We start from the raw sequence: 142,704 nt of genomic DNA, 5'->3' as shown, positions 1-142,704 counted from the left end.
TGACCAGACCACGGAGGCCTGTCATTCACCTGCTCAAAACCTTCTAGGTAACATGTGGTGACACATACTGAATTAAACGCATGTATCCTTTGACCAGCAATACCACTTTCTAGGAAGTTAACCAGCTGGCGCACCAGCCCACATGCTCCAAGGTGAATGTGTGAGGATATGTTCAGCACAGGATTGTTTGTGGAAGCAAATGGCTAGAAATGATGTCAAGGTCCATTCATAGGGATGGGTAATGAAGTGCAGAGTGTCCATATGGCAGGACAGTAAGTGGGGGTAAAACCAATGAGATAGACCTACATGTACTGCTCAGAAATGACCTATAAGGCCGGGTGTGGTGGTTCATGCTTGTAATCCTAGGACTTTGGGAGGCTGATGTGGGTGGATCACTTGAGGTCAGGAGTTCAAGACCAGCCTGGCTGACATGGCCAAACCCCGTCTCTACTGAAAATACAAAAAAAATAGCAGGGTGTGGTGGCACACACCTGTAGTATCAGCTACCCAGGAGGCTGAGGCAGGAGAATTGCTTGAACCCAGGAGGCGGAGGTTGCAGTTAGCTAAGATCGCTCCACTGTACTCCAGCCTAGGCAACAGAGCGAGACTCCGTCTCCAGAAAAAAAAAAAAAAAAAAAATCTATAAAGCATATACTGGAACAGAGAATGGTGTGTATAGTACATTACCACTTACAAAAAGGAAGCAATGGAATACATTGAATCAATATAGTCTTGAATATCACTCCATCTTAGACATACAAGACCTGTCAAAAGGGTTTGCTTCTCCAAAAGGAATTGGGAGAGGGGGAAGAAAACTTTATTTTTTATTAAACATTCAGTTGTATTGTTTGCTGCCTTTTTTTTTTTTGTAAATAAGTGACAGTGCAATACAAATTTTTTAATGTCAAAAAGTGTGAATGCCTTTTAAAAAAACGGTTCCATATTCCACAGAGGATAAAGTCCAAAGCCCTCATTAGACTGACTTTATGGCCCCTGGGAGCTCCTGGGAGCACCGTCCCAGCCTCCTCGTCTCTCCCCTGTCCCCTTCCTCCACCCCACCCCTAACCTTTGTCATATGGCAAGCTTTTTCTCCCCCACTCTCCTAGACAGACTGAGATCCCCTTCTCTCTGACTCCCACAATCCTGTGTCTGGTGGTCTGAGATGCTCAAGACCTACTTTCTTCCAATGGCTGCTGCAGAGGTCCTTCCCTTCCTGACATGTGGAGCCCCTTTTCCTCTGGGTGGGGACAGGCAGCCAAGGCTCGCTCCGGAGAAGGGGAATTTCCACCTGGCAGACACACCCCCAGCTTCAGAGGCTGGGGTTGCAGAAGTCCAGGGTAGGGAGAAAGTTCCAGGCAGGTTATGTGGTGCCAGAAACTCACTAAGGGCTCTTTGATAACACGCAGATTCCCCCGACCCCCAGGGCACACCAGAGAGCGGAAAGTCATGCATGGAGATTTGGCCAGTGGCTAGGCTGGCTCAAGAGGGAGTTGGAGGCTGGTCCTCAGACCAGCTTCAGGAGGTCCAGAAGCTCCCAGGGTCCGTAAAGTCAGGCTGAGGCCTTTGGACTTTATTCTCTATGGAATATGGAACCATGGTTTCACACTTTTTTGAAACTAAAAAAATTCATACTGTACACTGACTCATTGTAAAATCACTTCACTTTACTCCCAGGGGCCTGGCGTCTACCCTGACAACTCTATTAGGCTTTGAGAAAGGTATGGGGAGGGATATCAGACACAGCTCAGCAAGGCTGACCTTCCCAAAAATGCAACAGAATAGCTAGATTTTGCCCCTGGGAGAGACCCAATCTTTTCTTCTAAAGAGAAAATGGAGTCCCAATAACTTCAATAACTTGTTCCAAGTCACACAGAAACCTCAGAAGAGACAGGACTGGAATGAAGCCTTCTGACCCCTTTCCCAGAGGCTGTTTCACACAGCGGTGAGAAATCAGATTTGTGGACACCTATTTGCTGTGTGGCCTTGGACACATCGATTTCACTTCTCAGAGCCTATCTGCTCATCTCCTATAAGAGGGAATTGAGCTTTTACTTGTCCCTTCTAATTATAATGCTATGTTTTATTTTAACAATATAATAAATAAAAGTTACCTGTCTTTAGCATTCTAGAGTTTCATGATTATGAACATTCTAACAGTCTAACATTCTAAAGTTCTGCCCAGACATCCATTCATCCATCCTTCCATCCACCCATCCATGTATCCATCTGCCTATTTATCCACCTATCTACCCAGCATCCATTCTTCTATACATTCTTCCACTCATTCATCCTGCCACTCACCCATCCACATACCATCCACATATCCATCCATGAATCCACATCTTCATCCCTGCATCCACATATACCTACATGCAGCATTCACATACACATACATGCATCCATCCACATGTTCGTCTGTGAATCCACATATCCATCCATGCATCCATATATCCATCCATCCATGAAACCACATATCCATCTATGCATCCCTATATCCATCCATCCATCCATCCATCCATCCATCCATCCATCCATCCACATATCCATCCAGATATCCACCCATGTACCCATCTATCCATCCATACATCCAAATATTCATCCATGCATCCATATAGCCATCCATGAATCCATATATCCATGAATCCACATATACATACATGCATCCACATACACATCCATGCATCCACATAGCCATCCATGCATCCATGTATACATCTACCCATCCACATCCACTCAAGCACCCATTTGTTCAACTAATATTTATCAGGTTTTCACTATATTCCAGGGCCTGAGGATAGTCCGGTGAACATGAAAGACACAACTGCTACCCTTTCAGGGCTTGCAGTTAGAAGGGGCACAATATCAATCAAATAATTCCACAAATAAATATATAATAACAAACTAAACTTCCGCCCAGACATCATCCATCCATCCATCCATCCTTCCGTCCACCCATCCATGTATCTGTCCCTCTGTTTATCCACCTACCTAACCAGCATAGGAGAAGCCTCAGTTTTAGAAGTGCTATTCTGGAGTTTGACCCTATCTCCAGTTTATAGTGGGGGTTGGGGGTTAGGTATCAGGGTGGGCTTCCCTAAGGAAGAGTACCTGGAGCTAAGACGTGACAGATGAGAAGGCATTTGACAACGAGAGGGAGATTGAGGAGGCAGGTGAGTCCACGGGCTGTGTTTTAGGTAGCTCCACTGCAGCGTGATTGATTCTAACGTCTGTGATTTGTGGTTTAACTGAGCTTATCACAGCAGTGGCCTCAGCTGCCTCACCCTAGAGACAGCCGTCAAGCATGGGCTTTCCGTTCTCCCTTCCTGATTTTCCAGCCCCACCAGATCTGCCAAGGCCGAGGGCAGCCTCTGCCTGGCACTCACCTCTGCCAGTCCTGCATGCGGGCCTGCAGCTGCGCCATACAGCAGGGAACCTGATACCAATGCATCCTGAGGACCTTCAGAGCCTGGTACTTGTGCCGGACCCTGGCAGCGTCCCTCGCTGGGGGTGGCACAGCCACTAGGAGCTCTTGGCTCCTCCTTCCATGGGGCCTGGTTTATGACACTAAGGAGAACTCTGCCCAGCTCAGGGCCTCCCAAGTTCCTCTGGGGCCAACCCTGGCAGAGCCTTCAAGAGCTCCCCAGACGGGTTCCTGGGCCAGGCTCACCCGTCAGCCCTTCCTCCAAGGAAGAAGCTGCAGGATGCCAAGAGCTCAAATGGCTTCTTTAGCCAAAAGCCTCCCTCTGATCAGGCTGTCACCTTGCTGGTCCCAGGGCTCAATGGGTATGTTTTGGCTTCCATACCTTGGCTCAAACAGTGCCACTTTCCAGGCTGTCCCCCTCTTTCCTCCCGTCCTTTTCAAGGTCTGCTGAAACCCCACCTCCTTGTCAAAGCCTTTATCCATTGGGTGCCCCAGTCCCTTCCTCATCCAAGGCAGGTCAGCCTGCTGGGATAGCTGAGGTTTTAGAGAAAACAGACCTAGGTTTGAATCTTGACGACTGTGAGCCTTGGTTTCCTTGTCTGTAGAATGGGGGAAAGATGATAATCATAGTATCTACTTGTTGAGTTATCAGGAAGGCTAAATAAGAGAATGTATATAAAGGGTCTGGTGCACACAAGCACCCAGCACATGGAAGATACAACTCACTTCAGGGCCACTCTGAACTCCCTTAGGATTCCACGTCTGAGCCATGTATTTGGAGTGCAGCACATGCCACCTTAGACCGTTAGTGCTCCCAGTGGCCTGTGCTGTTTCCCCAAATAAAAGCCCTGGACTGGGCACAGGGAGCCTCAACTATGAAGCCTGGCTCTATGCTCCCTCCTTGTGTGACCTGAGCAAGTCCCCTCCTTCTAGGCCTCACATGATGGGATGAGCTCTCAGTTTCCCAAAAGATGAGAACCTGGGCTACCCACCCCACCACAGCCCCAGTGGCGACCTCAGTGCCAGGCACACAGTAGGTAGGTCCTCAAGTGGCTTGAGAGAGCAGAGGAGGAGAGAGCAGGGAGAGGCAGACAGGGAAAAAGAGGGAAAGAAAAAGGATTCAGGGAGAGGGGCAAGGGGCTGCGCCCATCCAGTTCAGAAGCGCAGATCTGGGGAAAACTCTGCATCTATACAAGCCAAGAGGGTGGTTTACAGCCTGTGTTTATTATACTTACTGTGTCTCCAGCTGCCTGAATCTGGACAAGCCAGGTCTGTTCTACTGTGTACCAAGGGCTGGGTGAGGTGTTGGGGGTTCATATGGTGAACACTCGGCTACTGCAGCCCGGGCAGGAAGGCAGCGTGCAGGGAGTTGGGGGGCCAGGTTGTGTCCGAGTGGTGGGAGGGCAGTGTGTGCTGAGGGTGGGGCTCCGCTGCTCAGCATCTCTGTGACCTTAAGACAAGTGACTTTCCCTCATGCTTACAATGAAGCTAACGAAAGGAGGCTTACGCAGTGCCTGGGAAAGGCCTGGCACGTAGTAAACGCTTATTAAAGCGTTTACATTTAACACCTTAGTGAAAGTGTTATTAAAATTATTATTACATTATTATTATTGTGTGTCTGAATGTGATCTGCATGTGTGAAGCAATGAAGGTGCAGTCTTTAGTTAGAGAGAGAGAGAGAGTGTGTGTGTGTGTGTAGGGTAAAGAATGCTGCTGGCAGTAGATGACTTTATGTGCAAAGTTAAATGAACGTCTGCATGCGAATGTCAAGAAAGCTGCTAGTTCCATGCAGTTGGGATTCTCGGGTTCCAGGAAGCCTTGAGAGGTCACCCCCAAGTCCATTCTACTCCTCCAGCCTTCTCTGAGCAGCCACAGCTCATGCCGCTTTGTCACACATCCCTGTCCTCAAAGAGAAGCAGCCAAGTCTTCTTTAGCTGCTCACTGCAGGGCTGAGCTGCTCTTACCCTGATCAGGGTTTCCAGTCTGTTGGTAGGAAGCTGGGCTGTCACTGCACAGTCCCCTGCCTGGAGCAGTGCCCGTGACATGAACATCCTGCCCTTGTGCCTCTCACAGTCCCCACATGAGTCGCAGAAGTCCCTGCAGTAGGCATATTGTAGAGGACGTGCTGTCATTCACAGACTGTATAAACTGAAGGAGGCTGTGGTACTCCTCCCACCCCCATCACTCCCAATGGGTAAAGTGTGGACCAGACAGGACCCAGCCAAGGTCCTCTCTGTTCCATTCCAGGACTTCCCCACCATCAGATGCCCTCTAGAGAGCGATCAATGGGGCAAGATATTTCTGGGCTCCCAGGCCAACCTTGTCTGGCCAGAGTGCCACCCCAGCTACAGGTGAACGTGAAGGGCCTTGCAGTACCACTAACCACCTTCCAAGGTGGGGTAGGGGCATGGTGGACATCGTGGGCAACTCTGAGGGAAGGACATAAGCAGAGGGAAGAATGAGGGCTGGCGTGTGCAAGTTCAGTTGGTTCATAGGTTTACCCTTAGAGCAGTTTTATTTCTTGCCATTTCTCCCAAGGAAATAATTCACATGTGTACGAAGGTGCAGGTACCAAGAGATTCAATGCTGCATTGTCCATTCAAGGGAAAATTTGAAAATCCCCTGAAAGCTCGACAACATCGGGCAGCTATATGATGGAACGATCCTAAAAAGGTTGAAGTGGATCTGCATTTCCTAGCGTGGCCAGGTGTGCACCACTGGTGTTGAGTAAAAGAACGTGACAAAGCTAGATGGGTATGAGAAGCTCACTTTCCTGAAGAGTAAACACACATAAGTACTACATAGACCCAGGATGGAAATAATAGGAGAAATGACATCAACATATTGGCAGTTAGTCATTTTACATGGTAATTTTGGGGTGATATTTAGTTCTCTTTTTTTTGTTATATTCTCTTCTAGTTATTATGTTTTTAATAATAAAATCATTGGCTGTGTGCAGGGTTCACGCCTATAATCCCAGCACTTTGGGAGGTTGAGGTGGGAGGATTTCTTGAGGCCAGGAGTTTGAAACCCTGTCTCTTAAAAAAAAAATGATGAAAGGAGGCTTACACAATGCCTGGGGAGGGCCTGGCATGTAGTAATAATAATAAAATAAAATAAAAAATAAAATAATAACAATGATAATAAAACCACTGAAAGGGCTAGAGATGGTGGCCTACAGCTCTCTGCTATAATCGCTGTACTTGAGAGGAGCCCATGAGGAAATGTGCCTTGGGTTCATCTTAGCACCTGCTGGAGGGCTTTTCTCTGAGAAGTCCAGAATCTGCTTTCAGACCCTCTCCCCAGACCACTCACCCAAGGGCCTCAACCTGGATTTTCCTCCTCTGTGGATGGTTCAGGTGCCAGTCACACCTCTCTCTGTGCCTCTGGCCAGGGTAACACAAGAACCTTGGGCAGGTGGGACATTTTCCTTTTTGGAGCCGAAGCCCTTTCCTGGGCAGCTGTGTGTCTCTCCCAGCAGGACAGGGTGGGTGAGAACCCCACCCCCAATCCTGAACAGAGCCAAAGTCCAGGAGACACAGTCATCAGCCAAAGGTCAGCAGTACAGCCAACGCCACCTGGGTCCAGCTGCTGAGGAGGAGGTAGAGAGGTTCGCGTCTGGGCAGCTGCCCTCTGGCCCGCTGCCGGCCTCCCCTGCCCCCACCCCAGCTCCCCAAAGGCCAGGAACATCTGGCTGCTGGCCTAGCTCCAGGAAGGGTGAGCAAAGGGGCCTCTTTCCACCAGGCCCGCCGCTGCCGCGGTGCAAGGCACATCAATCAAGACCGCAGAGCTGGCTGGTGCTGGGAGAGGAGCCGGCTCCTTCCCCACCCCCTCCCCAGACATTCCTGCATAATGGAATCTCCTTTCCTGTTCATTTATTACCAACTCGCAGAACCCCGCCAAGCCCCGTCTGCACACTCAATCCCCACCGACCCTGCTTGTTCCTGGCGAAAGGGGTTCCTTGGGGGACCTGGAAGGAGTGACCCTAACGGCTACTAGCAGATTCCCACAGTACTCCTCTGCCTTCGTGCACTTGCCCAAGGGGTCTGCTCTGCTAAGCACTCACATAGGAGATCTCAAGTGTCTATGCCTGTGATATGAGCACTCTTATCCTCGTGTTAACAGATGAGAAAACTTCAACTCAGAAATGTTAAGCCACTTGCTCAGAGTCACACAGCAAGGCAATGGCAGAATCTGCCAGATTCCCAAGCCCAAGCTCTTTCTTTTCTTCTGTTGAAAAGACTATTCTTGCCGGGCGCGGTGGCTCAAGCCTGTAATCCTAGCACTTTGGGAGGCCGAGACGGGCGGATCACGAGGTCAGGAGATCGAGACCATCCTGACTAACACGGTGAAACCCCGTCTCTACTAAAAACTACAAAAAACTAGCCGGGCGAGGTGGCGGCGCCTGTAGTCCCAGCTACTCGGGAGGCTGAGGCAGGAGAATGGCGTGAACCCGGGAGGCGGAGCTTGCAGTGAGCTGAGATCCGGCCACAGCACTCCAGCCTGGGTGACAGCGCGAGACTCCGTCTCAAAAAAAAAAAAAAAAAAAAAAAAGAAAAGACTATTCTTTCCCCCACTGAATGGTCTTTTTTCGAACCCTTGTCAGTTGACCATAGATGTATGGATTTATTTCTAGAGTCTAGACTTGATGAATACATATCCTTGTGCCACACTGTCTTGATTACTGTCGCTCTGCAGTTGCTTTAAAATCTCATTGTGTGAGTCCTCCTGCTGTATTCTTTTTCAGTATTGTTTTGGCTATTCTGGATCCCTTGAAATTCCGTATGAATTTTAGAAATAGAATGTCAATTTATATAATTTATATCAGCTAGGATTTTGATAAGGGTTGTGTTGAATCTGTAGATCAATTTTGGGAGTACTGCCATCTTAACAATGTTAATTGAGTCATCTAGTCCAGGAATATATAGTGGTTTCCATTTGTTTAAATATTTACTTTCTTTCAACAGTTTTGTAGTTTTCAGAGTATAAAATTTGCATTTATTTTGTTAAGTTTATTTATATGTATTTTATTCTTTTTGATGATACTGTGAATGGAATTGTTAATTTAATTTCTGGATTGTTCGTTGTGAATGTGTAGAAATACAATTGATGTTTGTATATCAATCGTATATCCTGCAACCTTGCTGAACTAATTTATGAGTTCGAATAGTTTTTTAGTGAATTTCTTAGGATTTCCTATGTGCAAGATCATATCATCTGTGACTAGAGATAGCTTTGCTGCTTCCTTTCTTTTTTTCTTTTACTTTTACTTATTTATATTTTTATAGAGACAGGGTCTTGCTCTGTCACCCAGGCTGGAGTGCAGTGGTGTGATCACAGCTCACCACAGCCTTGAACTCCTGGGTTTACACAATCCTCCAGCCTCAGCCTTCTGAGTAGCTGGGATGACAGGTACATACCACCACACCCGGCCAATTTTTTTTATTTTGTTGAAGTGAGGTCTTGCTTTGTTGCCCAGGCTGGTCTCAAACTCCAGGCCTAAAGCAATCTTCTCACCTTGGTGGCCTCCCAAAGCACTGGGATTATAGGCACGAGCCACCATGTCCAGCCTATGTCTTCCTTTCCAATCTGGATGACTTTTTATTTTCCTTGTCTAATTACCTTGACTAGAACACCCAGAACATGTGGAGTAGAAGAAGCAGGCCTCCTCATCTTAGCCCCTTTCTTCTCCATGTCCCTTCCTTTCTCACAGTTCCTTTTCGTCTCCTTCCACCCAATGTGGAGTGGGAATGGTGTTAGCAGAGAAGAGAGTCTATACAAGGGAAGTGGCGAGAATAAAATAAGAAAGAAAGAAACAATTTATCAGACACCTACAAGTCTCAAGACTGTATCAGGATCCCCACTGCATAATTGAGAAAACAGAGGCCCAGATAAAAAGATGTGACAATTAACATTTATTGGACACCTACTCCACGCCAAGTATGCAAAATACAAAGATGAATCAGAAACTCAAGGTCGAAAGCTGGAATTTAAACTGGGATGAAAGTAGACCCACACTACCATCTTGGAAAGGAGGGAAGCATAAAAGAAACCTGTCACTATTGCTCCTAAACCTCTTTAGAAGTGGCGGCTCCGGAGAGCAGACCCACAATGGGCAGCTCCTTCCCGCAGACAGGTCATCCTGACAAGTGTCCAGTCTCAGCGGAGAGAAGACCTGCAGTGGGTAACTCCTTCCCGCAGACAGGTCATCCTGACAAGTGTCCATCTCGCAGTGGAGAGGAGACCTGCAGCTGGTAGTCCAGACTGTGTGGTCTGGCTGGGTCTGGGTTTCTGTGGGCTTAGAAGGGAGAAAGTGCTGCTGATTTGTCCATGGGCAGCCATAGGTGGCCTGGAAAAAAGCACCATAAGCTATTCTGGGCTGGGCTGTGGACTTCACCCAGAACAGGCACCCAGCACCCAGGCTTCAGGCCATCCCTGGCTTGAAGGTGGGGTTTCACCAGGGACCTGCCCCTTTCTGCCCAGGGACCTGTCTGCCTCTGCCATCAACATGCTGTCCATGGTGTCCAGGCTGTTCATGGCAGGGAGTGCCGGCAGGCCAGTGCCGAGCTGCCCTCAGTCGTCCCGGGCCTTCCTCCCGTGCTTGTTGGTGCTCAAAGTTCAGAGGAGGTCAAGGCGTGGGAGGTGCCAGTGTCAGTGCTACCTCGAGTGCGTGCACACCTGGCTGGATTGTGACCAGCACCTGGGCTCAGCCACAACTTTGCTCCAAAATTGGAGCAGTGCCAGGAGCAAGGAGAGGCCAGGGAGCAGAAGCAGGTACATCGGAGCCTGTCAGGGGAGGGGGACTTCCCAGGGCCCTGAGCACACAGCGATGCCCTGGTCCAGAGCCGCGCCTGTACCTGGGAGCATGGGGCTCCCACCCTGCCGACTTGGTAAGGGGCGGGGCTCCCGCCTGTTCTTGGCCCCCTCTGGCTCTGCAGAACGCGCAGCCCTGGCGGTGGCTCCCCCATTGCAGCTGATGTCCCTGCAGCGGCTGCTCCAGACAGGCTGCCGACGCCATCAGGAGCCACCTTGGTGCTCTATTGTGAGGATTAGATGACTGGTTAATAGATGAAGCTTGTGGCAAAGGGCCTGGCATGCAATGGAGCTATGCGAGTAGGTCCCTTTTCTACATGCTTGGCACCCTGAGAAGCCAGCCTTGTCGTGCTATGGAGTGTAGGTGGGGCCGTGAGGCTATCTGTGCTGGGGACTTCGGTCGGGACTTATCCTTGCTGCCTAGAGCCCTTTGGAGTCATGCAAGAAACTGCTGTGACTTCTGTTCCGCTTATAAAATGGGACTCCTTGGCACTTGCAGACCTACTGCTGGGGACTTCCCAGAAAAGGCGATAATTGCGATTGTTATTCTTATCACAGCTCACTATGTGTGTCAGTCAGGGTTCAGCCAGGGAAACACAACTAGTAAGAGATGTATAGTAAGATATTTATTGCAAAGACTTGGCTTACATGATTGTAGGGGCTGGCTAGGTGAGTCTGAAATGCATAAGTGTGATGGTGAATTTTATGTGTCAACTTGACTAGGCCATGTGGTCCCCAGAAATTTGGTCAAACATTATTCTGGGTTTTCCTATGAGGATGTTTCTGGGTGAGATTGACATGGGAATCACTAAAGGCAGATGGCCCTCACTAATGTGGGTGGGCCTCATCCTCTCAGTTGAAGAGAACAAAAAGGCTGACCTTCCCTCCCATAAGAGAGAATTATTTTTGCCTACTGGCCTTGGAACTGAGACATTAGCTTTTTCTACCTTTGGATTTGAACTGAAATAGCTCTCTTGCCTCTCAGGCCTTCAGACTCAGACAAGAATTACATCCTCAGCTCTCCTGGGGCTCTAGCTTGCCAACTGCTGTTCTTGGGACGGGTCAGCCTCCATAATCTGGGGAGCCAATTCCTTATAACAAATCTATCTATGTAAATACATGTGTGCACACACACAGGTATACACACACATGTATACACATACACGTGCACATGCATACACGCATGAATGCACACACATGCACATATGTACATGCACAAGCATGCACACACAAATGCAATGCACATATGCACACACCCACGAACCCACATGCACGCACCAACACACATGCACATGCACACACGTGTGCACACACACACGTGCACACATGCACACACACACACATGCATTCACCCTCTATTGGTTCTGTTTCTCAGGAGAACCCTGACTAACACAGCAGGGCAGGTTGTCCAGAAGGGCAGGCTGGAACCCTCAGGCACAGCAGGCACTGAAGCTGGTGTCCACAACTTTTCTTCAGGGGAACTTCAGCTCTGCTTTTAAGACCTCAAACCACTCAAATCAGGTTCATCCAGATCATCTCAGATAGTCTCCCTTACTTAAGTCAACTGATTATGGACTTTAATCACATCTCTGAGATAGCTTCACAGAACACCTAGATCAGTGTCCGACTGAGTATCTGGTGACCATAGCCTGGCCACTGATGACCACAACACCTGTCGAGTGTGATGGCGAGCACATGACTGCATAGCAGCTGATTTGTCTCCCCAAAAATCCCATGAGGAAGATGTTTTTGGAAGAACATGTCTTGCTCAAGGTGACACAGCTGGCCAGGGGGAGCACTGGGGTTAGAAGCCAGGTTGTCTTCCGAGCACAGCCTGAGCCACTCTGAGGCTCTGAACCCCTAACCCACCTCCCCAGCCCTCAAAGAGGCCCCTGTGGTGGGACTCTTTTCTCTACTTCTGGAGGACACAGAGGCTCCGAGAGGGCAGGTGGCTGCCCCCGTCACAAGGCTGGGAGGTGGAGGCTGTTCCACTTCAGCTCTAGGCCCCTCCTCACAACAGCCGCCTGCTCGCTCTCTTCCCTAAGCAGTCCACCCCAAAGGACAATGCTGAGTTTCTGCCCAGGAGCTCTCTGTGTGATACAGGCACTCCTCCCTCCAGGCCTTAGCATTGCCCGGTGTAAAGAGGGACATGGCCCTTCCAGGTTTGAGGTCAGGGGCCCTGGCCTTGGAGCACAGGGTAGAATCTCAGGACCCCTGGCTCCAGGGAGCTCCTATTTTGGGACTAGACCCACCCTTGGGAGAAGGGGCTGAGGGTATCTCATGGGGGCTACTCAGTTAGGACCAAATGCCCTCAGATGGCCTCCCTCCCAGAGGGAGGGTCAGTTAGCGGGGGTGAGCAGGGAAGAGCAGGGGAGAGCCAGGGAAGAGCAGGGGTGAGCAGGGGAGAGCCAGGGGAGAGCAGGGGTGAGCAGGGGTGAGCAGGGGAGAGCAGGGGAGAGCCAGGGAGAACAGGGGAGAGCCAGGGAGAGCATTGCCCAGTAGAACATATATTCCTGGGGAAAACAGGGTGCCTCCTGAGAGACAGGCCTCCGAAGGGTCCCAACACAGCCAAGCCTGTGGTCAGTCCGGGCCATGGCCCAGCCCACCTGCCCGCCCTTTCCTGTGACAGCCTCGGTGCCCAGGGAGGTGGCCCCTGAACAATGCCTCACTCTGTTCTTGGCCTGGGCAGGGGCAGCTAATTCAGCCACACCTCACACGGGGCTGCAGATCCCACACTCCCCTGCTCTCCCCTGCTCTCCCTGGCTCTCCCCTGCTCACCCCTGCTCTCCCCTGCTCACCCCTGATCACCTCTCCTATCCCCTGTTCACCCCCTCTAACTGGCCTCAGGAAACCCAGACACTCCACACTTAGCACCCTCCCAGCTCCCTGACAAGCCACAACTCAGAGGTCAGGAGTGACAGCCAAATGACTTAGGGGCCCTGGGCTGGGGGTTGGGGATGGCACACCCTCAAGGCCAGCCATGAGCAAAAAGCCTACCCAGCCAATGTAGCCTCACTTTGCTCAATCGCATTGAACAGGCCTCCATCATCATTTGGTGAATGAGGAGAGGGGTTCAGAGAGGCTGGGCAGCTTGCCTCTGGTCACACAGCCCAGGAGCAGCAGAAGTGGAACTCAAACCCAGGTCTTGTGCCTCCAGAGTCCATGGTCTTAACCACTGCACAAAACTGCCTTTAGGAAACCCGGAAGCGATCATGAGTCCAAGGACTCAGAGGCACCCTGCATGGATTTCAGCACATATGCATGGTTGCACACACGCACACGCACACACGCGCACACACATGCACGCACGCACACACACACACATACACACACCTTCCTAGGTAACCAAGCCCCATAGACGGGGCCTGCCCTTCCCAAGCGCCTTGAAAAGGGCCTTTCAAGGGTCTGAGACATTCCGAGCCTGGTTCCCACCTTCACCTGGAGGGGGCCTCTCTGCCTCCCACATCCCCAGACTGGGCCTAGGAGTCAGAATCACAGCTCAGAGTTCCCTTGGTGTGTGTACATGGCTTGGGGAGGTCAGTCCCGCCCCAGAGCACCCCCAGCCTGCCAGGCCTCTGGGTCAGCCAGACCCCTCCCCCAACCTTCTCAAGGCCCACAAGCCCCGGGCCAGGCCTGGCTTCCGGAGCTGCCGCCACCTTGGCTGGCCACACCACACATGGTTTTAATCAGCAGCCTGCCTGGATGAATGGTGCCTTGTGAGAGCGCCGCAGGGCTCACCTCCACAGCAGGGCCAGGACGGGCCAGATGGGGCAGCCTCAAGGAGGGAGGAGTATGAGGGGACCCCAAGTGGGGGTCAGGCTGGGGGTGAGGGGGTCAGGGGGGACAGCCCAGCACAGCAGTCATGAGCCAGGGTCTGTGGCCAGATAGAGAGCGGGGGTCCTGGCTCTGCCACCCCACAGTCTGCGTCCAGGTAACTCACGGAACCTCTCTAAGCCTGGGCCCCACCCTGTGTATAAACGGAGTCCCTTACAGGGGTGCTGTAAAGATTTCATTTGAGGGTGCTTGGTGCATAGTGTGGGCCTGACATATAGTATGCACTTTGTACCTAGAGGCCAACCCAGGGCCAGGGGCAGGGGAATCACACTTTGATTTAATGGAAGAGTGGAGAGGACTCACCTTGGAGCAAGGTGGCTGACCTCCAAAGAAGCTAGGGGTGGCATCTACGGTTGACTCTGGTTTCCTCAGTTCCGGGATCTCGGCCTCCACCGCTCCCTCCACCTTTCAATGGGCCTCACAAAAGGCTCTAACTGGCCTCAGGAAACCCAGACACTCCACACTTAGCACCCTCCCAGCTCCCTGACAAGCCACAACTCAGAGGTCAGGAGTGACAGCCAAATGACTTAGGGGCCCTGGGCTGGGGGTTGGGGATGGCAGGGGGGCAGACCTCAGCTCCTCGAAGGGCCCACCTCGCCTCCCTCCATGGCAGGCAAAGCTTCAGACAGTACTAATTAATGTTTATTGAGCACTTACTAGGTGCTGCACCTGGGCATTTCATGCATAAGCTCATCTAATCCTCCTCTTGTGATTGTTTTCATTTATGTATAACAAAACTATGACTCAGAAAGGGTAGGCAACCAGGCCACAACCACACAGCCAGGGAGAGGCAGAGCTGGGATATGACGCTGCAGAGCCCTGTTCCTGTTCTTGCCTCAACTCCACCCACCCTGTGTCCTGTCAAGGGAGCAGCATTTCCCACAGGGGTGGCCTGCACTGGGCAGCCTGTCTAGGGGAGTGGACAGTGCCTTCTCCTTGGGCCTCCCGTGGACGGAGCGTCTCCCTCACTGGCAACCCCTACTCAGCCTCCCTTCCTTCCCACAGAGCCCCCGAAGGCCCCATTCCCAGTGCGCAGGACCTGTGTCCTCCTCCCTGCCTCTCTCCCAGCACCCACCCAGCCTGGCTCCTGGGTGTCTGAGAAATTATGGGAGGGAGGGAGAAAACATCGAGAGGGCCCAAACCTTGTCGCGCCTCTCCTCACTGAGCCATCATGGCAGTCCTGTCACGTGGGGTAAAGTGCAGACTCCTGTCACCCCTGCTGCACCCCTGCCCCTAACCTCTATCCTGCGGACTAAGGCTTTCAGTTCCTCTGCAGCTCTGGCTCTGCCTCTCATCTCCAGGCCGTGCTCATCTTTCCCCCTGCCTGGTATCCTCTCCTTTTCCACCCTGGCTAACTTGTGGTCCAAGACTCCACCAAGCCCCACATACTAGGAAGACTGTGTGAAGCCCCTCCGTTCCCCACCCACCCACTAGAACAGCCCCTGGAGCACTTCTGGGAGTAGAGCTCTGGGACCTCTGGGAGTTGCTCCAATTTCAGAGTCCATTTCTGCAGAGGAAGGGCTACATCCTCTTTCCTCTGTTGGAGATGGGGACATCACCTTTGCAGACTGGTTTTCTCTCGTTCCTCTTCAAATTCAATTATCTGCAGAGCTGTGGGGGCTGCACTCACATGCCCACATGGGTGTCACTTGCCAAGCTAAGCTCCCAGCCTTTCAGTGGTTCTCTTAACTTAGCTGAGACCATTTCTAGAGGACTGTTTAAAGAATAAGGCATCCTGCTGTCTTCTACATAGATTAGGATGTCTCCCTCAAGCTGACTTGACCCAGCTAAGAACCGGGTGGGCACACCTTATTGGGTGCTCCCCTCACCCAGAGTCTCCCTGACCTCCCTGCCCTTTGGTATGACGCGTCAGTGCTGTGGAAGTAACTAGAAACATGCTCAAGGGTTAAGCCACAAAAATGTTTTGCATAGCTTTGTTTATGACACTAAAAAAAATCTAGAATAACCCACATATTCAACAATTAAATAAAGTGTGATACATCCATAAAATGGAATTCCATAAAGAGGGTTATTTAACAACACCAAGAGGTGGTCACAATTTATCTGTAAGTGAAAAAAGCAATTATAACATCTTACAACATCTTACGTTGGAAGAGAAAAACCTCCGGGCAGTTCAGTGAACGAAACTGAGGGGTGTAGAATGAGGGGTGCTTCAGGGTGCAGACTTGGAAGCTGGAGGCCTGGGTCCTCTGGCAGCCTCTGCCCCCTTGCAGCCAAAAGACTTTGGGCCATTCACCAAACCTAAGAAGCCAGAGGTGGCCATCTATACAATTGGGATAATATTGTACCTACAGACATATACTAGCCACTTACCACACTGTGTGTGGCCAGCAACAGACATACAGACTAATGCAACAGACATAAACATCACGCGTGGGCTTATTTCCATATTATGGGTGATTTTCATTTTCTTACATTTGCCTATTTGTATTTTTAAATTTTTCTGCAATGAATGTTATTACTTGTATTAACTTAAAAGTAAAAGCAAACATGACCTTACAAGGAAACAGCCCAGTGGAACTCATTCCTGTGTTAATGGCCAGCATGTTGTTAAGGACATTGCTTATTATGCTGCCCTAGTGAGATTTTCTGGGAGAAACTATGATCTGCTCTTGGAACCAGGAGGCTTCCCTGGTCACACTGGCTGCCTGTGGGCCTCAAACAGCTGTGTACCTAACCTCAATGCCCAATGTGAAAGAACCATCTAAATAAACTATGACACAGCTCTACCATGTACACCAGTGTGTCATGTACACAGGAGAATGTCTGACAGATGTCCACCAAAGAGTTAGAAGTATTACTGGGGGACAGGAAAGAGGGGGACACTTGAGCCTTAAATTTTGTGCACTTCACTAATGATTGCAATTCTTTCACAATAATCTTGTATTATAATCAAAATAGAAATAACACAATTTGATGTCATAGAAAAATATTTAATAACACATAAAGATGTTGACAATTTATTATGATTTAAAAGTTTTGTAGGCTGGGCATGGTGGCTCACGCCTGTAATCCCAGCACTTTGGGAGGCCAAGGTGGGTGGATCATTTGAGGCCAGGAGTTCAAGATCAGCCTAGTCCACATGGTGAAACTCCCCTCTTTTTCTTTTTCTTTGTGTGTGTGTGTGTGTGTGTTTTTTTTTTTTTTTTTTTTGAGATGGAGTCTCGCTCTGTCGCCCAGGCTGGAGTGCAGTGGTCGGATCTCAGCTCACTGCAAGCTCCGCCTCCCGGGTTTACGCCATTCTCCTGCCTCAGCCTCCCGAGTAGCTGGGATTACAGGCGCCGCCACCTCGCCCAGCTAGTTTTTTGTATTTTTTAGTAAAGACGGGGTTTCACCGTGTTAGCCAGGATGGTCTCGATCTCCTGACCTCGTGATCCGCCCGTCTCAGCCTCCCAAAGTGCTGGGATTACAGGCTTGAGCCACTGCGCCCGGCATTCTTTTTTTTTTTTTTGAGATGGAGTCTCGCACTGTCGCCCAGGTTGGCGTGCAATGGCGCTATCTTGGCTCACTGCAACCTCCACCTTTCAGGTTCAAGCGATTCTCTTGCCTCAGCCTCCTGAGTAGCTGGGATTACAGGCGCCCACCACCACACCCAGCTAATTTTTTGATATTTTTAGTAGAGAAGGGGTTTCACTGTGTTGGCCAGGCTGGTCTCAAACTCCTGACCTCGTGATCTGTCTGCCTCAGACCCCCAAAGCGCTGGGATTACAGGCATGAGCCATTGAGCCCAGCTGTGAAATCCCCTCTTTACTAAAAATACAAAAATTAGCCAGGCATGGTGCCACACACCTATAGTCCCAGCTACGTGGGAGGCTGAGGCATGAGAATCTAATCACTTGAACTCAGGAGGCAGAGGCTGCAGTGAGCCAAGATCGCAACGCTGCGCTCCAGCCTGGGTGACAGAGCAAGACTCTTGTCTCAAAAAATAAGAATAAAAATAAAGGGGGTTTGTAAAATACAGTGTATGCATATTATTCTTTCTGCAAAAACAACTTTATACATCAGACAGAATGGAAACGTCCTAAAACATGAACCATGGTTACCAGGTTGGTGGGATACAGGCATTTAAATTTTCTTCTTATGTGTCTGTATGTTCTAAAGTTTCCACGATGGAGATTTATAACTCTTAAAAATGCATTTTCTTAAAAGGAAAGATTTGGCCCCAGCTCTCCCCTGCCCTGAGTGCCTAAGTCAGGGCAGACTCGTTCTTTGCCTTCTCGCCTCCTCGCTCCTCACCTGGGCGTGTCTGTTTCTCACCCGCTTTCATATGGGCCACCTTGCTGTTCTTCCTGTGTCCTTGTAAAGGGACTGAAATCCTTGTTAGAACCAGGCAAGGCAGAAGCCAGGACACAGGCCCAGCCCACCACTCCCCATCCAGTGGTCCCCCAGTCACCTGCCGCCGCCTCCTGGGGCATTGTTCTCATTAGTGGGGATGCAGAGCAGACCCAAAGGCGAAACTATAAACACCAGAGGCAGAGACCCATAAACAGCTGGGTAACCAACTCCAGCTGTGCAGATGGGCCCTGACCACACTGGGGGGCAGACGGGGGCTGGGCTGGCCACTGAGGAATTGCCTTTTGCCTGTCCTCTTAGGCCACGAGCTGCCAGGATCCAGGTGGGCACCACTAGTTAGAGAACTGGAGGATGGAGGGTCTGCACAAGCCTAAGTGAGATTACATGCAAGTGAGCAGAGGTCTGGGGGCCAAGGATTCTCAGGCACCTGAGCCCCATTACCTATGCACCTGGGCCTCGATTTACCTATCTGAAAATGGGGAAGAAAAGAAGCAACGGACTAGATGGGCTTTCTCAGCTCTACTACATCATGACCCATCCATAAATCAATGCACTAGGCCTAAATGTCTGTAATGTATCTGTCTGTAATGTAATAAAAATATATCCTATGCGAGAACATAAACAAATGTTGTAACTAAATTATCTGTACTATAACCCCATACATATTATATGTTTTATATCAGCCTCTTTAATGTTATGTTTCTAAGTGTTTAATGACCATCTCTGGATATCTGTGATCAGAGAGTATATGGAGGCAAGTCAGGAAGACCTCCTGGGAGAAGGGAGACTTAAAGCCTATGAATTCAACAGGCAAGAGGAATGAGCCTCCAAAAAGGTTATAATGGAGGAGAAGGGAGGGATTTGAGTGTGAGGGGATTTATAGGGCTGTTGAGGGTCATCCAGGGAAGGGATCCATGTCCATCTTCCACCCTAGAAACAAACCTTCTGGCACGGGAGAGTGCAGGGAGAAAGCACACTGGACTGAAGTGACTAAGATTTGCCAGCCCCAGAAGCTCCCAAACCTGGTTACATAACAGGACTACTGGGGAACTTGGTAAACCACAGACTCTTGGGCCCTTCCCGGGGCTCCTGAACCAGAATCTAGGACAGTAGTGTCTGAATATTTGAATTTTTATTAATTCCCTGGTGAATTCTGAGGCTAGAAGTCTGTTACAGGTGGGTGTTTGGGAACCTCTGGCCCAGAGTTCTCAGTGTTTGTGGATTGGATGTAGGGCAGGAGGCTCACCCATGATTTTCACATCCTGTCCTGTGTCTGATCAACCAACACAGCGTACAGTCATTGCCAGGCAGCTGGTGCCACCGTATGCTTGAGGCCTGATGGGACTGGAGACCCCTGAGAAGCTCATCACCTAGTGAGGGGTCCAGACCCCATACCAGCCATCTGAGCTCAGTGCTGGATGTTGGAATCTTCTCAGGTGGCACAGCCCAAAGGGTGGATGCTGGAGGAGCCCAGAGGAGCAAAAGCAAACCCCTGAAAGCAGGACTAGGAAGGGGACCACAGAAGGCTTTCTAGAGAAGATGCCCTGAATGACGGAGAGGATTTGGGTGATAGAACAGGAAAGGAACAAACAGGCTAGGTGGAGGGGATGATGGAATCAAAAGCGAGAAGTGCAGATGCAGTAGAGGTAAAAAACATGTGGGGACCATTTTATGGTCATATGGTTTGTCAGGGGCTCTCTCTGTTGGGCACTGTGAAAAGGCAATGTGCTGAACGGCCTGGGCCAGGGGACCAGAGAGCACATCTCCCATGTCATAGGCAGCTGGCCCAAGGTCCCAAAGAAAAAACCCAAGCCTGGGACTCCCCCACGTACCTGGGGGAGACTCTCCCCCTCCACCAGGCCCAGCCATGTGACTTTCCCGGTTCCCCCATCTGGGATCACATGAGGCACGTATGGGCAGGGGAGAGTGGCAAGTTCCAACTCTGACCCCAAAATCAGAATCTCCTTTTCCAGAGGGGCCTCTGAGGCCAAGTCAACTCTGATCAAGGTCACATCTCCCCAAGCCAACTCAGTCCCAGTTGCCATTTCTACCCATACCCCTTCTTCACACTCTAAACATTTTCTGTGTGATTATAAAAATAGTGAGTCACCTGGGCATGGTGGCTCACATCTGTAATCCCACACTTTGGGAGGCTGAGGTGGGTGGATCACCTGAGGTCAGGAGTTCCAGACCAGCCTGGTCAACATGGCAAAACTCCACCTCTACAAAAAATACAAAATTAGCCAGGGGTGGTGGCACACGCCTGTAGTCCCAGCTATTCGGAGAGGCTGAGGCAGGAGAATCGCTTAAACCTGGGATGTGGAGGTTGCAGTCAGCTGAGATCGTGCCACCTGCACTCCAGCCTGGGAGACAGAGTGAGACTCCATCTCAAAAACAAACAAAAAACAACAACAACAAAAACAATAGAGTCAAACTGGAGACAAAAAAATACAAAACACAAAACCTCACTGAAAACAATTAAGGACAATATAAATAAATGGAAAAAACATCCCGTGTTCACAGAGTGGAAGATTTCATATTGTTAAGATCATACTACTCCTCAAATTGATCAACAGATTTAACTCATCCCTATCAAAATCCCAGGTACATTTTTTGCAGAAATTGACAAGTTGATACAAAAATTCACATAGAAATGCAAAGAACTCAAAACAGCCAAAAATCATCTTGAAAAGGAAGAACAAATCTAGAAGACTCCTATGTCTTGATTTCAATAATTACTACAAAGTTACAGTAATCAAGACTGCATGAAACTTGCTTGAGGATAAACAAACAGATCAATAAAATAGAATTGAGCATATGTGTACATACTTACATTTATGGTCAACTGATTTTTGACAAGGGTGCCATAACAATTCAATGGGAGAAAGAATCATTTTTTAAATAAATGATGCTGGGACTACCAGATATCCACACACAAAAGAATGAAGTTGGACCCCTACCTCACACCATATACAAAATTAACTCAAAATGGATCAAAGACCTAATGAACTGTCTGATTAGGGTCTAGTATCCAGAACACATAAAAAGCTCTTACAACTCAACAACAAAAAGAGAAATGACCCAATTCAAAAATGGGCAAAAGACTTGAACAAACATTTCTCCAAAGAGACATACAAATGTCCATCAAATACATAAAAAGATAATCAACATCAGTAGTCATTAGGGAAATGCAAATCATAACCACAATGTGGTAACACTTCACATCCATTAGGATGGCTATAATTTTTTTTTAAATGGAAAATAAGACCAGGCTCACGCCTGTAATCTCAACACTTTGAGAGGTCGAGATGGGAGGATAACTTGAGCCCAGGAGTTAGAGGCTGCAGTGAGCAATGATCATACCACTGCACTCCAGCCTGGGCAAGAGAGTAAAACACTATCTCTTTAATAGTAATAATAATAATAAGGCCAGGCACGTTGGCTCATGCCTGTAATCCCAGCACTTTGGGAGGCTGAGGTGGGCAGATCTCTTGAGCCCAGGAGTTTGAGACCAGCCTGGGCAACATGGCAAAACTCTGTCTCTACAAAAAATACAAATTTTCTGGGTATGGTGGTGCACAACTGTAGTCCCAGCTACTCGGGAGGCCAAGGTAGGAGGATCCCTTCAGCCTGAGGGGAGGAGGTTGCAGTGAGCCATAATCCCGTCACTGCACTCTTGCCTGGGCAACAGAACGAGACTCTGTCTCAAAAATAAATAAAATAAAGTGGAAAAAAAAACAAGTTTTGGTGAGGATGTGGAGAAATTGGAACCCTTGTATACTGCTGGTGGAAATGCAAAATGATTCAACTGCTGTGGCAAAAAGTTTGGTGACTCCTGAAAAAGTTAAACATAGAATTACCTTATGACCCAGCATTTCCCTCCTACATCTATACCTAAAGGAATTTCAAACAGATACTTGTACATGAGTATTCACTGCAGTACTATTCACAATAGCCAAAAAGTGGAAACAACCCAATGTCCATCAACTAATGAATGGATAAACAAACATACCAATAATGGAATTGTAGTCAGTCATTAAAAATGAAGTATTAACACAAGCTACAACATAGATGAACCCTGAAAGCACACTGAGTGAAAGAAACCAGGCACAAAAGGCCACATATGGAAGGATTCCATTTATGGGAAATGTTCAGAATATGCAATTCATTGAAACAGAAAGTGGTTCAGTGTCTGCCAGGGCCTGAGAGAAGGGAAGAATGAGGAATGACCACTTACTGCTATGAGGTTTCTTCTTGAGGTGATGAAATGTTCTGGAATTAGATAGTGGTGATGGTTGCACAATTTGCTAAAAACCACTGAATTATACACTTTAAAGTATTATTTTGTGTATGTAAATTATATTTCAATTTAAGAAAACAGAGCTGCCTTGAATGCCGTATATGTATTTTTATTGTGGTGAAACACATATAACATAAAATTTGCCATTTTAACCATTTTAAAGTGCACAATTTAGTGGCATTAGTACATTCACAATGTTACACAACCATCGCTACTATCTACTGTCAACATTCTCCATCACCCAAGGAGAAACTCTGTGCTCCTTAAGCAATAACTCTCCATCCTCCCTCTCCCCTCAGCCATGGTAACCTCTAACCTACTTCTTATCTCTATGAATTTGCCTATTCTAGATATTTAGTATAAAGGAAATCAGACAATACTTGTCTTTTTGTACGTCTGGCTTATTTTATTTCACATAATGTTTTCAAGGCTAATTTATGTTGTACCATATATTAGAATTTCTTCCTCCCTTTTCTGCAGTGGAATAATATTCCACTGTATTATATACCACATTTTATTTGCTCATTCATCTATTGATGGACATCTGTATTCTTTCCAGCTTTTGGTTATTGTGAATACTGTTTAACCTTTTGATGACACACTAAAGTGTTTTCCACAGTAGCTGTATCATTTCACATTCCCACCAGCAATGTATAAGGGTTCCAATTTCTCCACATCCTCATCAAAACTTATTTTCCTTTAAAAAAAAAAAAAAAATTATAGCCGGCCAGGGGTGGTGGCTCACGTCTATAATCCTAGCACTTTGGGAAGCCCAGGTGGGTAGATCACCTGAGGTCAGGGGTTCCAGACCAACCTGGCCAACATGGTGAAACCCCATCTCTACTAAAAATGCAAAAATTAGCCGGGTCTGGTGGTGGATGCCTGTAATCCCACCTGCTCAGGAGACTGAGGCAGGAGAATCGCTTGAACTCGGGAGGCGGAAGTTGCAGTGAGCTAAGATCACACCACTGCACTCTAGCCTGGGTGACAGAGCAAGACTCCATCTCAAAAAAAAAAAAAAAAAAAAAAATACAGCCATTCTAGTAGATGAGAACTGGTTTTCATTTGCATTTCAGTAATGATGAATGTCTTCAGCACCTTTTCACGAGTGTGTTGGCCAATGTATGTCTTCTTTGGAGAAACATCCATTCAAGTAATTTTCCCATTTTTTAATTGGGTTGTTTGTCTTTTTGTTGTTGAGTGGTTCTTTATATTTTTTGGATATGAGGCCCTTATAAGACATATGATTTGCAAATATTTTCTCCTGTTATGTGGATTGTCTCTTAACTTTCTTTATAGTATTCTTTTTTCTTTCTTTCTTTTTTGAGACAGGGTCTCACTCTGTCACCCAGGCTGAAGTGCAATGATGCAATCTTGGTTCACTGCAACCTCCTCTTCCCAGGCTGAAGGGGTCATCCCACCTCAGCCTCCCCAATAGCTGGGACCACAGGCACACCACCACGCCCAGCTAATTTTTGTAGTTTTTGTAGAGATGGGGTTTCACCATGATGCCCAGGCTGGTCTTGAACTTCTGGTCTCAGGTGATACACCCACCTAGGTCTCCCAAAGTGCCAGGATTACAGGTGTGAGACACGGTGCCTGGCCTTAATGGTGTCCTTTGACACACAAAAGTCTTTTAAATTTTAATGAAGACAAATTTATCTTTTTTTTCCTTGTTGCCTGTGCTTTTCGTGTCATATTTAAGAAACCGTTACCAAATTCAAGGTCATAGATATTTGCACCTATGTTTCTAATAGTTCTAAGTTTAGCTCTTAAATTTACATCTTTGATCAATTTTCACTTAGTCGTGGCCTATAGTGTGTGGTAAGGGTTCAGCTTCATTCTTTCGCATGTGATATCCAGGTTGTGGAGCACTATTCTTTCTCCAGTGAAAGTTCTTAGTACCCTTGTCAAAAATCAATTGGCAATAGATGTGAGGGCTTATTTCTGGGCTCTCAATTCTACCCCAGGGTCTACATGTCTATCCTATGCCAGTAGCACACTGTTATAATTACTGTAGATTTGCAGTAAGTTGTTTTGTTTTGTTTTGTTTTTGAGACACAGTCTCGTTCTGTTGCCCAGGCTGGAGTGCAGCGGCATGATCTCAGCTCACTGCAACCTCTGCCTCCCAGGTTCAAGTGATTCTCCAGCCTCAGCCTCCCGAGTAGCTGGGACTACAGGCGTGTGCCACCATGTCCAGCTGATTTTTGCATTTTTAGTAGAGACAGGATTTCACTATGTTGACCAGGCTGGTCTCAAACTCCCAATCTCAGATAATCCGCCCACCTCAGCCTCCCAAAGTGGTGGGATTACAGGTGTGAGCCACCATGCCCGGCCTGCAGTAAGTTCTGAAATCAGAAATCATGAGTTCTGCAACTGTGTCATTTTTTTTTCAAGATTGTTTTTGCTATTCTGGGTCTCTTGAAATTCCATGTGAATATCAGGAATTTTCGTATTAGGAATTTTTTTTCATTTCTGGAAAAAAACCTGTTGGAATTTTGATAGGAATTGCAAAAGAAAACTGTATATTCCTTGACAATATTGAGTCTTCTAATCAAACATGAGATGTCTTTCCATTCATTTAGATCTTTAATTTCTTCAAGCAATGTAAAGTTTTCTGTATTCAAGTCTCTCACCTCCTTGATTAAATTATTCCTATATATTTTATTTTTATTTATTATTATTATTATTTTGAGAAAGAGTTTACCTCTTTTTGCCTAGGCTGGAGTGCAGCGGATGATCTCGGCTCACCACAACCTCCACCTACAGGGTTCAAGTGATTCTCCTGCCTCAGCCTCCCAAGTAGCTGGGATTACAGGCACAGGCCACCACACCTGGCTCATTTTGTACTGTTAGTAGAGATGGGGTTTCACCGTGTTGGCCAGGCTGATCTCAAACTCCTGACCTTGGGTGTCCGCCCACCTCGGCCTCCCAAAGTTCTGGGATTACAGGCGGGAGCCACCACGCCTGGCCTATATTTTATTCTTTTTGATGCTATCATAAGTAGAACTGTTTACGTAACTTCCTTTTTGGATTGTTCATTATAGTGTATAGATTCAACAGATTTTGTGTATTGATTTTGTATCCTGAAATTTTACAAAATTCACTTATTAACTCTAATAGTTTGTGTATGCGTATGAATTCTTTTGGGTTTTCTAGGCATTAAGATCATGTTATCTATAAGTAGAGATAGTATTACTTCTTCCTTTCCAATCTGGATGCCTTTTGTTTTTTTCCTGCCTAATTGCTTTGGCTAGAACTTCCAGTATTGTATTGAGTAGAAGTTTCTAATCTTAACTAAAAGTTATGAAAACAGATATCCTTGTCTTGTTCCTCATCCTAGGGGAAATGCTTTCAGTTTCTCACCATTAAGAATGATGTCACTCGAGCCCAGGAGTTCTAGACCAGTCTGGGCAACACGGCGAGACCCTGTCTCTACAACAAAAATAAAAAATTAGCCAGGCATGGCACGTGCCTGTAGTCCCAGCAATTTGGGAGGCTGAGGTGGGAGGATCGCTTGAGCCTAGGAGGTCAAGGCTGCAGTAAGCCACAATTGTGCCACTACACTCCAGCCTGGGCAACGGAGCGAGACCTTGTCTCAAAAAAAAAATTTATGTTAGCTGTGAGTTTTTCACATATGGCATTTATCATGTTGAAAGAGTTCTTTTCCAGTACTAGTTTGTTAAGCGTTTATATCATGAAAGGGTGTTGCATTTTGTCAGACACTTTTTCTGCATCAATTGAGATGATCATGTGGTTTTTTTCCCCCCTTCATTCTTATAATGTGGTATATTACTTTGATTTTCGTATGTTGAACCACCTTTGCATTCCTGGAATAAAACCCACTTGATCATGGCATATAATGTTTTTGTTTGTTTTGTTTTGTTTATTGACATGGAGTCTCGCTTTATCGCTCAGGCTGGAGTGCATTGTCGCAATCTTGGCTCATGGCAACCTCCATCTACTGGGTTCAAGTGATTCTCCTGGCTCAGCCTCCTGAGCAGCTGGGATTACAGGTGCATGCTGCCATGTCTGGCTAATTTTTGTATTTTTAGTAGAGACAGGGTTTTGGCCAAGTTGGCCAGCCTGGTCTTGAACTCCTGACCTCAGGTGATCCACCTGCCTCAGCCTCCCAAAGTGCTGGGATTTCAAGGCGTGAGCCACTGCGCCTGGCCTGCAATTTTCTTTTCTTGTAGAGTCTTAGTTTCAGTATCAAGGTAATGCTTGGCCTCACAGAATGAGTTGGGAGATGTTCTCTCCTCTTTAGATTTTTGGTAAGAGTTTAAGAGAAGGACTGATGTTAATTCTCCTTTAAATGTTTTGTAGAATTCACTGATGATGCCATCTGGTCGTGGGCTTTTCTTTGCTGGGAGTTTTTTGATTACCGATTTAATCTCCTGACTTGTTATAGGTCTAGTCAGATTTTCTATTTCCTCTTGAGTCAGTTTTGGTAGTTTGTGTGCCTCTAGGAATTTGTCCATTGCATCTAGAGCATCTGATTTGTTAACGTGTAGCTGCTTATAGCAGTCTCTCGTGTTCCTTGTTTTCCTGTGAAGTTGGTGTTGTGTGTGTGTGTTCTGAAGAGTCATTCTCAGTGCCCCAGATCACCCACCATTTCCATTTCAAGGTCCCAGGAAGAACAATCAAATGTAATGAGTTTCCACATTGAGTGAGCCGTTTGACTCCTCAGCCCAACCTCATCAGCCTCAGGACAAAGGTGGCAGTGCCACCCCCAGGCTCAGGCTCAGAAATGGGGTCTGTATATGTGTGATACCAGGAACTGGCAAAGACTTTACTGAGCACTCACTGTGTAGAAGGCTCCTGCTGAGGGCTTTCCAGACACTGTCTCTTCACTCCTCACAACATCTCTGTCACCTCAGTCCTGTAAGTATCCCCACTTCACAAAAGCAGAGACTGAGGCCCAGAGACATGAAGTACTTGACCAAGGTCACACAGCCAATACTGAGCCTGTATTTGAAACCAGATCTATCCAGCTGTGCATATTTTGACTACTGTGCTGTGCAGCCTATTCCTTCCCAAGGGAGAACATCCCAGAATGGGGCAAAGGCCAAGGAATTCAAGCTCCAGTTTCTACCCCTACTCCCTGAAAGGTGTAATAGAGTAGAGCTTCTCCAAGTACCCATGCAGAGGAGCCCTCTATCTGCTGCCATGCAGAGCAACAAATACCCTCCACCCAAGTACCCACGCAGAAGAGCCCTGTGCTGCCATGCAGAGCAGTAAATACCTTCCACCCACTGACCAGAGGCACCCATGGAAAAGCACAGTGCAGAACAGCCTGAGGGTACACACCAGCAGGGCATGCATGTGCACTCAACTGTTTGTATATGTAAAACAATTTCTGGAAAGATCCACAGAAACTGCTAATGGTGGTTTCCTCTGAAGAAGTAAGTTGGAGGACAAAGGTCAGGGAGTGGAAGGAGACTTGCTTCTCATACCATTCCCTGTTTGTACTTCTGTTTTAGATTTGTAGGTATACATACTTTTAGGCACCTTTAACAGCTTCCCAGGACCACCCAGTCCCCAGCCCTGAAAAGGGCAGGGCCAGGCTCGGTGAATTGTCCCCACTCGGCCTCATGGTCATGGCACTTCTGTATGCCAGGACACATTCTCAGCCTCAGGCCCAGGGGGCAGGACAGTCTAGTGGACTCCAAGCTGTGGAGTCTCATGGGCCAATGACTACCAGCTCTGTGATCCTGGCAGAGTTACTTAACCTCTCTGAACTGAAATTCCTCAGATATACAATGGGAATGATAATACCTACCTCAGAGGATTGTTATGAGGATTAAAAGAGGCCAGGCAAGGTGGCTGATGCCTGTAATCCCTGCACTTTGGGAGGCTGAGGCAGGAGGATCACTTCAGGCCAGGAGTTCAAGACCAGCCTGGGCCACATGGCAAAACCCCATCTTTACAAAAAATACAAAAATTAGCCAGGCGTGGTGGTGCATGCCTGTAATACCAGCTACTCAGAAGGTGAGGTGGGAGAATGGCTTGAGCCCAGGAGCTTCGGGCTGCAGTGAGCTGAGATCACTGCATTCCAATCTGGGTGACAGAGTGAGACACTGTCTCAAAAATAAATAAAAAGTTTTAAAGATAGCACTTGATAAGCAGAGGGTCTGCCTGACACAGGATAAGAAATACTTTTTATTTATATTATTTAATTTATTGATACTAATAATATTATTGCCACACCACAATTAACCACCAGCCCAGTCTTCCCAGAAGGCATTCACGCTGACTACCTGTGAGAGGCCGGGATAATAGTGCCCCCTGGTGGACACTTTTTGGACTGCATCTGATGAGTAACTATCATCTAGTACCATTAGAGAAAGAACAGGAGTCAAAACTCAGTTCCATTTCTTCCTTTTTACCCCTAAATACTAGGTTGGTGCAAAAGTAATTGTGGCAATTACTTGTAATTGCAAAAAACTAATAGCTCACATGTACTTCATTAGATACTCTTTCATAACAGTAAAATAATCAAAACCAGAAAATTGAACATCGGTTGAATAGTATTATCTAATCCACACGGTCCATCTTGACATTCTGCTAGGTGTCCCTGTGGTATCCTTTATAGCAAATTGTTTCATGGTCCGGGACCCTCCAGGGTCACACATGGCATTTGATTACCACATCTCTTTAGTATCCTTTAATCCTGAACCATTTCTCAGCTTTTCCGTATCTTTCATCACCTTGACATTGTTGGAGTTCAGGCCAGTTATTTTGCAAAATGTCCCTCAATACAGATGTGTCTGTCTGTTCCCCTTGGCTGGATTCGTGTCCCATGTTTTTGTTAGGAATCTCCCAGGTGTTGCACTGGGTCCTTCCCATTGCGTCATATTGGGAGACACATGGTGTCAGTTTGTTCCAGCAATGGTGATATTAACCCTAGTTCCCCTGTCTGTCAGCTCGGGGAAGCCAAGCTCCTAGGACCAGAGAGGAGTTGAGACTGGCCTACAGTCACAGGAAGGTCAGGGTCCTCAGTTCTGGGTCTTCACGATGCTTAGGACAAGTGCAGCAAGGCAAGAAATTCATCACCGGCACCCTAGGCCTTCTCCAGACCTTAACTCCATAGGAGCTTAAGGGCTGGGTAAAGCCGTGTTGGCCTTCATCGCATGGTCGTGGAATTCTAGCTGCTTGGAGTCCCCCTTTCTGCTTTGTCCATTTCTGTTTTTCATTAAGACTTTTTCATTCCACAAATGATATGCAAATACATTATCCTTGTCTTATATATATTTCAGCTAAGGCTGAAGTCCCCCTTTGAAAGTCCCCCTTCTCAGTCTTTCCTCCCCTACTAGCAGTTTGATGTGAGATACATATATCTACAACCCCAGGAAAAATACAAACTGTAGTGTTCTCTTTCCATGACGGTCACGTTGTATAGGTCTGTCATAGAAATTTCCCCGGCAGGCCTTAGAGACTGAGCTCATTACTTTCAACTGAATCATCGTTACAGTGAATGGATACAATGGAGGTTACCTAGCTGATCCCCTGTGGATGGACATCTAGGTTGTCCCCAGCATTTTGCTATTATGAAACGCACTGCCCTACACACAAAATCCAGGCTTCTCCAAGGGAACTGCCCACCTCTAGAAGCCCGAACCACTCCTGGGGCACCAGATTTCCTGGGTGGACATCCCCGTGGCGGGTGACGGGGGGCTGATGGGCTGCTAATTCATTCAGCCTGTTAGAACTGCAGGTATTTTGGGACCTCTGGAAGCAACTGGGCTGGGTTTTCACAATGTGTTTCAAAAAATTCTAAGGTTCCAAGATAGGCTGAGAGACAGGGAGGAGGTGAGCTGGGAAGAGTCCAGAGCTTCACTCCCACTCCAACCAGAGAGCACCCCCACCTTTACCTGGTTTTCAGTTAAGTGATTCTTTCAAAACAGAATCTCAGCTGTATTTAAATTCAAAAATCCCCGTTGCAGGCTGAGCCCTCAGCTAGCACAGTCACCCTTCTGCACCATGCCTCTTGGTCTGCTCTTGCCCATGCAGCCTCCAGCTGCGTTCTTGCTGGTGAGGGCCACCCGACCCAAACCAAGCTCCCAGCTGACCAACTCCAAAGAGGGATCTGCAGGTGCTGCCCTTGTGCCATCAGAGGTGGCACTGTGGTACATTCACTTTGAACATACTGGGTTCTGGGAAGCAGGACTGCCCAGCTGCATCTCCAGCATGCCCCTCCTCTGCCCCTCAGAACCTGTGCACATTTCTGGGCACCGTCTCTGACATACATGGTGGCCTGATTCGGCGTTCCCAAACTTCCCTGAACACCAAGGAGTGTTAAAGTACACTGTGCTGAGTCCCACCCCAGAGGTTCTGAGTGAGCAGATTTTGGGGGAGCCCAGGAATGTATATTGTTTCAATCTTCCCAAGGGGATTCTGAAGGAACAAGTCTGATCACCTGCATTGCAGACACTGGCCTGGGCCCCTACCTGTGAGAACTCTCCTTCTCCAGGCAAATCTCGAGTCTGGCCCTCAATTAGGCTGTGAGGGCTTCAAAGTCATTTGTTTTACCCTAAGTTTTCCTGAACAGTGGGGCTCTCCATATGAATTAGAACCCATAGAAACCATGGATCTGAGCCAGAGTTTCCCACTCTGAGCCAGAGTTACACTGGGCTGCCTCAGTGTACTGGAGGGCTCGTTAAAAATTCCTCAGTGTACTGAAGGGCTCCTTAAAGATGTTGGGCCCCATCCCACATCTGCTGGAGTTAAATCTCTGAAAGTGGAGAATCTGTATTTTTTAGGCAAGTTCTTCAAGAGAGGCCACAGAGTCCAACTCCCTCCATGCATCTAAAAGGTAAGGGAAATGGGATAAAACAGTAAAAGTGGCTCGCCCCCCAGCTACCACATACATTAGTAGCAGAAATGGTTCCAGCTCCCAAATCTCCCCTCGGTCCAGTGCCCGACCCCCAGGGCTTCTGAGCAATCCAGCTTGTCTGAGGGCTCATGATCTGAGATGCCCCCTGTGGCTGCCCTAGGATAGGCCTCTGCTCTATCTGGGAACTCTTCCATTCATAACCCAGTGGAAATGATCTGCGATGACCAAATCACCATGTGCATATGTGAGTGCACACGTGTGGGCACGTGTGAATGCCTGAGGTGGCGGGGACAGGTGGGCTTTGGCCATGCATGCAAACACCCCTACTCCACCATCCCCTGCACACCTTGCACAAAGGTCAGACAGACAGGACCAAGGTGTACAAACAGAACCCCACTTTATTAGCAGTTAGTTCGAGATTGTACATTAATGGAGGAAGGTCTCACCTTTAACACAACCCAAAACGGCTGGTTCGAGAGCCCTCATCAGGCGAACTGGGTAGCATCCCCTCTCCCCCACTCTCCCCAACCCCCTACAAGGGAAGGAAACTTCTGCCTGCTTCCCCAATGTGGCCCCCACCCTCTCCAGTTGGCCCTCTCCTCTCCCAGGAAATGACATGAATTTCATGCACAAATTACAAAAGGAGCCCTCTTGCTAATAATAAAAGCTAACACAGTCATAGAAAAGCCTCTCCTCCCTCATTCTCCTCCAGGGCCAGAAAGAAGAAGAAGAGCAGGAGGGATGAACTTCTTAGGATAAAATGCAGCCAGTTTCCCCCAGGTTCTTGGCATTGACCCCACACAAACCCTATGCCCATTCCTTGGGGGAGCTGAAAACTCTCCAGCCGTCTGAGCTGGCAAGGGCAGCCAGCCCAGAGCTGTCAAGCCAGGAACCCAGTGTTGCCTCAAGGGCCTGGGCAGCAGGGGGTCTAGGCCCCCCTCATCCTCACATCAAGTAGAGCAGAGCTGCCTCCTTTGATGTGTGAAAAACCCTGCTGTGGCCCCTATCTGCTCATTCTACAGATGAAGAAATTGAGGGCCTGGGAGGAAGATGGTCAGGCAGTCACTAAAAGCACCCGGCTGGGATGAAATTTCACAGCTCCTGCTGCCAGCCAGGGCTCTTCTCACACCACAGCTTGTGGGAGGCAGTTCCCCATGTAGGCTTTTCCCTGCTGCATCCCAGACCCTGGCTCTGCTCCAGTGCACACAGACCATGGGCCTCCAGGAAATGAGAACCCTGGGACCCCAAAACAGAAAGAGACATATGATGTGTTTGGTGCCCTGCGGCCCATCCCCAGGGTCGAAGGCCCAGCCTTCAGGCATGCAGCCTCCTCCTTCCAGAGCCCTGAGTCCTTCCTTCCGAGGCCCAGATATTGCGGCCTTCTCCAGGAAGCCTTTCCGGGCCCTCCCCAGAGCTCTTGCTCTAACTGGCCCCTCTGCTGTTTTGGCACTTGGTACAGGTGACAGTGGAGGCGCACCTTAGGCAGAAGTGAAGCTGTTAAGCCAGCACAAAAGGCAAAGTCTCATGTAGCCTAAATTATCCTTGAAAGTACAGGGGATAGAAGAAGTGGTTATGTGACACCATGAGCAAACAAGCCGACAAATTCAGAATGCGGGGCTTCAACAGGACAGCAGGCCGAGGGCCTCAAAAACAACGTCATTTAAAACCTCAAAGTGAGCTGAGGGAAGACCTTTCAGCATTCAAAGGGGTTTTAAAAACATAGTTAGAAAATGCAGTGTGTGCACCGCGACTGGACGCTGACTCCACAACCAGACATAAGTTACCTGCGAGACAACCGAGGGGATTTGAACACAGATTGGATAGCAGACGTCGTTGGGAAATGACTTCTTGTCTGGGCTGTGATACTGGGCCAATGTGTAGGAGAATGCCCTAATGCTTAGGAGGTGCAGGCTGAAGATTTCAGGTCTCAAGTTTCATGGTGTTTGCAATGCACTTTTAAATTAGGACAGAGAAAAAATATATATACACAGAGAGAGAAAAACAAATGTGGCAAAATGTTAATAATTTTAGATATAGATGCTGGGGAGTGGGCATTCATAATTAAATGTTTGGTAAAACGTTTTTGTACTTGCTCTTGCCACTAACAAGCCAGCGGGCACAACTCTGTGCTGGGACCACCAACCTCTGCAGGTCAGCGCAGCAGTTCTCCTTTGCTGGAAACAGATGGCTTCCTTAGCTGGGCCCAGAAGCACTGACTGCTCATCAGGGGGACTCAGAAAAGGCCCATTTTTAAACTTCAGACTCATCCCCCAAGCAGCAGGACACTCCACCACAGAAGGCTCTGGAACCCTGAATGACAGGCAACTGCAGGTGACACTCGCACCTGCACCCACCCTGGGGCAAAGGCTCATGGAGGGGACCACAGAATAGATGGTGGAGCCACCTGAACAATTTCAGCTATTTCTCTCTCCTTTTTTTTGGCCAAATGCTTAGAGTGAATTGGTGGACACTGAAGACTGGCCTCGCTTGCCCCACTCATCTGTGGCTTTCTCTTCTCGGGAGGGGGTGTCCGTGTACCCATTAGCTGACAGCCCCTCAGGCAGCTTATCTGCCTCTCCTTCTACCCCCCCCCCCATACCTGCAAGTCCTGGCAGTGTCTGGGCCTAGTGGGACTTCAAGAAAGGTCTGTTAGTGGGAGGGGAGGTGGCAGCAGCGACCCAGGCAGACGGACTTAGAACACATGGCAGGTCCAGTCCCCAGGCTCGCAGAAGGGCCCAGGCAAAAATCCAGATCTCTGTTGTCACAGGATTTCCAACTGCCTGCTCCTTCCCACAGCCAGAGGCAGAGATAAGTGGAGCTCCTGCCCCAGGCCAGCCCACCTCTCCTGCCTTCCAGGCTCTGCGAGAGAGGCCTCCAGGCCCAGAGGGTAGATTTCAGAACCTGGGAGCTGTAAGATCCTCACCCATCCCGCAGCCCGGTCCCCTCACTGACGGATGGGACTCTGGAAGTCACTGCTCCTCTCTAGGAGCCCCTGGCTCCATGGCATGGGCAAGTCTTCACGAGTGTACAAGCAGACATGCCACCCTGTCCTCAGACCCTTTGCTGCTCATCCCTGCTGGCCCAACGATGCCCAGGGTTCCCAGGCTTGCAGGCCCCATCGAGAGGCATGATGGAGACACTGCTCTGTACACCATGAAACCATCTGCAGCTGGTCCCACTGAGTGTCCAACTTCTTCATCCCAGCAGTGAACTGGAGAAAAGGGAATCAGCTCAGAACAGACCCAGGCCCCCACAGGCTGGGGAAGGACCCCTCGCGGGAGAACACGACAGGGATGCAAACGCAGACCTCGGAATGAGAAGGCTCAAAGGCACCCTGGCTGGGAAGGAGTGGTTTGTCCCCATATCCTGGAATGACCATGGTGTGACGGAGGAAGGGACAGGAACCTGGCACAGAGTAGGGTCCCAAGGATGGGCTCAGAGGCAGTGTGGCATTGGAAGAGCACGACGGGACTTGGAACCGGGAGCCTTGGGTTCAATGCCCAGCCCTGCTCCCAGCTGGCTCCATGACATCGGCCAAGCAGGCCACCTCCGCTTTCTGGACCTGTTTCATACCCATCAAAGGACCTTCCAGCCCCAAGATGCTAGAGTCTTCTGAATAAGACAAGGCTCTCTAGAAAGTATTTCCTGGGGGTCAGAGGGAAGCAGAATTTGGCAGTTGGAGGGGGCCAGGGAGAGGCACCTCAGCCTCAGTCACTTCACATTGTTATACGGGGTGGGGTAGGAGCAGACCCCAACCAGAAATCAGCCCAGAGATCCCACTGTCTACGAGGGGCCTGGAGACAGTTCTGTGGGCCCTGGTGGGCATTCCAGCTCTCAGGGCAGCTCCCAGCCTAGCACCATGTGAGGGAGAGGGGGTGGGCCAGTTTTTGACCCCAGCTCTCCTAGCCCAGCACTGGCTGTTTCCTTTGGCCAAAATCCCCTCAGGGTCATGGGACTTCACGCAGCCCAATGTCCTGGAGAGAGGTGGTCTTCCCTGCGCATCTCACCACCTCTGTTCACCTGGGGTAGCCCCAGAGCAGCCATGGCACTGGGGAGGGCCCCTTCCTACTGTCTCCTCAGGCCCCAGGCCACTGAGGACACAGCCTCCCTCCCTGCCACCTCATTTCTAGCTCTAAGACAGAACGCCCCCTGAGACTGGGGCTTACCACCACTTTGTATGACTGAATTAAAAACAAACCCAACCAAAAAAAATAGAATATATATATATACACATTATATATATATATATAACACAGTGCGACCCCAGCACCCAGGGTATAAACTCTGGCACCAAGAAAAAAAAAACCAAAATATTAAAATACTTTAGCTTCTTAGTATTTGGGAGGTTAAGGGGGTCTCTGGGAGCCCTCAGCCACAGGTGGCCGAGCAAAGCCATGGCCGGCAGTCTCGCCAGCTCATCCACGTCTGCCTGGGCCTGAGGCTGGGAGGGTGTGGGGACCGCGTCTGTACATGGGAACACGTTACTGGCAGACCCCTGGCCTGCCTCAGTCTTTTACCACAGGAAACACCACACATGTCATATCCCAGGGGGAAGAAAGGGGTGCAGGTGGGGCCCAGAGAACTGGGCCCCATGGCAAGGCAGTGCCCCAAGGCCCCATGGGAAGCCTTGAGGATGGGGTGGATACTGTAGGAACCAGAGATTCTTTCCCCAGAACGGGAGGGTGAGATGTGAAGGTAGGAACCAGATGTGGAGGCTGGGAGTCCTCTCGAGGTGGCCACCCTCCCATCCAGCCTAGGACTGACTCTGGGGACCCAGCTGGCCACTTGGAAGAGCCTGGCTCGAAACAGTAAGAGAAATGTCCAGTCTGTCTCCCCACGCCAGGCTCTCCTCCCCCACAGCCTGGAGGACAGGGACATATGGCAGCGAATACTGAGGGGCGCCCTGCAGAAGCAGGGAGTGATGGGTGACGAGAGGGGATGGTCGGCGGAACACAGTGAGGGACAGAAAAGAGCCTTGTGGACTCCCTCCTACCAGGAAGCGGCCTCCCCAGGAGCGGCTGGGAACGGAATGGACCTCTGCTGGCGAGGGAGGTCCCGTAGGCCACAGACCCAGCGGTGGGTGCTCCGAGGCGCTTACAGACCCACCTGGGTGCTCCCCCGGCCCCACCAGGCCTCCACAGAGTATTGCTCGTAAGTACGTGGCCGCCCGGGCCCAGCTTCCCACTCTGCAGGTCAGTTTGGCTCAGCGTGTGGCGGGACGTCCCGGCTGTCACAAACTTTCAGTCTGGCTGTGGTGGCCGCAGCTACCTGGTGTTCTGGAGGTCCTCTCGCAGCCAAGTGGGAAGTGTCTGGCCCATCTTGTACAGCAGCTTGGAGAGCTCAATGTTGTGGTCTCGGTAATAGTCCTTCAGGAAGGCTCGGGACTGTAACGGGAAGGAAAGCTCAGACCTTGTGTGCTGACTTAAGAGTGACCTCCTCTTTAAAATCACCATGCTCGGCCGGGTGCGGTGGCTCACACCTGTAATCCCAGCATTTCGGGAGACCAAGGCAGGTGGATCACCTGAGGCCAGGAGTTCAAGACCAGCCTGGCCAACATGGTGAAACCCCGTTTCTACTAAAAATACAAAAATTAGCTGGGTGAGGTGGTGGGCACCTGTAATCCTAGCTACTTGGGAGGCTGAGGCAGGAGAATCTTTTGAACCTGGAAAGTGGAGGTTGCAGTGAGCCAAGATCACGCCATTGCACTCCAGCCTCAGTGACAAGAGCAAAACTCTGTCTCAAAAGAAAAAAAAAACACCACGCCTCTGGCACCACCCTCTATACACCTCTTATTTATCCACAATATCCTTCTAAATGGTAGCCTCCAATCGGGAACTCCCAGTTGGCAAGAGCATCAAAATATATCTCACAAGGTCAAAATTCTTCTGATAGGGAGAGGAGACAGAATTAATCATCAAAACCCGAGGCAGGACAGGGCCAGGCACAGTGGCTCACGCCTATAATACCAGCACCATGAGAGGCTGAGGCGGGAAGATCGATTGAGCTCGGGGGATTGAGGCTACAGTGAGCCGTGATCATGCCACTGCACTACAGCCTAGGCAACAGAACGAGACTCTGTCTCAAAAAAAAAAAAAAAAAAAAAACAGAAGGAGGAAATAACAAGACCCACAGTCTGTGACCTTTTTCCTATATATTTTTAAAAATTTCCCCCTATGTTTTTACACATGCTGTTCTTACCTACTCTCCCATTCCATAAGTCCAAATCCTATAAAATGGATCTCATCCTTCTAGGTGCAACTCCGGAGACCCCCATCCCTCCTTTAAGGCGCCTTTCTACTCCTCTCAGCTTTAAGTGACATTCCCCTGTTCTGAATTCCCATAGCACTCGTGTGCCCTCTCTGACTGTGCACAGCACTCTCTGCCTGTATCCTACTTACTGGTGTTGGGACTCATCCCCCTCCAAGGCCAGGAATTCCTTGAAAGCAGAGAACATCTCTGGCTCATCGTCAAAACCCCACAGCACCCAGCCCTTAGTAGAAGGTAATCAACACTTGTTTGATGAAATCAGTTCTGACCCACCATGTCTCAGCCCGTTTCCTCCTCTTACAAATACTGTCCAAGAAATGCTAAGGCCATGAATGTGCTGAGTGCATGGTAAAGGGAAGAGAACCCCCCTCAACCCCATACAGGGATCCCTTATGCGTATGCAGGTGCCACAGGTAGTGTGTCCACCACTTACATCCAAGTCCATCTCGGGATATTTCCGGCCCTTGCTTTTGCCCAGACACTTGGTTTTTCCTCCTTCGAGCAGTTGGCACCAAAATCCTTTCTTTGGATCAAACCTGCGGAGGTGGGAAAGTCTCTGGATGGGAGCTGGCTCAGCCCACCCACTTCCCACCTTAAAGCTATGTTCATGAACCCCAGGAATGGCCGAGTCCAGGGAATCTACTGCTCCTGAACCCACAAGGACTGTCAGGGGCTGTGTGCCATCTGTGGGACCAAATGTGTCCTAGGCTACACTAAACATGCCTGCCCTACTTCCTGGCAAAGGGCAGCTCACACACTCCGAGTCTTCTCTTCTCCAGCCCAAGCAGCCACAGTCCCATCAGCAATCTACTACGTGAACAGTTTCCCATCCTTCAATGTTCTGGGAAATCTTTTCTGAGCATTCTCAATGCTGAGTAACATTTTTTGTTTTTTTTTTTTTTAACCCAAGAAGCCTTCTTTACCCCTCCCAGCGTCCATGGGGGAGGGGGGCGTTTAATGGAGGTTCTTTTGCTTTTTAATAAATTTCATCTTTATCAAAACATGCAGTATCCACAGCTGCATTTAAGCATGCCTATCACTGGAGAGTTTCATTTTTTGGAGTAAACTTCAGAAATGACACAGCAAGACTGCCAACACCATCCTGTCTTCAAAGGCATTTCTGGGATATGAGATCCGAAGCTGTTATGAGAAGGGAGGAATACTGACATCAGAATTTAGCCCTGGATCAGGAACTATGAGGAGATCCTTGAGCATGAGGTCATCAAGAAAACAATTCCCATGAATAGCAGAGGAGAACAGAGACTTCTGAATGGTCACAGGATAGATATAGACGATGACGATGATGATGGTGATATTGATGATGATGATGACAAGGACAATAGCAGCTACCGTTTACTTAGCACTTAGTGTGTGCCAAGCACTCAGCTAAGAGCATGCCAAGCATGTACTAAGAGCCCCACATGAAGCTTTCCTTCAATTCAGTGACCTTCAGGAGGCCGAGATTATCTTTATCCCCAATTTACAGATGAGGAAAGTGAGGCTTGAAAGGCCTCAGCCTTTCAAAATGGATGTGGGACCCTAACCCAGGCATCTCTGACACCATGGCCCACAGCCTCAGTAGGTGGCCCTTTCTCCCTCAAGGTGAAGGACTGACTTTCCTTCTCCACCTTCAACTCCCACGACAGTGAAGAGGGAATATTCTTGCTGCCAGACTTTCCCAAGAATGGAGCCAGGGAGTGTGACTTGATTCCTCCTCTCGCGGGTCCCCTCATTCAGCTGAGTGTGTCACTGATCTGTGACATAGCACAGGAAAGCAGCCTCTCCCAGCCCTGAGCCCATGCAACGCGGGCAGGCACTTACAGCGGGAGGGCATTCTCAACGCACTTGCACCACGTTCTGAGTGAGTAAGGTTATTAACCGTCAACAACATTCGTTTCCTTTTCCTGAAATTATAAGTCAAAATCTAATGCTGGCTGGGGGCGGTGCCTCATGCCTGTAATCCCAGCACTTTGGGAGGCTGAAGCAGGCAGATCATTCAAGACCAGGCTGAGCAACACGGTGAAACCCCTTCTCTACAAAACATACAAAAATTAGTCAGGCATGGTGGCACATGTCTGGGGTCCCAAGCTACTTGGGAAGCTAAGGCGGAAGGATCACTTGAGCCTCGGAAGTTGAGGTTGCAGTGAGCCAAAATCATGCCACTGCACTCCAGCCTGGGCAACAGAGTGACCCTGTCTCAAAAGAAAAAAAAACAACAACCTAATGCTAAGAAAACCTTGTGGGAACTAGGGCTGCTTCATTACTGATCTAATTTACTTACATAAAACACTCTGAAAATGTTCAGCCCAGACCAAAGAGAATACCCCAGGATGGTCTGACCAGAGTAGAACAGATCCATTACCTCCCTTTTTCTTAAGGTGATACCTTTATTAATATGACTTAAGTCATATTAATAACTTTTCATACTTGCTGACTCTAATTAACCTCTCTCATAATTATTCAAGCCTTTGGCTTTTTTGGCCCAGGTGCCTAATCAGGGAAATAACCTGCAAAAATGCAAACGCAACACTCACGCCAAGGTTTTGTGGTAGTCAATGGTGTTGGTCACCCCAAGGAACTTCTGCACCATGTCCATCACTTTGGCAGGTTCTGTTCGTAGCAGTTTGCCATCCAAGACTAGAATCTGGAAAGGAGGAAAGGGAGAAAGGGGATCGGGACCTGCTTTGACTTCGGTGGCAAACAAGGGCAACAGGCACAGCCGCAGGAGCGGGCCTGCTTACAAATACGGGACCCTGCACCCTCTAGAATCGGGCTCCTCCTCCCTCGTTGAAGGGCAGGTATTCCCAAGCTCAGGCCTCTGTGGGCTCATTCCTGCTTTCCACCAGCTTCTGCTGCCCAATGCCATTTCTCCTAGAGTTTAAGCTCTCACCAAAACTCTGCCTGCCCCTCAGGTCCCTACAAACATCCCTCTCTGGCCTCTCTCTGAGCTTCCAGTCCATGTCACTCTCCTGCTCAAACACTCCACAAGTTTGCCTAAAAGGCCTGGTATGGCCGGGGACGGTGGCTCACACCTGTAATCTCAGCACTTTGGGATGCTGGGGCGGGCAGATCACTTGAGGTCAGGAGTTCAAGACCAGCCTGGTCAACATGGTGAAATCCCGTCTCTACTAAAAATACAAAAATTATCTGGGCGTGGTGGCACATGCCTGTAACCCCAGCTACTTGGGAGGCTGAGGTGGAAGAAACACTTGAACCCGGGAGGCAGAGGATGCAGTGAGCCGAGATCATGCCACTGCACTCCAGGCTGACAGACAGAGCGGGACTCCATCTCTAAGTAAATAAATAAATACATAGCTGGTATGATTGGGTTCCTGCCCACCCCTCCAATCAGCCTCTCCCTATTTCACCACACCCAGGCTCCTCACTCCCACCTGCCTGCCTCAGGGCTTTCTGGGTTCCTTTAGGGCTACAGGGTCTGTGGTGACGGGACACAGGCTTGGGGAGTTCAACCTTGGGGTAAACAGGTCTACAGTCTTTTTAGGCCAGGTATAGTGGCTCACGTCTGTAATCCTAGCACTTTGGAAGACCGAGGGAGGATTGCTTGAGCCCAGGAGTTTGAGACCAGTCTGGGCAACATAGTAAGACCTTGTTTCTTAAAAAACAAAAAAAAAGTAGCTGGGTACAGTGGCTCACACCTGTAGTCCCAGCTACTCAGGAGGCAGAGGTGGAAGGATTGCATGAGCTCGGGACATCGAGGCTACAATGAGCTGAGATCACACCACTGCACTCCAGCCTGGGCAACAGAGTAAGACCCTGTCTCAAAATAATAATAATAATAATAAAATATTTTTATAGACCCAAGGGTCTAGCTCTCCAAGGAGGGCATATCTGTCCCCGTGGCTGGTGAGAAAGAGTTGGAGGCTCTCCGCTAAACACAGCAAGCCAGTACTGCGACTGCCCTCACAAGGGTCAGGGACAGGCAGCTACCTGGTTGGCGTGATAGGCACTGAGCCAGCGCTCGATGTGGGTGGCGTACCAGCCGGGGACCAGGCAGCGGTTCTGGAGGGCACGCAGCTTCGAGGATGCGTCGGAGCCGGCCGTAATCACCTCATGGAAGGTGTACTTTAGGGCCACTGGGTCGTCATGGGCTCGCTGGTGCTGCAGGCAAGGAAAGAGGGTCAGCATGCCACATGGAGGGCACAAAGGACGTGGCCTCAGAGGGACAGCAGCCTGCAAGGTGACCAGAAGATCCTCAGCTGGACCCAGAAGCTCTGGGTCTGAGTCCTGGCTCTGCCTCTCACCGTGTCCTGTGTCAGGGGAAGCCACTGCTCCCAGAGCCCCAACTTCTCCATCTTCGAAATGCGGGAGCTGGACTAAATCAGGGTTTCCTGAGGCCGGGCATGGTGGCTCACGCCTGTAATCCCAGAAATTTCGGAGGCTGAGGTGGGTGGATCACTTGAGGTCAGGAGTTTGAGACCAGCCTGGCCAATGTGGCAAAACCCCATCTCTACTAAAAATACAGAAATTAGTCGGCATGGTGGTGCACATCTGCGGTCCCAGCTACTCGGGAGGCTGAGGCACGAGAATCGCTTGAACCTGGGAGGCTGAGGTTGCGGTGAGCCGAGATCACGCCGCTGCACTGTTACCATATATAGAAGGCAACCACTCATAAATGCAATAAAAACAAGCAATGTTCTCAAACTCCAGCCAGACACAAATGTCTGCAACAGGTCCTGAACTTGCTTTCTTTGTTGAAAGCAGAGGTTGGCAGTATTAGAAAGGACAAAAGACCACTTGCACTAAAGTGAGCATTTCTCCTTTATGGAAATCAGAAGGATTGGGAAAGAACTATAAAAGGGAGACTGGCTGGTCTGAACCACCTAAAATAATGCCATGGGAGGTCCGAATCTGCAGAATTCACTAAGTCCAGAAGTCCAGAGCTCGGGCACCTGTGCAACGGGCACTACCCCCCAGCCGCCAATCCCCTCCCCTGAGGATCACACACAGCCCAGGGCCAAGACAATATGGTGCACAGCAGCCTCCTCCTCATCCCAACCTCCTTCTGAGATAGGCCACTGCCCTTCCTCTCCTCCAGCACCTTCCCAGGTCCTCCTAGGGACAATGAGTCTCCCTTCTCCTTCTCTCCCTTACCCCTCTTGACCATGGACAGAAAAAGGAATAGGGTCTTAGATTTAGAAGACTTGGATTCAAACGCCACCACATGAAACTTGCTGAAACTTGGTTTTCTCATCTTTGAGAAGGGGACACAAACATGAAACCCCTCCTCTGCCTCTCCAGTGAGGTGGCAGATGTACAGCAGTGTCAGTGCAGAACAGGGACTGACCCAACCTGTGACGGCTCCCTCTCCACCCTACATTCCCCCACGAAAGCAGACTGCTCGTTCCCTGCACAGCACCAGGAGGCGGGAGCACGGCACGGCAGAAAACAGAAACACTCGATGAGGGTTTCTCGGTTTTCTTCTCCTAAAGAAAAAGCCACAGGAAAGCAGATATCAGGGCATAAACAGAAGCCCTAGAGAACAAGAGTCAGAAGGGGCTTCCCCACCAGCCTCAGCGAGTGGCAGGAGGAGAGACTTCCATGGGAGCAAAGAGGAGGCAGGTGCCAGCCTCATGGATGAGACCACGAGGTCCCAGGCGGGAGGCAGCCACTGTCACATCTGAGAAAAGAGCCTCAAAGTGGTGGGTCAGGCCAGGCCTGAAGAGGCTGTCCCAGCCAGGACAGGGGACACTTCTCTGGCAACCATGGGCTATAAGACTCGGGGACCCACCCGCTCCCCAATACCAAGCACAGGCCTAGTCTGCTGGGTTAATGAGGATGCTCGGGACCTTGGCCTGGACAACAGGGTGGCTTTCTGCTGGGGCACCACTTCTGAATCACAGTTCTTGGCTGTGCGGCATCATCACAGGAATGCTGGGAGCCAGGGGAGGGACTCCCCCTACCCCACCAGGGAAGGCCTGAAAGCATTCCTGCAGGCTCAGTGGGCTGGCAGGCAGGAAATTAAGTCAGGTCATAGGCATTAAAGAGAGCTCTGGTTCAGGATGCGCGGTGGCTCACTCCTGTAATCCCAGCACTTGGAGAGGTGTAGGTGGGCAGATCACAAGGTCAGGAGTTTGAGACCAGCTTGGCCAACATGGTAAAACCCTGTCTCTACTAAAAATACAAAAATTAGCCTGGTATGCTGGTGCACACCTATAATTCCAGCTACTCAGGAGGCTGAGGCAGGAGAATCACTTCAAACCGGAAGGCGGATGTTGCAGTGAGTTGAGATCGCGCCACTGCACTCCAGCCTGGGTGACAGAGCAAGACTCTGTCTCAAAAAAAGAAAAGACAGCTCTGGTTCATACATGTCCCAGATAGAGGCTCGGATCCACACCCTCTTCATCTATCACAGTCCAGGTAACTGCCTCACCTGGTCAGGTGCCCGCCTTCTCCACTGTGAATGGCAGTCTTGTATCTTGTCCTCCCTTGAGCTCCCACTCCCACCCGTGTCCAGCGAGGAAGCCACAGTCAGTATGATCCTGCATCGCTGTTCACCAAATCTAAGCTTCCTCAAGGTGTAACCAGCCTCCACCTCTCGTCAGTGTCAGAATCAGAGGCAGGAGCCCGCATGACGCTAGGAGGGTGGACAGTTAACCTGTCCAGGGTGGCTGGCTTTCCATTTCCGCCTGTCTCCTCCACCAGGGACTCTATTCTCAGCCACCACCATGCTCCAGGTACCTGGCTCAGGGCTGGCACACAGTAGGTGCTTACTAACATCTGTTGAGTGAGTGAGTAACTGAGTGTCAGATGGAGCCCTGCGTCCCCCACACAGGGACTCCACCCCAGTCCCACTCACCTGGTACCAGGAATAGGCCCGGTCCGCGGGGTTGATGAGGATGGTCAGGACCTTGGCTTTGGGCAAGAGGGCTGCTGCCCGCCGGGGCGCCACTTCTGAATCAAAGTAGTTGGCGCTTTTCTCAAAGTAGAAGTCAGAGGTGGTGTTGGAGGGGATGGGGAAGAACTCCATGTACCTGCAGGAAGCCCAGAGAGGGGGCTCACAGACAAAACTCATGAGGAGTGGGCTAGGGGAATGCAGCATGAGGGCGAGGCACTGGGGTCGAATGTCCTCAGAGAGCAAGCAGGACACTTTGCTTCCAACCAAACAAGGACTTGCCTCTCCAGTAGGGATTCTGGAGGGGAATGGCCACTCCGCGGCCTCCCTGTTTCAAATTCGTTCCTTTTCCAGAAGATTCTGGAGTTGGTAGGATCTGAAGACTTGTGGGTGTGCCGTCAGTTGCAGGTCATGGGGAGGGGGTAATGCCCCTCAATCCTAAACTCTAGGATCCCGCCCCCTCAGCGGCTCCAGGCTAAACTCCCAGGGCTGTCACTCTCTCTGCCTCTAGGGGGCGAGCTGGGGCTCAGAACGGCTCCAGGGCTGCCCCAGGGAGGGTAGCACAGAGCAGAGGAGGCCTCCAGTGGGCGGGCTTTCTTTCCTGACCTGGGGGAACACCTTCTAGGCCGTCACTGTGAACCAGGACCTCCTGCTACCCATAACCCCTCCCCAGCCTGCTGTGGGTGAGCACGGCTTTCCAGACTAATGCCCATATCCCACCAGAGCAATGGCCATCTCTGGATGAAGGAACCTCTGGAAACCAAATGAACACCCCAGACCCTCCCAGGGGAACCTACCTATGCAAAATCAGAGTCCAACTTCTGGGGCGTGTGGGAAGCAAAGTCCACTCTCAGGAAGGGTACAGGGTCCCTATCCTATCCTGAGGTAGGGCTGCTCTAGGGGGGTCTCAAGGATGCACTTCATCAGAGCGTTCTGGGGGCCTGCTAGATTCCTGCACCCCACTTTAGACCTACCTACAAAATCCAACTCTTGGGAATCAGGCCAAAGAATCACGCTTTCTCTCATCTTTCTGAATTTTCTTTGCATGTCCACAGTCCTTTGTTTACAATATCTCAATTGAGAAAGCTCTGAAAACACAGGCTTTGTTTCCTAGGTTTGTAGTAAAGCCATTTGGCAACAAAACCTGACTTATTACTCTTACTTAGTGTAAATATTCATACTTTGCTACATAGTAATGAATTTGCTACCCGGTGCTGCCCCAGGCGTCACTGAAGATGTTACTAAATATATGGTTTTGCACCACATTACCTTTCTAAAATCTGAAAAATGTTGACTTCAAATAATCCATCTCGCCACAATAGATTTTAGATAAGAGACTGTGAACATGTTAGAAATGCAGGTAGATGGGCCGGGCACGGTGGCTCACACCTGTAATCCCAGCACTTTGGGAGGCAAAGGCAGGCAGATCACGAGGTCAGGAGTTCAAGACCAGCCTGACCAACATGGTAAAACCTCATCTCTACTAAAAATACAAAAATTAGCCAGGCATGGTGGTGGGCGCCTGTAATCCCAGCTACTTGGGAGGCTGAAGCAGGAGAATCACTTGAACCCAGGAAGCGGAGGTTGCAGTGAGCCGAGATCGTGCCACTGCACTCCAGCCTGAGTGACAGAGCGAGATTCCAGCTCAAAAAGAAAAAAAAAAGGAAGAAATGTAGGTGGATGGACAGATGGACAGATGAACAGATACAAAGGCAGACAGACAAAACGATGATACACAGATAAAAAAGAGAAATACGCACAGAAAAATACTAAAAAACAGACAGAAGGCCCATAACATCTCCACCCAGGAAACCCACTGACATAAAAATAATCAATAATGGTAATACATGGACAAGGTTTAAAAAGGCAAACTTTGCAGTCCATGCACGTGATGAGTGGGTATTCACACACGTGTGAGGTGTACCCACCTCGAACCTTGTTATGATGTTGGGCAGGCACATTACCTGCCTGACATGAAAATTTTTAAAAAAAGAAAAAAAGGTCAAATAGAGAAAGATGCCAACTGAAAAGGTGGAGAGCAAAACCATCTCTGCTCTGGCCCCCACACCCTTAAGAGAACCTCTACTAGCACCCTCTGCTGGGAACCTCCACAGAGGTAACCTCTGCAGGCTCTGGTGGGAAGCGGCAATCTTAATGACTTCCCCAGGTGATACCTGAAGACCAGGGACCTGTCCCTGAAGGGCCCGCAAGAACACCTCTGCTTCACAGTCAGCCACATGCAGTGAGGAGGGCCAGAACATTTGGATTTCAGACCTTGAGACCCTGGGCAAACCCTTCTCCTCCCCAAGACTCAGGATGTTTCTCTGCGAGCAAGGGAGGGGTGGACTTCAACTTCAGCGTATGACTGCAGGCAGTAGAGCAAAGGGGCAAAGGGCCTCCTCATTGAGTGTCCTCTCTATGACAACACTCAATGTCATGCTTTCACACCATGATTCAAGGGTCACCGCACTTTGTCCCTGTTTACAGGAACTACAGCTGTGTGTGAGCAAGCTCCAGCTGCTTCCTGCTGTGGCCATAGCAGACTCCCAGGAGGCCCCAGGATGGCCTTCCCGTCCTGCTGTGGACAGAAAGGTCAACTCACCAGTCGATGCCTTTGTGATAGTTGTGGCCATTAAAAAACTGGATCTCCTCAAAGGTCTCAGAGCTGGGGTAGTTGCTGCTTAGGTCAGGATGCATGCCCAGGAACAGGTAGAGGGCAGTGGTGCCTGTGGGGAGGATAGACACCTCAGACCCAGGGCCCAGTCCCCAGCCAAAGATAGAGTCTGGGTTCTGGGCCTAGCTCCTCGTGACCCACTGAGGGATCCTGGGAAGGTCTCTGCCTTTCTCTGGGTCTTAGCTTCTTCATCAGTGCAATGAAGGAATTACTAAATCCAGGGTGGTAAATATATGGCATGCATGTGGACACTGCAACTCCTGTACCTACTGCAGACATCACTAATCTATCACAGCATTCTTCACTAAACAAGGACTTGGCCTCAGAATCCTCCTCACCACTGCACTCTGGTAGCCATGTTTAACTGACTGCTGTTCCCTCAGCATCCCAGAAGAGCTGGTCCTTTCCAGCTCTGGGCCTCTGTCCTCTGGCACTTGGTAGGAGCTCAGGGAAAAGGGAGTTTGTGACCCTCCAGTTCTGTTCATGTGAAATTCTTAAAGAACTAAGAAATCTCGTTTCCATGTCTCCTCTTCCCAATACCCTCTCCTCACTCATGCACCCTGCCCTACCTCCTCCTCCGCGAGTTCATTCACTTTCTATGGTATGAATCTATAGTTTACATGCTATAATGGGAGAGCCCAGAAGAGAAGGAAGCTATACAGTTTGGCGATTAAGAGTATATGTTTCAGAGTCACAGAGACTAGAGTTCAGGACCTGGAATTGCCATTATTACCTAACTGAATGTGTTAAGGGAAGTCACTTGACTTCTCTGAACCTTGAGTTTCTGTCCATAAAATGGGAGAGTGCCTATTTGTGCCTTGCAGGGTTGTATTAATGACAAATGCTTAGCCATCATGTCACTGCTTCTCCCTACTGCACCTCTGGCAGACATGGTTAATTGATCACAGTCCTCTTTGTACCAGTTTCGTTTGGCACTACTCAAACTTGCAGAGCAACTGATCTGGGCTTCTCTGACTAGACTTGGAGACTTCCCAGGATGATGCAGAGAGAGCTCCCTGAGGCTATGGTTCGGGATAAATAGGAGAACTCCAGGCCCCTCCTCCACCTCTTTCCCCTCCATACTGACAGGCAATTTGTGTTCACCCCAACTTCACTCTTACTTCCTGGGAAAGAGGGAGCAAATTATCCAGGAGTGGGGCCAGGGCGAGGCAGTCCTCAGAATTCTGTGGCTGAGACAGCAGGCAGTTGGGGAAGCTGGGTCAAGAGCAGAGAGACCTGCCTGTTTTCTGGGGGCCAATGATGAGGAGCTTTGGGAAGCGGTCACACGTCTTCTCCTTGGACCAGATGTCTTTGTGACGTTTGTCCTCGCAGGGGTCCTAAAACAACAGTGGAAGGGACGTGTGGGGCGCCCCAGAACCCAGTCAGCGGACTCTCACTGCGCATGGATATGTGGCCCTTACAGCCCAACAGGCATAATACCTACATGTTACATGTGTCCTTGTCACATCCCCACTCCCAGACACTGAGCCGCTGCCAGGCAGGCTCCACTTCTGGTCAGTTTCACGTCCCCCAAAGAGCCTGGCAAAATGCCCCTTAGCACGTAATAGGAACTCACAAGCACTTGTTGAATTTAACTGGACAAGCTGGGTCTGAACCGGGGGGTCAATAAACGTTTCCTATAAACTTTAGTAAATCTTTGGTAAGTGTTTAGTAAATATTTTAGGTTTGGGGTATGGAAGTTTCCATTGCAACTACTCAACTCTGCCGTCATAGCATGAAAGCAGCTATAGACAGTACATACAAGAATGAGCGTGGCTGTCTGCCAATAAAACTTTCTTTACAAAAACAGGTCTCAGGCTGGATTTGGCCCATGAGTCATTGTTTGTGGACTCCTGGTCTGAACTATGAGACTGTCACCAATTCCAGCTTCTGCTTCCACTTTTTAACAGCCCATAGGAGCAGATTTTCCCCAAAACTGGCCCCCAAACCCTCCCATCAGTCCCTTTTCCCGCTCAGAGCCTGCTGGAGTTAGAAAAGATACAAGAGATTATCTAAGAGTCTGACCAAGACAGGGCAGTCACTTTCTATACTTTGTCTGCACTGTGTTCACTTGGAGTTGTTTTTGGTTTTTGAAACAGGGTCTCACTCTGTTGCCCAGGCTGGAGTGCAGTGATATGATCACAGCTCACTGCAGCCTCAACTTCTAGGCTCGACTGATCCTCCCACCTCTGCCCCCCAAGTAGCTGGGACTACAGACACGCACCATCATGCCCGGTTAATTTTTGTATTTTTTGTAGAGACACGGCCCAGGCTGATCTTGAACTCCTGGGTTCAAGCAATCCACCCACCTTAGCCTCCCAAAGTAATGGGATTACAGGCATGAGCTACTGCGCCCAGCCCACTGGTTTTTTTTTAACACTGTTTTTTCCAAGGCTATGTATGACTGCATGCATGTAGGTCTGCATGGGGAGGTATGTACATGTATGAACATGCATGTGGGCACAGGAGTGAATGCACTCATACTGGTGAGTAGATGGGGACCTGAGTTTACATTCGAGCGAGAGTGTGAGGGCATGATGGCTGAGCCTTGAGTCCATATCTGGAGTGTATGCCTGTGCGTGGTGGCATTCCATCCCTGCAGCAAGGTGCCCAGGCTGCCCAGCCCCCCACCTGCCAGAGTGGGTCCTTCTCCTCAGAGAAGATCTGGAAGTACTTCTGGGCCAACTGCACAGGGGGCAGCGTCTGCAGCCGGAGGTTGGTCCAGGAGTGCAGGAAGCGCACCAGGTGCTTGAAGGTGTACAGGCCCAGGCGGTCATTCCCATAGTTGGACAGGTGCGTCATGAAGATGCTGATCTGCTCCAGGGGAGGGGAGGAGAGAGGCAGGGCTCATCAGTGTCTGAGCCACCCTCACCGCCAGCTCTGATCCTTCTGACCCTGCCTCAGCTTGCAAGGCCCTTGATGACCAGCGGAAGTTACACTGGGGCTATCAACAAACTTGCTGCGAGTCCTCAGATGAGGCAACAGACGAACCAGGCCTGACTGACCCCAAATATTACAATCCTGAAATGGAAAGCAGACCCAAATGTGGGAGCTATTTGGATTTTGTTTTGTAAATGTTAGGGGTGGGGTGCATGGAAGATGAAGAGTACTCAGCCCACAGAGCTGAATAACAACCACCACTTGAAGTTTATTTCATATTGTTAAAGTAGAGGTAATTGTTTGCATTTTGCAAATAAGGAAAGCGAGACCTAGAAAACTCAAATGCCATTTATATACATGTGTATATCTGTGTGTGTGTGTGTATGTGTGTATACACACATGAGCAAAGACTGAAAGGGAACATGCATAAAAATGCCAACACTTTTGTATTAAAGTACATGATTAGGAAAGGAAAAAAAAAGCATGCTCGGATTCTTTAGCCAAGGTCACACAGCCGAGGCAGGACAGGGCCAGCACTGGTGAGTGGATCTCCCAACTGCCAGGCACTCACTCATGCCTCTCCGCCCTTTCCTGGCTCCAGGAAGACTGCGCCAGCTGCAGGTGGGCTGTGCGGCAGCCCCTTCTCACCAGCAGTCATAGGCTGTGGGGCACTCACAGGATTGAGGAGCACGGTGAGGAAGAGCTCGCCCCCGTTGATGATCTTGTCCAGCTCACTGGAGCCGCCAGGGTACTCGTTGTAGAAGATGGTGTGTGTGAAGAGGCCACAGGTCTGCCGCGGGAGAACCTGAGGAGGGGGTGGGGGAGAGGAGCTACGGTGCCTTCTGGCATGATGGTGGTGGGAGGACTTTTCCTCAGAAGAAGGCCTAGCTGCTCCTCAGAAAGGCAGTCTCCATGTGGCTGCACAGCCCCGACCCTTGGGTGCAGCTTACAGCACAGCGTTCCCCCCAGTGAACTACAGGCCCTTGCCATTTTACAAACTTCACTGCTATTCTCTGCACAAAATGAGCAGACCTCAAAGTAACAGAGTGGGAATGCTTCTGGAAACTTGGACTGCTACAGCCACGGTCCTTGCCTGGCCCTCTCTGAAGCAGCTCTCCCGGGCACACTCTGCAAGCCCCCTTGCAATATTAGAACCTCGCTTGGTAACACTCGTCATACACTGGGTGAGCCATTTGTCATCTGTCTCCCCTCACGAAACTGTGAGCTCCAAGGGAGCAGGGAATGTGCCTGCCTTGTCACCACCTCATCCCTGAAGTTCAGAGTTGAGGACCTGAAGGAGTGCCTAGAGTTTAGCACAAAGGCCTGGTGCTGAGGTCAGTGGGTGGATGGATGGATGGACTGATCGACAAATGCACAAACCTTGCCTACCCACTGCTGCCCCAGCTCAACTGATGACAACTCATCCTTCCAGCACCTCAGGCTAAAAACCCTGCAATCATCTTGGAGTCCTCTCTTCCTCCCACACCCTACATCCAACCCATCTAACCACGGGCCTAACTATTCTAAGCCCAGAGTATGGCCAAGTCCCAACACCGGGCCCTGGTCCAAGCTGCTGCCCGCTCTGGTCTGGAAGACCGCAGTGCCTCCTAACTGGTCTCCCTGCTGCCACTTTTGTCCCCTACAGTCTCTGCTCCACACAACAGCCAGAATGATAGAAATCCCTTTCAAAGATGAGTCAGATCATGCTCCATTCAAAACCTTCCCAATCTCAGCCTAAAAGTCCATGGCCATCCAATGGCTGGCCTTACATAGCCCTATCGATCTGGTCCGTCACCCACCCCTGACCTCATCTACCACCATCCCTCACTCCCCTGCAGTCATCCTGGCCTCCTATTTGGCCCTCAAACACAGTCAGCACAGCCTGCTTCAGGGCCTTTGCACTTGCTGTTCTCTGTCTTGAGTGCTCTTCCTCATGAGGCAGCGTGGCTTATTCCAGGAAGGCCCACCTAGCCACCTTATTTAAACCAGCTTCTCCTCTTGCCAGCATTCCTTCCTTCCATTCCCTGCTTAACTTTGTCCGTGGCACTCATCACCATCTGACCACTGTATACTTTATACACGCATGAGCATATGGTCTGTCTCCTGCCACTAGAATGTCAGGTCTACAAGGGCAGGAACTTTCCTCCGTTTTGTGCATTTCTGTGTCCCCAGTGCCAAGTAAAGGGATAGATGCAAGGCTGGGCACAGTGGCTCATGGCTGTAATTCCCAGAACTTTGGGAGGCCAAGGTGGGTGGATCCCCTGAGGTCAGGAGTTCGAGACCAGCCTGACCAACATGGAGAAATTCTGTCTCAACTAAAAATACAAAATTAGCCAGGTGTGGTGGCGCATGCCTGTCATCCCAGCTACTCGGGAGGCTGAAGTAGGAGAATTGCTTGAACCCAGGAGGTGGAGGTTGCGGTGAGCTGAGATCATACCATTGCACTCCAGCCTGGACAACAAGAGCAAAACTCTGTCTCAAAAAAAAAAAGAAAAAGAAAAAAGAAAGAACAACAAAAAAAAGGGATAGCTGCATGGTAGAAGCCCTAGGGGGAGGATTTTTTTTTTTTTGAGACAGTCTCACTTTGTCACCTAGGCTGGAGTGCAGTGGCACAATCTTGGCTCACTGCAGCCTCGATCTCCTAGGTTCAAGTGATCCTCCTGCCTGAGCCCTGCAAGTAGCTGGGACTACAGGCATGCACCACCACACCTGGCTAATCACCAGGTATTTTTTTTTTAGTATTTTTTTTAGTACAGATGGGGTTTCACTATGTTGCCCAGGCTGGTGTGAAACTCCTGGGCTTAAGCAATCTGCCTGCCTTAGCCTCCCAAAGTGCTAGGATTACAGGTGTGAGCTGCCATGCTCAGTCAAGAAAAAAATTTTTAAACAGCAAAAAGACTGTAACAGAGCCCTGTCCCATGTCCTCATCAGAAACCTCTTTCAAGAATGCTCACTATTCCTTGATCCTCTGTCACAAAAGCTAAGAAAGAGCTCATGAAAGGGGCCGGAGTGGCAGCCCAACTTCCCTGGGACAGAGAGCCTCGGGTGCCAGAGGAGGCAGCAGAAGCTGATCTGCAACCCCTGAGCCAGCAAACCAGAGCCGTGCTTCCCAGGACAGCGTGTGCACACACCCGACAGACTGTGCTCTCCATTCTGCCACCTCCTGGGCTTCCAGGGGCCCACTCACCATGATGCCATTGTGGATGAAGCCACGGCGGTAGCGGGCTGGCTTCAGATGGGGGTACTCCTCTGTGCTGGTCACGCGGATGCTCCACACCTGCTTCCAAGCCTCATACAGCTGCACGTGCACGGGGTACACGCCCGAGTGGTGGGGCGCCACTGCATACCCCATGTCTGTGGGAATGCCATGCTCCTAGGGAGAGGATGACCAGGCCAGGATGAGCATAGGGGTCCTTCCCCTTTGGGCCTTATTCCCCCTTTGTAGAATGGGAGAGAGAAATCAGAGGCTAGGTCAGCAGAGCCGCTGGTCTGAGCCTTCATGGTACAGATGGAGAAGCTGAGGCCTGGGAGGGCAAGGAATGTGCCCAGAACCTCAGTGTGGGCAACTGGCAGAACTGGGATTAGAACCCAGGTCTCCTAACTCTCGGTCCGGTGCACATGCCTCTAGCACAAAAGACTCAAGTACCCTGTAGTAAGTGACAAGGATGAGGGCCTTTCCTGCCTTCTCTTCATTCTACCTAGCACCCAGGGCTCGTTCCCTCCTCATTGAGCACCTCTTCCAGCTTTCCAGAGCCTCCCATTCTAATAAGAGCTTGGGCGCAGGAAACAAACGGCCTGAGTTTAAGTCCCATCTGGACCTCTTAGTAGCTGATGTGACCTCCCTGAGTCTTGGTTTCTTGTCTGTGAAGGGGTTATTCTCCTGAGGCTTCAAGGAGACAGTGGTTATAAAGGCAGCTCTCCCTGGGCCCTGGCCCAGAGGTGTTAGTAAAAATCCATCACAGCAGACTGCAAAAGCAGCAAGAGGCCAGCAATCTGGACCTCCAGCCCAGCCCTTAACCCGCCCCACTCTGCCCTGTAGGGAATCTTACTCACGACAGCGAACTTCTTGTTCAAGGCCATCTGCTCGGCCAATACGGACTGGTTGTGGAAAAGGTGGGGCTGCATGTGGCTCCACATGTGAGGGAACCACCAGAACTCCTTGACATACGACAGCAGCAGATCATCCCCAGCGTCCTCAGCATCGGTACCTGCAGCAGCACAGGCAGCTCAGCCCCGCCCACTGGGCCATGAGGCCCTCTAACCTGGGCCTGTGCCTGGGGATGGGAGCACATGGCCACAGTCCACTCAGGAGCTGCCTGGAAGAGTTATCTGGGCTACAGCACAGAAGCAGACAGAGCCCCAGCCCAGAGCCCTGAGTTCTAGTCTAAAGTGTGCCCTTGACTCAATGGGGGACCTTGGCCAAAACTACCTCCTCTCTAGATCCTTGGGCCCATCTGCACAATTCGGGGTCTGGAGTCAATAATCTCAAGGGTTTCTTCTACCTCTGACATACCTGCTGTGATTCTATTCCAATGATCCAAATCAGGTCACTTGTCTTTTATCTAATGATCTATGGAAGCTCTTTGTATATATGCAGGATGTTTGACCCTCTGTCTCAGATGTATTACTACAACCACCTCTGATACGCTAAGGGTTACGAACATAAAAAACAACCAGGTGCAGTGGCTCACACTTGTAACTCCAGCACTTTGGAAGGCCAAGGTGGGAGGATCGTTTGAGCCTAGGAGTTTGAGACCAGCCTAGGCAACGTAGTGCGAGGCCCCATCTCTACAAAAATTTTTAAAATATTAATAGCTAGGCATAGTGGCATGCACCTGTAGTACCACCTACTCGGGAGGCTAAGACAGGAGGACTGCTTGATCCCAGGAGTTCAAGGCCACAGTGAGCTATGATTGCACCACTGTACTCCTGCCTAGGTGACAGAGGGAGGTCCTGTCTCTAAAAATAAATAATTTCTTTCTTTTTTTCAGACAGAGTCTTACTCTGTCACCCAGGCAGGAGTACAGTGCTGCGATCACAGCTCAATGCAGGCTTGCATTCCTGGGATCAAGCAATCCTCCTGCTTTAGCCTCCCGAGTAGCTGGTACTACAGGTGCATGCCACCACACCCGGCTAATTTTCGTATTTTTAGTAGAGATGGGGTTTCGCCATGTTGACCAGGGTAGTCTTGAACTCCTGACCTCAAATAATATGCCCACCTCAGACTCCCAAAGTGCTCGGATTACAGGCTAAGCCACCATGCCTGGCCAAAAATAAATAAAAATTTTTAAAAAGAATATAAAAAATGCAGACCACCCAGGATCACTCCTATTTGGCTTTGGGGTTATGTTGCATATACCCCTCCATCTGCTGAATTACTGACTAAAATGGTTTTCCTAGAATTCAAGAGAGGCTGTCTCACTGAGGCCTGGGCAGAAGGCAGCTAGAGGAAACGGTCACTGCAGATGATCAGCTCAGGGGCTGTTCCTTCCCACCCAGTCCCTGAAGGACAGCAGATGAGGAGAGAACAGTAAGTGAGAGAGCCCCAAAGAAGAAGGAAAGTGTGCACCAAGCAACCTAGAGCCCTCACCCTCAACCCTTAGGACTCTAAAATAAACCCAGGACACTGGTCATCTAAGGTGGGTACAATTACAGGGCATCTTCACTTTCTATGCTACATGTTTCTGTAATGTTCTTAAAATTCAACCAGCTTCTTTCATAAGCAGAAATAATACACACAATTTTGAAAGATAGGAGGGAGAGGTAAGAGGGAGAAGATGCCCCACCCAGGCCAGCACAGCCCGAAAGGCCAGGGAGGGACAAGCAGCTGCTGTTGCTGCCACTGCTGTTGTCCCCAGATGGCCTCTGCCTGGGTTGTGACTGCTCTTGTAGGCTGTTGGCTCCAGGGGGGGCAAAGGGGTCACATCTGCCCCTAATGTGGGCCAGTAAGCCCACCTGCTGCCCTCGTGGATGGATGCTTTGAGGGTTTGGGTGCTGAGGATCCTGGTAGTTGCTAGTGAGGGCAGGGGCAGGTCCACTTACCTGTGTGGAAGAATTTCCCTGAGTAGCCCAGGTTGAAGGTGAAGTTCGGGACGTGTGCGCGTAGTTCGTTCTGTGTGTCAAACAGGGCCTAGGACAGGCAGGGGAGAAAGGAAGGAGTGAGGGAAAGCCAGGAGCTCCCTGCTCCTCCCACTGAAGGCAGTGAAAAAATGTGGAAGCCCCTTGTTCAAAAATTATAAAGAATGTCAAGGACGGCGTGGTGGCTCATGCCTGTAATTCCAGCAGTTTGGGAGGCCAAGGCGGGTGGATCACTTGAGGTCAGGAGTTCAAGACCAGCCTCGCCAACATGGTGAAATACAAAAATTAGCCGGGCGTGGTGGCACGAGCCTGTAATCCCAGCTATTTGGGAAGCTGAGGCAGGAGAATCACTTGAACCCGGGAGGTGGAGGTTGCAGTGAGCCAAGATCATACTACTGCACTCCAGCCTGGGTGACAGAGCGAGATTCCGCCTCAACAAAAAAAAAAGAATGTCAAGAAGGCAACAGCAGGCATTAAACCACGTAATGGGCTCCCTCTGAGCATGGGGCTCTGTGTGGCTGCACAGATCACACATACCCTTGAAGCCAGCCCTACGCTGCCTTCCCCCAGGCCTCTGACAAGGGAAAACCTAGACTCCCACCCAGCTCTGCTATGCGTCCTTGAAAAGGTTTCACACTCCTCTAGGTCTCGGTTTCGTCAAATATAAAACAGGGATGATAATATCTCCCTCATAAGGTTCCTGGAAGAATCAAGTAAGATAACCGCATGTATCCCAGCTATTCAGGAGGCTAAGGTAGGAGGATCGCTTGAGCCCAGGAGTTAGAATCCAACATGGGTCCAACTCTAAGACCCTGCTCTAAAAAGATTAAACAATTATAAAAAAGATATTGTACGTAAAACTGCCTGACATCTGGTAAGTGACGAAAAATGGTGGCCAATGCTATGTCTGTGGTCACGGCCGCTGTGAGCCTGTGTCTTCATCTATCAAATGTGGAGGATTTCTCCTTGCTGATGGAATGCAAAGCTGATATTAAAAGGGCCATGACCTTTCCAAGGATGGGACACTGTGCACCCAGCAATGCAGTCCTCCCATGCGCCACGTACCCAGTACTTTGCAAGTCAATGAAGGGACACTGACACTTATGAAACAAACATACAGGTGTACTCTGGGGTTAGGACGCATGAGCCACAAAGCGGCTCAGAAACCTGTAAGAGCTGCCGGGCATGGTGGCTCACGCCTGTAATCCCAGTGCTCTGGGAGGCTGAGGCGGGCAGATCACCTGAGGTCAGGAGTTCAAAACCAGCCTGACCAACATGGTGAAACACCGTCTCTACTAAAAATACAAAATTAGCCAGGCGTGGTGGCAGGCACCTGTAATCCCAGCTACTCGGGAGGCTGAGGCAGAAGAATTGCTTGAACCCAGGAGGCAGAGGTTGCAGTGAGCGAAGATTGTGCCACTGCACTCCAGTCTGGGCAACAAGAGCGAAACTCCGCCTCAAAAAAAAAAAAAAAAAAGAAAGAAAAGGAAAAGAAAAAAGAAACCTGTAAGAGCCAGCTATCAGAGCACTTTACAAACTAAAAGTCCTGGCCCTCCCCAGGCAATGCAGTCACTACCAGCATCTTGCCAGGGCCGTGCACTGCCTGGTGGACATGCATGCTCCAGCTGTGTGGCCTTAGGCAGGTTACCTCAGCTCCCTGAGCCTCAGTGCCTACCTCTGTAAAATGGGACTCAGAACAATACCCACCTCACAGGGCTGCTATAAGGACCCAATGAAGCAATGCCCAGAAAGGGCTAAGCACAGGGACTCACCAAACCCTGAATAGGCAGCTGCTATTGGTATTATTTAAATTGTGCTATACAGCCAGTACTGTACAAGCTAATGAGGTGACATTCATGTCTCCGAAAGAAGGGCTCTGTTGTAGGCTGTGCTTGGGATTAAAGAAAAAAAACCAAAAAACAACAACAAAAAAACTCTGCCCTTTCTGACTCACAAAAATGTTTAAGGCAAGTAGGATTATGGCTGGAGAAGCACTTTGCAATCTGAACTGAGCTGAGTGCGTGAAAGATGGTGCCCCATTTGTATTTTTGATTTGTATTCTATTTTTCTATTTCTATTGTTCTATAGAAATGGCTTCAGACTGCTATCATTCCTCTCACCTTAAAAATAGAAAAAATAGAGCCAGGTGCGATAGCTCATGCTTATAAACCCAGCACTTTGGGAGGCCGAGGTGGGCGCAGTGCTTGACTCTGGGAGTTCCAGATCGGCCTGGGCAACATGGCGAAACCTGCCCTCTACAAAAAACTAGCTGGGTATGGTGGCATGTGCCTGTGATCCCAGCTACTCAGGAGGCTGAGGTGGGAGGATTGCTTGTGCTCAGCATCGCTTGAGTGAGCTGTGATCCCGACACTGCACTCCAGCCTGGGTGGCAGAGTGAGACTCTATCTCAAAAAAAAAAAAAAATTAGAATAGGGAAAATAAATGAGAGAGAGCTATTCAGGGCTTATAGGAAGACAGTGAGCCCAGAAGCCTGATCTCCTCAGGCTCAACCTGACCCTGGACCACAGTCTCTCCAGAACCCACTGGACAGGCAGCAAGAACCCAGGTTCTTGCAGGAGAAAACGAGCTTGGGCCACTGGAAGAACACCTCAAGTAGAACGCAAAGCAATCTACCTTGCCAGAGGCAGGTGGTGGCACTGCATGAAGACTTAGATGGGAAGGCTAAAATGTTCTTTAAACAGGAGAGCCTTTAAGAGAATGGAATCTCAGGAGGAAACACAATGCATAAAAGCAGCCCAAAGCAGCACTGCTGGTGCCACTGAGGCAGAGCCTGGAGGGCTGAACCTGGCACTGAAACATCCCCCTGTCCAGGCACCTATGGGAGACCCTTGGGGTACCAGGAAACAGCCTGAAAACCTCCCATTCACCCCATCTCATCATTTTATTGTTGAGGCTCAGGCATGGGAGGGGACCTGCCCAAGTCACCTAGTCCATTAGGGTCAAATTAGGACTTGACTCAAATTAGGTCTTAACTCTCCAGACAGTGTCTGCTCCCAAACGCCATCCATTCTGCTCTTCTCTAGAGGTGTAAGGAAAAGCAGAGTTCACTCCTGACCAAGGCAGGGGGATGAATGCCACCAGGAACTTCCTTCCAGGCGCCAAGGCCAACCCTTACCAGAGATTTTGGAATTACTCAGAAAAGTATTCCTCTTACAAGTCTCTTTTTAAAGCCTCCTGCTAACATCAAAGACAAGCCTGGGTTTGGTGTTAATATGTTTCTAACACTTGCTAATCTCCTATAAGAGAGGACAGGCAGACAGCAGAATGTCTCTAGAATTTAATCCCCCTGTTTTGTTTTCACTGGATTTATTGTTATGGTTGCCCTCTATTTATGGCAACTGATCCGGATTTCCTATTTACACTAGGATGCCATCTCCTTTGCAAATAAGTTTAAGTAAAATAGTGAGTAGATGAAAACTGCATTTTAAAGATTGTTTCATGGTCTTAATTTGTAGGCTCTTTGTCACAATGACAGTTCACATGTGTGTAAAATCTTGTGGTCTGCAAAGCGCTTTTACATAGTTTTGCTTAGTAAACACTTTTTTTTTTTTTTTTTTTTTTGAGACAGGGTCTTGCTCTATGACCCAGGCTGGAATGCCATACACAATCATGGTTCACTGCAGTGTCAACCTCCCAAGCACAACCAATCCTCCTGCCTCAGCCTCCCAGATAGCTAGGGCTACAGGACTACTACCACCACACCCAGCTAATGTTTTATTTTTTGTAGAGACAAGGTCTCCCTATGTTGCTCAAGCTAGTCTCAAACTCCTGGGCTCAAGCAATCCTCCTGCCTGGGCCTCTCAAAGTGCTGGGATTATAAGCACAAGCCACCACACCCAGCCAGCAAACCTTTTTTTAATTAAACACATGCATTCTACTGTCTACTTACACCTCAGTTAAAATCTGCCTCATGCATGATTCAAGCTCTCATCCTTATTTTAAGAGTTTTGTAGGCGCTCTGACATTAACATAAACATTTTTAAGAGTTAAAAATCATATTTAAATTAAAGGCGGATAAACAGCACTGTATAGCTCCCATCTTCGTCTGGATGTCTTCTTCCACAGATATTATACAAACTTAAACTCCGCACTCCAGATGCAAAATTCCTCTATATTCAGTACTCCAATACAATAAAGGTTTTTTTTTTTTTTAATTTTTTTGATACAGTCTCGCTTTGTCACCCAGGCTGGAGTGCAGTGGCACAGTCTCGGCTCACTGCAACCTCCACCTCCCGGGTTCAAGCAATTCTCCTGCCTCAGCCTCCTAAGTAGCCAGGATGACAGGCGTATGCCACCACACCTGGCTAATTTTTTTTGTATTTTTAGTAGAGATGGGGTTTCGCCATGTTGGCCAGGCTGGTCTCAAACTCCTGACCTCAAGTGATCCGCCCACCTCAGGCTCCCAAAGTGCTGGGATTACAGGTGTGAGTCACCACGCCTGGCCAATGCTTCAATCAAGTTTTAACTGATACTTGCTTCTAATAAGACAATTAATAAAAACCAACTGGCAGGACAGGAAGCAGGGTGGGACTATCTTTTAAGTAACTCTCAGCACAGGGGAGATACAGATGGGGCACATCTGCGATGGGGCACCTGAAGGCTGAAGCTTGCCAGGCCCTGCCTGCCTTGCCCAGGCTGGCATCCCCGGTCATACCTTCACGTCCTCCACCTTCATGCGTGTGCCCTCCTTGCCCACAAAGATGTCATCAATGTCCACCAGGATGTAGCGGTCCAATGGCAGGGAGAGGCGCTTCCCTGTGAGGAAGGCCACAGCGTCCACGAAGACGAGCTTGTGCAGCCAGAAGTTCAGGTTGTTGCCAAACAGCACACGCTGGATGCCATCATGCAGGCCCAGGTCCTGGACCACAGTGGCGTGCAGTGCAGCGTGCAGGCCGGCGTCCGCGCCCAGGTGTGGAATGGATTCGGATGAGCGCGTCTTGGCCAGCAGCACCGGCTCATAGGTGGAGTGGTTCGACTGGAACACCGTCCAGTCCTCACCGGGGAGCACACCCTTCTCCACCTCACTAGGTCGCGTCACGTAGAGCAGCGGGGACTTGGGGTTGATGCTGCAGTCCTTCAGGCCCAGGTTTGAGTGCAGGAACAGGGGGAAGCCCTTGAGCTGCGCGCTCAGCAGGCTGTTCTCATTGGCCTGCAGTCAATGGGGGGCAGGAGGGGGAATAGAACTGTCACATCCAGAACCCTAAAGGACACAGACTCTCACATGTGGACCATAACAGTGGTATCAATATTCACCAACATTCATGGAGGGCTCACCACCCTGGCCCTGCGCTCCACCCTGCACAATAATATACTCACAAACACACATGACTCACTTGCCAAAGTCAGGCACTTGGTGCTGTGCACTTTGCAGACAGGAATGCTGTTAATCCTCCAATGACCCCATGATGGAGACACTGCTCTCATACCCATTTTACACATAGGAGATGGGGCCTAGAGAGGCTAAACCACACAGAAGAAAATCTAGCAGTTGAGAACATGAATCCTGCTAGACTGCCTGACTTTGGGCAAGTTATATCACCTCTCTGTGCCTCAGTTTCTGCTGTCAAATGTGGCTAAGAACAGAAAATAACTCCACGGATGGTAGAGGATGATCAGTATCAATATCAGCAAAGTGCTCAGAAGAGGGCCTGTGGCATGATCAGAAACTGCTCATTGAGTCCTCATATCAGCCTGTGTATCCCACTTCACAGGTGTGGAAACCGAGGCTTGGAGGGGCACGCTGCCCTCAGTAGCACAGTGGTTGGCAGGAGCTATGAATCACTGCCAAGAGGTCGAGCCCTAGCACTCACACACCGAACCACCAGGTGTGGTTGCCTGGGATTTCCAAACTGGCTCTGGCCACGCAACCTTTTCTTCAGGAGACATCTTACGTGGATGCTAATGCAGATGCTCAAAGAGGAGGTTTCTGCTGGGGGTGCCCCATATGCTCCTAGCACTCCAGAGGCCACTCCCTCACCATGGTGCCTGCCTGGTCATTGCCATCAGTGGTGAAGTCTCTGCCTCCCTTCTCTCAAGGCATGCGGTTGCCCAGCTCCCTGGAAGTCTGAAGTCAGTGTGCCCCAGTCCCATCTTCCCTAGGCTCACAGCCCCTGTTCCTTCCTCACCCTCTCAGCTACCTGCCCCTGAATATGGTACAATCTGTCCTTGTTCCTGTGCCAATTCCATTCTGTCTTCTTGGCCTGACAAACTCCTGCTCATACTTCAAACCCAATGCATATATCCTCTTCTCTGCACTGGCCTCCCTGAGACCATGTTAAAGCCTCAGCTGGAGCATTTCTCACCTCAGCTGCAATATTATATTTTCAGCATTCTATCTCCCACCAGCCTGCAACCCCTTAAGTTCAGGGGCTATGATGTTTCACCTTTGGATCCCTGGTGCCCAGCCTGATACCCAGCAGGAACACACACAAGTTAATGCAGAACTGGATTTTTAAAAGGAATAAAAGAGGAACAGCCAGCTCTCCAGTACCTGGCATATGACAGATGCTCAATACAGGTTTCATCTGTTCATTCTACAACTATTCACTGTGTCAGGCACTGTTTTAAGTGCCAGTGATACAGTGAGAAAAACAAAGACTTGGCCCCTGCTCTCATGAAACTTAAAATCAAGGAGGGAAGAGAGACATTCACCAAAATCACAGGAATAAATATAAAACTTCAGTGTGGCACACGCTACACAGAGGAGGTTCATATTTGTGGAACAGTAGACCACTGGGCACAGTTAGTGGGCTCAGGAAGTCTCCTGGAGAAAGGGACTTTTGAGCTAACATTTAAAGAACAAATAAGCACAAACAAAGGGAAAGGTAGAGGCCAAGAATAGCAAGTGAAAAGGCCCTGAGGTAGGACAGGCCTTAACGTGACCAAGGAATAGCAAGAAGGCAGCAGAGGGAACAAGAGGGAAAGGAGGAGCTGAGGCAGTTAGGTCAGCTGGAGCCAGACCTGCAGGGTGCTGGAGGCTTGAAGCAGCAGCAGGAAGCCCTCAAAGACTCCATCAAAAGATGACAGGTTTCAATTTGCATTTTAAAAAGATCCATGTGGCTGCTGCGTGGAGAGTGAGTGGGGCAGGGCAAAGCAAAATGAGTTTGGAGGGGGAGATGGGGTCACGTGTGGGACCCCGAGGAGAGCTACTCAGCGGCCAATCACAGGGGCGTGCAGGTCAGTGGTGGGGGCGGGGTAAAGTCTCGGCTGAGCCTGTGCCCATTGCAGAGCTGCACTTGTCCAGAAGAGTGCCTTTCACTCATCTCCTCTAATTCCCAAAAAGGCTCTGCAGGGCCCTGGCCTCAGAAACCACATTAAGTAGCCTGCATGTGATTCTCCAAACATCAAGAGTACCTCCCCACCCTGTCTTGAGCCAGCCTCAGGTGCTGAGGCCTAGCGCACAGCCCAATCCTCAGCTACCTCCCCAGCTCCAGGCTGCTCACGACTCCTAAGACAGCCCTGACCAAGGATGGGAACTACTTGGGCTGCGTGGGGACAAAAGCGGTAGGGCCCTGAGACATTTCAGGCCTTGTCCGTCGCCTGCTGAGGCCTAGGATGCCACACTGGACCACGGGTGCTGAGGGATCCCATTTCAAAGTCCCGACCCTGAGCTGACTGCCAGGTGCTGGCGGCTCAGTCAGCTGCCCAGCCATCCAGGAAGGCAGAAAGCCAAGTCACTGATGGCCTATCCATTGGCAATGAAATGAACCAGCCAAGAAGGGAATGGAGGGCCTCAGCACCGAGAGGCTGGCCTCACTGCAGGCCTCACCCCACAGCACTGGAAATCCCTCTTGCTCCTCACCACTGAGTACCCACTCCGGAGACACCAAATCTTCCAATGGGGTCCGCCAGGCAGAGGGAGGAGGAGCCCTGATTAGGGAATACCGAGGTGGAGGCCAAGCACAGACCTCACCATTACCTGGGGGACCTTGGGAATCCCACATCTCCTCTCTGAGCCACAGGCTCCCTGTCAATCCATTTGCTCTTATATTATCTCCTGTGGCTGAGTTAGAAACAACAAGCTTGACTGTCAGATCTTGGCTCTATGACTTACCACAGGTTGAGCATCCCTAATCTGAAAATCCAAAATGCTCCAAAATCCAAAACTTTTTGAGCACCAGTGTGACCCCCAAAGGTCATGCTCAAAGGAAATGCTTATTGCAGCATTCTGGATTTCAGATTTTCAGATTAGGGATGCTCAACTGGTAAGTAGAATGCAAGCATTCCAAAATCTGAGACCCTTCTGGTCCCCAGTATTTCAGACAAGAGACACTCAACCTGTAGCTATGTCATTCTGGACAAACCATTTAACTTTTTGAACCTCAGGTCCTTATCTGAAAATAAAGTGCCTACTTCACAGAATAGCTGTGAGAATTAGACATGAAATGCCTGCAAAGCACTGAGCTCAGTGACTGGGACACAATAAGTGCTCAGTGAAAGAGGTCAGGTAGTCCTTGCCAGACCCCTGCCAGGGTGTGTTTAGCTCCAGGTCACCTGGAATTTCAAGGATGAGGCATGACAGTGCCAGGTAGTAGGGATCCAGATGAGGGTGACCCTATTCCCACCCTCCAAGATCTCACAGGGGCACACATTGGTCAGGACCACAAGACAGACACAGCTCTACCACCACTGTATGCTGAACCTGGAGATAACAAAGCATGATATCTGCCATCTATTGAGTGGCTCCGGTACCAGACAATAGGCTCAGTGCTCCCACCCACCATCTTGTTTTCAACACAGACCAGTGAGGCAGGAGCTGTAATTGGCCCTGCTTTGCAGATGAGTTGAGCATTTTTACCCAAAGTCACTCTGTTTCTAAGTGACAGAGAGATCTGAACCTGTCTGGACTTTTAAGTCCCTGCTCTCACACTGCCCTGGGAATCCAGCATCAGTGGGAACTGGAAAATGAGTCTCCAGATCCCTGGAGCCCACAAACACTCCCCACTTGGCAAGTTCAGCACACAGCGGGGAAGCTGGTCTTGCAGAAAGAGTGGAAAGATGTACCTTGACCACCAGGGGGCATGCATTTGAGCAGAAAATCACAAGCCTCTGCTCAAAATCAAGGATAGTCTTGTCCTAGGCAACAGGGTAGGAAGAGCACCAAGTCCTGGAATTACCACTGGCCCCACAGTGAGACTCTGAATGTGTCCCCACCCCTCCCTGGGTCTCCTGTTCACCTTCTGCAGAGCAAGGAATTGGGGCCAGACAGCACCCAGCTCCATTGTACCAATTATGCCCAATGACCACAGCCCACTGCCTGGTCCCCAGAAACAGTGGGAGCTCTGTGCACTGCGTGTGACCTCTGATGCCACTTCTCCTGAATAAATGGCATGTGATGCTCCTGGACTCATCACATCGTGGCTAAGACTAAGGCCTCTGGGGCCAGGCTGCTTGAGTTCAAATACCAGACCTATACTCATCAGAGGCGTAAGCCTGGACACACTGCATATCTTCTTTGCCTCAGTTTCCTCCTATCTTAAATCAGGCTGCTAACCACCTGCCTTGGTGTGAAGTGTGTGAATCTGCATGACGCATGTAGATGGTGCATGTCACTGAGTGAGCACTCAAACGCCAGCAGTCCTGATGCTTTTCAGGCCTGGGGCTCTGAATAGAACTTAATGAAGTTCATGGCAGGAAAGGGTACAGAGTCCAAGAGAAAAGAGAAAAACAGACAATGGAGATAATCTGACTTGATGTCATTGTAAAGCCATAAATCAGGCCAGCGTTCCCCTGAGGGCACTCTGTAAAAGAAAGTGTTTTGTGATCAAGCCAGTTGAGAACAAATCTCACTGGTTGCTCTACTGCAGGACTTCTAAGGGCCTTCAAATTCTTGGCTCACAATACCTTTCAGTGGCAGAGCTTCCTGCTGTATTACTGTGTGAAAGAACATGCCATGAGAAACCCTGCAGGAGACAGGGCCCAGTGCACAAGCGCACCAGGAAGGCCTGGCACAAACGGGCACCCAGCAGCAGACACAGGCCCCTTCTGACCCATCTCCCGCTCCTCCTCTCCCGCTTCTCCTCTCCTGGCTCACACCAAGCAAGAGGCTGCTTTAGGACTTGTGCACTTACTGTCCCTTCTTCCTGGAAGGCTCTTTGCGCAGAAAGCCACACGGCTCCTCCCTTCACTTATTTCAGGTCACTTTATCAAAGACGACTTTCCCAAAATAATGTCAAGCTCCCACCCCCACTGCCCTCTGTGTCCTTTCCCTGCTTTGTTGCTTTTTGTACTGATCACACCTGCCCCATCCTGTGTTTATTTGCTCACTGCCTGTCACCCACCCACTCCCACAGCACTGAAATGCCAGCTCCATGACAGCAGGGACTTTGACTACTTCGATCACCGCTAGCACAGGACCACAAACACTGTGAGTGCTCAGTAAATATTTGTTGAATGAAGGAACAAATTCCCTGCCACCTCCAAAGCATCCAACTAGAGTCCGAGCTAGTGTCTGTTTTCATCTTGCAGGTCAGACTTCTCTGACCACAGCCTCTGGATCCCCCGCCATTCCCAACCTCCCCACCCCAAGGACAGATTCTCTGTGACACCCTTTCTACAAGGACCCCAATCCCAGTGGTCCTTCTGGGAGCCCCATAAAGCCCAGAGCAGCTCCCCATCTGCCCAGCAGGATTTCATTCTTCTCTTCCTCCTCATGCAAAATGGCTCTGGGTCAGGAGGTACATTAACGCTGTACTCCACCACCACCAAGAGGAAAGAGCATGGGATAGAGAGCCCAAACTATCCATGTCTAGGTTCAAATCTCGGCTTCCCCACTTACAGGCTTCATAACCTTACATAAGTAACTTAACCCCCAGAGCCTTGGTTTGCTCATCTGAAATATGGGTGCACACGCCCTCCCTAGGGGAGATTGCCTTGACAGGTTTTGGGGCACCTAGCAGAGCATGCCCCTCTGACTTCACACTTATCCCTGTGGCCTCCTTTACACAAGCACCTGCTGTGTGCTGGACCCCATGCACAGCAGATGATCCGCCTGGCACGCTCCCCTAATACTTACAAAGCACTTGCCAGGCAGTGGGCACCACATGCTCCCAGTGCTTTACATATACTCACTCATTTAACCCTCCCAACAACCCCGGGAGGCGGGTGCTACCATTATACCCACTTCACAGATGAGAAGTCAGGCACTGAGCTGTGAGTCTGGAGAGGGGACTCTGAACTGCTCAAGGACCCTATTTCTTGTGTACCTTGAAGAAGCCAATGATGCCCACGCCATAGGCCACACAGTACTTGTCCAGCAGCTCCCGGTTCCAGGCGTCCAGGTTGACATACTTGAGGATGTTCTCATAGATGATGAGGGCGAAGCGGCCACGGCCCTTGTCAGTGAGCGTGGGCATGTCACCCTTGCCCGGCGCAATCTCTGTGCGGTATTTGAAGCGGCTGGACTCCAGGATGGCCACCACCTCCTGGCCCAGTTGCGAGTAGAGGCTCTCCACAAAGACCAGCACCAACGGGTCCGTGCGGGAAGGGGTGGCTGCCTGCACAGGCTTGAGCGGCAGCAGGCGACTGGGGGCCACGGGCGGCGGGTCCCCGCAGTCAGGCTCGGGGGCATCCGCCGAGGGCTCCAGGCCTCGCTTCCAGCCATATAGGTAGTAGGCCGAGATGAAAACACTAAACAGGCAGAAGACGAACAGCAGGAAAAGGACAGCCTGCGGGGACACGTGCCGACACAGCCTTCGGAGGCATGCCAGGGCAGGCATCCTGGCCTCCGAGACCTTGGCCACCGGAGGCCCGGCCTGCCCTGGCTACCCCAAGGCCCCACACAGGAGGAGACACGAGAATCGTCCACTGACCAACAAATTCACAGGGACTTAGGAAGCAAGGCCCTTGTGGGGCACTGGGAGTGGAGGATCTGGGCCCTCGGTCCTTCCTCCCAGCCAGGGGCGCAGTCCACAGGCTGGTCACGCTCCTTCCTTCCTCCGCGCCCCTTTATGTCACCATGGCAAACCCCCGCGTGGTCCTGTGCAGAGCAGAAGTGCCCCAGGGCGTCAGGGCCTTCTGGGGGTGCAGGGCAGCAGGCCAGAGGACACTGGGCAGGCCTGGGGGTGCCGCATGCCGCTCAATCCGTGAGGCCCACGGGACTAAGGCTGTGGAGAGTGGAGAGAACAGGAGCGTCACGTCAGAGTGTGGGCTTCAGGGTTCAGCTAACTGTGGACACACGGGAGCTGACCTAAGAGTGCCCAAGTGCAAGTACAGCTGCTGAACCAAGGTTGCATGATTTGCAGCAAGCTCTTTAATATCTCTGAGCCCCAGTTTCCCCACTTGTAAAATGGGGCAGACAATAAATAATATGAACCTATCTCACGAGGGGTTGGAGGATTAAGTCCAACAATGTTTGTAAATGACTTAGAGCAGTACCTAGCATATGGTATCCACAAATGGGAGTTGCTATTTTTGATCATTATCAGAGTCCAAGACTAGGCCAAGGAAAATCCAAGAGCAGGAAGGATGGGGAGAGATGATAAACATTTGCACAGCCTGGGAACTAGAGGTAGAATTCTAAATCACGACGGAATACCACATCCTCACCATATTCCATTCCCTTCCTAACCCGTTGCTCTCTTTGAATGAGCCCAGCAGCCCCATCTGATAGATGGAAAGACTGAGTCTCCATCTGAGGAATGAAGGCTCAGAACGAAGCCAAGCCGGGATTCATTAGTGGGCTGTGGGGCATGTGTGACTTATCTGTGTGAGAAGGCCCCAGGTGACCATTACACCGTCCGAGCATCAGTGAGCTCATCTGTAACACCAGCACCCCCGCAGCTCATGGCTGTAGCTGAGTGTTAAGCAGATGTGTCTGAGGAGCTTGACACAAGAAACATGGCAGCTGTCATATTTGCCCCTCATGTAACCAGGCCTCTCTCATTCTCAGGGTACGTACCCACAGGTGCACACAACAGCCCAGGACAACAGGTGACCAAACAGCCTTCCTGAGGATCGCTATACTGCCACAGGATGCAGAGGGGAGGCCTCCCCTGCCCTGGACCTTCTGTCTACCCAGGCAGCCAAAACTCTAGGTTCCAGCCTCCCCCTCAGCCTGAACCCCCCGCACCCAGGCCATGCCTCCTGGACTCATCTCACTGGAAAGAGTTAATGAAGACCCACATACACGACACAAAGGCCCCAATTCTCTCATCCCAAACAGCAACCCCAAACACAGCCTTCCAGTCTCCCTTAAATAGTAATGAAGTCACAAAAAGTGAGATTTCCCAGCAACCTAAGGAGCAACTTTTTTTCTTTTTTTTTTTTCAGGTAGAGTTCACTCTTGTTGCCCAGACTGGACAATGGTGTGATCTCAGCTTGCCACAATCTCCACCTCCTGGGTTCAAGTGATTCTCCTGCCACAGCCTCCTGAGTAGCTGGGATTACAAGCATGCACCATCTCGCTCAGCTAATTTTGTATTTTTAGTAGAGATGGGGTTTCTTCATGTTGATCAGGCTGGTCTCGAACTCCTGACCTCAGGTGATTAGCCTGCCTTGGCCTACCAAACTGCTGGGATTATAGGCATGAGCCACCACACCTGGTCCCGAAGCAGCAACTTTCTATCAGTCACAGCGGCTCAAAGCTAGCAGGAGAGTTGCCCGGGTCTAGATGGAAGGTGTAAGAGCCAGGGCTAAAGAGGCTGGGGGGACTTCAAGGCTTGAGCCCAGCCTAGGGGGTAAAGATCTTTGAAATGCCTTCCAGTCCCAAGACCACACGATGTGCTCGGCATGGGTACAGCATGCCTCAGACCCAACAGCTGCACTTCCAGGAATTTATCCTAGAGGTATTACTGCACAAGTGTGTAAAGATGTCTGCACAAGAACACAAATCCTAGTGCTGCTTATAACAGCAAATCCCAAACAATGGGAGATTGTATTTAGGAATTATAACACAAGGGTCGGGCGTGGTGGCTCATGCCTGTAATCCCAGAATTTTGGGAGGCCGAGGCAGGCGGATCACTTGAGGTCAGGAGTTCAAGACCAGCCTGGGCAAATGGTGAAACCTCATCTCTACTAAAAATACAAAAATTAGTCGGGCATGGTGACAGACACCTGTAGTCCCAGCTACTCAGGAGGCTGAGGCAGGGGAATCACTTGAACCTGGGAGGCGGAGGGTGCAGTGAGCCGAGATTACATCACTGCACTCCAGCCTGGGCGACAGAGCGAGACCCCATCTAAAAAAAAAAAAAAGGAAATTATAATACAAGCATCACGATGAAATCCTAGGCAGCCATTTACAATATGTTGAAGAAGGACATGTACTGACATAGAAACATAATTACCATATATATTGTCAAAGTCAAAAACATCTATAAAACAGTTTGTACATGCGGTCACAATTTTGTTAAACATTTTTGTGCATAGGCTAGAAACTGGTGCTAAATGCAAAAAAGAAAAAGAAAAAGAAAAAGAAACATTAACAGTGATTATCTCTGGGTGATTTTTATTTCCGTTTTTTGTTTGTGAAATGAGGAGGTGACTAGGACAACAGGTCTGGTCTCAGCTCTGCCATGATGCACTGTGTGACCCCCTCTGGGCTTCCTGCATGTTAGAAGGGGGTTGGGACAGGTGATCTCTGGGGTATCCTTCACCTCTGATATTCTACATTTCAGTGCCAGTACCCTGAGGAACCAGAGGCAGCCAAGAAAATGGGCATCTGCAATGCAGTGGGATAAGTATGACAGATGGGGATGGGAGGGGTATTTGGAAGAACTCAGGGGTCCTTAACTCTTCTGGCAGGGAAGGCTTCCTGGAGGAAGGATACCTAAGCTGACCAGAATAAGAAGTAAGGGTTGGGCAGGGGTAGATAGGGGAAATGGCACATACCACAGCTTGGAGATAAGAGCATGTGTGGAGCTTTCCAGGGACTCCCTGCAATTCTAGCTGAGAGCAGGGCAAGAAGGAGCAGGTGTCCTGGGTAGAGCCAGGAAGGCTGGGGTGACTGGTCCTGTTTATACTCAGGGTACCCAGGTGTCCCATTTATTTACCACTGATAAGGGCAGCCTGTGGCAGCAGCCCAGCCCCACCCCTTGGCCTAGGGCCAGGACAGAAGCACAGTGGAGAGGAGGTGGGGATGCCCTGATGGTGCCCCGCCCACGTTGGCCACCCAAGCCCACGGAAGCGGGGGAGAGCAGCCACCAGCCACTCCTCGCAGGTCTGAGTGCAGTGGTCAGTGACCCTCTATCAGATTAACAACCTTTCAGAGTGTGAATTATGCAGCTCAGAGTCTCAGGAATGTGGGAGCCACGAACCCCTGTGGGAATCTGACATTTTTCAGACATAAAAAATATGCACATTAAAAAATGCACATAGTTGCCAGAGGTTGGGCGTTGAGAGTATGAATCAGCGGAGCAAAGAGAATTTTTTTGGCAGTGAAACTATGTGTATGAGATGACGATGGTGGATACATGTCATTATACATTTGTCCAAACCCACAGAATGCATACCACCAGGGCTGAACCTGAAAGTAAACTATGGACTCTGGGTGATAATGATGTGTCAATGCAGGGTCATCTGTTGTAACAAATTTACCACTCTGGATTGGGCACAGTGGCTCACACCTGTAGTCCCCTGACCCTGGGAGGTGGAGGCAGGATGATCACTTGAGGCTAGGAGTTTAAGACCAGCCTGGGCAATATAGCAAGATCCCTATCTCTACAAAAAAAAAAATGAGCCAGGTGTCAGAGAATGTGCCTGTAGACCCAGCTACTCAGGAGGCTGAGGCAGGAGGATCACTCGGGCCCATGAGGTCAAGACTACAGTGGCCATAATTGTGCCACTGCATTCCAGCCTGAGCAACACAGCAAGATACTATCACAAAAAAAAAAAAAAAAAAAAAAGTACCACTTTGGTGGGGGATGTTGATAATAGGGGAAGTTGTGTGTGTGTACAGGGGAAGAGGGCATATGGGAAATCTCTGTACCTTACTTTCAATTTTGCTGTGAATGTAAAACTAAAAATCTAAACAATAAAGTCATACACACACACACACACATATATACACACACACATACATATGCTAGAAAATGTCATAATAGTGTGGTGGCTCTCGCCTGTCATCCCAACACTTTGGGAGGCTGAGGTGGGCAGATCACTTCAGGTTCAGGTTAGGAGTTCAAGACCAGCCTGACCAACATGGTGAAACCCCATCTCCACTAAAAATATAAAAATTAGCTAGGCATGGTGGCAGGCATCTGTAATCCCAGCTACTCGGGAGGCTGAGGTAAGAGAATCACTTGAACCTGGGAGGCAGAGGCTGCAGTAAGGCGAGATCGCACCACTGTACTCCAGCCTGTGCAATAGAGCAAGACTTCGTCTCAAAAAAATATATATCATAATAATTTCAAGGAGTTCAGAGCCTCCCTGTCACCCATCCACAGACCTAAAGTCCTAGACTAATGGACCCTACTGGTTACACGTGCAGACTGGAGCCAGGTGGCTTCAGTTCAAAACTAAGCTCCACCACCTAGTAGCTGTGTTATCTTGGGCAAGTTATTTAACTTCTCAGTGCCTCAGTTTCCTAGCATGTAAAATGGAAATTCTACCTACTTCCCACGGTTGTGAACATTAAATGAGTTGATACATAAGATGCTCAAAACCATGCCCAGCACACAGCTGCTGTTATCACGCACCCCTGTTGCTTATTTAACATACTTATGACAATCCCTCACGATGCGGATCACAGCTTAGCTCACGAAGTGCTTTCAAGCTCATCCCTCTCTTGAGAGTCTGACAGCCCTAGGACTCAGGCAGGGGAGGGGAACTCATTTCACAGAGGGAGAGCAAGGGCTGAGGCAGGCAGGCACCAGACACACTCATTACACAGAGGGCCAGGCAGCCAGGGCCGCTGTCCTCCTCTCACAGCATGCCTGAAAAGCAGCCCTATCTCTGGGAGCTGTGGGCCTTACTGGGAGCTGGCTGGCTGCCTGGATAGAAGCCAGGAAGCTAAAGATAAGGCCATGGCAAAACGCAGGGCAGAGGGAGAGCAAGGTAGTCCCTGTTCTCAAAGAAGGCCAAATACCCTGGGGTGCGGGTGGGCAGGGGGAAGTCAGTTGCTTTGTAGCAAAGTGCTGGCCACTCAGCCTGCTGGCAAAGAGGATTCCAGCACAGCCCCTCTGCAACCCACTCAGAGGCTGCCACCCTCCACCCAAGGCCCTCCTCACCCGCCTGCACTCCAGAGCTCCCGAGGCTCAAGGGATAAATAACTGAGGGGCTCCTAATCCCCCTGGAGCCACCAAGGCCTCAAGGACAGCTGGGGCTGAGGCCTCAATGACCCCCACCACCGTGGGCCTGCTGGGCCTCACAGACATCACCAGCAGTTTCCCCTAAATTCCAGCCTCACCCAGACAGTCACCAATCTCGGGCAAGCATCAAGGCTTTTGCTGATGAAATTCCCATTGCCTGGAATGCCTCCCCCGACCCCTTGGGACACTTACTCATCTTTCAAGATCCCAGTTCCAAAGTCATGACCCCTCTGAAGTCATCTCCAACCACTGCCCCTTCTCCCACTCCTAAGTCTCATTCCTCAGGCTCCCGCCTCATCCCCACTCCACGGTGCAGAGGCTGAAAACCAGGACCGTGGAGCCCAAAAAAATGCAGACTGTGCTCTTTGGCTTGCACAGTATTTTTCTTTAATTTGGGATTTGTTAGCAACATTGTTAAGTCAGGAGATTTTACATAAAAGTCAGAACTTCCAACTTTTCTCTAAAGAGGGCAAGTTCTGGTGACACTGGGCACACATCCTCACCCGCCACCATCAGCTGAGGCACTTAGAGAGCCAGCCTCAAATGGGCCATGTATCCTGCAGTTAACACCATCAGCATCTCTATGTACAGTCTCACAGCCAACCTCTTCCCTTCATTTGGCTTCCTGCCCAGGCCCTGGGTGTACCTGAGCATGTGGTCTGTGCAGAGTAAACTGGGGGCATTCCTACACATGGCTCTACCTGTAGCCTGCAGATCTGTGGGGCAAGACCAGGGCTTACTGACCTCTGCACAGGCCCTCACCGGCACCCGGCACAGAGCCCTCAGCACAAAACATGTCCTTTCTTCTTCCTCCCCCCATGCCTGGGTGCCACTCAAGGGCAGGAACCAAGTCTGATTCATCGTGGAAGCTCCTGCTTTTCCCAGGGTCAGGTCCTTATTGAATACTCAGGATATGAATGAATGAGCAGCTGTTATTATTTCCAATTTACAGATAAGAAGACAAAGACTTCAAGGTGAAGTGACTGGCCACAGTCACATGGAAACCACCAAATCTTGACTCAAATGGGTTTCCTTCCTGACTTTGAGTTTGGCCTTTCATTCCTCCATGAAACCCAAGGGTTTCCTCAATGAAAGTAACACCAACAACGTTATAATTATCATCATTATGAATACTGCCGGCATACCTTCAGCACATGCTATGAGCCTGGCACTGTGCTAAGCATTTTTTTTTTTTTTTTTGAGACGGAGTCTCACTCTGTCACCCAGGCTGGAGTGCAATGGCATGATCTTGGCTCACTACAACCTCTACCTCCCAGGTTCAAGCAATTCTCTCACCTCAGCCTCCCGAGTAGCTGTGATTACAAGCACCCACCATCATGCCCGGTTAATTTTTGTATTTTTGTAGATACAGGGTTTTGCCATGTTGGCCAGGCTGGTGTTGAACTCCTGACCTCAGATGATCCACCCATGTCAGCTTCCCAAAGTGCTAGGATTACAGGCGTGAGCCACCACGTCCAGCCAGCCCTTTTTATACCTCATTTCATGTAATCCTTACAACTAATATTGTTATCCACATTTACAGTTTAGTAAAATAAGGCTCAGAGAGGTTAAGTCACTTGCCCCACATCTAGTCAGTGGCAGAGTTGAAATGTGAACCCAGACCCCATGAGTGGGGGAGATAACTCCACAGCCTTCAGAGGAACCTTGGCTTGGGGTAGGCAGGGGCATGACAGGAACCTCAGCCACAAAGGCCAGTGGCCCACAGTCCTCAGCCAGGCTCCCACTGCACTCCCCTAGCCCTAGCCCCAGCTTTCCCTGCCAAGGTGCTGAGGATAATGAATGAGATGCTCTGGTTGTCACGGAGATGCCATGGCAACGCTGCACTTTCGAGAAATACCACGGTAACCGTGGCCACTGCTCTGGAATTGAAGTCACTCTAACATCCCCACCTGAAAACGCTCCCCTGGACCCATAAGACAAGAGGGGCAGAGGTACAAGGGCCTTCTTACAGGAGCAAGCTGTCCAGAGACTGGGACCAGGGAAGGGGGTCCAGCTTGGGCCTGTGATGAATGCGTGGGCTCCAGGAATGAGCCCAAGAGCTCCGTAAGAGCAGGTATGGAGACAGAGCAAGCCATGCCTTTCACGGTGAATTGTGCCCAGTAACCCAACTCACATGTACACAGTGCCTACTGTGCACCAGCAGGCCTCCTGAGAAGGGCTGTGCACACCCTTCTATTTCACTCTAGTGACGACGGCTAGCATAACAGTTAAAGGCCCGGACTGGAGCTAGCCTGCCTGAGCTTGAATCTTTGAATCTTCTCTTTCTTTTTTTAAGAGTCTTGCTCTGTTGCCCAGACTCACTCTAGCCGCCTCCTACTGGGTTCAAGCTTTGAGCGATTTTTGAACCACAGCCTCCTGAGTAGCTGGGATTACAGGCGTCCACCACCACGCCCAGCTAATTTTTGTATTTTTAGCAGAGACAGGGTTTTGCCAAGTTGCCCAGGCTGGTCTCAAACTCCTGACCTCAAGTGATCCACCTGCCTCGGCCTCCCAAAGTGCTGGGATTATAGACATGAGCCACTGTGTCCAGCATATTTTCATTTTTTGAGACAGTGTCTTTCTCTGTTGCCCAGGCTGGAGTGCAGGGGCACATCACACTTACTGCAGCCTTGACTTCCCATGCTCAAGTGATCCTCCTACCTCAGCCTCCCAAGCAGCTAGGACTACAGGCTTGTGCCACCATGCCCAGCTAATTTTTTAACACAGACAAGGTATCCCTATGTTGCCTAGGCTGGTCTTGAACTCCTGGTCTCAAGCAATCCTCCTGCCTTGGCTTCCCAAAGTGCTGGGATTACAGGTACGAGTCACTGCACCCAGCTGGGGCTTGAATGTTGGCTCCATTATTTACCAGCCTCATGGCCATTGAGCAAATCTCTCAACCTCTCTGAACCTCAGTTTCACTAACTCTAAAATGGGGTTTACACTACTTATCTATCTTGCAAGGCGGCTGCCAAGACAAAGAGAGATGAGGCATGTAAAACACTGAGCTCAGTGCCTGGCACACGGTAATATAAGCTAATAAAATGATTACTCAGTAACAGATTTGGAAAGTGAAGCTCAGGAAGGAACTGGCCCAAGGCCACATATCAAATTAGTAGTCAATTGAGAAAGAGAGAGGAAGGGAGGCCAGGCTGACGCCAGAGGGAAGGAGCAAGAGAATGGGATCCAGGAAGGAGGTCTGAGATCTCTCTGGGAGTGCGGATGTTTCCTCATCCTGTATTTATTGAGCACCACTAGGTGCCAAGCATGCCACTAGGCACTGAAAATGCACTGGCGACCATGACCTTCCCTCAAGGGTTTCTAGAGGTATCTGGAACCCAAAGTTTCATGTCTCTGGTACGACATGGCTGCAGTGAATGGGGGAAGATGCCCACGGCCCTTAATGCTCACCCAGCCCACATTTTATTTCCAGCCTAGGTCACTCTTGACAATGCCCTCTGTGGACCACACACCTCTCCCCACTCCCTCAACACACACACCACACTCACATGCACACGACAGGCTCAAATGGCATCATCATAGACATCTGAGCCACATGCACAGGGGGTGGGGGATGAGAGGAGGTCAGTGTAGAAAGAGCTCTGCCAGCAGCCTCAGAAGGATGTGAATGGGTACCTGGGCTTGGGCAGGGACTTGAGCAGGGGAGGGCATAGCAGTGGCTGCAGGCCCGGGAACAGGTAGCTCCACATGCACCCAGGGCCACTGCCCATAGCTGATCCAGCACCTTCTAGCCCGTCACACCCCCAGCACAGTCACATCATCATCCCCCACCCAGCCACACCCCACAGCTTCCTAGCTCCACCAGCCACCCTACCACAGCCTGCCCCACCCACCACATCCAGCCCAGCAAGGAAAATCCTCCACATTTGCTTCCCAGCTGTGCGGGAGTTTCTCCAGCGTGATTACACCCCTGGGAGGCCGAGACCAGAAGCAAATCTCTTCCTCTGCTAGAATTTGCTGCATGCCCCATCCCCCATCACCCCCACAGTGCTGCCTGGCCAGGGGCCAAGCTGCCGCCTGTCACCCCAGAGTCCAGGACCACCACCACCAGGAAAGAGACTGTTGGAGGTCTGGCTCAGAGTCACAGGGCCACAGAGAGCACAGACTGCCCTGCAGTAAGCCCCTGGGGACACTGAGACCCAGAGAGAGGAAACGACCTCCTGGCCTTGTGCCATCTGGTGTGCCCCACTCTCATTTACCTTGGTCCATTTTCTTGTCCATGAAAACCCTGTCCCTCCTCCTCCAATGCCAGCCTCAGCAGGGTCGTGAACACGCCTGCTCTGGATTTCTAAAGTCCTGGGTGAGTTCCCTGCTCCACATCCCACCATGCAACACCAGGTATCAGTTGTCCTTGCAACTAGAAAGCGGGGCTCCCAACTTCACTGAAAGCTTTGCAAGGCACAAGCCGTCTCCTACCCACAGCAGGTGCTCAAGAGCCTTGTGCCCTTGCCAATTACCTTCCCCTCTGCGAATCTGCTACGCAGCATCTCCAAGCTAAATGCATTAATAACATTAACTTCCATTTATGAGACATGCCATGTCTGTGTTACGTGCCATTATTCCAACCTTACCACAGCACCATGACCTAGATTCCCCCCATTATACGGATAAGAAACTGAGGCCCAGAGAGGCTAGTCACTTGCTACAGCCCCCAGAGCTAATAAGAGGGCGAATGGGAACTTCAGCACACAGTTGCTGGGCTACAGAGCCTGGGCCCCTCATCCCCCATCTCCGCAGGCCCTTTGTGATCACCTAAGACAGCTAACACTTGCCAGATGCCCTGCACATCCCATTCTCCATTCCCTTTGAATAGTTTTCTGTGTTTGTTTTCATCCATTTTATATGTGTTTTAGTATCACAAGCAGCCTCTAGTGATCTTTCTTGGAAGTAGCCCACAGATACCCATCAATCAACAAGGAAACAAAGCATTAGCACTACTGTTTCACTCCGTGGTTCTCAGCTTGTGAATCTGTTCTGGGTTACCTGGCAGGGAAGGCCCAACGGAAAACCTCAGGAACTTAGATCTCACTTGTTGAGAATGTGTCCTTCTTCCAACAGGGCTTGAGTTGTGAGTTTACCTTTGTACCAGCTCTGAAAAAAAGGGCTTACCGAGCAAACATACCAGACAGCCTGGGGGCGGGGCCATGTGGGAAACACAGCAGGTCACCTGCCACCCTCCTTTCCCAAGGACAGGACAGTCCTGACAGTCCCACTGAGGCTCTTCACGCACACCAAGGTTGTCAGGTCCCTCACACAGAATGTTATGCAATAGCCACAAAGCTTCCCAAAATGGGGCTCTCTGCCCACCCTATCCCCAAATCTGCCTATGACAGAGTCAAATCCATCCAGAACTATTTTTTTCTTAGGCTCAGTTCACAGATACTCAAAAGGAACAAAGCAGCATATCCAAACACATATCACAACCTCCCTCACTGGTGGCCAACATTAAGCTCCTGCAAACATCTGGGACTGTGCCAGGAGCCTTCCCTGCTCCAGCACGCTCAATCCTAACACCCTGAAAGAGGTGTCACTGCTATGAGCACTTTACAGACAAGGAAATGGAGGTTCAGAGAGGGTAAGTAACTGCTTGAAGTCACACAGCTGGGCAGAGGTGGAGCTAGGATGCCCCTCCCAGCCCACCCCAGAGCCCCTGTTCATGACCCCTCTGCAGTCCTACTTTCCACACCATTCCCAAGCCAGGTCTGCAGCCCAGGAGAAAGGCTTCCTACAGGCGACCAGCCCCAGGGCTGCTGACCCGGCTTCTCTGGCTGAGCTTCAGCCTCCTGGGAAAGCCTGCACTGCAGAGAGGTGCACCATGGGACCCAGCAAGGCAGGACTTCAGCCAGAGGGTCCTCACGCCCCCATCAGGTACCCCAATACAAGAAAGGGGGAGGGCGGCTGGGCGCAGTGGCCCCTGCCTGTAATCCCAGCACTTTGGGAGGCTGAGGAGGACGGATCACAAGGTCTGGAGATTGAGACCATCCTGGCTAACACAGTGAAACCCCGTCTCTACTAAAAATACAAAATTAGCCAGATATGTGGCACATGCCTGTAATCCCAGCAACTCCAGAGGCTGAGGCAGGAAATCACTTGAACCCAGGAGGTGGAGATTGCAGCGAGCCGAGATGGCGCCATTGCACTCTAGCCTGAGCGAAACTCCATTTCAAAAATAAAAAAGGGCGGGGGGCACCTCCTGCCCCAGGCAGAGGCCTCATGTTAAGGAAGAGACAGGAGCAAGGGTCAGAAGCAGGAGATCTCAGCTAGCAGGGCACCACAAAGGACAATGGCGAGCACCTCACTTCACGGCCTGGCACATGCCAGGCGCTTTACCAAGCACTTCTCAACCCTCACTTCACTTATTTGTCATTTATGCCCACTGAAGTAAAAACAATTTTATCACACCCTGAGCTTCTCCCCTATCTGCCTCCCTTGCAGAGGAGCTGGGAAATGTGGGTCACCACCAGCCCCCACCCTCCTCATGCCCGACTCCAGGCCTCAAATACACCCTGAGAGATTCCAAGGCACAGGCAGACTCAGGGGCCTCCATCTCATGGATGCAGAAGCCAAAATCCACGCGGGCCTGGAAATCACAACAGCCTCCCAGTCCTTCCTGAGGCCCTGAACACTCAGGGGATGAGAGGTCATTGTCCCCTGAATGAGCCAAGCTCCCCCAGCCTGTGAGGTCAGGCAGAATGCTGACCAGGAAGACACAGGCGGGCGGTGCCACAGCCTCCATTGCTGCTTGTGTCTCTGGACAAGTCCCTTCCCTTCTCTGAGCTTCAGTTTCTGCAATTGCAGTGAGGGGTACGGACTAGAGGAGACGTCTGTGACCTTCTGGGGGTTACAGAACTCTTTGAGAATCTAATGATGGCTATTAGCAGATTCTCTCCCCAGACACAGAAATTCAGAGTGGTTGTGACTGGCCCCCATCAAAAGCCAAGTTAAGAACATGGAAATTCTCTAGGGGCCCCTCTGGCTTTGACAAGCCATGGCTCTCACAGTCTAGACAGGACCAAAGCCACAAACACAACATCAGAGAGCCCAGGATCTCACCATTCCAGCTTCCCCCATGGCCCTGAAGTAAATCTTTAACTCTTGGACCTGCTGGTTTCAGGTGGATTTGTGGACGTGCCCAGCTGTCTAGAGAAGCCACAAGAGAAACTGAGCCCTTCCTTCCCAGCCCTCAGCCTCCTCCTTCTCCTCCTCCATCAGGAATCTGCCAGGTCAGCCTGGACCTCTCCCTGGGGCAGTTCCGGGAGCTGCTTCTGATCTGGAATGAAGGTAGGACCCAGTGCCAGGCTCAAGGGCCAACCTGTACCCCCAGGCCCCTCCTGGGGACACACACACATACCACACACATACCACATCACACACACACACACTCAGATGGACCTGGAAGGACGGACAGGGCAGGGGGCCAGGGACAGTGGTCAGAGGGGACAGGAGCCAGGGAGAGAACCAGACCCAGACCCACCGGAGTTCCAGGCAGTGGCATGCGGTTCCTCTTCACTTCGCCACGTCCTCTCGAACGTCCTCTCCTTAACACGGCTGCACCTAATCCCAGGGCCAGGAAAAATGGCATTACTGTTGGCCCAGTCCCCTCCCCAGGAGAAAGGGAAGGCAGAAGCAAGGGAGGGAGGTGGCCCTAGAGCACCCTGCGCCACCAACCACGTTCCTAGAAACCTCCACGCCCCCTCATGCCACCTCCCTTGTCAAGGCCACCAGCCCCTACCTCCTTAACCTCAGAAAGAGGATGTCCTCCTCCGATTCTGCCCCATGCCCAGGGGACCACCGGCACCTCGCTTGCCTCACCCAAGCCCTGCCTGGAGGAGCCTTCCACGGGAAAGGAAAAAGTATGTCCCTGACCCTCATGCCAGTGGGTCTTCTGACCCTCTCAAGAGAGGCAGCAGCCAACAGCAGGAGGAGCGCTCACTGGCAATAAGGATAACTGGGTCCCAGTTCCAGCCCTGGCCCTTCCCCCTCAGACCTCAGTTTCCCCACTTGTCCTGAGAAGAAGAGGAAGGACTGGTATGCCCAGCTGGTGGGAAAAGTGTCTATGATGCTGGCTTTTGGCCCCTGGCCCCACCCAGCTCAGCTGCCAGGCCCTTCCCTGTGCCCCACCCTGCAGAGGAGGAAGAAAGGTGACTGGCAACGGTGTGGAGGGTGTGAGAATCCACGCTGGAGCCTCAAAGTGCTAGAGCTGAAAAGGGTCTTACAAAGACAAGACCCAGAGAGGAGAAGCAACTTGGCCACGGTCCCACGGAACACTGGAAAAGGGCCAGGCTGGCCAGGGCTTGCTTCTTGACAGCAAATGCTCAAAAGCACCCAGCTGAAAAGGTATTTGCCTTCTTCGAGGATGCCAAGGAGAGCACAAGGCAACGTAACAATGGTAGAATTGCAGGCTCTGAGAGCTGCAGTTAAAAAAAAAAAAAAAGGTATGTTTATATGTGGGGCTTAAGGATGGAGATTGGGCTGGCTTTCCAGGCTCCTCATGTCACACCACATGGGTGGCCAAGGGTCCTGCCAGCCACAGGGAAATCCTAGGAGCCCCTTCCAGGGATTAGGAGCTTTGGCCACCTCTCAAGAAGTCACCTAAGGCCCAGCAGGCAGGTCCAGCAGTGGTGACAGGGAGAAAGGCTCAGATGGACACCCCACGACTAGTCCACTCTGGAAGATGCCAGAGCCTTGGAGAGACTGAAAATCCCCCAATCGTGGCCAGTGAGGACGGAAGCCAGGTGGGCTAGGGATAACACAGAGGAAGGGAAAAGCTTTGAGCCATCTGGAGCCACAAAAGCCCTCTAATCTCCTAGAGACCTGGTGGGCACAACACAGGGCCTGCTGAGACCAAGGAGGCTTCACTGAGGGCCCACATGAAAGCAGCCAGTCCCTGTAGACTTGCTGGGACTTGTCATCAAGACAAAAGCTGGCCACCAACACGCCGTGGGGTGTTAAGGGGCTCAAAGTACTTACATGGAGGCGCAGCTGGCAGGGGGAGGGGGCAGGAGGTGGGGAGAGGTGGGGGTAAGTGGGCCTGGCTTTCTCCAGGACACAGACAACAGCTAGAGAGCAGAAACACGGAGCAAAAAGCGCTGGGTGACCTACTTCACAGAGGCTCCTTTTAAAGGGGAATCGGGGGCCTCTGTGAGACTCTAGAAAGTATCTCGCAGGGGTCCAGAATAGTTCACGAGGCCAGGAGACCAGGGTTCCAGTTCTAGATCAGGGACTCAGCCAGGACTAGGATCAGGTGAGGCCAGCAAGGAGCCCTTAAGAAGGCACTCACCGCCAGGTGTGGTGGCTCACGCCTGTCATCCCAACACTTTGGGAGGTCAAAGCAGGTTGACCCAGGAGTTTGAGATCAAGAGTTCAACACCAGCCTGGGCAACATGGCAAAACCCCTTCTCTACAAAAAACAATTACAAAAATTAGCCAGGCGTAGTGGCGTGTGCCTGTAGTCAGTTATATGGGAGGGTTGAGGTGGGAGGATTACTTGAGCCAGCAGGTTGAGGCTGCAGTAAGCCCAGGTCGCGCCACTGCCCTCCAACCTGTGCAACGTAGCTGACCCACTCTCAAAAACAAAGCCTCTGATTCTCCACAATGTGCAAGCACACAGCGGGCACCTCCTGAGACACTGCACTTAGGATGATGCCTCACTTGCCTCATCCTAGGCCCAGCCTTACACAACCTGCCTGTGACCTCAGGCAAGTACCACTCCTTTCTCGGCCTCAGTTTGGTCACATAAAACAGGATCATGAAGCCAGGCATGGTGGCATGTGCCTGTAGTCCCAGCTACTCAGGAGGCTGAGGTAAAAGGATTGCTGGAAACCCGGGCATTCAAGGCCACAGTGAGCTATAACCGCACTATGGCACTCCAGCCTGGGAGATACAGCAAGACTCCATCTCTAAAAAAAATAAAATTTTAAAAGACAAATTAATTTAAAAAATTGAATCATACCATATGATTCCATAGACCCTCCTAAATCTAAGCTGGGTTATTCTGTAGGGAGCATAACCGAACTCTGCAGCAAATCCCCAGAAATGGGCACAGTGGCCCCAGCTCCCTGCCATCAATAACCTGTCAGTCACCACGTTGTCAGTCACCATGTTCCAGGCAGAATACACATTATACAACCACCTGATGCCACTATGTTCCAGACTCTTTGTTAAATGCTTGGCCTCTACTTGATCATGGCCTCGTTTTACAAATATGGAGCCTGAGGTTCATAGAAATTAGGCAACTTGCTTAAGGCCCCTGTTGGGAAGTGCTTAGCTGAGATTCGAACCACCGTCTGTCTGGTTCTTAATCCCCACATTGCACGGCATCAGCCACAGATAACACAAAACCCACCAGGGCTGGGGAAATGCCATCAGCTCTTTGCACCTCCCACATTTTCTAGCATATAATGCCGGGGCTAATGTGAAGGCACGCTGGTGGACAGCCGGGAGCAGGTAGGCAGGGACAGGGAAGTCCGTGTGGGCACTGAGCATTCCACAGATGAACCAGCCTCCAGCCCGGTCAGCTGCCCACCACTGTGGTTGGTTATAATGCCCTCATCGCCATCAGCATACCACAGCCACTGCTGTGCCATTTTTAAATCATTACACAGATGCAAAGCTTTTTCACAGGCATTGCTGTGGCATCACATGCCAACTTTATAAAAGTATAGCAGGGATTTCTTCCCCCTTTCTCAGAAAAGGAAAGTGGGGTTTCCAGAGGATAAGTGGCTTCCCAACACGCACACAGGAATGCAATGGTGGAGGTGAACTTGGAGACCACATCCTCTGCCTTCCAGTCCAAGCTTGGGTCTATTCCTCCATGCTCACGACTTTCTGTTCAACCAGTTGATGGGCCTTTGGGACAATGATGGCCATTTCTGAGAGTTTACTTGGTACCAGGTGTTGTACTCTGTATTTCACGCGTTATTCCATTTAACTGTCCTGACGTTCCTGTAAACTAAGTATTGCTACTGTTTTCATTTCACAGAGACGGCGGCTCAGAATAGTAGGGTATCATGCCCAAGGTCACCAGGCCAGGAAGGGGCAGAGCTGGCATCCAGAGTTCAGACTGGCTCCAGAGCCTGGGGCCTAAACCTCATGCTGCACAGCTCGTCGGGGAGACTCTGTCACGGGCTGTCAGTGCAGGGGACGGGAGGTAGACACATCAAATAGTGTGCGCATCTGGCAGATTATGGCAAGATTACGATAATGGAGGACAAACAAAGCTCTTAGGGAGCCCACAAGAGGGAGGTTGTTACAAACGTTCAGGCAGAAGGCCAGGAGTCTGTGCAGAGGACATGGGAACAGAGGGGAGTGACAGATATGAGGGAGGCGGCCTTGTGAGACCTTGGTCAAGTGCCTTGCTTTCTCCAGACCTCAATTTACCAAGCTGTTAAGAAAAGTGCTTGGAATATCTCCAGAACCCCCTCCATCCCTGAAGACTCTTGGGCCCTGGGAAAATAAGCAATGCCTGGTGACAGCCTGGCTGTGAGCCCTGGGGACTCTGAAATGTTCTTGGCTGTCCTGGCACAGCTCAACTGCTGGGAAACAGGCTTGCAGAAGCACAGGGCTTGGCTGGCATGCCTGGGCACCAGTGAAGTGTGGGTTCTGAAGGGGCCACATTCCACCCATTGTCGACCTCTCCACGGCTCTGCTGGAGTAAGCACCACTCCGCCTGGATGCAGATCAGAAACCGAGGTCACTCCCAGTACCCAGTGGGCTGCCACTCCAGGCCCCGCCTGACCCACCAGCCCTGTCCAGAGCCCCACCTACACGTAAATTAAGTCCCTTTGATGTCACTCACCTGCAAAGCCCTTCCCTCACATTTCCCCAAGGCTGGCCACTGGGATATAGAGACAAGGGGTCCTATAGGAGGCCTTAAGGAAAATGACTACCTCACCCCAAGGGACCTGTGCAAAACAGAGGCTGCCCATGCCAAGCCAATGAAGACCCTTGGCTAGGGAAAGGAAGATGGTCCATTAGGGCCGGTCCGCAGCTCTCACTCTGGAAAGTGGAAGGGGCTCTTGGACTTGCTAAGAAAACTCAGCCCAAGTCTCCACACTCACAGCTGCCCATCAAACCACATGCCTGGCACGCTCCTGTTCAATAACCTCCCACGGTTCCTCCCACTCACTAGGCCAAGCTCCTTACCTGCCTGCCTGCATGGGTCACTGTGAGCAGAGGCCTTTGTTAACCAGGTGTGCTATATGCCAGGGCCTTGCTAAGTGCTTTATTTTTTTTTGTTTTGTATATTTTTTTGAGACAGAATTTCGCTCTTGTTGCCCAGGCTGGAGTGCAATGGCGCGATCTCGGCTCACCACAAGCAATCTCCGCCTCCCAGGTTCAAGCGATTCTCCTGCCTCAGCCTCCCGAGTCGCCAGGATTATAGGCATGCACCACCATGCCTGGCTAATTTGTATTTTTAGTAGAGACGGGGTTTCTCCATATTGGTCAGGCTGGTCTTGAACTCCCAACCTCAGGTGATCCGCCCGCCTCAGCCTCCCAAAGTGCTAGGATTACAGGCATGAGCCACCACACCCGGCACTAAGTGCTTTATGGACATTTCCTCATTCAACCTCACAGTAACCCTGTGAGGCAGGTACCATCATTGGCCCCTTTCTACAGATGAGAAAATTGAGGCTCAGAGAGGTTATGTTACTTGTCCAGAGTCTCACAGCCAAGCAGCAGGCAAGGATTCATGCCCACGCCTGCCTGACCCCAAGCCCAGATTTTTAACCACTGTGTCATGTGGCCTCCTCAAATACTCCCTGCCACCCTCAGAACCCTGGGGCCACCTCAACCCTTCTCCATACAGGAGGGGAAACCAAGGCAAAGAGCTCTGTTGGTAGCAAAGCCAGGATAAAGCCTGAACCTCTACCCCACCTTCCGCCCCCAACCTCGCCTACCCAGGAAGGAATTCCCTGCCAGAAGGCGTGCCAGGCAGAAAGGCTAGGACCATCACAGTGACAATGCGGCTTCAGAATCTGCCTTTTTCCTCTGTCCAAAAGGAAGAGAAAAGCAGAGGGAGGTCTGCAGAGAGGGAAAAGGACGTGAAGGGACCAGGAAACATTTGTTCTTAGAGAACAGACTCCCAGCGTGGGGGCCCCTCACACACCCCCTGTTGCTATTCGTGACAGCAACGGAAACAGGCAGGCCCCAGGGCCCATGTGCACCGCGCCCCACCCCCACCAGCATAGGCCCCAACCCAGCACCGCTGACCCCAAATCTCAATTGCTCTCCCCAAACCTGCTTGTCCCGCAGCCTTCTCTGTCTTGGTAAATAGCAATACTGTCCAACTGTCCTTCCAGTTCCTCAAGCCAGAAACCTTGTGGTCAACACTCTCTTCTCACACCCCACATCTAATCCATCAGCAAATCCCATCAGCTCATCCTGCAAAATAAATCCAGAACCAACCCCCGGTTGCTCCCAAACCGTCCCCACCCACCACTGACCCGGCCGACCTCTCTCGTGGCAAGACTGCAGCAGCCTCCCAGCCAGTCATCCTGTGTCCACCCCTCACCCCCAGCAGTCTCTCTAAAATGTGAACCCAAACCAGTCAGTCCTCACACCGGGCTGCCAGCAGCTTCTCCTCCACTCAGACTCAAACAACAAAGTCCTCCCCATGGCCAAGAGGCCCTACCTGTCTCCACACGCCCTCTGGCCCCTCTCCTCCACCATCCTCTCATTCTTCCAGCTCTGCCTCTGGTCACCTGTGCCCTCCAGTTCCAGAGCCTTTGCCCTGCAGCTCCCTCTGCCTGGAAAATTCTTTCCTCAATTTCCCGTGGGCTGCCCTCCCGGAGTCTACTGCCCCTCACCAAGGGACCATCCTGACCACCTGACATGGCAAGGTCACTCCCTCAAGTCACACTCTTGACCTACAAGCCAGCTTTATTTTTCTTCCAGGCACATCCCACCACCTGGCAGTGAGCTTGCTGGGCTGTTCGTTTCTTCCCACCACTTCAATGTCAGCCCCACGTCCAAAGCAGGGTTTCCATGTGTTTGGTTCACCGCTGCATCCCAGTTCTAGAAAAGAGCCTGGACCAAAGTAGATGTTTAATACAAATATACTGAATGAGGGACTATTGTCTCCCTCATCTGAACACACCTTTAGGCTTACACAGCCCCTATAGACCAGGGGCTAGAGGCCGATACAAGACTCCACCTGGGCCAGCTAAAACCCTGAGCAATTTGGCCAGTTCCCAGCCAAATCCCCAGTCCTGTTCTAGTTCAATTGATTGCTTGGACCAACGGACGACAAAACTTTACGTCTGTCCCTGTCCAGTGCCTTGGCCCCTCCTTTTGGCCATGAGGGAGAACTTCTGAGTCCTGACAGTTGAGCTGCCAGAGGGAACGTGGACTGGACTGCCGCCACCCACCTTCATGACCCTTCCAGCATCCACCCAAGGCTGCCTACCTCATGCTCCCAGCAAGAGGAGGCAGAGGAGGGAGGCTGGTGCTACGACTGCCCTTTTCCTGTGGTCAGCAGGAGGATGGTCAGAAGGAAGCTTTGTTCTCAGAATGAAGAGCATGAAGCCCAGTGCCAGGCGGAAGCAGGCACAGAGGCAGCTGGCCCATCAGAGAGTTTAAGGAAAGACAAAACAACAACAACAAAAAAATGGGATGGAGGATATTTGAGGGGTAATTTGCACACCCAACCGGTTTCATGCCTCCGGGGTGGCTGTGACGATGGTTCATTTTTCCAGGCTCTAACTAGGTCGTCATAGACAATCAGATGATTGTCCCAGCTAGGTGATCTGCCACTGGCCCTGCAGAGGGAGGTGGAGATGGAAGAGTGTGGCCTTGCCTGGCATTGGAAGACCTGGGGTCCCAGCCCGGCTTTCCACCCACTCATGTGACATTAGGAGAGTGTCTTCCCGCTATGTACCTCAGTTTACCCAGCTGTAAATGGCTTGTTCATGCCTGCACTTGATGTTTCAGCCTGCCTGCCACAGGACCACATAGCAGGAGAGCCCCTCAGCCTGTGGCCAGGTCACTGGGCCACCCAGGCAGGCTTTCCCTGTGGGACCTGATACCAGGGGCACAGCACTTGCCCACTTTCAGCCAGGCTTCCAGCCTGTCTCCTCTCCTGATCTGTTCCCTAATGTGAATGTGAAACTCCTCTGGGCTTGGCTAGGGTGGGGCCAGGACTGAGAGCCCTCACCACACCCAGACACTGGCACCTGCCCCGATCCACTCTGTGTTATCCTCTCCAAGGATAGCTCACATTGCACTCAGCCACGACAACTGGGGAAGCCCAGAACATTGGCACAGGGGGCAAAAGAGTAGCCCAGAGACAGAAAGGGGCATGATTGATGTCGCCCAGCACAACAGCCACCCAGGGCTCCTTCCTACCTGCCCTGGGCTCCATGCACTAAGACAGAGTCCTTGAAGAGTGGTCTATAGACCCCCTGGTCTGAATGTTCTCAGGAGGAGGAGGATACACCCTAGAATGAAAGAATCAGAGCAGGAGGCAGGGGGTGGGGGCAGCAACCTGCATTCATTTCTGCAAGCTTCCAGGTTTTTCTTGTAGCCAGAACAACTGCAACCTCTCAGCTAAGACCTCTTCCAGGAGAAGACATCTTAGCAGGCCCTAGGGAATACTTAAGATTTCAACCGAAAGAGTCAAATAAACCTTGACTGGACAGACAGTTGGACAAGGGAGCTGTCAGATAAAGTAACATACTCTAGGAGGACACAGCACAGAGAGGCCCAGTGGAGAGGAAGACCAGGCCAGTAAACATCTGAACTGGTCCACACCCCTCTTCACCCTGCCGGCCTCAGCACACAGAGGTCTGGATACCCTGATACCCTCTGAAGGCTGCTGAGCGCAGTCCTCCCTTCCCTGAACTCCTCCAAGCCCACCACGAGAGTGAGACCTGGGGACAGCTGCAGGTGGATGCTCCTCTCCTTGGTTACACTGCAGGGTGGGGTCCGCCCTTTCAGGGACTGTTATCCGCAGCTTAAGAAGCCGCCTGGGTCAGTGGCTAAGCAGGCAGAGCTTAGCTTGGGGGAGGGTTCGAGGGCCACAGAGCAGGCTGACCCAGAGGCCTCTAGCAAATGGAACCTTCACAGCTGGCAGGGACAGACCATGGCCACACCTGCTTTCACACAGGAAGCACTTGCTACGCTCCTACTGGGGACACCGTCCTGAGCCTAAGCATGATGCTCCAATGCTTCATGCTTCAAGGGACACAAAGGTGATTCAGCTCACAGCCCCTACACCCCCTGCCTTAGACAAAGTGGTTCATGGCTTAAGGACAGGGTTGCAAACTCAGATACCTCCGGTGACCAGAAAGATCATGTAAGCATATGAAATAGCTGGCTGGGGATGGGGTGAAGTGTACACGCCTCACCTCCAGCAATGATCCCTGGAGAATGTAGGCTCAAGGTTTTCCTATCTTCCAATTTTTGAAATAAAGCCAGAAGTCTGAGTTTTTATGTAAAACCTCTGGTTGGCAACCAGCTCAATATTTGGCATGGGCCAAACAAAATCTGCCCATAGGGCAAATGTGGCCTGCCAGTTTGTGACCTCTGTTTTCTTAAAATGGACAGAGAACACACTGTGGAGCTCAGTAGAGGCCAACTTCCCTACAGCTGAGGTACCTGGGAAGGCTTCCTGGAACAGGAGGCATTGGTGCTGGGCTGCAAGAACGCAGAAGGCTCTTCTGGGGAAGGAATCCTGGGTAGGGAGTAGGGCGTACCTCTAGAACTGCAGAGGCCATGGGCAGGAACATCCTGGCCCTACAACCTGGCAGGCTGGACCAAGAGCCCAAGCCATCTAGACTCCTGCGTTTCCTCCCCAAAAAGGAGGCATGAAGCAGGCATAGAGGCATCAGTTTAGTTCTGTCCCCAGGTAGCGGGAGGAAGGGGCCGCCAGCCCAGCAAACCTCTGGACTAAACTAAAGCAAGGTGGCAGAATAGCAAGGGTCCGATTTCATCCTCGGAGCTTGAGGAACAGGTCAGCTAACAACAGCTCTGTGGGGGGAAGGGAGAGGAAGAGACAATGGAGAGACAAAAGGAGGTTGAGAATCACACCCTGCCTGGCCAGACCTGGCTGGTTACATAACCTTGCCTCAGGGCAAAGCCAGGGAGGGCCTAGGCTAGGGAGTCCCAGAATGCAGAAAGGGTTTCCCCTGCCTCCCCTGCCCACTCCTGCTCTCCAAGCTGGTCCTGCAGCTCCTAGAAAGCCCAACACAGAGTTCGGAGCCAGGGGTGGAGACTAAGACCCTAGGATCAGGTACTTACAAGATCACTCAGCAAATTCATAGCAGAGCTAGAACTACCAACAGCAAACTTTTACCAAATGATTACTTTGTACCAAGCACGAGGTAAGTCCTTTACACACATTATCTTATCTAAAAGTCTCACTGTAACATCATGAGATAAATACTATTATTGCCATTTTACAGAGGAAGCACAGACAAAGTAACTTACCCAATGTCACATAGCTCCTAAGTGGAGGAGCCAGCTCAGAAGCCAACAGCCTGTCTCCAAGACCACACCCTAAGCCACGATGCCACACTCCACCAGGCTACTTTCTCCTTGCACCACGCTGCCTGCCACCGCTTCTCAAGCCTGCAGTGCGCACAGCCCCCTGTCAGCACTCCACAGGGACACCCAGCCTTCTGATGATCTGATGAAACCAACAAACTCTTTCTTCATAAAAAGAAAGCACAGAAATGCCTACAACACACTGCACCTCTGGGGGCTCACGGACCCCTGAACTGGTGGGAATGGACAGGTCACAATCACAGGATACTCAAGAGACAGGAGGTAGCAGAGGGAGCCCACCCCCTCAGGTCCCCTGGGCCTCCTCATATCAACTTTCATCCACAGGCGTGGGCATGGATCGGTGCTCAGGGCCTCGTCATCCCTTTGGGGCTGGGAGAACAGAATGAATCACGGCACACAATGGCCTGCGCCTCTGTATCCACTGGGTGTGACTCACAGCTCCCAGCTGCTGGGCAGACGGTGCACAGCTGGGCCTGGCATCTGGACGGGGGTGGCATTACCAGGCGCACCATCTCAGTCTTCTCCCCACCAGTGGGCTCATCTCGCCCAAGACTAGACCCGGCCTTACCCCGTCCTCAGCAGCAATGAGCATTTCAAAGGGAACCCCTCATCAGCGACTGCCCAGCCCCCACGCCAGCCTCGTCCCAGGAGGTGGTAAGTCAAGATGGACAGCCTCTTGCAACACATGAGAAGATCCAAGACCTCGGCTACTTCACTGTGTGACCTAAAGCAGGCCCCCCACCTCTTAGCCTCAATTTCACCAACTATAAAGTGAGCAGACTACTTGATTGAGTTCTTCCCAGCTCCAAAGTCCTGAATCTATAAAAACAGCACCTGATGGCTGGGCATGGTGGCTCATGCCTGTAATCCCAACACTTTGGGATCCCAAAGCAGGTGGATCACCTGAGGTCAGGAGTTTGAGACCAGCCTGGTCAACATGGTGAAACCCTGTCTCTACTAAAAATACAAAAAAAAAAAAAAAGTTAGGCCGGGCACAGTGCCTCACACCTGTAATCTCAGCACTTTGGGAGGCTGAGGCGAGCAAATCACATGAGATCGGGAGTTTGAGACCAGCCTGACCAACATGGTGAAACCCTTTCTCTACTAAAAATACAAAATCAGCCGGGCATGGTAGTGCTTGCCTGTAATCCCAGCTACTTGGGAGGCTGAGGCAGGAGAATGGCTTGAACCCAGGAGGCAGAGGTTGCGGTGAGCCGAGATCACACCATTGCACTCCAGCCTGGGCAACAAGAGTGAAACTCCGTCTCAGAAAAAAAAAAAAAAAAATGTAGCTGAGTGTGGTGGCTCAAGCCTGTAATCCCAGCACTTTGGGAGGCCGAGATGGGCGGATCACGAGGTCAGGAGATCAAGACCATCCTGGCTAACACGGTGAAACCCCGTCTCTACTAAAAATACAAAACTAGCCGGGCGAGGTGGCGGGCGCCTGTAGTCCCAGCTACTCGGGAGGCTGAGGCAGGAGAATGGCGTAAACCCGGGAGGCGGAGCTTGCAGTGAGCTGAGATCTGGCCACTGCACTCCAGTCCGGGCGACAGAGCGAGACTCCGCCTCAAAAAAAAAAAAAAAAAAAAAAAAAAAAAAAAAAGTACCTGACAAGCCTCACAGAGTGCTGGGATCCTGCCTTCAGAAAGTTACACAAACATCCTTCAGAGAAACAAAAGTCAAACCTAAAACCTCTATTTCTTTTTTTTCTAAGGATATCAAGAAGCCCTTTTTAACTTCCCTCATCCCACCTCCATTGTTCCAAATATCCTCTTAGGGCCCAGAAAATACATTTGGTTTCCGTCTGGGGTTTGGGCTTCTTGGTGCTCTTCCTCTTGGAGGCTGCCCCACCCCTTCTTGGCAGCCTCTTCACAAGGCACCTTCATCTCTACCCCCAGCACTGCTCTGGGCCACCCTGAGGGCGACGGCTTACTCAGCCTGCCAAAGAAGGGGTGGGGAAGGGACAGGTTTTGGGAAACAAAACCCTTCCTGGTTGTAACTGAGACAATTCTGGGTTCTGGCCTCAACAGTAATTCTGACTCCCTGTGTGGCCTGGGCGAGTCCCTGCTCCACTAGGCCTCAATCCCCTAAATGTGAAGTGAAGGGGTTCCTGTGTCAGAGAAAGACTGCCCACCCTTGGGCTACTGGGCAGCAGCTTGGGGACACTGAGGCAGGAAAAGACGGCAGAGTGGACAGTGGGCTCTGATCTTGAATCTCACACCCCCTCTTGTTAGAACCAAAGGAGATCCACTCTTTTTGCTGTTTGAGATGGGGTCTCACTATGTTGTCCAGGCTGGTCTTGAACTCCTGGGCTTAAGCAAACCTCCTACCTCAGCCTCTTGAGTAGCTGGGATTTCTGGCACGTGCCACCATGCCCAGCTAGAGATCTACTTTTATCTCTCTGATTTGTTCTTTTGCCCTGGCAGTGGAACCTTGAACTCACCACTGAATCTCTTTGGGCCTCAGACAGCCCATCCACAAAACAAGAGAACAACAACGTCAGCAGTGGAAGCCCCAGCTTGGAGGCTGGAGCCCTTACCACCCAACACAATCCCATCCACCTTCCTCCAAAGGCTGACTCACTCATTTGACAAAACACACATCTGGAGACATCTTTAGAAAACCGCGGTAAGTTGTGCCTGCGATACAAACGCTCCATGACAATCTCTTACTGCTCTCCTTCCAACGAGATCACGCCTTTAAGCACCTCTATATATCTCCATAGAATTCTTAGATCTACCCTCTTGTGTGGCCTCAGTATTTTCATCTATTAAGCGGGGACAATAATGGTGATAATAGAGCCTACCTATAGGATTATCCTGGGGATTACTTCCAATAAGGTGACATGGAAATGCCCAGCAAGCATTTATAAGTTGTCAATAAATGTGAGCAGCAATTATGATCATCATCATTAAAATTATTAGGCTGGGCGGGGTGGCTCACGCCTGTAATCCCAACACTGTGGGAGGCCAAGGCGGGTGGATCATGAGGTCAGGAGTTCGAGACCAGCCTGGTCAGTATGATGAAACGCTGTCTATAGTAAACATACAAAAATTAGCTGGGCGTGGTGGCGTGTGCCTGTAATCCCAGCTACTCGGGAGGCTGAGACAGAAGAATCACTTGAACCCAGTAGGCAGAGGTTGCAGTGAGCTGAGATCACGCCACTGCACTCTACAGAGACAGAGCAAGACTCCATCTCAAAAAAAAAAAAAATTATTGAGGCCAGGTGCAGTAGCTCACATCTGTAATCCCAGCACTTTGGGAGGCCAAAGCAGGTGGATCACTTGAGGTCAGAAGTTTGAGACCAGCCTGGCCAACATGGTGAAACCCCATCTCTACTAAAAATACAAAAATTAGCCAGGTGTGGTGGCACACATCTGTAATATCAGCTACTCATGAGGCCGAGGCAGGAGAATCGCCTGAACCTGAGAGGCAGAGGTTGTAGTGAGCCAAGATCACACCACTGCATTCCAGCCTGGGCAACAGAGTGAGACTCTGTCAAAAAAGAAAGAGAGGAGAGGAGAGGGGAGGGGAGGGGAGGGGAGGAAAGAAAGAAAGAAATTATTGAGATGCTGACCGGATACAGTGGCTCATGCCTGTAATCCCAACACTTTGGGAGGCCCAGGTGGGAGGATCGCTCAAGCTCAGGAGTTGGAGACCAGCCTGCACATGGTAAAACCCCATCTCCACAAAAAATGCACGCAAATAAATAGCTGAGTGTGGTGGTGCACACCTATAATCCCAGCTACTCAGTAGGCTGAAGTGGGAGGATCCCTTGAACCTGGGAGGCAGAGGTTGCAGCAAGCCAAGATCGCGCCACTGCATTCCAGCCTCAGTGACAAAGTGAAATCCTGTCTCAAAAAAAAAAGGAAAAAAATTACCGAGATGCTTAAAACCACTGGATTTAAGCTAAGTCCCCTCAGCCCTCTCAGACCACATATGACCATTGTAATCGCACATGTGTGCACCCCCCCCACACACACACGTTTGCATATATACACCTAAGCACACCTTTTTTTTTTTTTTTTGAGATGGAGTCTTGCTCTGTTGCCCAGGCTGGAGTGCAGTGGCACAATCACGGCTCACTGCAACCTCCGCCTCGTGGGTTCAAGCGATTCTCCTGCCTCAGCTTCCCAAGTAGATGGGATAACAGGCACCCATCACCACGCCCAGCTAATTTTTGTAGTTTAGTAGAGATGGGGTTTCCACCACGTTGGCCAGGCTGGTCTCAAACTCCTGACCTCAGGTGATCCATCCATCTCAGCCTCCCAAAGTGCTGGGATTACAGGCATGAGCCACCACGCCTGGGTCTAAGCACGCTATTCTTGAAGGCAGAGGCCATGCTCTCTGCCCAACCCCTGTCCTGGCCCCAGCCCCAGAAGACAGCTGCCCTGGCACCCATGCTTGCCACCCACAAAATCTCCCTTGCTCTTCCAGCTCCCCAATCCTGCCTTCCTCATGTTGCCCCAGCACTGGCTCCTGTAATCATGCTGGGGTTCTGCTGTATCCCATCATTGTGTCACGAGATTGTTTCCTGGGGGATAGGGAGCTGTTACAAGATGGGGGCTCCTTGAAGACAGGGTGGTGAGAAGCTGGGTTTTACTCTGGGTCCCCCATATCTGCTGGGTGACTGAATATGCTGAAAACAAGAGAGCCCAAGGAAACAGGCATCAGTTTTTTTTTTAATGACCTATCCTAGTGTTTCTCGAAATTCAGCATGCGGCAAGGCGCGGTGGCTCACACCTATAATCCCAGCACTTTGGGAGGCTGAGGTGGGCGGATCACCTGAGGTTAGGAGTTCAAAACCAGCCTGGCCAACATGGTGAAACCTTGTCTCTACTAAAAATTCAAAAATTAGACGGGCATGTGACAGGCACCTGTAATCCCAGTTACTTGGGAGGCTGAGATGGGAGAATCACTTGAACCTGGCAGGCAGAGGTTGCAGTGAGCTGAGATCGCACCACCGCACCCCAGACTGGGTAACAAGAACGAAACTGCCTAAAAAAAAAAAAATCAGCATGCATTAGAATCACTGGGAGGGTTCCTAAAACAGATTGCTGAATCCCACCCTCCAGGGTATCTAATTCAGTAGGTCCAGTATAGAGCTAGATAATTTGCACTTCTAACAAGTTCCCAGGTAATGCTGATGCTACTGGTCCAGAAACAAACTTCCAGAACTACTGACTTAGCCTGCAGGTGGATCAGAGAGCGCTTCCGTGAATAGATGGTGCTTACACTCATAGAAGCATGAACAGGAGCTGCCCAGGCATAAGGAGAGGGGGAGGGAATGAATGCAGGCAGAGGATGCAGCATGAGTAAAGGCCCTGCTATGACAACACTCATTTCTCCTCATCTGGCCTCTGCCTGGGCAGGTCATATTTGCAAGGCTGGTAGTGTAAACCAGAGGTGGCTGCCGTGCAGCAATGACTATAGCAAACCTCCACCTAATGCCACCCTGGGACCTGCCCAGACAGGCCAATCCCCTGGACAGACCGGGATGATAAGAATCCAAGCCCTCCCTCGTGAAGCCAGACCTCAGGTCTGAACGAGGCCAGAATCCTCACCACATCTTAATCACAGGAGCTCCAGGATTCTGCTCCCACCTCCAGAAACAGGGAGCTCACTCCCTGCAGACACAATCCCTTCCATCTTGGCTTGCTCTAATTTTTTTTTTTTAAGTCTTCTCATTACACTGAGTTGAAGTCAGCCTCTCCTGGCCCATCCACCCACTGGATATGCCTTCCAGCACCTCACACAACAAGTCTACTTCTGCTGGCCAGAGCAACGCCAGCAGCGGGCCCTGACTGTCATCCCTTGGTACTAAACTTCTCCAGGCTAGCCACCTACCTCTCTTAGCCTTGGTTGTTACATCTGCTAAAAGGGAATAATAATAGTGCCTATCTCTTACTGCTGTTGTGAGGATTAAATGAGCTCTTTAGTCAATAATATCAACTACAATAATAATGATAACTCACATAGATTGGGCTCACAGTGTGTTATCTTTCTAAATGCTGTCAGATGGGGACAATTATCATCCCCTTTGTACAGAGGAAGAGCTAAACAGCTTGCCACATTCTCACACATAGGAAGCAGCCCAGCAGGGACCTGAACACAGGCCACGTGGCTCCAGAGCCTGGCTCTCAACCTTTGCTCTGTCTGGATCTCCTAGTCACCTGCCCCAAGACCAAGCCCATGTCACCTGTCTCTGCCACCATCCTCTTCCCCTTCCCAACCAAAGTGAGACTGGGTGGGAGGCCTCAAAAAGCTCCAGCCCATGCAGTCTGGGGCACGGTTCCCTGGTTACAAGGACAGCCACAGGGCTGCCAGCCTAGTGGCACCTTCCCAGCCAGCCCAATTTATCTGGTGTAAGCTTTAGACATCCTTCAACATGGTCACCAGGGAGGAAATTGAGCCCATGGAACTTGAGCACCTTAGGCTTGATGACAGGGCATAACAAAGAAATCCTATCCAGCTTCCTAGACGAGACCAGATGTTCCCACATGCCATGCAAATTGCTCTATCTCTCCAGGCCTCAGTTTCCTCATCTGCACATGCCATCTCGGGCCATTAGGCAGAAAGTTCAGAAACTCAAATTCCAGGGATTCTTTCTCTCATCTCTAAAAGGACAGATCCCCCCTAGCTACAAACAATGATCACAACAACTGTTATCTTTGAATAGCTTCTACTTACTGCACACTTACTATGTCAAAGCACCTCCCAAACAAAACAGAACTATTATTGCCCCCATTGTGAAGTTAAGGAAACTGATTTCCACGGAGATTTAGGTAATTTACCCTAGATCATGCAGTTAATAGTGACAGAATGGGGATTTGAACCCAGGACTTTTTATTCCACTCTACAACAATGCACACCCCCATTGGAAATCAGTCATGTATAGCTCCTGCCTCCAGAGCACAGAGCCTAGAGGAGATGAGACTGTCTTTAGGAAGCTAGAGTTCAAAGGTAGGAGCCGAAGGGCCCATGACAGGTCCAGGTAACAGGTTCTGCACATGTAAAGGAGGGAGCAGGCAATGCCAGCTCTGGAGAATTAGGGATGGCTGCATGGAAGAGGTGACCCTGGAGCTGGGTACTTGTAGGGAGGATTTTGGGGTGAGCAAGGGGAAGTGACTGGAGTGCAGCATGTTCACCATGAGCAGATTTGTAGAGGCAGGAGGGGCCAGGAGCACAGCCAGGGAGAGGGAAAGAGGCCAGTGCTGCTTGAGGGTTGAGGGGGAGTGGGAGAGGGGGCACTGCAGTCACACAGCAGGCCCTTCCCATACATTGCCCTCAAATAAACAAACGCTCATTCATCATGCGCATTTTAAAATTAGATTAATCCAATCTGTATTAAAGAAATAAGGTGAGTAGAAATAAAAAGGACCAGGAGGCAACTTGGCACAAACTCTCCTACATCTAGATAAGCATTTTGATGGCAAATTGGCTTTAGCCCTGAGGCCACAGGGTCCAGGACCTCTGCCCCCCAAACATGCACCCCTTCCACTGCGCTCCACACCTCCAAGCCGGAAGCTGCTAGGCAGAGCTTTGTAAGAGCCCCACAGACAGAGAAAGCAGCTTTGCTGGTGACCCCCAGAAACCAAGAGAGCCTCCTTTAACCTTCACTGCAGGGAAGGAGGGGAACAACCCCTCCCCTCCGCCCCGTCTTCACTTTCAAATCCACAAACTCACCAGTCCTTTTGCCCTAAGCCCTACTGATTCAGCCTGATTCATGAGGTAGCCTTATTTCTTCACAGGTGAGGAAAGAGAGACTGACCCCATTTCACAGATGAGAAATGGAAGCAGAGGGTTCAAATCCTCTGTGAAAGCACAGTCCTTAGCCCAGCTCTGGCCACTGCTCCAGACATCCCCAAGAGGCCCCTTGACAGTCAGCTGGACTGAGTGTATTCCAAAGGGCTAGGACTCTCCCAGTGGAGCTCTGCAGGCCAGGCCAAATGGAACTCCCCAGGACGTGCAGGAAGGGCAGCTCCAAAGCTATGAGAAAAGCAGGGGGTGGAAGTGGGCCGGGCACCATTCAAATGCTGAGATTCTTGGGTGAAAAGGCAACTGAGAGTGGCCACCCAGGCCTGCCCCTGCTGGTGCATCCTCCTGCCACCTCTGCAGCTCTCCAGGCTCTTTGCATACCTTCAGCCATGCTATTCTCATCCTCTTTCTGGGCAGCTTACTTCCTGGCTAGCTTCCTTGGAGCTGTCACCCTTGTTGCTTTCTCCATCCTCAGGAACCCTGAAGGACAAGACTATGCCCCCTACCTGTAGAGGGCCTTTCAGGAATTTGAAAGCAGTAATACTGCCCCTTAAGGGTTATTCACCAAACCTGAAGACCACCTGTGATGACCCCAAACGCCAAGACAGCTACAAAGTCCTGCAGCTTCCCCCTCCTTTCCTCTCAGTCCACTGCCTGAGTTAGCCTGTGGTCAGCTTTCTGCAGGACCATGATGAGCGCCATCTCTGGCCTGGTCTTAACCCTGCCAGTCTTGCTACCATCTTTGGTCAAAAGACCCCTGAGAAGCAACACAGCAAGGCAGAAATAATTCAGGCCTGGGTTCAAATTCCAGCTCTACAAGTAACTCCACCCCTCTGAGCCTCTATTTCCCCATCTGAAAATGGGGCAGGGGTAGGGGTTACCAGCAGCAGCAGCAGCAGGAGCAGCAGCAGCTACTTTGCAGGGTATTGTGAGATTTCAATGGGGTGTCTGTAAAGAGCCTGGCATGGTGCCTGACACAAGGCACAGGAACAGGCATCGAGTCAATGAGCTACTTACAACCCTCTGTCCTCTCTATAGGCTCCAGAATAAAATCCAAACTCCTGAGCAGGGCACTGCAGGCTCCGCATGACCTAATCTTGTCTCCTATTGTCCCATTTCCCACAGTCTGCACCCTTGAAAATACTTCCTCCTCCAGGAAGCCTTGCTGACATGAATAAGCAGAGAGTGTTTCCTTCCACTCGCCTTCCAAAACCCATCTATAACTGATCAGATCCTGCCCCATAGCCATCATTTGAATCCTTGTCTTCTGTCCCCCATCAGAACAGCCTCTCCAGAATCCAGCAGGACTGCACCCCATTTCATGTCCCCTGTCACCCTCAGCCACAGACATTTTCCATACACATTTCACAAATTACCCTAATGTTCCATTTCAAGTAAAGAATGTCCAAGTCCTCCAAACAGTCCAGATATTTCAAGCCATATTCAAATCCAAATTCCAGGCCAGTAGAAGTCTGCCCAGCCTCTAGAGACTTGCAGGCCTGGCTTTGGTCCCAAAGCATGGAAGGGTGGAAAAAGCACAGCCAAGCAGGTCCAAAGCCCAGGGCAGAGAGAGCTCTGGGCTGCCTAGACCAGAGCCCATTTGTGAGTTTCTCAGACGCCAACCCCCAGCCTATGATCTTAAATTCTTGACCACATCCTCAACTTGTGATTACAAAACTGTTCCTAGCACACCTCCTTGTGACAGGAGGCTCACTATCCATTTTCTCTTGCTTGCTGGGGTCCTCCCTTTACTGTTGATTCCCCCAGAGGCCTTTCTTCTTGCTCTCACCACAGTGAAAGGGACAGTCTGACCATATGACAAGTCAGTCTTCCAACTCCTCCATTCAACGCCCTGCTTTTCTGAGTCCCCTCAATGTCCAGCAAAGCAACGGAATTTCCACATTTATTCCTACAAGCTATCGGCCCAGCAGGGTTCCCTATTCCCAGGGCCCTCAAAAAGCCTACAAACCCTGCAAAACCAGACACAGTGCTGGAACACCCCTCGGAGCAGGCTGAAATGCACAAACTTCCCTTCCCCAAGAACTTCTCTCATTATCTACCCCCACTCACCACACTGTTTCTCAGCCCTAGATTTAAGATGTTGTTAATTAAATTGCAATTTGTTTTCCATTTTTAAGTAATTACTCAAGGACCTCAATCAGAGCCTGATCAGTACTCTTAAGATGTCACCCTCACCAAATGATTGGGCCAGCCCAGGGTGTGAAAGCCAGCAGAAGTCTAAGCACCTCACACATTCACTTGTGGGATATTTACTGAGGGCCTGCAGGGTGCCCAGTACTGAGCTAGCTAGGCTCAGGAACCTGTACACACATGCATTCTCCATTAGGGTTCTGCAATCCTGACTATTACTACCCTCAAGGACTTTGGGGCTGGGGCATCCAGACCTGTCTATTAGTTAGCAATGAGGACCCCTGCCATGGCCAAGTTACACAAGAACACCCTTGCCCCACCTCTGCCCCTCGCTGATCTGAAAGTAACCTGGTCTGAATGAAAAGTAAAGATGCGGCTGTCCCTGGGTGCTAGGGAGAGAGGCCTGTTGACAAAGCCACCAGCTGTCTCCAGTCACAGCCAGGGAGACCGGCTTCTCCCTGCACCACCGGCACTGCCATAGACCCAGTAGCCAGCAACAGCACTTGGACCATTAGGGAGTTCCAGGCCCAGTCTCCAACTGACCTCCCTCCTGCTCCAGCTGCCTATGTTAACAAGAGCCAGGGCACAAGACCTCACTTGGAAGAAGTACCAGGCAGAAGGGAGCATTACCTGCGGGTGGGGGAAATGGTGAAGAAGACAGATGTCCCCATAATTTCAACTGAAAATGAAACTGTACAAGGCCAAAGTCATAAAAAATTTTTAAAAAAGGAGAAATAAACTGTGAGCTGTCACAGCAAGACATTGTAGGGATCTGTGGTTGAGACACAGGCTGAGAGACGGAGGTAAAATTCCAGCTCCACCACTTTCTATCTGTGTGACCTTTACAACCCTGTGCCTCAGTTTCCCCCTCCATAGAATGTGGTTAACAGTAATGTGGGAGAATTAAATACGAATGTATGTAAAGCAATGAATTCGTCCAGCGCCTAACACACGGTAAACGTGAAATGTACTTGTTGAATATAAGCATGCCACCATTTGCTGAGGTACCACACACTCCTCTCATCCTTACTCTAGCAAATACTATTCTCCCCATTTTACAGGTGAAGAAACTGAGGCTAGGGGAAGGTAGGGAACCCACTCAAGGTCACATCGCTGGAAACCTGACAAACAGCCAGGTTGCTCTGAACAGACCAGGGGGCAAAACTGCCTGCAGGCCATTCTGAAAGCTCTCCAAGGTGGGGAGGGCGACAATGGGGTGTTCAGGGGGTGGGGCTCTGTATTCCCTGAGCCTCACGGGGCACACCGGGGTGCTCGAGTCTGCAAAGTGCCAAGTGGCCAGTCCCCGGATTCCCGGCCGGTCCCAGAGCCCACCCGTCCCACGGGTGCCCCCTCCTCACCCCTGTCCCAGGGCGTTAAAGAGCTGCGTGCAAAGGGAGAACTTCTTGCTCCCGAGACCCTGAGGAAGGAGGGGAGTTAGAGACCAGGCCGCTCAGAGCCCGCAGAAAACCGGTCCGGCTGCCTTAGCCTTCGCGAAGCAGGACCCGGCCTCTAACCCCCTCCCTCGCTAGACAAAAGTTTCCCCTGTTCGGGAGCAGCGGAGGGGGAGGGGGCATTCCTCGTGAGTGACATTATCCGTGACCTACAGCTGCCGCGCTGCCCTCGCCCGCACCCCAGCCTGCCCTCGGCCCCGCGCGGCCCCCCACCCCTTTGTCCTCCCACCCCCGCGCGCGGGGCCCGGCCGACTCCACCCGCCCGCCCGGCGCCCGCCCGCACCAAACTTGCGCCGGCGGCCGCTGGGGCCCCGCGCGGCCTGCACGCCGGGCTCGGGCCCCGCCGGCTAGGCGACAGGGGACTGGCAGGCCCAGGCCCTCCCGGCCTCTTACCTGCCACGGCTGGGGCGCCACTCGGGGGAAGGGGCGCTCCCGGAGAGGAGCGGGACGCCTGGTTCCCCTGGGCCGTGCGTGCGCCTCCGGGCTCCAGCCCAGGCCAGGGTTAACCCCTTCGCGGCCGCCTCCCGCCGCTCCCACCCCCGCTCCACGCCGCCGCCGCCGCCTCCTCCCGCCCGCTCTCCTCCCCCTCCCGCTCCCTCCCGGTGCCCAGCCCCCAGTCCCGGCCCGGCGCTGCGCCGGGGCAGCTCGCAGCCTCCCCCCTGTCCCGCGGCGGGGAGGGGTCTCCATGGAGACTGGAGGTTGGGGCGCGCTGCCTCGCCCCCTAGCCCAGAGGGGCGTACCTGTGCGCCGAGAGCCCCCCAGCCCGTCTTCCCTTACCTCCTCGGCCCAGCGCCTACCTCCCCGAATCGCGGCCTCTGGGAGCGGGGTTCGATTCCGTGATGCCGCGTGGGTGCCGGCCAGAGAAGGGTTCCGGGGGCCGGGACGGCCGGCGGGCGTGCGGTGAGCGCCCCGGGGCGGGGGCTGGGGCGGGACCGGGCGCTGCTATCGGGACTGGATTTCTCGACTTCCACCCGGATTCTCCCTCGGCCCTCCCGGCCGATTCGGTGCTGCTCGGCGACCACGTGACGCGGGCTGCCTTTGACCCCTATCTCCAAGCGGGTAGGGGGCGGGGGCCGGAGGGGGTGTCAGATGCAGGACCCACGAGGGCCGGGGCGGCTGCCTGGCGTCCCCGAGGTGGTGACCCCGGGAAACAAAGCCCGGGGGGAAACCAACAAGTTATTCGGGGTCAGAGACGAAACAGCGCTGGGGGTCGGGAGAGGCGGCAGAGAGAATGTGGGAGACAAAGACCCGCGCCCGCCGCGGCTCCGAGGGCCCTGGGAGCGCTCCAGCTAGGCTCGAGAGGGCCTCCAGGCTCTTCCACCGCTGGGCTTGTGACAGCTCTCCAGGACCTCCTGGGACAGCTCCCGGACCACCAGTGCTCTGCCAGAGTGACCCCTCCTGGGCAGACCGTCCCTCCCCCAACACATACCTTTGCCGTGACTCTCGAAAACCCCTTTATCATGATTATCTGGTTCATTTACTGGTTTCATTGTTTACTAGAATGTCATCTCTCCCAACAAGTTGTTCCCAGCAGAATCCCCTCTCCTGGCACAAAACAAGCAGATGAAGAGGTAAATGACCTTGTGCAAATCTCTTCTCCCGCTGAGCCTGTCTCCCACCCCCCCGTTATTCTAACCATCCCAAGGACTCTGCAAATTAGGCAGAATGACAGTGGTTGTCCCCATTAAACAGATGGGAACAATGAGGCTCAGAGAGATGAGATGGCTTGACAGGTTAATGAGAGCCTAGGCTGGCACTCGGATCGTCCTGCTCCCAGTGGATGGCTTTCTGCCATCCCATGAGCCAGCCTGTAAAATGAGCAGGGTGGGGTTGGATGAGTGAATCCCTTAAGGAGCTTGGTAAGGATGCAGATCACCAGGCCCCTGGAGATCCTGAGTCTAGGAAACAATGGATTGGTGGATTCCTAAGGACCTTCAGAGGCTCAAGATTATCTAATTGTAGGAACAAAGCTCAAAAAATATACAAGCCACCACAGCAAAGCAAAGGGGAACAAAGAAGCCAAGTCAGACACGTGAAGGTGGGACAGACTCCTGTTTCCTCCAAAAGCCAACCTCCTTGTGCTGAGGAAAAGGGCTTTCTGTCAGCCTACTCATATCTCAGAGGGGGAAGGAAGTGGAGGCCTTAACAAAGTGAGATGCTGGGGGATGGGACCAAGCTTCTGACTTCCATATGTGACCATGTGATACCTTTGGACTGGGTATAGTCAGATAGGACTGGACCTGATGGTAATGACCATGAACCCAAACTGCAGGCCACATACAGAGATATGCTTGTGACTTCCTAGAACATGGTCCTGTCACTCTACCAGTTTGGTGAGGGAAATTAGCATAGACCAGCAAATTCTCCTTGGTGATCTGTGTTCCTGTGCTCAGCAGTCTAAAATCCTTGAAGATGGTCTGGGTCTTTCTCATGCTAATTTCTGCCTTAGAGGGCCCCTTCCAGCTGCTTGAGGCCCTGTGAGCATCTACTCTGTGCCAGGCACTGTGATCCTGGTAAGGCAGATGCAGAGTTGAAAGAGACAGGAGCTTGCACTCTTAATAACTGTCCAGCCGGGCGCGGTGGCTCAAGCCTGTAATCCCAGCACTTTGGGAGGCCGAGACGGGCGGATCACGAGGTCAGGAGATCGAGACCATCCTGGCTAACACGGTGAAACCCCGTCTCTACTAAAATATACAAAAAATTAGCCGGGCGAGATGGCGGGCGCCTGTAGTCCCAGCTACTCGGGAGGCTGAGGCGAGAGAATGGCGTAAACCCGGGAGGCGGAGCTTGCAGTGAGCTGAGATCCGGCCACGGCACTCCAGCCTGGCGACAGAGCGAGACTCCGTCTCAAAAAAAAAAAAAAAAAAAAAAAAAAAAAATAACTGTCCATATTTGTTTGGAGATGACCTGCATGTCCCTCCTTATGTCCAGAGGCTGGGGGAGCTGAGTGCCTGCTGGTGAGATATAGTGCAATGCTGTGGCTTAGGGAAGAGAAGGGAGCCTTTTTTTTTTTTTATTTTTTTTTTGAGACGGAGTCTCGCTTTGTCACCCAGGTTGGAGTGCAATGATGAGATCTCAGCTCACTGCAACATCTGCCTCCCAGGTTCAAGTGATTCTTCTGCCTCAGCCTCCAGAGTAGGTGGGATCACAGATGCCTGCCACCATGCCTGGCTACTTTTTGTATTTTTATTAGAGATGTGGTTTCACCATGTTGGTCAGGCTGGTCTTGAACTCCTGACCTCAAGCAATCCACCTGCCTCAGCCTCCCAAAGTGCTGGGATTACAGGCATGAGCCACCGCACCTGGCCTTCCTTTTTTTTTTTTTAGATGGAGTTTTGCTCTTGTCCCCCAGGCTGGAGTGCAATGGTATGATCTCAGCTCACTGCAACCTCTGCCTCCTAGGTTCAAGCAATTCTCCTGCCTCAGCCTCCCAAGTGGCTGGGATTACAGGCGTGTACCTCCACACCTGGCTAATTTTTGTTTTTTTGTTTGTTCGTTTGTTTTTCAGTAGAGACAGGTTTTCACCATGTTGGTCAGGCTGGTCTCAAACTCCTGGCCTCAAGTGATCCACCCGCCTCGGCCTCCCAAAGTGCTGGGATTACAAGCATGAGCCACTGTGCCTGGCCAGAGGGGAGCATATTGAGGGAGATTTTACGGGAGGCATCTTCTGAGCAGGGTCAGCAAGAATGGATGGGATCAGGGTGGGGAGATGGACATTCCCAGCACAAGGAACAACTTGTACAAAGGCCACGTGGAAGGCTCAGGAAAAGCAGAGTGTTGCATGGGGGAAGGGGATGGAGGAAGCAGGAAGGAAAAAAATGAGCAAGAAAACTGGAGAGGTGGTCAGGAGCAGATGATGGGTGACCTTGTGTGTGACAAGGTCCACGGACTGGACCTTATCCTGAGGGCCTGGCAGAATGAGCAGACTGTGGGCAGGTGAAAGAGGTGATAAGAGTAACCTGTGGGAATGTGGAGGGGAAGGGAAGGGCTGGAAGCCAACAGGTCAGTCAGGTCAGGGAGCCAAGCTCCCTGGCTCACTAGAGGAGGGGCAGATCCACAGCTTTTGGAGGCAGCCTGTGAGTTGGGGTGACTTCATGTCTCTGGCAGCCCTTGTTCCTCTTCTCAGGTCTTCTGAGTTACTCTTCACTGAGCCGGGCCCAAATCCTTCCAACTCGCTGTCACCCGGAGAGCCTATAAGGAGGCGAGGCCCAGGCCCCACCCAGGGAGCTAGTTGCCACGGGTCCAGGTGAAGCATGGGATGTACATTTCTAACCACACCCTGGGAGGTTCTGAGGAAGACTGCTCTTGAGGGCCTCGCTCCTCCCTCTCCATAGGACCATCCCCTGCCTAGAGTCCATCCTCGACCCCAGGTGGCTCCCACTACCCACTTCACACCCCCGCTGGGGCTGTCCCAAAGTCAGCTGCAACTCCATAAGTCAAAGCCTGAACTCACCAACCTGCTTCTCCTCTTCCTCCAGTGTGTCCAATTCACATGTTCAGTCCTAAAACCTGACACTCCACTCGTCCCCACATCCTATCCATGAGCCAGTCCCATAGGTCCTGTGTCCAGTTTTTTTCCTAACCCAACCCCATCTTTTCTTTTGAGATGAAGTCTTGCTCTGTTGCCCAGACTGGAGTGCAGTGCTGTGATCTCAGTTCACTGCAACCTCCGCCGCCCGAGTTCAAGCAATTCTCTGCTTCAGCCTCCCGAGTAGCTGGGACTATAGGCGCCTGCCATCACGCCCAGCTAATTTGTTTATATTTTTAGTAGAGATGGGGTTTCACCATCTTACCCAGGCTGATCTTGAACTCCTTACCTCGTGATCCATCCACCTCAGCCTCCCAAAGTGCTGAGATTACAGGTGAGTCACCGCACCCGGCCCTCTTATCACTACCACCCTAGTCCAAGCTACACAGGTCTCTGCCCTGACCATGTTTATAGCCTCCTCACTGTATCTGTCCCTCTGACTCTATTGCAACCTCATCATGACCATTTCCTAATTAAAACCACAAGAATGGCCCATAGTTCCCAGGATAAATTATCTGCCTTGTCCTGCCTTATTGGCTCCACCTTCCCCTTTACCTAATTTCCCATGTAGAGTATGGATGCCATGAAATGCCATAAGATTAGAGTTTAAAATAAAAATAAATAAATAAAATAGAGTATGGACTCAAGCTAGTCTTCCTGGGTTTGAATCCCGACTCTGCCACACATAAACTATGTGACCTTGGGTCACTTTTTCAAGCTTTCTGTGCTCAGTCCTCCTCTCTAAAGTGTGGATAATAATAGTACAACATACCTCCCAGGACTGTTGTGAGAATTAAATGAGTTAAATATGTAAAGCCCTCAATGTGTTATCTGTTACAGGACAAGCACTGTACAGTTACGGTTATCCCTCAGTATCCATGGGGGAATGATTCCAGGACCCTTCATGGATATCAAAATGAGTGGATATCCCTGATATAAAATGGCTTAGTATTTTCATATAACCTATGCACATCCTCCCATATACTATAAATCATCTCTAGATTACTTATAATACCTAATACAATGTAAATTGTATGCAAAGAGTTGCTATATTGTTTAGAGAATAACGACCCCAAAAAAGTCTGTACATGTTCAATACAATTTTTAAAAATATATTTTTGATCCATGGTCGGTTGAATCCACAGATGCAGAATCTGTGGGTATAGAGGGTTGACTGTTTACATGTTAGATGAATGATTCATTGTGATCCGTTAAGTCTGATATATATTTTTTCTTTTTTTCCTGCAGGCTGGACTGCAGTGGTATGATCATGGCTCCCTGCAGCCTTACCTTCCAGGCTCAAGCAATCCTCCCACCTCAGTCTTCCAAGTAGCTGGGACTTCAGGCATATGCCACCAAGCCCAGCTAATTTTTAAATTTTTTATAGAGACAGAGTTTCACCATGTTGCCCAGGCTGGTTTGAACTCCTGGGCTCAAGCAATCTGCCTATCTCTGCCTTCCTCAGCCTCCCGAAGTACTGGGATTACCAGCCTTTTTTTTTTTTTTTTTTTAATGTGTCAAGGTCTCGCTGTGTCATCCAGACTGAAGTACAGTGAGCAAGATCACAGCTTGCTGCAGCCTCGAACTCTTGCATTCAAGCATTCCTCCCATCTCAACATCTCTAGTAGCTGGGACTACAGGTGCATGCCACCATACCCAGCTATAGGTCTCAGATTAAACTTAATTTCCTCCTGGACTTTCCCTCAGACCCTAATCCAAACCAGGCTTCCTGTATACACTTCACATTTCCCTCTTTATCACCCTCATAGTTACCTATCAGCTGCCACTCTCTCCCTCTAGATTGTGAGCTCCATGTGGGCAGAACTGTGTTTGTCTCAGATGCCCTGAGCCCCAGTTCCCCAAACAGCACCAGGCACATTGTAGGCAACCAGCACATACTTGCTGAATAAACAGATGAAATGAAAGTTCACAGGTTCATCATGAAACAGAGGACACTGTCTACCTAACAAAATGCCCATCCATGGTACTTCACTCATTCATTCAACAATTATTAGTGCCTCTTCTATAGTCTTCCTCACACCATCCTGGTGGCAGAAGGGAAGTAGGGAGACACAGAGATGAATAAGACAGATGTGGTTCCTGTCCTCAAAGACTCTACAGTCCACTGTGAGAAGGTGCTGTAATACATAGGAAGATACAGCGCAGTGCAGCCACGTTGTTTTAGTCTGTAACAATTTTGTTTCCTAGGAGGCTGCGACTGGTCTTTGGAACAATGAAAGTGAAAAGTAACCGAAAACAAATACTGTTTCCTGCTTTAGCCAGCACCACCAGTTCCCAGCAAGCTACTTTTCTGTCTCTCTCCCTCCTTCCCTCCCTCCCTCCGTTCTTCCTTTTTTTTGGTTTTTTTTTTTTTTGTTTTTTTGAGACGGAGTCCCACTCTGTTGCCCAGGCTGGAGTGCAATGGTGCCATCTCCACTCCTGCAACCTCCGCCTCCCAGGTTCAAGTGATTCTCCTGTCTCAGCCTCCCAAGTAGCTGGGATTACAGGCGTGCCACCAGGCCCGGCTAATTTTTGTATTTTTAGTAGCAACGGGGTTTCACCATGTTGGTCAGGCTGGTCTTGAACTCCTGACCTTGTGATCCATCCACCTCAGCCTCCCAAAGTGCTGGAATTACAGGCATGAGCCACCATGGCCAGTCCCTTTCTTTCTTTTTTAACAGGGTCTTGTTCTGTGGCCAAGGTTGGAGTGCAGTGGAGTGATCACGGCCCACTGCAGCCTTGACATCCCAGGCTCAAGCAATCCTCCCACTTCAGCCTCCTGAGTAGCTGGAACTACAGGCACATGCCACCTAATTTAAAAAGAAAAATTTTGCAGAGGCTGGGCACAGTGGCTCATGTGAGGCGGGAGGATCACTTGAGTCCAGGAGTTCAAGACCAGCCTTGGTAACATAGGGAGATCCCGTCTCTACATACATACATACCCTAGGCATAGTGTCGTGTACCTGTGGTCCCAGGTACTTGAGAGGCTGAGGTAGGAAGATCACCTGAGCCTGGGAGATCAAGGCTGCAGTGAGCCATGATTACACCACTGCACTCTAGCCTCGGTAACAGGGTGAGATCTTGTCTCTTAAAAAAAAAAAAATTGCCAGGCGCAGTGACTCATGCCTGTGATCCCAGAACTTTGGGAGGCCAAGGCGGGTGGATCACATGAAGTCAGGAGGTCAAGACCAGCCTGGCCAACATGGTGAAATCCGGTCTCTATTAAAAATACAAAAATTAGCCAGTCGTGGTGATGCACGTATGTAATCCCAGCTACTCGGGAGGCTGAGGCAAGAGGATCGCTTGAACCTAGGAAGAGGAGGTTGTGGTGAGCTGAGATTACTCCACTGCACTCCAGCCTGGTGACAGAGCAAGACTCCAGCCATCTCAAAAAAAAAAAAAAAAAAAACAACCCAGGTGCGGTGGCTCACGCCCACAATCCCAGCTCTTTGGGAGGCTGAGGCGGGCAGATCACAAGGTCAGGAGTTCAAGACCAGCCTGGCCAACATGGTGAAATCCTGTCTCTACTAAAAAAAAAAAAAAAAAAAAAAAATTAACCAGGCATGGTGGTGGGTGCCTGTAATCCCAGCTACTCTGGAGGCTGAAGCAGGAGAATCGCTTGAACCCGGGAGGTGGAGGTTGCAGTGAGCCAAATTCACGCTGCTGCACTCCAGCCTGGACAACAAGAGCGAAACTCTGTCTCAAAAAAAAAAAAAGAAAAGAATTATAGATACAGGGTCTCCCTATGTTGCCCAGGCTGGTCTTGAGCTCCCGAGCACAAGTGATCCTCCTACCTCAGCCTCCCAAAGCGCTGGGATTATAGGCGTGAGCCACCACACCTGGCCAGGGCTGTCTTTAGAGCAGGAAGAGTAAGTCCTGTCCCAAGGGCATCCAGGCCACCACCTGTTTCTCTGCCTGGAAACCTATTCAGCCTTCAAGGTGCTACTTAAGTAGCAGTTGGTCCAGGAAACCTTCTTGCTCCTGCTAGAGGTCTGTATGCGCCCCGGTCACAGCTCTAGTGATTTTCTGGGAATATAGCAGGATTTGTCAAGGACAATCCAAATTTCATGTCATTTGCTTCTTTAAAAAAAGAAAAGGTGATTCAATGAATGTGTAACTACATGTGATTTCATGTTTGGACTTCAACGGAGGCAGAAAATAGCCTCTGTCAGACCACGTGACCTGATCTGTGGTTTGGAGAACATGGTCACCATAATTACAGCATTGACCACATGCTGTAACAGTTTCCTCTCTCTTTCCCTCCACCCCCCACTGCACCCGCCCTTCCCCCAACACACAGATACAGTGAACTTTTCAAGTGCTAGGACTATTTGCTTCCTGGCAGACCTTGATATCTGTTAAACAGCAGAGAAAATCTGTAAAATGGGCAGGCCATGCTTCAGCCACACAATGGATATAAAATGTGGAAACCGAAGACTGTCTAATATAGGAGATGTGGGTAATTCACAGCAATTAATTACTGACTCTGATGCATGCCACCTGCTTTCTTGTATCTGTTACTTCAGCAACCCAGAGAGGTACAGCAACTTCTCCCAGGTCACACAGGCAGGGGTGGCAGAAGACGTTTCAAATCTGGGTCCATCCAGTTAAAAGATAAAGTTCTTGTCACTACTTATGCTACCTCCCAGTACCCAGAGGCCATAAGCCCCCAAACTGGCCAACACTACCTGGTCTCTGTACCTCCTCCCTCACTTCCACGAGATTCCCTCATGCCCTTTCCTTCTACACACCACTTTCATCAGTGCCGCTCCTGTTTGAAGAGCACTTCCAGTGGGTTCCCAAAGCAGTCCTGTCTTGGGGTCCAGGTTTCCTGTTTCAGGCAGAGCCTAAAGATGCATGTCGGCCGGGCACGGTGGCTCAAGCCTGTGATCCCAGCACTTTGGGAGGCCGAGACGGGCGGATCACGAGGTCAGGAGATCGAGACCATCCTGGCTAACACGGTGAAACCCCGTCTCTACTAAAAAAACACAAAAAACTAGCCGGGCAAGGTGGCGGGCACCTGTAGTCCCAGTTACTTGGGAGGCTGAGGCAGGAGAATGGCGTGAACCCGGGAGGCAGAGCTTGCAGTGAGCTGAGATCCGGCCACTGCATTCCAGCCCGGGAGACAGAGCGAGACTCCGTCTCAAAAAAAAAAAAAAAAAGATGCGTGTCATGCCTTCCCCAGACCTTCATCCCTCACTCCTGGGAGCCACAATCCATTTCACATGTAGCACTTTCTTCCTGGTTTTTGTTTTGTTTTTTGTGACGAAGTTTCACTCTCGTTGCCCAGGCTGGAGTACAGTCGTGCAATCTCAGCTCACTGCAACCTTGGCCTCCTGGGTTGAAGCAGTTATCCTGCCTTCGCCTCCTGAGTAGCTGGTATTACAGGCACCCACCACCACGCCCAGCTAGTTTTTTTGGTTTTTTGGGGGGGTGGGAATGCGGTAGACACGGGTTTCACCAAGTTGGCCAGGCTGGTCTCGAACTCCTGACCTCAGGTGATCTGCCAGCCTCGGCCTCCCAAAGTCCTGGGATTACAGGCATGAGCCACAGTGCCTGGCCACAAAGTGGTTTTTCTAAAAGCCAGGAAGAAGCCAGGCGAGGTGGCTCATGCCTGTAATCCCAGCACTTTGGGAGGCTGAGGCAGGTGAATCATGAAGTCAGGAGTTCAAGACCAGCCTGACCAATATGGTAAAACCACATCTCTACTAAAAATACAAAAATTAGCTGGGCATGGTGGCATGCACCTTTAGTCTCAGCTATTTGGGAGGATGAAGCAGGAGAATAGCCTGAACCTGGGAGGCGGAGGTTGCAGTGAGCCAAGATTGTGCCACTGCACTCCAGCCTGGGCGAGAGAGCGCGACAAGAAAGAAAAGAAAGAAGAAAAGAAGGAAAGAAAGGAAGGAAGGAAAGAAGAGAAGGAAGGAAGGAAGGAACGAAGGAAGGAACGAAGGAAGGGAAAAGAGGAGGAAAGAGAAGGAAAGGAAGGACTTTCTCTTTCTGTACATCAATTCCTCAGTGCTCCACAGCAGCCCTGAGAGGTAGACACAGCTGAGATTTTTTTTTTGTTGTTGTTGTTGTTGTTGTTGAGACGGAGTCTCGCTCTGTCACCCAGGCTGGAGTGCACTGGCCGGATCTCAGCTCACTGCAAGCTCCGCCTCCCGGGGTCACGCCTTTCTCCTGCCTCAGCCTCCCAAGTAGCTGGGACTACAGGCGCCCGCCACCTAGCCTGGCTAGTTTTTTGCATTTTTTTTAGTAGAGACGGGGTTTCACTGTGTTAGCCAGGATGGTCTCGATCTCCTGACCTCGTGATCCGCCCGTCTCGGCCTCCCAAAGTGCTGGGATTACAGGCTTGAGCCACCGCGCCCGGCCAGCTGAGATTTTTTTCACCCACATTGTGCAGAAGAGAAAATGAAGCTTTGGCCTACCCACAGGAGATCCCCTTACCTTGCAAAAGAACCAAGCTGTGGCTAAACTGGGATCTTCAGTCCCTGGACCATTTAGCTTGACTAAAAGAACAGGAATGGAGGCCAAAAGATCTACTAAATCCTCACACAGAGAAGATGACAGCTTCTACAAATAAATGTCAATTAGCTCATTTTCCCTTTTACTGTGTTCATTGTAATGCACCAATTACAACCTGACAAAAGTAAAACACTCCCAAGCACAAGCGGTCTTTAAAGGACCTTATCATCTAGAGGTTCAAAGTCCCTTGAGGATAAGGCCTAGTCCAGGGCCCAGGGCTGAGTCCTGGCCTGGCGAGCAGAGTGCTAGGCTCAGGTGCCATCAGGGCGGTAGGTGTGAAGGGCTGTCCAGTGATTGTTCTTACCCATCCTCTCAGCTGCTGGTCAGAGGGGCTCTGCCCTGGACTTGCCCTCACCACAAGCTATTTCTCATCCACTCCTCCACCATCTGACCTCCTCATTCTGCGATTCTGATTCTCTTCACTTTAGAACTAACACTTTTGACATCATTCAAGTCAAAACATTAGATTAACCCCCAAAAGAGGGGAAGGGTTCAAACGGACACTGAAAGGTTAAGTGGCTGGCTCAGGATCCCAGTGTCTCCACAGCAGAATTCAAAAATGCTTCAACGAGTGAAGCAGGAAGGTGTGGTTGAAGTTGCCTGGCCTGGAGGTTGTCTGCAGTTCTCCATGCCCATCACTCCATACACACACACAGCTCACTTTTTTTCTCTGCATTATTCTCCTGTCCCCAAACACATCCAATTCTCCTTATAGAAATGGAGAAACTGAGACCCAGGGAGTCAGAGGGGCCTGCCTAGAGCAGCGGTGGCCAGCAGGTGAGCTGGGATTAGACCTGGAAGTGTGTCTATCAGCATTTCCCTCTGCCTATCCTGTACATCTCGGAAGCCGGTAAGGACCCCCAGGGTTGAGCCCAGATGCCATTCCTAGGTGCTTGTAGACATAGCCAGCAGGGGGTGGGGGAGCAGTGCTGACCCTATGGGAAGTCAGCTCTGGGACCCGTGTGGTGGCCAGCCCTTGTCTGGGGCTCTCTGCTCCAACAGCCATGGACATTCTTATCATTCCAAGGCCCTCTTTTCACTCCAACCTGTCTGGGCTGTGTCTGGGGTGAGATGGAGCTGGGGCTGGGGGTGGGAAGAGTGAGGGGAATGGCAGGGATACGCCCCATAGCATACAAAGCATGCGGTCACACTCACTCACACTCAGACTCTGCACGCACCATGCAAATCCCACCTCCCTTCTCCTGCAACTCGCCTTCCATCCAGTGCTTGGGCTCTGACGTCAGACTGTCTTGTGTTAGAATCAATGATCAGCCCTCACTTACTGTCATTTAACCATTTAACTTGGCTTCAATTGTGTATTTGCAGAAGGAAGATAATAGTATTTACCTTGTAAGGTTGTTGAGAGGATTAAATGAGATATTAGGAAATTGCTTAGCACTATGCCTGGCATAGCTAGAGCTTTTTTTGTTGTTTTTTTTGTTTGTTTGTTTGTTTTTTTGAGATGAGTTTCATTTTTGTCGCCCAGGCTGGAGTACAATGGCACAATCTTGGCTCATTACAACCTCTGCCTCCCGGGTTCAAGCGATTCTCCCACCTCAGCCTCCTGAGTAGCTGGGATTACAGGCACACACCGCCACACCTGGCTAATTCTTTTTTGTTTTTTTAGTAGAGATGGAGTTTTGGCATGTTGGCCAGCTGGTCTGGAACTCCTGACCTCAGGTGATCCACCCACCTTGGCTTCCCAAAGTGCTGGGATGACAGGTGTGAGCCACCACATCTGGCCAAACTATAGTTGTTACTGTTACTTTTACCTAATGCTCCCCTATAGCTCACTGGGATATTCTCATCCTCTCTGTCTCTCTCTGTCTCTGTCTCTCTTTCTCTCTCACACACACAAACACACACACCCCTGAGGCTAACTGCCAGGCTGCTGTCAGTCACTGACCTATGTGGCCGTCCTGTCACCCTCTGACCTTCTATCCAGGCAGGCTGGGACTGGGTCATGTGTCCAGCATTCCTTCTGCCCAGAATGCCCTCCCTTCCACCTCATCACAGTCCCAGCACCCCTTTCCTTCAAGTCCCAGCTCTAGTTTTACTCTGCCAGGACCCCGCCTGACTGATTCCAGCCTTTCTGCTCTGTGTGGAGACCTCTGGGTGAGTCACTGCCCCTCAGCGCTGCCTTGGAATTCCTGACTTTGTCAGTGAGAAAGCCTCTTCCTTCTTCCTCCTCAGTCTCTTACAGTTGGAAAAAAAAAAAAGAAAAAGAAAAAAAAGAAAGTATTTTTCAGGCAGACCTGGGGCTCCTGAAATCGACCTGAGATTCCTGTGCCACCCCTCACCCCAGCACCTGTAGTCACTCATCCCACGTCTCCCCAGGGCTGGGAACAGGCAGGACTGAGAGACCAAGAGGTAAGGGCCAGTCACCCAGATGGAAAGAAAGGGTAATCTACCAATCAGGAGAGGCTGGCAGGACCTCTGCGCTACTGGGGTCCCAGGAATAGCTTTGCTGAGGGATGGGGAAGCAGAGAGGCCTGCCAGGAGCTGAGAGTCCTGGAGTGGGTCCCTAAAGCCCACCTGCAGAGACTGGTGTCAAGGGAGGCCTTGTAGCCTGTAGGGCAGTGACCCAGGGAAGGGGAGAGGCAGGACCCAGCACTCCTGCCTTTGCTGGGAAGGAAGATGAAGGCTTGTCCTATGAGCCCCCACAGGTGGTGTGGGAACCCACCGAGAGCATGGGAGAAGCTGAGGGAAGCAGGCACCACCCGGCATTGGGAAACTCTCCCTAACCATTCAAAACACCCAGTGGCCTTGTCAGAGGGGAGTTCTCTACCCAGCAAAGGAGAGGGGTAGGCAGAGGCTGGATCACCGCTGCTTAGGGTGGGCTAGGAGGATCCCTGCCTTGGGTGGGCAAGGGACCAGGATTCTTTTCAAGTTCTTCCAGGCTCTGAGAGTCAGTGCTAAAATTCACAGTCAACGATGTCATGATCTAGAAATCTGGTTTTAGCCGGGCGCGGTGGCTCAAGCCTGTAATCCCAGCACTTTGGGAGGCCGAGACGGGCGGATCACGAGGTCAGGAGATTGAGACCATCCTGGCTAATACGGTGAAACCCTGTCTCTACTTAAAAATACAAAAAACTAGCCGGGCGACGAGGCGGGCGCCTGTAGTCCCAGCTACTCGGGAAGCTGAGGCAGGAGAATGGCGTAAACCCGGGAGGCGGAGCTTGCAGTGAGCTGAGATCCGGCCACTGCACTCCAGCCTGGGTGGCAGAGCAAGACTCCGTCTCAAAAAAAAAAAAAAAAAAAAAGAAATCTGGTTCTAAAATTCTGTCACATTAAAGTTCTGAAATGCTACAATTTTTTCATGATTCTGAGATTTTAAATATGATTCTAATTTTCTAGAACTGCTTAGTTCATTAGAAATGTCAGCCGGGCGCAGTGGCTCATGCCTGTAATCCCATCACTTTGGAAGGCCGAGGCAGGTGGATCACGAGGTTAGGAGTTCAAGACCAGCCTGGCCAACAGGGCAAAACCCTGTCTCTACTAAAAATACAAAAATTAGCCGGTGTGGTGGCGGGCACCTGTAATCCCAGCTACTTGGAAGGCTGAGGCAGAAGAATCGCTTGAACCCCTGAGGTGGAGGTTGCAGTGAACCAAGATCGCACCACTGAACTCCAGCCTGGGCGACAGAGCAAGACTCCACCTGGAGAAAAAAAAAGAAATATAATGCAAGCCACCTATGAACAGTCACATTTTCTAGTAGCCACATTTTAAAAAGTAAAAAGAAACAAGTGAAATTAAATTTAGAAACATATTTTGGCTGGGCAAGGTGGCCTACATTTGTAATCCCAGCACTTTGGGAGAAGTTTGCTTGAGCCCAGGAGTTTGAGACCAACCTGGACAACATAGCAAGACACTGTCTCTACAAAAAATTAATTTAAAAAAATTAGCCCAGCATGGTGGTGAGCATTTGTAGTTCCAGCTATTCGGAGGCTGAGGCAGGAGGATCGCATGAGCCCAGGAGTTTGAGGCTGCAGTGAGCTGTGATTGTGTCACTGCATTCCAACCTCGGTGACAGATCAAAACCCTGTCTCTAAAAAAATAAATAAATAAATACGGGCTGGGTACCATGGCCCATGCCTGTAATTTCAGCCCTTTGGGAGGCTGAGGCAGAAGGATCACTTGAGCCCAGGAGTTTGAAACCAGTCTGGGCAACATAGTGAGGTTATATGTTGATCTATAGCCTCATTATTTTAAATAATGATTTCTTTCATTATTTAAAAAAGTAAAGGCCAGGTGCAGTGGTTCATGTCTGTAATCCCAGCATGGGAGTGATTACAGGGATTTGGGAGGCCGAGGCAGGAGGACCACTTGAGCCCAGGAGTTTGAGACCAGCCTGGGCAATATAGTGAGACATTGTCTCCGCAAAAAATAAATAAAATTAATGGTGTGTGGTGGTGTGTGCTTGTGGTCTCAGCTACTTAGGAGACTGAGGTGGGAGGATTGCTGGAGAACCAGAGGTCAAGGCTGCAATAAGCCAAGATTGTGCCACAGCATTCCTGGGTGACAGAGTGAGACCCCATCTCAACAGATACATAAATAAAATTTAAAAAATAAGAAATATATTGTATTAAACCAACATACCCAAAATATCATTTTGACATGTAATTGATATAACAAAATGATTAATGAGATGTTTAAATTCTTTCTTTTGTGCTGAGTCTTCCAAATCCACTGTGTATTCTACTTAAAGCACATCTCAATTTGGACTAGTCACATTCTCAGTGCTCTGTGGCCACATGTGGCTAGCGGCTACAGTGCTGGACAGCATAGTTTAGAAACCTTAAATCCTATGACTCATTTTTGTAAAATTCTAGAATGCTATGCCTCTGAGATTCTCGAATTCTGCAGCATACCGAGGTTGTGAAATGCTACAACTGTGCTTCCACCAGATTAAAAAGTTTCATGAACTGGCCGGGCATGATGGCTCATGCCTGTAATCCCAGCACTTTGGGAGGCCGAGGCAGGCGGATCACGAGGTCAAGAGTTTGAGACCAGCCTGACCAACATGGAGAAACCCTGTCTCTACTAAAAATACAAAATTAGCCTGGCATGGTGGCACATGCCTGTAATCCCAGCGACTAGGGAGGCAGAAGCCGGAGAATCGCTTGAACCTGGGAGGGGGAGGTTGCTATGAGCCGAGATCGCATCCCTGCACTCCAGCCTGGGCAACAAGAGTGAAACTCTGTCTCAAAAAAAAAAAAGTTTCATGAACCACATCTTCTTTATCCAGTCTATCGGTGATGGGCATTTGGGCTGATTCCATGTCTTTGTTATTGTGAATAGTGCTGCAATAAACATATGTGTGCGTGGATCTTTAAAATAGAATGATTTAAGGCCGGGCGCGGTGGCTCAAGCCTGTAATCCCAGCACTTTGGGAGGCCGAGATGGGCGGATCACGAGGTCAGGAGATCGAGAGCATCCTGGTTAACACGTTGAAACCCCGTCTTTACTAAAAAAAAATACAAAAAACTAGCCAGGGGACGTGGCAGGAGCCTGTAGTCCCAGCTACTCAGGAGGCTGAGGCAGGAGAATGGCATAAGCCCGGGAGGCGGAGCTTGCAGTGAGCTGAGATCCGGCCACTTGCACTCCAGCCTGGGCGACAGAGCCAGACTCCGTCTCAAAAAAAAAAAAAATAGAATGATTTTAAAAACACTTTTTTTTTTGAGATGGAGTCTCGCTCTGTCACCCAGGCTGGAGTGCAATGGTGCAATCTCGGCTCACTGCAACCTCTACCTCCTGGGTTCAAGTGCTTCTTCTGCCTTAGTCTCCCAAGTAGTTGGGATTACAACACACACAACCAGGCCTGGCTAATTTTTGTATTTTTGTTAGAGATGGGGTTTCACCATGTTGACCAGGCCAGTCTTGAACTCCTGATCTTAGGTGATTCGCCTGCCTAGGCCTCCCAAAGTGTTGAGATTACAGGCATGAGCCATCGTGCCTGGCCTATAATAGCATCATTTATATTCCTTTGGGTGTATATCCAGTAATGGGATTGCTGGGTCAAATGGTATTTCTGGTTCTAGATCCTTGAGGATGATTCCTGTCTTCCACAATGGTTGAACTAATTTACATTCCCACCAACAGTGTAAAAGCATTATGAGATCATGTCCTTTGCAGGGACGTGGATGGAGCTGGAAGCCATCATCCTCAGCAGACTAATACAGGAACAGAAAACCAAACACTACATGTTCTTATAAGTGGGAGTTGAACGATGAGAACACATGAACACAAGGAGGGGAAAAACACACTGGGACCTGTAGTTGGGGGTTGGGAGGTGGGGAGTAGGGGGAGGGAGAGCATCAGGACAAATTGCTAATGCATGTGGGGCTTAAAACCCAGGTGACAGGTTGATAGGTGCAGCAAACCACCATGGCACACGTATACCTATGTAACAAACCAGGTTACATAGGTATACATGTTCTACACATGTATCCCAGAACTTAAAGTAAAAATAAACAACAAAAAAAACTAGAAACAATAAAATGTTTCATGAGCCCCAAATCTGCATTTAAAGGCTTCTACCCACACGTTTTGTATGGAAAGACATCCAGATCCCTATAGAGCCCGTGGGGTGGGGCGGGAGCAAGGAGCCCTCCTTGGCTGCCCCCACCATCTGGCCAGCCTGTGGGAGAGGGGATGGGCATGATCCTTGCAGAACTACCTCTCCCGCCATCCCTCCAGCATGGCACCTCTCCATCCATGTGTGCCTGGAAGTGAGGCTCCTGCCTTCCAGTCCTCCTGGGGAGGGGGTGTGCCCCTGCCTCCTTCCCTCGGTTTCTATCCACTCTGGGGCATCTGGGGGCAGCAGTAGCAGATGGAGCAGGGGAGTCGAAACCCCAGATGGAATCTCCTGAGGATAGAACTGATCTCCATTTGCTTAAGGCTGGATCCCTCAGGAGCCTGGGGAGGGCAGAAGTCAGAGGCCCGCGGCCCGGGGCTTGGAGAGCCAGAAGGGCTCTGTGAGGGTACATGATGGCTCCTTTCACAGTGCAGATGGGGAAACTGAGACCCAAGAACAGAAGGGGTTTCCTGAGTTAGGCACAAGGTGAGTGTCGTGCTCTGCCAGAAGGAATGTCTCCCAGGTAGCCGCAGGCTTCTCTTCCTACTCCCAAGCTCCCTCTCCCATTCCCACCTGTGAGGAAGTTGAGGCACAAACCCGGCATGGTGGACATCAGGGAGGCCACCTGCCTGGGGGGGCTATGGCAGGAAGGCCCCCCATAGCTGTTGTGTCCAGGTGGGTGACTTCTCGGCCTTGGGATATGTCTTCGTGTCTTATGGTTTGGGCTGCTATAACAAAATAGACTGGGTTGTTTTTAAACAACAGCCATTGTTTCTCACGATTCTTTTTTCTTTTCTTCTGCTTTTGAGACAGAGTATTGCTCTGTCACCCAGGCTGGAGTGCAGTGGCGCAATCTCAGCTCACTACAACCTCCGCCTCCTGGGTTCAAGCGATTCTTGTGCCTCAGCTTTCCGAATAGCTGGGATTACAGGTATGCACCACCACACCTAAATTTTTTTTTGTATTTTTAGTGGAGACAGGTTTTTGCCATGTTGGTCAGGCTGGTCTCAACTCCTGACCTCAAGTGATCCGCCCACCTCGGCCTCCCAAAGTGCTGGGATTACAAGTGTAAGCCACTGCACCCAGCCTGTTTCTCACCATTCTAAAGGCTGGGAAGTCCGAGATAAAGGCTATGGAAGATTTGGTGTCTGGTGAGGGCTGGCTTCCCTATTTGTAGACGGCACCCTCTCACTGCATCCTCACATGGTGGAAGGGGTGAATGAGTTCTCCTGGGCCTACTCTATAAGGGCACTAATCCCACTTATGAGGGCTCTGCCCTCGTGACCTAATCACCTCCCAAAGACCCCACCTTTTAACATCATCATCTTGGGAGTTAGGATTTTAATATGGATTTGGAAGACACACAAAGATTCATACCGTAGCAGGATGCTCATGCCAGGCTCAGAAACCTCCTGGTTGGAACCTTGCCCCAGGCTCTCCCTTGGCCCGGAACCATGGGTCCTGCAGACGGTCTGGGGAATGGGTGCTGGGCCACAGGCAGCAGCCTGGGTGAGGTGTGATGAAGCTGGAGCTGAGTGCTGAGGGTCTCAGTCAACAATCATCAGCTTCCTTCTACATCTGCTGTGCTCTCCAGCTCTGGATTCCATTCCAAAACGCTTTTGTAGCCACAGTCCCATTTTAACTTCACAAGCACCCAAGAGGAAAAGAAGGCAGGGGGACTTGACATCAGCACATAAACTCCCAGCCAGAGGGCAGAGGGCAAGTGTGAGAACTTCGCTACTGCTCAACTCCATGCCATCCCTCTTCTTTTTTTTTTTTTTTTAGACAGGGTCTTACTCTGTCACCCAGACTGAAGTACAGTGGTGCCATCATAGCTCACTGCAGCCTCGACCTCCTGAGCTCAAGCGATCCTCCCACCTCAGCCTCCCAAGTAATTTGGACTATAGGCATAAGCCACCACACCCAGCTAATTTTGAAAATTTTTGTAGAGACAGGGTCTCACTATGTTGCCCAGGCTGGTCTTGAACTCCTGGGCTTCAACAATGCTCCTGTCTCAGCCTCCCAAAGTGTTGGGATTATAGGCATGAACCACCATGCCTGGCCTATTCCCCTTTTTACAGGTGGGGAAACTGAGGCCCAGAGAGGGGCTATGACTTGTTCCAGGCTACAGAGCCAGAGGGAGGCCGAGTCTAAGCTCCTGAGAGTCGTGGGCATTGCCCATTGAGGAAGCCCTCCACCTTGCTGTGCTCCCAGGCACCCAGACCCTTGGCGGCCGAAGAGACAAACATCGGAGGTCACTGACAGCCACATTTTCCATGGGATGCTTCCAGGCTGGGTTTCCCCTCGGAGGAAAGCCCCAAGGTTGTTCCATGTGGTCAGGAGAACTGGGAAGGAAATGACAGAGATCCTGCCACAGAGGGCAACAGAAAACAGCCTGGCCTTTGGCCTCTAGGGATCTAGTTCAGCCAAAGTCTGGTTTGGGAAGGGAGATGGGGGGCACAGCAGGAAGACAGGCCTGGAATCTAGATTTGAAAAAGCCCAAGCTTTGGAGTGAGATGGCCTGGACTCAAGTCCCCAGGGTTGCTACTAAGTGGCTATGTGGCCCCGTGTCTGTGGCTCCACCTGGGCTCCCCACTCTACATGGACAATGCCCATTTCTGGTGAGAACCTCAGTGCATATAAGCTAAGCCTATAGTTGCTGAATAAATGCTAGTTCTCAATCAAATGCCCCACTGGGAACCAATCAGGTCCTAGGGCCCCCCATCTGCCACTCTTTGCTGCCATAAATATGCTCCATAAATAATTATTGAATAAACAAATGAATGAATGAATGCTGCCAGCCCAAAATATAAGGAAAGGCTTTGAATCCATCTATCAGGAGACTCAGCAGACTGACACAACTTGTTGGGTGGCCTTTTTTTTTTTTTTTTGAGATGGAGTCTCGCTCTGTCGCCCAGGCTGGAGTGCAGTGGCGCTATCTCGGCTCACTGCAAGCTCCGCCTCCCGGGTTCATGCCATTCTCCTGCCTCAGCCTCCCGAGTAGCTGGGACTACAGGCGCCCGCCACCACGCCCGGCTAGTTTTTTGTATTTTTAGTAGAGATGGGGTTTCACCATGTTATCCAGGATAGTCTCGATCTCCTGACCTCATTATCTGCCCACCTCAGCCTCCCAAAGGACTGGGATTACAGGCGTGAGCCACCGCGCCCGACGCTCCATAATTAACCACTGTAAAGCACTCACTACGCATCAGGCTTTGCTGGGAACTGCAGAGCACTCGGTTTTTCCAGCAGCACTCTGAGGAGCTATGACTATTATCCCCGGACTCCAGATGAGGAACACTGAGGCATGGAGAGGCCACAGAGCCCTGAGGTCACACTGCTAGTTGTGGCAGAGCCTAGACTTGGACCCAAGCACCCTGACCCCAGAGTCCCTGTTCCTTGCTCTGGGATGGCTCTTGGGGCTTTTATTTTTATTTAAGATGGAGTCTTGCCCTCTTGCTGAGGCTTGAGTGCAGAGGCATGATCTTAGCTCACTGCAACCTCCGCCTCCTGGGTTCAAGCGATTCTCCTGCCTCAGCCCCACTAGCTGGGATTACAGGCGCCCATCACCATGCCTGGCTAAGTTTTGTAATTTTTAGTAGAGACGGGGTTTTACCATGTTGGCCAGGCTGGTCTTGAACTCTTGACCTCAAGAGATCCACCAGCCTCAGCCTCCCAAAGTGCTAGGATTACAGGCATGAGCCACCACCCCCCAGCTCTGGGGGCTTTTAGCCTGCCCTTCCTGGCTTCCCTGTTTCTCTGCCAAGGACTCCTGTTGGGTGAGACTCCCTTTCTCAGGTTGGTGCTGCTTAGGGCTTCCCAATGGTCTTAGCGGCTCCTGCAAATCAGCCTTGGGGAGTGTACGTGGGAGATGAAGTGGAGGCTCTGCCCAGCCCGAGACTGTTGCTCAGGTCCTTTGTCAGAGACTAATTCTCCGCAGCTTTCTGGTTGCTTCCTGCCTCACTCTGAGGCAGGAAGCAAGGCCAACAGGGATTTTGGCTCCAGCTCCTTTGTCCTCACTCAGCTCATCCTCCCCCTCCCCTACTCCAACTTCTGGACCAGCCTCTTTTTTGCCTAACCAGGGACCTTGAACTTAATTTCACTCCCAGGCTGACTTTCCAGTGTGACAGCAGCAACTCAGGGCTGGGAATCCAGAGACTGCCAAGAACTGAAGGGTGCTTTTCTTTCCGGGTGGGCAGATTTGGAGAAAGCCTGCCCTAAGATGGGAGAGATATGGGTGGGTCTGGAATGTGTAAGCAGCCCACACCTGCACATCAATTTACAAAGAAGCTCCACAGTGATACATTTGGTTCATCCCCAACCATCCCTGTTAGAGAGGGGTTAGCTTGTTATCATCCCAACTGAACAGAAGAGGAAACAGGCTCAGGAGCATTTAGTGACCTGTTCATGACTATGTAGACATTTAGGGGCAAAAGCAAATGTTTACCCAATTCTGCAAAGATTGTATAAGAATACTTTTTTTTTTTTTTTTGCAGAGTCTTGCACTATTGCCCAGGCTGGAGTGTAGTGGCACAATCTCAGCTAATCCTGCCACCACACCTGGCTAATGTTTGTATTTTTAGTAGTCATGGGGTTTCACCATGTTGGTCAGGCTGGTCTTGAACTCCTGACCTCAGGTGATCCACCCGCCTCAACCTCCCAAAGTGCTGGGATTACAGGCGTGAGCCACCATAATACTATTATTATTGCAAATATTTTCTAAGTTCTGACTATGCCAAAAGCTTTCCTCTTATTACCTCATTTAATCCTCTCAACAACTCTAAGAAGTAGTGATCTCTATTTTACAGATGAGGAAACTGAGGCTCAGAGAAGCAAATTACCTGCACAAAGTACACTTGTCACATCCACTAATCAGAATGTGAAAGCCAGATTTGAACTCAAGTGTGTCTGGCTCTAAAGTCTGAGGCTTCACAGGCAAGATTCTACCTCAGGTGGAGGAGTTACTGTTTCCCAGTGCAGGGGGTGGGGTAAGCCTGACTTCACCCACCTGTTCATGGTGCTGCTTTAGGCCTGGTACACACAGCCCTGGGAACCCTGCAGGCAGTGGGCCCTGGAGAATCTAACAGGTACTGCAGGATTTGGGGGGCACCCTGGGGCCATGTCTGAGTGTGACCCCTCTCTGCACAGCAGCAGCCCCTGGTCTAGGCAAAGGTGGCCCTCTGACAGCCTCATAGATGAACTCTGCAAAAGCAGATTCATTCATTCACTCAATACCAGCCAAGCAGCCTTCACATCTCTACACACAGACACCCAGTTATTTTGCCAACCTCCCAACCACGGCAAGCTACATAATTTGCAGGGCCCAAGTGCAAAATAAAAATGTAGAAGCCTTTGTTCCATCATTATTAAGAATTTCAGGGCCTGGTGCAGTGGCTCACACTTGTAATCCCAGCACTTTGTGAGGCCAAGGCAGGCAGATCACCTGAGGTCTGGAGTTCAAGACCAGCCTGGCCAACATACTGAAACCCCATCTCTACAAAAAATACAAAACTGGACATGGTGGCATGCGCCTGTAGTCCCAGCTACTCAGAAGGCTGAAGCAGGAGAATCACTCAAACCTGTGAGGCGGAGGCTGCAGTGAGCAGAGATCGCGCCACCGCACTCACTAGCCTGGGCGACACAGCGAGACTCCGTCTCAAAAAAAAAAAAAAAGAATTTCAGGACAGCAACCACAGTGCATTCAACCAAGCATGGGCCCTGTGCAACTGTAAAGGTCACAGGCCCGTGGTGCCAGCCCTGTCCCCAGCTCATCTCACTCCTTCTCCCCCTGGTTCTCCCCCTTACCCCTGGCCACTTTCTCCTCCTTTCACATCCTCATGCTAAGCTCAGGGCTTTTGCGAAGACCGTTCTTCCTATCAGGAACCCTTTCCCAATCTTCCCTCATAACTGAGTCCTTATGATTCAGGTCTCTGCTGAAATGTCACCTTTCTGGTGCCCCAGCCTAAAGTAGCCACCCACATAGCTCTCCATCCTGTCTGCAATTTATTCCCTTTAGAGTCTGCACCACAATCTGTGACCTCATGTCTATTTGTCAGTTTACTGTTTACTGTCCGACTTCCCTGCTCTCTGTCCTATTCAGCACCGAATCCTCAGCGCCCAACCCACTGCTTGGCTCACAGTATGTATTCAATAATTATTTGTGGCCGCAGTGGCTCACACCTGCAATCCTAGCACTTTGGGAGGCTGAGGTGGGTGGATCATTTGAGGTCAGGAGTTCGAGACCAGCCTGGCCAACATGGTGAAACCCCACCTCTAATAAAAATACAAAAATTAGCCAGGTGTGGCAGGCACCTGCAGTCCCAGCTACTCGGGAGGCTGAAGCAGAAGAATCCCTTGAGCCGGGCGCGGTGGCCCAAGCCTGTAATCCCAGCACTTTGGGAGGCCGAGACAGGCGGATCGTGAGGTCAGGAGATCGAGACCATCCTGGCTAACACGGTGAAACCCCGTCTCTACTAAAAACTACAAAAAACTAGCCGGGCGAGGTGGCGGTGCCTGTAGTCCCAGCTACTCGGGAGGCTGAGGCAGGAGAATGGCGTGAACCCGGGAGGCGGAGCTTGCAGTGAGCTGAGATCCGGCCACCACACTCCAGCCTGGGTGACAGAGCAAGACGCCGCCTCAAAAAAAAAAAAAAAAGAATCGCTTGAACCTGGAAGTTGGATGTTGCAGTGAGCCAAGATTGCATCACTGGACTCCAGCCTGGGGGATAGAGGGAGACTGTGTCTCAAAAAATAAATAAAATAATAATTATTATTTATAAAACAGTGAATGAGTAAATGAAGGAATGAATGAATGGACACCAACATCCTAACAATACTCTCTCACCCTTATGTCTCCCTCTTGGCAACCCAGACGAGCGCAGGTGTTCCCTGAATGTCCTGGTACCTACGACACCCCAACAGACAGCAAGGGAACCGAGAGGGGCAGGCCTTGAAACAAGGACAGATGGAAGTGGCAAGGCCTAGAGAAGAGGAGAAAAAGAAATAAAAGAAAGAAGGGTCAGGCCCAGTGGCTCATGCCTGTAATCCCAGCACTTTGGGAAGCTGAGGCAGGATTGCTTGAGCCCAGGAGTTCAAGATCAGCCTGGGCAACATGGCGAAACCACATCTCTACAAATTAAAAAAGAGAAAAATAAAAAAGAAGGAGGAAGAGAGGAAAGAAAAAAGGAGCCCACAGGAAGAAGAGAAGAGGTAGACAAAGAGGGGAGAACTTGTTGAGCGTGGTGATAATCCCATTTCTTATTAGTGAAACTAATAATTACCATTAATACTTTACTGGCCCCTCCCTGGCCCTTTCATCCAGGCTGGTGGGGAGGTTTTGAAGATGAAAGTCTGGGGGGCCTCTCTAGATGCAGGTTTTGGGGATTCACAACTACTAATTAAGCTTGGCAGCCCCTCCAGTTCCCTCCCCCACCCCCAGGGATGCTGGGCCACCTGACTCAATGCCTCTCCAGGTGGGATACAGCAGGGAGCTGCTCCCTGGGCTGGGCCTCCTCCTGAGAGGTACTGAGTAGCTGCAGTTGTGGGGGGTGGGGCTGTCAGCCGAGACAGTCATGGGGAGGGGCCGGAAAGAGGAACCTCACACCAGGTGGCTGAGACTCAGGAGCCCTGCCCCCAGCTGAAATTACAGCCCCATCCCTGAGGCTGCCCCTCACCCCACCCCAGGGTCTGTGTGTCTCTGGGCCCTGCCAGATGGTAGTGGGGGAAGGGTGCCAAAGGGAGAGGAGGCTCCAACCAAACAAAGAGACAGAGCCAGCAAGTCCAGCTCCTCCGTGTGGCCCCAGGGGCACTGAGTCCTGGTCTCTGGCATCCTCAGGGTCTATTTTGTTCCACCTCCCCTCACAGACGCCTCCTCTCTCTAGGGGCCATGACTGGCATTAGCCAACCTGTCCCGCATACCTCCAGTGATGGGGCCTTCACTACCTCCCAGACTGTGGGCTGCGTGAAGGGATCTCATCCAATCCCTTGACATGAAATGCAACCTAGAGGCTCCTGAAGTTGCATCAGCAGTCCTGAGCTTTCCAGTGAGCTCCAACTGCTTGCCCCATCCTTCTACTAAGATATCACACAGAAGGCTCCAAAAATAGCAGGGCCTGAGCCTGATTCCAGCCTCCACCCAAGTTGTGACCTCCCCTGGCCCTCCCCACCTTGGTTAATAGCCCCATCATCCACCCGTTGCTCAAGCCTAGAACCTACAATCATCCTCACCCCTGCATCCAATTCATCTGAAAATTCTACAGATTCTGCTTCCAAAGTATCTTTCAGATCTGACCATTGTTCTCCATCTGCACAGCTGCCATCCCAGTCTGAGCCCCCCAGTCACCTCTCACCAGCATGACCATCTCCACCTCCTCCTGCTCCCTCTTGCTCACCTTCAGTCGATTCTCTAAAGCCAGAGTAGACTTTCATTTATTTTATTTTATTTTATTTTATTTTTTTGAGGCGGAGTCTCGCTCTGTCGCCGGGACTGGAGTGCAGTGGCCAGTCTCAGCTCACTGCAAGCTCCGCCTCCCGGGTTTACGCCATTCTCCTGCCTCAGCCTCCCGAGTAGCTGGGACTACAGGCACCAGCCACCTCGCCCGGCTAGTTTTTTGTATTTTTAGTAGAGACGGGGTTTCACCGTGTTCCCCAGGATGGTCTCGATCTCCTGACCTCGTGATCCGCCCATCTCGGCCTCCCAGAGTGCTGGGATTACAGGCTTGAGCAACCGCGCCCGGCCTCATTTATTTTATTTTTATTTTTTGTAAAGACAAGGTCTTGCTTGCTATGTTGCCCAGTCTGGACTCAAACTCTTGGGCTCAAGCGATCCTCCCACCTCAGCCTCCCAAAGTGCTGGGATTACAGGTGCAAGCCATCATGTCTGGCCCAGAGTGGACTTCTAAAGACAAATCAGAACATGTGGCTCCTTGCTTAAAGCTCTTCACTGCCTTCCCATGCAATTAGAATATAATCTACACTGGGTGGGGCACAGTAGCTCACACCTGTAATTCCAACATTTTGGGAGGCCAGGGAGGGTGGATCCTTTGAGATCAAGAGTTTGAGACCAGCCTGGCCAACATGGTGAAACCCTGTCTCTACTAAAAATACAAAAATTAGCTGGGTGTGGTGGCACATGCCTGTAATCCTAGCTACCCGGGAGGCAGAGGTTGCAGTGAGCCGAGATTGCACCACTGCACTCCAGCGTGGGCGACAGAGCAGACCTGTCTCAAAATAATAACAACAACAACAACAATAATAACAATAATAAATCTACACTCCTTGACAAGGCAGGCCTTAGCAGTCCCAGAGGATCTGGCCCCTACCCTCAGGGACAGCCCTACCACTTCCTCTCTCCTGGCCCCAGCCCCGCCTCCTTGTAGTTCCTCAGGCTCCTCCCAATCTTGGCAGCCTGTGCATGGCTGTCCTCTCTGTCCCGAAGGCTGCTCCTCCAGCCCTCCTCATGGCTGCAACTCTCAAGCTTCAGGCAGGTCTCAGCTTCCATATCTCCTCTTGAGCCCTCCCTGCGCCTGAGCCCTGCCCACCTCGATAGTGAGCCTACCTTGGAACCTTCTCAGGTGTGCATATTTCCTTCATAGCCCTTACCACAATCTCTAATAATAAAGTTGTTGGCGGGCTTATTTGTATAACACCTGGCTGTCTCCCCATTAGGTTGTCCCTTCCGTGGGGAAGGAGAACCATGTCTATGTTATCCATTGCTTTATCGCTCACCAGTGCCTTGCACACAGTAGGTGCTCCATAAACCCGCTGAATGAATAAATGACTCGGGATCCATGCCCTGGCACTGCCAGCCCATCGGGTCCTGCCCTTCCCTTTGGATGGACTGAGTGCAGGTCCTCTGCGAGCTGGCCTGCGGCAGGCAGGGCACACGGAGGCCGGGTGCCATCTTTGTCCACTTACCCCACCCTGAACCAGCTGAGTGACCTGGGCGCAGCCCTGACCTCCTCCCACTTAAAGCTTCCCAGTTAGTAAAATGAGAATAATCATCTGAGCTCCCGGGGTGTAATGGGACACAAAGGGATAATGTACATCAAGGCCATCGTCACATCACAACCACATCCTAGGACGTCCCAACCATCTTCTGGGCTTCGAAACCGAGAGGCTCACCCTGCGCCTTCCGCCCACCCTCCACCCTCCACGTGTACCTGCCCCGGCCGAGGCGGGTCCTTCCCCTGCAGCACGGAGATCCGGCGCCATCTAGAGGGCACTTCGGGAAGACCGGGCGTTCCCCGCCCGTGTGTTCCACGCACCGTGGGTGGGGCCGCACCCCGGGACCCCGCCCGGACCTTCCTCATCCGGCAGAGTTGGGCCCAGGATCAAACCGCGGATCTGCCTCCGTTGGGTCAGAGGGATGGAGACCTCTCACCCACCGCCCCCAAGGCTCAGGACCAACCTTTGATCTTACCTCCCACCCACCCTCTCCCCTCAGCACATGGACTTCTCGCGAATCCTGGAATGATCTCAGTTCCCCTTTGATTCAAGACCTTACCACGGGCTGTTTTGTGAGCTGGGAGTTCTCTCCCACCCTCTTCTTCCTGCCCCAGCTGGCTCCTACTCCCATTTTGGGCCCTCCAGGGCGGCCCCTGAGCAAGCCAGAGCCCTCTGTTTCCCCCGTTCCTTACTTTGTCCTTGTTTCTTGCCCATATTCCCTGCTAGACAAAGCCCCTTGGCAGCAGGCCCTGACGCGGTCACTGTATGCTGAGTGCTGAGATGACAGGTCCTGGGGCACACAAGGGCTCCCATCAGTTGCTTGCAGACAGCGTGTGAGTCCTGTGAGCACTGGAACAGGTGAATTACAGCCCTGGAGGATGGAGCCTGCAGGTCTCTAAGGGGCACTGCTTCAGAGGGAGCCATCTCCAGGCCTTTTTTAGCCCCTCCTTCCCTGGAGGGTGTACACCTGGCTTAATCCCCAACACACACAGCGCCGCTCTCCCTTGTGTGCCGCACTTACACATGCAGACCAGAGCTCATGTGTGTTCTGGGGCTCAGACCAGCAATAGACCCATGACTCCACGACAGCTTCATGGCAGCCAACACTTTTGAGAAGGTCTCCCCTCCAAGTCCCAGGACCACCTGGGCCACAGTTGGTGTCTGATTCCTGGCTGTGTTTCTTGGTGAGCAAACTCACCCTGTCTGAGCCACAGCTTCTTCCCACCCTTCCTCTGTTTCATTTGCAAACTACCCTTCAAGGGGAGGAGGGGATAGAGCTCCTGGACAAATGAAAGCATGAGCTGCTGCCGAGAATGGGGAGCACGGGGGCTTCCAGGTTGAGCTTGAGGATCCAGGAAAGGGCTTGGCTTCTGCTTGCTCCAGGCTAATTCCCTGCTCTTCCTTCATCCAATCAACAGATACTTACAAAATGCCTGCACCTGAGGTTACAAGAATTGGGGCTCTGGAGTCAGACTGCTTGGGCCCAGATCCTGGTGCCCCACTTAGAGCTGTTGACCTTTTACTTGTGTCCTCAGTTATAACACGGGGGGATTAAACATTTTCTACCTCCTATGGTTGTTGAGAGGAAGCTGCTTGCTTCCACTTCCCAGATGAGAACTTTCTCCAGCTCCTGCTGCCACATTTGCCCCCACCATCTTCCTTCCTCATTAGCACCTGAGGTGAGCTGTCCACACTCCTGCCTAAAGCCGATGCTTCCACATGCGCAGCAGAGGCCCTTACCTATTGCCTGCTCAATGTCAGGGCTCTGGCATGTTTTTCCTTCACTTTCAGACTATTCCAGCAGTGTTAAAATATCTGTTATTGATGCAACCTTGAAAAAAAAAGAACCTCTTGATCCCACATCCCCATTCTCCATCGGCCCCCTGGCACATCTCTGCAGAAAAACTCAAGAGCTGTCTATGAAGGAACGGGGCATGGTAGATTACTCCTGTAATCCCAGCATTTTGGAAGGCCGAAGTGGGAGGACCACTTGAGCCTAGGAGTTCAAGACCAACATGGGCAACATAGGGTGACTCAGTATTTAAAGAAAAATGAGGGCCAGGCACGGTGGCTCACACCTGTAATCCTAGCACTTTGGGAGGCCGAGGAGGGCGGATCACTTGAGGTCAGGAATTCGAGACCAGCCTGGCCAATGTGGTGAAACCTCATCTCTACTAAAAATACAAAAATTAGCCAGGTGTGGCGGTGCAAACCTCTAATCCCAGCTACACGGAGGCTGAGGCAGAGAATTGCTTGAATCTGGGAGGCAGAGGTTGCACTGAGCCAAGATTGCACCACTGCACTCCAGCCTGGGCGACAGAGTGAGACTCCATCTCAAAAATAACAAAATTAAAAAATTTTTTAAAAATTATTGGGCCAGGTATGCTGGCTCATGCCTGTAATCCCAATAGTTTGGGAGGCAGAGGTGGGCGGATCGTGAGGTCAGGAAATTGAGACCATCCTGGTCAGCATTCTCTACTAAAAATACAAAAAATACCTGGGTGTGGTGGCGTGTGCCTGTAATCCCAGCTACTCAGGAGGCTGAGGCACGAGAATTGCTTGAACCCAGGAGATGGAGGTTGTAGTGAGTCAAGATCGCACCACTGCACTCCAGCCTGGCGACAGAGAGGGACTCCATCTTTAAATAGATACATAAAAAAAAAAAAAATTGGAAAAAGCTGTCCACACCTCCCTCTCTTACTCCATTCACATTTTTACACTCCCCCACCCAGCCCCCCTGTCAAGCTGCTCTTGTCAAAGTCCCCAGTATTTCATATTGCTACATCCAACGGTCATCCTCAGCCCTTGTTATCCTTGACCGCTAAGTGCGATGGCACCAGTGCACATTCCCTTCTCCTTGATTGCATTTCTCCAGTTGGCTTCTGGATGTGCCCTCTCCTGGTCTCCTCCCATTTCTGTTCACGGCTTGTTTTCCTGGCTCTCTCCTTCTCTTATCCCCATGTTCTCGACGCTCAGTCCTTAGCCTCTTCATTATCTACACGCAGCCCCTTGGTGGGACTCGTGATTAAAATCAGTCTTGTGATTTTAAATACCATCTGTATGCTGGAGACTCCCAAATTTACACCTCCAGCCCTGATCCACTTCTCAGTTCCAGATTCATCTATCCCAGCTGTCATTCTGACAGCTCCACTTGGATATGTAATAAACAGCTCAAACTCAGGCCTACGAGTGGGCATCTGATCTTCCCCTAAAAACCTCCTCCACCCTCTGCCTTCCCTACCCCAGCTGAGGGCAACTCCATTCTTCTGGTTCCTTCAGCCATAAATGCTAGAATCATCTTTGACAACACTCTTTTCCCATGCCCCATGTCTAGTCTAATCTATCAGTAAATCCTGTTGGATCTATTTTCTCTTTTTCTTTTTTCTTTTTTTTTTTTGAGACGGAGTCTCACTCTGTCACCCAGGCTGGAGTGCAGTGGTACGATCTCAATCTCTGCCTCCTGGGTTCCAGCGATTCTCATGCCTCAGCCTCTCGAATAGCTGGGATTATAGGTGTGCGTTACCACGCCCAGCTAATTTTCGTATTTTTAGTAGAGATGGGGTTTTGCCATATTAGCTAGGCTGATCTCGAACTCCTGACCTCTATTGATCCACCCACTTTGGCCTCCCAAAGTGCTGGGATTACAGGCATGAGCCACTGTACTCACCCACCATTTTCACTCGATCTTAGCCAAAAGATTGAGAAGCGATCGGCCCCCATTTTCTTTTCTTTTCTTTTTTTTTTTTTTGAGATGGAGTCTCGCTCTGTTGCCCAGGCTGGAGTGCAGTGGCGCGATCTCGGTTCACTGCAAGCTCTGCCTCCAGGGTTCACGCCATTCTCCTGCCTCAGTCTCCCGAGTAGCTGGGACTAAAGGCGCCCATCACCACGCCCGGCTAATTTTTTTGTCTTTTTTAGTAGAGACGGGGTTTCACTGTGTTAGCCACGATGGTCTCGATCTCCTGACCTTGTGATCCGCCCACCTCGGCCTCCCAAAGTGCTGGGATTACAGGCTTGAGCCACCGCGCCCCGCCCCCATTTTCAAAATAAAACCAAATCTTAGCGATTTCTTTCTACCTCTACCAATGCCTCCTCCATCTCAGCTACCAATATCTTTCACTTGCTTTATTGCGAAAGCCCTTCTGACAGTCATCCCTGCTTCTACTTTTGCCCCTCACCCCCACCCCACTGGGAGTCTGTTCCCCACAGAGCACCCAGAGTGCACCTATTAATACAGAAGTCAGTTCTGTCACTCTCTGCTTAAAACCTTCCAGTGGCTCCACTCAGTAAAAGCCAATGAACCCTAAGGCCTACATGGTCGACACAATCTCTCCCCACCCCCAATGACCTTTCATCACATCTCCTCACCTGCCAACCCTGGCTCACCCCATACCAGCCACCCTGGCCTCCTTGCTGTCCCTAGAACATGCCAGTCATACTTCCGCCCCTGTGCTTTGCACATGCTGTTCCCTCTGCCCGTAACCATCTTCCCTTAGATACCAGCAAGGCTGGCTCCCTCTTCCACCTCATAGCTCTGCTCAAATCTCTCTTCAGCAAGGCTGCCTGGTCCTCTCTGTTTAATTCAGCCACCCACCCCGCCCCTTTCCTCAGACCTTCAGTACCCTTCGCCCTGCCTGACTTTTTCTTTCTTCTTTTTTTTTCTTTGAGACGGAGTTTCACTCTTGTCACCCAGGCTGGAGTGCAACGGCGCGATCTCAGCTCACTGCAACCTCCGCCTCCCAGGTTCAAGCTATTCTTGTGCTTCAGCCTCCCAAGTAGCTGGGATTACAGGCACCTGCCACCACCCCCAGCTAATTTTCGTATGTTTAGTAGCGACGGGGTTTCACCATGTTGGCCAGGTTGGTCTCAAACTCCTGACCTCAGGTGATCTGCCCACCTCAGCCTCACAAAGTGCTGGGATTACAGGCATGAGCCACCATGCCTAGCCAACTTTTTCTTCTTTCCATGGGACAGACCACCTTCTAACATAATAGAAAGCTTAGACATTATGTCTGCCCTTCCTTCCAGAATGTAGACTTTGAGAGGGTAGGGACCATTGGTTTTTTTTTTTCGAGACGGAGTCTTGCTCTGTCGCCCGGGCTGGAGTGCAGTGGCCGGATCTCGGCTCACTGCAAGCTCCACCTCCCGGGTTCACGCCATTCTCCTGCCTCAGCCTCCGGAGTAGCTGGGACTACAGGCGCCCGCCACCTCGCCCGGCTAGTTTTTTGTATTTTTAGTAGAGACGGGGTTTCACCGTGTTAGCCAGGATGGTCTCGATCTCCTGACCTCATGATCCACCCGTCTCGGCCTCCCAAAGTGCTGGGATTACAGGCTTGAGCCACCGCGCCCGGCCGGGACCATTGTTTTTGTCACTGATGTATGCCAAGTATTTATGACATCACAGACACATCCTAGGTGCTCAGTGAGTGCTCCCTGAGTGTGTGAGCTCTGAGATGGGAGGGTAAGCACACCCCTGTGCTGGCAGTGTTGACAGTTCAGGGGTGCGGTGGGGTGGGGAACACAGACATGGCAACAGGGAGGTGAGGCCCCACAGAAAGTGGCTGGGCCACCCCTCTAGCCTCAGCCCCCATTCCTCTTCCCTTATTCACAACACCCCAGTACTACTGGCCATTTTTTAATTCCTTGAGTTCTCCAAACACTTACCCACCTCAGGGCCTTTGCATATTCTATTCTCCCTGCCCAGACCATTCTTCACACCTTCACATAGCTAATTCCTACTTTACTTTCAAGTCTCAGTTCAAATGCCATGATTGTATCTCAGTGCCTTACAAAGAGTAAGCGCCCAATAAAGGTACAGGTTTTCAGCTGGGTGTGGTGGCTCATGCCTGTAATCCTAGCACTTTGGGAGGCCGAGGCGGGTGGATCACCTGAGGTCAGGAGTTCAAGACCAGCCTGGACAACATGGTGAAACCCCGTCTCTACTAAAATTACAAAAAATTATCTGGGTGTGGTGGAGGGCGCTTGTAATCTCAGCTACTTGGGAGGATGTGGCAGGAGAATTGCTTGAACCCGGGAGGCGGAGGTTGTGGTGAGCCGAGATCATGCCACTGCACTCCAGCCTGGGCAACAGAGTAAGACTCCATCTCAAAAAACAAAACATACAGGTTTTCAGTATACATTTTAAAAATATATATACTGGGTCTCACTATCGCCCAGGCTGGAGTGCAGTGGTGTGATCACAGCTCACTGCAGCCTTGACCTCCCAGGCTCAGGTGATCCTCCCAAGTAGCTGGGATTATAGGCGCAGGTCACCATGCTTGGTTAATTTTCCTATTTGTTGTAGAGAAGGTGTTTCACCATGTTGCCCAGGCTGGTCTCCAACTCCTGAGCTTAAGTGATCCTCCTGCCTCAGTCTCCCACAGTGTTGGAATTACAGGTGTGAGCCACCGAGCCCTGCAGTTTTCAATATACATTTAAAAATGCACTATTATCGGCCGGGCGCAGTGGCTTACGTCTGTAATCTCAGCACTTTGGAAGACTGCAGGGGAGTGAATCACCTGAGGTCAGGAGTTCAAAATCAGCCTGGCCAACATGGTGAAACCCCGTCTCTACTAAAAATACCAAAAAAACTAGCCGGCCGTGGTGGTGTGTGCCTGTAGTCCCAGCTACTAGGGAGGCTGAGGCAGGAGAAGGCAACAGAGCGAGACTCTGTCTCAAAAAAATAAAAAAATAAAAATAAAAATACACTATTATCATCCCTATTTCACAGATGAGAAAACTGAAGCCCAAAGAGGTTACAATTTTGCCCAAAGACTCATAGCTAATAACTGCAGAAACAATAAATATGTTGATGAAATAAAGTGGAGTTTGAAAGCAGTGACTTTGATGGTTTCTGGGATAAAGATAAGGCTTCCCTGTGGAAAAATTTGTCCTGAGGTGATTGTGTGGGCTGCCTTCAGCCATAAGATCAAGGCCTGCTCCCTCCATGAAACAATGTGAGGTTTGGAGGTCTGTTTAATACAACTCTTAACCAAAGCGGAACTCACTCCACAATACTCCAGTCTCTGCTAACATATTGGGAAGCTCATTACTTAAAACAAAAAAGACCTCTCCTTCAGAAAATACAGACATTTCACAGAAGAGATGCAAATGGTTAAAACAATCCGTAAAGAGATGTCTGACGTCACTTGTCATGGAAGAAATGCAACGCAACAAGAAGGTATGTTGAGGCCGGGTGCATTGGCTCATGCCTGTAATCCCAGCCCTTTGGGAGACCGAGGCGGGTGGATCACCTGAGGTCAGGAGTTCGAGACCAGCCTGGACAACATGGTGGAACCCCGTCTCTACTAAAAACACAAAAATTAGCCAGGTGTCGTGGTGCACACCTGTAATCCCAGCTACTCGGGAGACTGAGGCAGGAGAATCACTTGAACGCAGGAGGCAGAGGGTGCAGTGAGCCGAGATGGCATCACTGCACTCCAGCCTGGGCAACAAGAGCCAGACTCTGTCTCAAAAATAAAGGAGGTGGCCGGGCGCGGTGGCTCAAGCCTGTAATCCCAGCACTTTGGGAGGCCGAGACGGGCGGATCACGAGGTCAGGAGATCGAGACCATCCTGGCTAACACGGTGAAACCCCGTCTCTACTAAAAAAATACAAAATTAGCCGGGCGAGATGGCGGGCGCCTGTAGTCCCAGCTACTCGGGAGGCTGAGGCGAGAGAATGGCGTAAACCGGGAGGCGGAGCTTGCAGTGAGCTGAGATCTGGCCACTGCACTCCAGCCTGGGCGACAGACCCAGACTCTGTCTCAAAAAAAAAAAAAAAAAAAAAAAAAAAAAAAAAAATAAAGGAGGTATGATGAGTTTTTCAGTTTAGCAGAGTGAATTTTTTTTTTTTTTTTTTTGATACAGGGTCTCGCTGTGTCACCCAGGCTGGAGCCACAGGATATATTAATAAAGAAAAAATATATTTATAATATTTATAGAGTATGTAATACAAAAATACTGTATATAGTCCATATAAATATTACATATAGTATATAGCTAAAATGTATCTACTGCCTGCCTAGCTCTGTGAGGTACACTTCTTGGCCCTTCCCCACAGCTCCGACATATTCTCCCAAACCTTCAAGGTCCTTCAATGTTGTTATCAGAGGCTGGGCACCATGGCTCACGCCTGTAATCCCAGCACTTTGGGAGGCCGAGGCGGGTGGATCAAGAGGTCAGAAAATCGAGACCACCCTGGTCAACACGGTAAAACCCCGTCTCTACTAAAAACACACAAAAAAAAGTTTGCCGGGAGTGGTGGCGGGCGCCTGTAGTCCCAGCTACTCCAGAGGCTGAGGCAGGAGAATCGCTTGAACCTGGGAGGCGGAGGTCGCGGTCAGACGAGATTGTGCCACTGTACTCCAGCCTCGGCCACAGAGCAAGATTCCGTCTTTCTATATATATTTAATAGCTACTTCCACATAGTCCTCTAATAACAATATATATATATATATTGTTATTAGAGGGCTATGTGGAAGTAGCTATTAAACACATGGGCTTTGAAGCTAGAATTCCAAACCGTCTGCAAAGGTGTGCTCTCAGTTAACATCCTTTATCTGTAAGAGGGAAATCGAAACTATTTGACAATGTCTTGAGGAGTAAATGAAGCAATGCATATAAACTGTTTAGCCCAGACCCGTCTGTAAATACATATTGAATAATTTATTCTTATTTTTCCCATTATATGGTATGAAAAAGCACGTGATCACGGCGGGTTTTCCCAGTCTACGTTGCCTAGGCTGGCCTCCCACTACTCAGCTCAAGCGATGCTCAGCCTCCTAAGTACCTGGGACCAGACGCAGGGGCCACCCTGGCTTTAATTAAGGCCGTTTTGTTGTTGTTATTCCCCTGCTCCACACAAGGGGCGCTGCCGCTCCCAGGCTGCCAGGGCGGGAGTCAGGAGGGCGGAAGTCTGTCTAGCCAAGCCACCGCCGTCATGGAATACAGGCCCACCTCACCCCGCGGGTGTAGCCACTTCGTACTATCGCTTAGACAGACCCGCTCGCAGCGACAACTAGCCCCTCTGCCTCTTTTCGCTCTCCCTTAAGTAATAAACCGTCTTTCCCTATGACGAGTCTTAAACTCTTTGGAAGCAATAATGGCGGTGTCTTCCGGTAGCCGACCTCGCCCCGTGACCTCAGAGGTATACTTCCGGGACACGGAAGTGAGCCGTCGCTCCTCCCTCTCCCTCTCTCTCTTTCCGGTCTAGAGTCTGGAGACGACGTGCAGGTCAGAGGCCCGGGCGCGGCAATCGGTGGGCATCCTGCAGCAAGGGGACCCTGTGGGGCTTGGAACGGAAGACTGGGGTCTTTCCGTGGGAACCGAGCTAGGTGTCGGGCAAGAGACGCGCGGCTGGCCTACTTGGATCCTGGCCAACTCGGGATTGAGTTCGCGCCTGGTCTCGGAAGGCCCGTTTTGCTTCAGGGAGGAGCTTCTGAAGTAAGGGTGAGTGCGGGTCCAACCTTTTACGGTCTCGGCCCCGCAATACGGCCACGGCCTCATTTCAGGGGCACAGCGTAGTTGAGGGAACCCGGGACAGACGTGGGTTCCCGCCTCTATCTTGCCAACTTTTTTCTTGGTGATCGCAGGCCCGCGCCTAATCTCGTTCGTTTCCTCGTCTGCAGTATAGGAATAACAGTAGCACCGATCCCATGGATTTGTAGTGATCATTTAAAGAAGGAAAGCAGGGAAAATTCTCGCCCTGTATTGGATGCTTCTAAATCTGGGCGATTCTTTCCGTTGCTGAGTCGGGCACGTTGCAAGTTCTAGGCGCTCAGGGCCCAGCACCAATGTTTGCTGTGTGCTTGCCCTGCATTTATATACCCCCGATGACCACTCTGCTCGTTACTATAGGGGATGTTAGGGACGGAGAAACTGCAAATTGGCATTTACTGAATGGCCACCATGCCGAGACATACTCATGCTTACATAATTGAGATCTGCTGGAGCCTTTCTATGCTTCTCCAGGTAGAACCTTAGTCTTCTCTTCTGTGGCGCGTTCCTTACGATGGTTAACGCACTTCGTCGTGTTCATTAGCCTGATTTGAAGATAGGAACAGTTAACTTCGTACACCCAAGACTTACACTTGAAGTACTTACTGTGGTCACACACTAAAGTTTATATAGGGAAGGCACAGGAGAGATCTAGGAACACCTGAGACAGACTGGGGTAGTTATTTGTGATGTAGAGGCATCTTGGCAGGAGGCAGAGAGTGCTGGGCTGGGAGTCAGGACACGTTGTTTCTAGGTTTGGTTTTGCCACTGTCTTTACTGTGTCCATAGGCTAAGACACTCTGTCTTCACCATCTGCAGGATACCTATTGGCGTTAGTGTCTTCTGCATATGTTAAATTGTTTTGAACACCAGGAGATTCAGAAGGCCTGGGTCTTTAGGCAGGAAGCAGTCTTCTCCTAGTCTTCCACTTTCTTAATCATTTTCACCTGCCTTCCTGCTGTCAGTTTCTCCCTCCCTTAGATTCTGTGACAGTATGATTGCACTTATAAGGCCATAATAGGTTAGAGTTGTTTGGTCTCAGAGACCATCAGATTTGTGGGATGGGTCTTTCCCATTAGCCTGCCTTTTGGATGTATTTTAGTGCCTTTGATATTTGATGTTGGTGAAAGATTTAGTTCTAAATAGTTGTGGGTGTCAAATCAATTGCATTTTTGGCTTTTGAAGGGATCAGGTGGAGCACAGGAAAACAGGAGATGAGAGGCTTGAGGGCTGTGTTGGTAAGGGACCCTTGAATTCTAAGCTGAGGAGTTCATGCAGGAGTCAGGCAGCTCCCTCGCCCCATAAAGGGTGTTTGGAATGGTGTTACCAGTACATGGGTAGGTATTGGTCTTGGGTTTCTTCTTGCCTTTTGGGATGCAGCCTTCAGGCATCTGCTGCTAGATCCCTAGGCTTCTATCCTGTAGGTGCTGTGAGCTTCGCTGTTGATAGTTTCTAGGGAAAGAATACTACTCATGGTAATTTACTACATGGCCACAGTTGACACCCCTCCAAGTGCAAGGAGAAAGAACTTTTAGTAAGGCAGAGGTGAGGGAATATAGCAGAGTCCTGGATGGAAGAAGACAGGGACATGAAGCAAGACTTAGAGTTTTCTTTAATAGCCAGGGGAAAGGGATTCTGGAAATGTTTTGTCTGTTAACCTTGAGTTTCTTTTCCTTCCACTCAGAAATGGCACCTCGAAAGGGGAAGGAAAAGAAGGAAGAACAAGTCATCAGCCTCGGACCTCAGGTGGCTGAAGGAGAGAATGTATTTGGTGTCTGCCATATCTTTGCATCCTTCAATGACACTTTTGTCCATGTCACTGACCTTTCTGGCAAGTGAGTACCTGGGAGGAGAGGCACCCGGCTGGCAAAAGGCTGAGGAAAGCAATGGCTGGGATGGGCTAGCAGTGCAGGGGGTTCTCTCTAAAGAAATGCTGTTTTATCCAGGTAAGAAGATATGCTTGTCCATTTAGCCCACACATATTGTGAGTTCCCAGGGGTTACAAGAGAGGAGACACATTCTTTGTCCTTATAGAGTGATGGTTGTTGAATCCTTGGTTTCTTGGGAATTTTCTTTCCTTAGTTCCCTTTGTAGGAGCAGCAATGGACTGCAAGTGAGCTCTGCATGTGGGTTCGACTGCCATTTAGCAAGTTGTTGTGACTTGTGTGAAATCACTCAAATTCTGAGTTTCAGTTTCTTCATATGTAAAATGAGGACAGTAGTGTCTACCTCGTGGAGTGATTGTAAGGATTAAATGCAGAAGTAGATATATAAAATGTTAATGCTGAGTTTATCTATATTGGGCCATTCAACCCCACTGGACTGAAGTCCGTGAGGGCAGAGCCCGTGACCATCATCCTCCAACATGACTGAGCTGTGGTGCTCTTCACTCATTAGGATATCGTAAGCACTCCTTTTTGGACGAGGAAGAAGTGACCCTGTGCTTTTCTCCCCAGAGAAACCATCTGCCGTGTGACTGGTGGGATGAAGGTGAAGGCAGACCGAGATGAATCCTCGCCATATGCTGCTATGTTGGCTGCCCAGGATGTGGCCCAGAGGTGCAAGGAGCTGGGGATCACCGCCCTACACATCAAACTCCGGGCCACAGGAGGAAATAGGTACGAGACGCAGAGGGGATGACTGGGTGGTAGAAAACCTGCTGGGCTTGGGTGCTAGAGCACCTGGATTTGAGGTTTGGGTTTTTCGTTGTGACCTTGAACAAGATATTTTAGTCATATACATATTTAGTAATTGGCTCCTCTGTACACTCCCAGCAGCTCAGTGTTGAGCACCCACTGTATACCAGGAGCTGTGTTTCAGGTACTAGAAGACAGTGATGGGGGAAACATAGGAAACAATAGATATGGTCTCTACCCTCCTTGTGTGGGACCTAGGCTGGTCGGAGAGTCAGACTTTAAACAACAGAGCACCAGGGAGTATGTGTTTTTCATTTGTGACAAATGCCGGGAAGTACAAGTAAGGAGTTGGTGATAAAGTGTAATTTAAACTAAAGTCTCAATGATGAGTCCGGAGTTCTTCCAGTGAAGGAAGGACAAGAGGAGGGGATTCCAGGTAGAGACAACTGCAAAGAAAGGTCTTGAGGTTGAGGGTGAACCTGGGCACCTGTGAAGGAAAAGGTGGCATGAGGTACTGTCAGAGGGGAAGAGGTGGAGTCCTGTAGGAGAGGGGAAGGGCCTGGCCTTGAGTGGTGGTAGG

At 50.7% G+C, this 142,704-nt stretch overlaps 2 protein-coding genes and 1 non-coding gene across 15 annotated transcripts in view; 2 read left to right on the top strand and 1 right to left on the bottom strand.

The window, feature by feature from the left end:
• Nucleotides 1-31,898: 31,898 nt before the first annotated feature.
• Nucleotides 31,899-103,961, bottom strand: NDST1 (N-deacetylase and N-sulfotransferase 1). 11 transcript variants are annotated; one of them, XM_033180600.1, is made up of 16 exons: nt 103,198-103,954; nt 81,030-81,109; nt 67,496-68,395; nt 60,946-61,440; nt 56,235-56,322; nt 54,246-54,400; nt 53,380-53,565; nt 50,869-50,997; nt 49,944-50,126; nt 48,553-48,649; nt 47,241-47,364; nt 44,603-44,777; nt 41,734-41,904; nt 40,320-40,429; nt 38,219-38,321; nt 31,899-36,902 (listed from the first exon to the last, which is right to left on the bottom strand). In XM_033180600.1, exons 3-16 carry the CDS (start codon nt 68,006-68,008, stop codon nt 36,783-36,785), a joined length of 2,649 nt encoding a protein of 882 aa, XP_033036491.1. In that variant the 5' UTR covers nt 68,009-68,395; nt 81,030-81,109; nt 103,198-103,954; the 3' UTR covers nt 31,899-36,782. The 11 variants fall into 11 exon arrangements, with proteins under 11 accessions (XP_033036491.1, XP_033036492.1, XP_033036494.1 ...); XM_033180601.1 differs by having other exon boundaries at nt 103,218-103,954; XM_033180603.1 differs by lacking the exon at nt 103,198-103,954 and adding an exon at nt 80,609-80,695.
• Nucleotides 46,508-46,612, top strand: LOC117066293. The gene has a single exon (XR_004430269.1). It is a non-coding gene; the product is annotated as a small nucleolar RNA U13 (small nucleolar RNA).
• A 35,116-nt stretch (nt 103,962-139,077) lies between the features above and the next one.
• Nucleotides 139,078-142,704, top strand: part of RPS14 (ribosomal protein S14) — a 5,630-nt gene continuing 2,003 nt past the window's right edge. Inside the window, exons 1-3 of one of the 3 annotated variants that reach the window (XM_033180596.1) lie at nt 139,078-139,224; nt 141,173-141,323; nt 141,945-142,106. In XM_033180596.1, coding sequence (XP_033036487.1) covers nt 141,175-141,323; nt 141,945-142,106 — 311 coding nt within the window. In that variant the 5' untranslated portion in view covers nt 139,078-139,224; nt 141,173-141,174. Of the gene's footprint in view, nt 139,441-141,172; nt 141,324-141,944; nt 142,107-142,704 lie in introns of all 3 variants that reach the window. The other 2 variants (XM_033180597.1, XM_033180598.1) reach the window with 2 other exon arrangements.

The sequence above is a fragment of the Trachypithecus francoisi genome, unplaced genomic scaffold, assembly GCF_009764315.1.
Source record: "Trachypithecus francoisi isolate TF-2019V2 unplaced genomic scaffold, Tfra_2.0 Lachesis_group2, whole genome shotgun sequence".
NCBI classification, from domain to species: Eukaryota; Metazoa; Chordata; class Mammalia; order Primates; family Cercopithecidae; genus Trachypithecus; species Trachypithecus francoisi.
Note: the sequence above shows the minus strand (reverse complement) of the source record. Positions and strands in the feature narration are given on the sequence as shown.

Bases quoted from the DNA above. Each gene is read 5' to 3' on its own strand.
- NDST1 (XM_033180600.1), bottom strand. From the start codon at position 68,008: ATGCCTGCCCTGGCATGCCTCCGAAGGCTGTGTCGGCACGTGTCCCCG. The intron at 61,441-67,495 runs GTACACAAGAAA...CATTGACTGCAG, and splicing joins GCATCATTGGCTTCTTCAAG to GCCAATGAGAACAGCCTGCT. The intron at 54,401-56,234 runs GTAAGTGGACCT...GTGCTGCTGCAG, and splicing joins AGGGAAATTCTTCCACACAG to GTACCGATGCTGAGGACGCT.